This window comes from Leiobunum rupestre, chromosome 5 (assembly GCF_980474605.1).
Source record: "Leiobunum rupestre chromosome 5, qqLeiRupe1.1.hap1, whole genome shotgun sequence".
Lineage (NCBI taxonomy): Eukaryota > Metazoa > Arthropoda > Arachnida > Opiliones > Sclerosomatidae > Leiobunum > Leiobunum rupestre.
The window spans coordinates 31,708,579-31,848,892 of NC_143388.1; the positions used below are offsets into that span (position 1 = coordinate 31,708,579).

General features: G+C 35.2%; 4 protein-coding genes across 5 annotated transcripts; 2 read left to right on the plus strand and 2 right to left on the minus strand.

Moving 5' to 3' along the window:
* The first annotated feature begins 18,208 nt into the window (after positions 1–18,208).
* On the plus strand, positions 18,209–43,076 carry LOC149944160 (uncharacterized). Its single transcript, XM_090176298.1, has 11 exons — positions 18,209–18,270; positions 18,465–18,649; positions 31,929–32,220; positions 32,295–32,393; positions 32,535–32,608; positions 32,696–32,805; positions 37,274–37,347; positions 40,315–40,409; positions 40,520–40,554; positions 41,471–41,919; positions 42,982–43,076. The coding sequence occupies exons 1-11, from the start codon at positions 18,209–18,211 to the stop codon at positions 43,037–43,039; spliced, it is 1,533 nt and encodes a 510-aa protein (XP_090032424.1). The 3' UTR covers positions 43,040–43,076.
* A 214-nt stretch (positions 43,077–43,290) lies between these two features.
* LOC149944161 (cubilin-like) lies at positions 43,291–55,038 on the minus strand. The gene is made up of 16 exons (XM_090174723.1): positions 54,931–55,038; positions 49,072–49,102; positions 48,720–48,980; positions 48,520–48,645; positions 48,173–48,445; positions 47,975–48,112; positions 47,392–47,637; positions 47,178–47,315; positions 46,040–46,279; positions 45,834–45,962; positions 45,167–45,412; positions 44,971–45,099; positions 44,516–44,770; positions 44,304–44,447; positions 43,992–44,228; positions 43,291–43,605 (listed from the first exon to the last, which is right to left on the minus strand). The coding sequence occupies exons 1-16, from the start codon at positions 55,003–55,005 to the stop codon at positions 43,502–43,504; spliced, it is 2,772 nt and encodes a 923-aa protein (XP_090030849.1). The 5' UTR covers positions 55,006–55,038; the 3' UTR covers positions 43,291–43,501.
* Positions 55,039–103,047: 48,009 nt separating this feature from the next.
* Positions 103,048–126,478, plus strand: LOC149944162 (reelin domain-containing protein 1-like). The gene is made up of 3 exons (XM_090175061.1): positions 103,048–103,471; positions 120,950–121,157; positions 125,315–126,478. The coding sequence occupies exons 1-3, from the start codon at positions 103,255–103,257 to the stop codon at positions 125,406–125,408; spliced, it is 519 nt and encodes a 172-aa protein (XP_090031187.1). The 5' UTR covers positions 103,048–103,254; the 3' UTR covers positions 125,409–126,478.
* On the minus strand, positions 123,372–129,585 carry Swt1 (Swt1 RNA endoribonuclease). 2 transcript variants are annotated; one of them, XM_090175060.1, is made up of 16 exons: positions 129,403–129,585; positions 129,042–129,155; positions 128,542–128,979; positions 128,350–128,467; positions 128,197–128,282; positions 128,004–128,132; positions 127,859–127,943; positions 127,633–127,791; positions 127,433–127,571; positions 127,299–127,361; positions 127,153–127,241; positions 126,788–127,085; positions 126,481–126,724; positions 126,349–126,413; positions 125,613–125,706; positions 123,372–123,394 (listed from the first exon to the last, which is right to left on the minus strand). In XM_090175060.1, the coding sequence occupies exons 1-15, from the start codon at positions 129,538–129,540 to the stop codon at positions 125,613–125,615; spliced, it is 2,259 nt and encodes a 752-aa protein (XP_090031186.1). In that variant the 5' UTR covers positions 129,541–129,585; the 3' UTR covers positions 123,372–123,394. The 2 variants fall into 2 exon arrangements, with proteins under 2 accessions (XP_090031186.1, XP_090031185.1); XM_090175059.1 differs by lacking the exon at positions 123,372–123,394 and having other exon boundaries at positions 125,513–125,706.
* Positions 129,586–140,314: the final 10,729 nt, after the last annotated feature.

The following is a 140,314-nucleotide window of genomic DNA, read 5'->3' on the forward strand; positions in this document are numbered from 1 at the left end:
GTCTGATGATTGATTGGAACTCTCGTTTAGATATACATTTGTTTGACGCGATGGATAGAATTAGTTATTCCGAAATCACTTTAAAACTTGACACGTTTTTAAGCGAGGACTTTCGCGATACTATATTGACTTTCATAATGTGCAACGCTAAAAAAGTGTTGTATAAAACTGAAGACTTTTGAATTTGTCAATAAAAAACTTGAGTATTAAAAACTGGGCTCTTTATTTTGTAGCTCATTTAGAGACATGGAACCAGTAATGAAACATCCGTTCACCGGGCTCGTCGCTGGGCCCACGCAATGTGGAAAGTCCCACTTCTTTGCTAAATTAATTAAACATAATGAGTCGTGCATTGCTCCTCCACCTCAAAGAATAGTTTGGTGTTATACTGAGTACCAAGAGAAATTATTTAATTCGGTATTGGAGCATAATCCTACCGTAGAGTTTCACGAGGGTTTATTAGACCCAAACAATTTAAATCCGACGATTAGAAATTTTGTAATTCTCGATGATCTCTTATGTGAAATAGCGAATAACAAAGACGTCACAAATTTATTTATACGAGGTTCGCATCATCGTAACACGTCCGTACTGATTTTAATGCAAAATTTGTTTTATCACGGGAAAGAAGTTAGAACTCTCAATTTGAATTCACAGTACCTCGTCATTTTCCGTTCGGCTAGAGACGTTTCCAGCGTGCTAAATATCGCTAAACAAATTTCACCGGCTAATACCAAATTCGTGGTTGACGCGTTTCGTCAAGCCGTGGTGAAACCATACGGTTATTTATTCATCGACTTGAAACCAAATACCGCGGATGAATATCGGCTGCGAACGGGGATCATACCGGGAGAAGAAGCCGCGATTTTCATCCCGAAATAAAATCAAAATGACTATAGCAACGTCAAAACGTGTGTGTAAAAACTTGGATTTTTTAAAATATTTGAGCACGTGTAATGTGAAACAGAGGAAAGCTATCATTAAACTAGCGAATCGCGACGCCATCTTAGCGCTGGTCGAATGTTGTATAAATGTACTACGCGGGAACATTCAGTTAACAGATGGACAAAAGAGTCGATTGAAGAAACATCGTAAAGCCTTACATCATCTTTGCGCAAAAATTCCTCTCGCTAAAAGAAAACAGATTCTAGTTCAGAAGGGTGGATTTCTCCCGTTTTTGTTAGCTCCACTTCTTTCAATCGTTAGCTCAGTCGCCGGCGCTGCGATAAGCCGCGCCATTAATAAATAAATGGCCCGAAAAATGATTTTAGTGTCTGAAGACGCTTTACGTCGAATGAAGAATGCTACTCCCGAAGATGTTCCCAGTGAAATACCATCCTTGGATAAAGAAATGAAAACGATCCTCGACGATCCCAATATGACCGAATCCGAAAAATTAACGTTATATAATCAAACTTTGCAGCGACACATAATATCTAATCGCCAACCAGTTGAAAAACAACAGACTGTTAAAAACAAAACGTGGTACGAAGAAATTGCGACGTCTATTCCGTCAAGTATGCTTACCGACGCGATATCGTTGTACAATTGGACATTACGTTTTATTTCGTGGAACGAACTCGGTGAAATGACATTTGGAGGACGAGTCGTTTCTGGATCAAACGTAATCGATTTAATTTACGACGTGGTTAGAAAAACCAAGTCAAATTCCGACCCTACGGGATTCAAGAACTTCTACGAAGTATTGCAAAACAATAATGTACCAAAAAAATATATCAAGAATCCTACTAGAATAAGTTCTTTAAAATCGTTATCTTTTAACACGTCACCACCTAGACAAAATCAGTGGGTGACGATTTGAATGTATTTACCAATAAAACATTTAACCACCAGTTACTGTTATTTAGTTCAATCCCATATCTCATAATGGATGGTTGCACGGAAGTTGTAGCTGAAAGTATCGTATCCACATTAACTATATCATTTTCGAAAAATCCAAAACTATTAACCGTCGTTAATTCAAAATAACACCAGTGGGTTTGTTTGGTGATCTCCGCAGTCTACATTACATCAAAATAAAAATTTAAAAAGTTAGTTACATTTTTACGTTAAATTAAAAATATCATTTAAATAAGATAGTTTCATTTTATTTACATTACGCTTTAAGTTCAAAATATATTTTTAATAGAAATACAATAGAAGACTGAACTATTGACGATTTAAAATATCGATCCAGTAATGACCACGCGATAGGGTTCGAATGCCGTCCCCCAAAATATACCTTTTATTATCGCATGGATTAAGAGACATTTTGTTTTGGGAGACGGTAAATAGCTGATGCCTCTGATTGACGATCCGCTTCATAGAATTGCTCGTAATTCGAGTAGCCACGAGGCAGTCGCGGTAACTCGAGTGTCGGATATCCTTTTCCACTACTCGCTTACAAACACCTTTCGCGGTTTTTTTCTCCCCCCTTTCCGAAAGGATGGAGTACATTTTGGGGCGGAGCCCAACGAACTCCCGTATAGGGATCCCATCCATTTCATCTTTCCAATGACTTTTTTGTTTACGTCATTGAAAAGAGGATGATTCGTGGGATACCCCGAGAAATCGAAGAGATGGGAAGAATTTCCGAAGTCCGTGTAGACGTCCTCCGTTTGTATATTGTACGCCAGGCTGTCCGTGTCCGTGAAAAGTAATCGGACCTTTTCACCGTAGGTCTTGCGCGTGTACTCGTAATGAAACTCGTACATGGTTAGTTTCGAAAGATCCAAAACGGTGAAACCAGTGTAAATTGGTCTATTCAAAGTAAGTGACTTCTTCTTCATATGAATACCCACGAGTTCGTTGTGGAAAATCGTGAATTTTTCAAATGCCGGAGAAGACGCTTTCTTAATAGCCCGCTCAGGTGTTTGTACGAGATGGAAATCTATCCGATTTCTCAAGTTCTCCATTGTTTTACCTATTATTGAAACGAAATGAGATTAGTACTTATTATTCCGATAATTTGTATACGTGGCTACTTGCGTATAAACTAAATTACATTTATTAAACCAAAAGAATTTATTTCGCGCAATAAATACTGTTGGTAAAAAAAAATAATCTACTTATTTTTCATTTACTTTGATTAATAACGTACCAAAACAGGAGTTGTTTAAAAGTTTGAAAAAATCTTTTTCAAAACTGTTTTTGGCAAGTTTCCTCTTTTCGGTATTGAAATTTATGAATGGGCGAAGCCAGGGAGACTGATGGAAAGAGAGTATTCTGTGAACTTTCGTGAGTTTAAGTCCCTTCGATACGTAGTATTTTAAATTACGATAGTGAACTACGTATCGCTCTTTGTTGTTGAGATTAGGGACGAGCTTAGGCAGAGTGTCTTTTGCGGGGAGGTTTAATCTTTGAAGCATCAGTTTGTAATAGGAAGAAAATTGATCCGTAGTTATTCTTTGAGATTCGGGTGCGAGGGGGTAGCAGTTGTGTTCATGATGTAACTCAACGGGGTATTCCAAGTCGACTTCCAAAATGAAGCCGTAGGGAGACTCGTGCGATAAAGTAAGCACATGTTTATGGGTGTAGTCGAGTAGGTCTTCGACGGGAACCCAAGCGAACCTACTCGTGGGTAAGTAATCGACCATGGCGAACCCGTAGAGATTATTTTTGTCGAGGTACATGATGTAATTACACTCTTTATTGGGGTCGTAGCTTTCGGGGATGTACGGGTTATTGGCTTCGGCGTAGCGGTGACTAATCATCGAAACTCCTCCCCGAATGCCACGTTCAATAAACAAGTGCATGTCAATATCGAGTAGTAGCTCCAACTTCACTTTTGTCATGTGGAGAGCTGACTCCCAGGCAAACCCTGGTCCCGTGTACGCGTGCGCGCAATCTAGGCCGTAGTATTCTACACACATAGCGCGGAAACTCTCGAATACGTCAGTGAGTTGGAGGGTATCCGCCTGCACGTACAAATCGTGTAGTTCACCTGTTGAAGAATTTTATCACTACCACTATTACATTTAGTAATAGAATAGGGCTATAAATAATACCTAGATTTTGTATGTTAAAAATGTTCCACACTTGGCGGACATTTTCGTAACTCTCATCCGTTAAATGTTCGCCAGTGAGGGTGTTGAAAAATGTAGTGCTGTCTCTTCAAACTTGTCTACGTCACTCATGTATTCGTAGGGATACGTTAACTTTTTGAGCAAATACGGGATTTGATGAGTTGGATAGAAAGAGCTCAAGATGGGGAATTTTTCTTGACCTCCAGTGGCTAAATTTGAAATTAAAGTTTCGAGACTAGCGGGCATAAAGCGAATAGAATCGATGAAACGGAGGCGACCGAAAGTGAAGCTGATATACGTTTCGGCGTTAGATGGAATACAGGAAATGTTTACACTTTTTATCAACCCAATCCTTTGCATGATAAGATGGGCATCGTATCTGAAATTTTATATAAACACGTTATAGTTTGTAAATATTGGAATTAAAGAAAAAATACAATACCGTGATAAATTATGCATGATGACCGGCGTGAAATTTCCCACTCGCAGCTTTAGATTACAAGAATTATGCGCGACTCCCCGGAAACGTCCTAATAATTATAATTACGCGTTAACTTATTTATATCTAAAATAATCAAATACGTAAGTCGTACCGGTATAATGACAATGATCTCTGACTGCCGGATCATCTTGCGTAAGAATTTTCTGACACACGTAACATTGTGTCGCGGTACGGCACAATTCTTCTTCGACTGGTGTGAGATTCATTGGAATATTTTCCTTCAATAATTTGGTGATGGTGCTCCGTTCCATCAACAAACTTTCAAGAAAAATGTCGATAGCGTCGGTTCCCCTATACGTAACAGGGGCATTTGGCTTTCCTGTAATAATGATAAACGTCGTAGCGAAAATAAACTTTTTAATGAAACCAAATATAAATACCGTCGGGTCCTATTACGACGTAACTAAAACCACAAGCTACGTGCTCCGAAAGTTTCGTTGTTGATGATAGTGAGGAATCGGGTAAACAAGACTGGATTCTGTCAATTATAGATTCAAAATCCGCGTAAATGACGTAGGGAACCTAAAAATAAATGTGTTAAGCTCTTAAATTCATGAATTTCCGAAATTATTTTTTACCTTTTGAAGCCAATCAATTTTTTCGAATTTTAAAACGGGATTTTTGTGTGGCATTTTGACAAGTTGGGGGTCGTGAACGTTGCAGTTTTTCACGTGTTCACTATGGTTTCTAGCACTATTTTGTCCTGAAAAGCGATGTAAGCAATAACGACACACGTAAATTTTCCCGTTATGGTTTGTGAAATGACTCAATAGTCGACTAAATATCCGTAATTAGGCAAAAATGTTGGTTTCCTTTTGACTTGAGATAAAGCAGATCTATTTGCCGATCTTCGGGGGCTCTGTTTTCGCTTACATGAAGAGGAAAAACTACTTTTTCGTAGCCGTAAACGTTGATAGATAGATTATTTTTATTTTCAAATTTTTTGAGTTTAAAATTATTTAATTCGAAAGGAAACGAAATGTCACTGCAGTCTAATTCTTTTTCAAACATCACGTATTTATTCTGATTATCGCGATGGGAATTTGGAGGTTGTGGATTAAGTTTAGCGAGGACGCACCACAAGAAACACTTTTGGTCTTTGGTTTTAATATTTAATACTCCTTTGCCGGTATTATTGAGCTCAGGGGGGAGATTAATATACGTACCCCCGACCAGCGGTATGTACGCTATATTATCGATTTGAAGAAACAAGATACGATCTATGGTCCAGCCACTGCCCATATCTTGGAATTCCTCAATCGCGTGTGTTATTTGCTTCACACACGAGTCTATTTGTGTTGGTATTACATCTGGTAAAAGTGTTGCTTGAGTTTTGCACCGGAAATACGGTAATGCCTCGACTTCCGCACCATCGTTCAATTCGCGTACGTATCTCACGCGAATAAAAATGTTCCACTTTAAGCCCCGCTTCGTATTTAAGTGATTTTTTAAATACTTCATTAATGCTGGTTTTAATGTTAAAATTCATATTTCGGAGTCTGTTTGGGTCGTTTTCGGAGTATACCGCGAACTGACGATAGCGTCCTCAAGAACGGAGACTTCTTCGATGTTTTGAAGAAAATCGTCCGCCGATTGCTCGGATACGCCGACGGTTAGGAGATTTTGAAGCGGTTGGGGGTTGTCTTGATATCGGTGGTCTGGTGTGGCTGAAAGTGGGCTAAGCTGATGAACTCGCGAATGTTGAATTAATTTGTATCTTCGCGCAAAACTAATGTTACAGGTTGAACAAACATATTTTACATTTTCGTGTTGTTCTCGTACGTGGCGATTTAAAATTGACTTTTTAGAAAACTGTTTCGCGCATACGGTACACGGAAACATTTGTATGGTCTAGCTGTTTATCGCAACTGGTAAAGAGTTGAGGACTGACCCGATCTTTTATACCCTCCGCTTTCATGCCTATAGATCTGATATGTGTTAGACTCTGAACTCCATATATGTGAGATATTTTTATTTATAAAAACTCTATGTATCCCACTGTAGATTTTGTAATATGATAACGTTAACCAATATTTCCAGTATTATTTTGAATTTTTTTTTAATTGGTGTTCACTGACATATCCATTACTATTCAGTGGTACATCTATTCAGAACTAAAATATAATATGTCTTTTATATGTAAGAAAAAAAATCATTTTTTTTTGCATTTATTTATTTATTTTTAAAATTATAAATTTTGAAAGTCTTCTCCGAGAGTTTGCTTTATGACGTCTTCTAAAGCCAGCAAAGCTTCCAAATCACCGTTATGATCATTTTTTTTATTTTTTTCGTCATTAAGTGAATTTTTTTTCTGTTTTTTTTTTAATTGACTTTTCCACCGGTGTGCTCCTCTTTTTTAAGTTTCGAGAGGTGGGAGAAGTGGGGGATAAGGATGTCGATGCTTGAGGTGTTGAAGTAGGTGATACTGATGTGACCGATGACGAGGAGGTGGCTGCGGAAGAAGTTGAAGGATAATGTGTGGGAGATGTGGAGAGCAATGGGATGGAGTTCATTGCCAAAAAAAGCGTAGAGGCTTGGACATCCTCCTCCACAGTAATAGTCAAATCCATCTTCTCCAACTTTAAAAAAACATAATAAAATGAAAACACAGTCTTTTGTAAAAAAAAGGTTTTCAAAAAATAACCATACTCATGATACCTGAATTAATGCCATCATCCCTCCGAAGGCCAGTCTTATTTTAGCAATATTAGGGTGGTAGCAAAGGTGGACTTTGATGGTGTTGCTTTCTGGATCGGGTTCAAAGTGGCACCAAAATCCTTTATGATATTTTCGAATAACAACTTCGAAGGTTCTAAAATTAAAATGGGGTAAATCGGGGCGACCTGGAATTGGGCCCAAGGTAGCTGTATATTTTAAGACCGCCACTACTACTGTTTTGTCTAAAGATGACATGTTTCCAGTTATTATTCAGAAGCCTGTATGACTTTAACTAAATCAGCACGAGCTTATATACTAGTCGAAAGGTGGAATTTACAATAACAAAAGTTCGATGTACATTCCTTACATTTCGAAATTGGTTATCTCTGCGTTTGTATGTGAACGGATTTAATTTTAAAGCAAAAATATATTTTAAAAGTTCGATGTACATTTCTTACATTTTGAAATTGGTTATCTTAGTGTTTCTATCGGATCTAACCAGATTGAAAATGGAATTTGTATATCAACGTGATAGTTTAATCGATAAATATTACAAATATGATATAGACTCGGAACAACAAAGTGCTTCACATTCGGTTATTATAGTTAGAGGTCGGGGATGGTTGACTTTTATTCAATAGATAAAGCTTTCAGAATTATTCGTAAAACGTTATTGTTATTGAGTTAAGAAACGGTAAAATGGTTTGAATCAAAATATTTTATTTTCATGACAATATTACATATTCCATAATTTTATTTTCTGCGCTTTGAACAACGCGCAATTTGAATTATTAGAATGATATTTACACACTATTGGACAGGGATCGGAAAGTTCTTGGTACTTAGGGCACCCTAAATCTTCGACGTTCACCAGTCTTTTTCCAAAAAGTTCGGAAAGGTACAATTCTTTTTCCATCCCCTTTGTGTAAAAGGTTGCCGCTTTGGATTTTATGTTGGTAACTATCCCATCCAACTGGTCCAGCTCATGTTCACCCTCGTCCCAAAGCATCCCACAAATATGTCTAGAGATCCAACCGCACAGTCTCCTGTCTTTCGCGCTTAGCTCGTTGTAAGGAAAAGGTGGTTTAAATGAGTAAACCCCATTATCCCCAGTTTCCACAACCAAAAACGCTAGTTCTTTAACGACGTACTCATCGTTGGACCTCATAAAGTTGACTTCAATAATACACGAATTTCCTTCCGACCTTTAATTAATTAATAATAAAATATAAGAAACGATTCCCTCAAACGTTTCATAATTTTTAGAAACCGTTTATATAACTAGCTACATCCATACTTACATCGTATTAGAATTCGAATTCCAAGTTGCAAGGGACTCTGGGATCCTACTTCAGAATGATATTTTAAAGGGAAATTCTGGCTTTTATAGTAAACTTTGTTGCACTTTGTACCACGCCTTAAACAATTAGGATTATACCACCACGTTCGAAACAGCAGATTAAGCAGGCTTTGTAAATTAAGGGTATATCCACGCAATACGCGATTGAACAATTCACGGTCAATATTCAAATCCTCGTCTCCATGTATTTTCTATGAGATACGGTACTCACAGCTCTCTCGCAGTACAATTACGACCGGTGTACGCATCAAATACCGTCAATATAATTCCCCATGTTAATTCTATGCGGCATGGTGGTCGTGAGATACCGTTAAATAATACTTCATGTTAATTCTATGAGGATTTACGGTCGGCGAACGCGTCGATGTTGAGCCGGTCCTTTTTTCTAGACACCGTCAAATAGTGCCCCATGTTATTTCTAGACACCGTCAAAAAGTGTCCCATGTTATTTCTATGAGGCACGGTGCCGGTCACCGTCAAATGGTGCCCCATGTTATTTCTATGAGGCACGGTGCCGGTGTCCCGGTGCCTCATTAGGTGTCTCAAACGCGTCGATGTTGAACCGGTACTTTTTTTTCTAGACACCGTCAAATAGTGCCCCATGTTATTTCTGTGAGGTACGGTGCCCGGCGCCCAGATACCTCATTAGTGCCTCATAGAGCGTTCTCTCATTTATAACACTACTAATAATCCCCATTTATCCTTTTTTCGCTTTCCTAAAGATTTACAAAGGTAATTATTGCCAGTTTAGTTCTTAATTCATTTACCAATACAATTTATTCAACTGAAAACACTAAGCCTTTGCCACTTTAGATGCCAAAAATGGATAGAAAATTCTGGGAGGACGGATTTGTTAGAACGTTCTTCAAATTTATTCAAAACAAGTCTCGCTTTGTGTGCTATTAATTTCGAGGAGCATTGATTTGTGAATTTAAATAAGAGGTTAATTTTATATAAACTTTCCAAAAAAAAATTAAATAAGAAACTTTTAAAGGGACAGTTTGGTGAGAACTGCTATTACCATATTCCAAAAACTACCTAATTTCGATGATGAATTTCTAAGTGGATCTGGAAAATCTAATGAAAGTGGCGAAGATTTAATAGATGATAAAACAACTTTAGAAGAAATTCCAATTTGCAGCATTGACACCACACAAAAAACTCATGAATTATATGAAAGAAAAGTATTGAAAGCTAGACGGTTGCTTAAAATACAGTGTCCATGATCCAATATAGAAAAAACCATACGCTTACTCAGAAAGTGGATAAACTGGGAAAAAACCTTAAAGAATTTGATCCAGTTGAAACATATTTTTCATATTTACCCAAGAAGGGTAAAATGTTTTTAAAAATGCGGCTTAATAATAAGGCTGCAAGAGGTAGGCGATTTTCAAATTATGAAAACAAATGTGTCTTGCCTTACATTTCCAAGGACCAAAGGTTTAAAGACAGTTAAGAACTATGTTCCACTAGCCAGCTCCACGAACACTTAAATCTTGGTTGGAAAATGTCCCATGCTCAACTGGATTTCAAAAGGAAATTATTGAATTACTAAAATTAAGTATGACAGAGAACGAAAAACGCGCTACACTTACTGTGGATGAAATGTCACTGAAAGATGGCCTTCAATATGACCTAAAGGCAGATACAATTGATGGCTTTGTGGACTATAACAAATCCAGAACATCAGAGTACGCGAATCATGCAGCAGTTTTCATGTTATCAGGACTTACACATTTTTGGAAGCAAGTAGAAGGAAAGTGAGGGCGAGACTCCGATCCTAGGATCGAGGATCGAGGATCCAGGATTTTAGGGCTGAAATGGGGGTAAAATCGTCGAAAAGTCAATGTATTTATGATATTTCTCGCGACGATTTGTTTTCCCGTATATCAACATATTGTGTCCAGGCCAACTTGTTCATTTATCTACGCTTATCTCGAAAGACACTTGAACGTATATCTTATCACGTTTTATCGTACGGAATAAGTTGAAATGATGTAAAAATTGATAACCTAGGCGGCGCGTGCGCAGATTACCCCGGGGGACGCGGTTAATTTGAATTTAAGAGTGTTTTGACGTCATGGAATATTCGTTGTTAAAGTAGAATGGAAATATTTTTAAACTTCATTTTAATATCATTGTAGTACGCTTGGCACTTGAACCAATCTCACGAGTATTTCTTAAAACGAATATCTCGATCGCGTTTTATCGTACGAAATAAGTGGAAATTATGTAAGTTGTATGATTAATAACCTAGGCAGGAAGATAGCGCACGCGTGCGCGGATTACCTGGGAGGCGCGGATTGCCCGAGGAGCGCGGTTAATTTGAATTTAAAACATGGATTCCCTCTCCGAAATAATTCATGTACCCAAAATTGGACCGCAAGTTTTTTTTCTTTTTAGGGGAATCTCTATGGGAGTTTAACATTACAATAAAGCTAATAGGTCCGAACGAAAAATCAAAAAAATTACTTACTTCAACCTTTCTCCCAGTTATTAGTTTCGTTTTAAACTTGGTTTACGTTTTAGTTTTACTTTGCTATTCTAGAAAATTCCAAAATTCCTTTAGAGTTTATCAATAAAACCACTTACTTAAAGTATTTTTTTTAATTAGTAGATTACGCACCTATAATCCATGATGTTTTCATTTAAATTCAAATTATAACGAATTGAAAGTTTGAAGAAAATATTAATTTAGTTTGTAATTTTACCATAAGCCAACTTAATTTTTGAACTTCCAAAATAAATTAATGTACTAAGTTACGTTTAAAAGAACCTTTTGTAACAATTCCAATATATATATATATATATATATATATATATATATATATATATATATATATATATATATATATATATATATAGAACCGTGATAAATAGTAAAACCCACTTATTTTTCAATAAATACATTTCAGATACACAAATTAATTAAATAAATACTTAATTAGTGTACTAAGTTACGTTTAAAAGACCCTTTTGTAACAATTCCAATATGTAAATAATAATAATAATAATAATAATAATAATAATAATAATAATAAATATAGGTATAAGGATTGAAAAAATACTTAAAGTGGTTTTACTGATAAACTCTAAAGGAATTTAACTTTAAAGGGTATCTTAGATTATTGTTTTTAATTTTATTCAAGTTGAAAACGTATTAAGAGTCCTTCAAAGTACTATAAAAGGATTTTATTTACGAACTTAATTCATATTTTCTTCAAACTTTCAATTCGCTTTTATTACTATTTAAATACGGTAAAATATAATTCTTATACACAAATATAGTCAGAAAGATACTATAAAACAGTAAAATTAAAATTAAATTAAATTTGTGTGGATAAGATTTGTAAATATCATTTTGAAACTAATAACTTTCTCCTGTCTTTCGCGCTTAGCTCGTTGTAAGGAAAAGGTGGTTTAAATGAGTAAACCCCATTATCCCCAGTTTCCACAACCAAAAACGCTAGTTCTTTAACGACGTACTCATCGTTGGACCTCATAAAGTTGACTTCAATAATACACGAATTTCCTTCCGACCTTTAATTAATTAATAATAAAATATAAGAAACGATTCCCTCAAACGTTTCATAATTTTTAGAAACCGTTTATATAACTAGCTACATCCATACTTACATCGTATTAGAATTCGAATTCCAAGTTGCAAGGGACTCTGGGATCCTACTTCAGAATGATATTTTAAAGGGAAATTCTGGCTTTTATAGTAAACTTTGTTGCACTTTGTACCACGCCTTAAACAATTAGGATTATACCACCACGTTCGAAACAGCAGATTAAGCAGGCTTTGTAAATTAAGGGTATATCCACGCAATACGCGATTGAACAATTCACGGTCAATATTCAAATCCTCGTATCCATGTATTTTCTATGAGATACGGTACTCACAGCTCTCTCGCAGTACAATTACGACCGGTGTACGCATCAAATACCGTCAATATAATTCCCCATGTTAATTCTATGCGGCATGGTGGTCGTGAGATACCGTTAAATAATACTTCATGTTAATTCTATGAGGATTTACGGTCGGCGAACGCGTCGATGTTGAGCCGGTCCTTTTTTCTAGACACCGTCAAATAGTGCCCCATGTTATTTCTAGACACCGTCAAAAAGTGTCCCATGTTATTTCTATGAGGCACGGTGCCGGTCACCGTCAAATGGTGCCCCATGTTATTTCTATGAGGCACGGTGCCGGTGTCCCGGTGCCTCATTAGGTGTCTCAAACGCGTCGATGTTGAACCGGTACTTTTTTTTCTAGACACCGTCAAATAGTGCCCCATGTTATTTCTGTGAGGTACGGTGCCCGGCGCCCAGATACCTCATTAGTGCCTCATAGAGCGTTCTCTCATTTATAACACTACTATTATTAATTCTAGAATTTTCGCAAGCATGAACCGCGCATCTTTAGATATTCCATTTCGTCGGGGATATGGAGTCCGCCATTTTAAACCCTAAATCGGTCTCCGTCCAATCAATAAATTACAATTATTGTATATGATTTTGTAGTACCAGATCTGAATAACAGGTGGCCTAGTCTCCCCCTTTTTCTATTAAGTTGCTATTCCTATACTCATGCCATCCTTCTTCCATGGTTCAGGCACGGCTTGCGCGCATTCATCATGCATTTCGCGAAATGTATTTCAGAAATGCATAGTTGAGGACGTAGCCACTAGGAGGTGCAGATTTTGAATACCTACCTCTTAATAACGAGTATGTGATCGTCAAAAATTTGGCCTAGACCTATGCTTATGGGGACCTTATGATAATATCTACGGTGTGTCACTAATACATGTACATTCATTTAAACGTACTCAGTAGCGGCGCCAGCAACAGGCCGGGGTAGGCCTGGGCCTACTTGAAATTTTGGAAGGGGACTCCAAAAGTCGTCTTAAGGGGCCTCCAAAATTTAATATATGGGCTTCCAAATTATTATATATCAGAAAATTCTGTAATTTATTTGCGAAATAATTTATTTATTTATTAATTTTTCGCTTAACGACACTGCTGTTTTTATTCCTTTCGAAGGTACGAGTAACTTTTCTGTGTTTAAATTCCTAAGTAGTTCTAATTTTTTCGACGCGTACCCATTTTACCCAAAAATTTAAATAAATTAAATTTAAATAATTTAAATAATCCACGTGAACGGATTTGAAAAAATTGTGGTGGGGGGGGGGGGGGCTCCAAATGGTTGGCCTATCTCTCCAAAAATCCTGGCGCCGACACTAACGTACTCTGCATGTTTCGTTTCCACTCAATTCAACTGCTTCTTTTAATTAAAGATGCTCCGCTCGAGTCATAAGATATTAAATGTAAAGGGTATTTTCTAGTTCATTTATTGTCACAAAAGAAACGTAAGAGTTTAGAGTACTTTGGGGCATTACTTCTTGTGAAAGGCGTCGAAACATCTTCAGCTCTGCTAGATGAAGACGGTGCTTATTCGTCTTGCGGAACAAGAATCGCCGATTTTTCCCAAAAACGTTTTTCACTTTGTTCCCCGTTGTATATTCTTGTAGCAGGTTAAAGGGGCTCCAAAATTCGGTGGCAAAAAAAAAATAAAATTGAGCGTGCTTTTCATTCCCCCCACCCCTCATTCGGCCTTGGCAGAGGCGGGCAGAGTCAACCGTAAATTTCGCACTTTACTGACTTTACACACATTTTGCCACCGAACTTTGGAGCCCCTTTAAATGCCATCGTACCTTTTGGCTTTTCAAATTTTCAATTGTAACATCACCTTTGAGAAAGTTAACTAATTCTACGCTATGAACTTGAACCGCCTATTTTGTAATCAAAGATGATACGGTGCCGTATGTGGAAACTTCTGGCTTGTCTTCAAGTTTTTCCATAGTTTTTGGTTTACAAAAAGTAACAAAAGACACAAATTTCACTATTAAACACACTAGTCGTCGTGTACATGTGAACCAAAATTCCAAATACTGAACAGCTGAAAGAGATTCTGAACTTTGAGCTTAAGGTTTCCAGTAACAAATGCTATCCATGGGACATTTATCGCTTTCAACCTAAGATTTTCGCAACTTCTAACAATTAAGGGTAATAAAACCTTTAAACGGGGCGATATATAAGGCTTTCCCGAATCTACAACCGAAGCTGAACTTTGATATTGCTTTTTTCCCGGCAAACATTTGGAATCTTTTCTTGCCTTTAATATTTGAATGTATTGTCTATGTTACGTTAAATTCTAAAGTAGCTTTAATTGGATAACCTATATGGTATGATTCAATTTCAGAGTATATGTGGTGCACAAGGTATATCGCGCCACCTATATGTTCTTGCCTATAATATTTGTATGTACGGTCTATGTTATGTGGTTCTATACTAAATTAGCTTTAATTTGATATCCCATAGCCCATAATTCAGTTTCAAAAGGAAATTATAGTGATTAATGGTGGGGCCAAGGTAAGAGGCGCACCCTACCTCTTCTAACAAACATTAGTTAATTTTTGCTTTATCAAAGGGTTAAATACTAACTAAGGATTAAAATTTTATAGTATTATGTTAATTAGTTTTTTATTGTGAAACTAAACGAATCAGCTAGGCTAATACCCTTGGCACAACCTTAGGCCTAAGTCATCAAGCGACTTTTAAAGCCATAATTTCTGCAAAGAGTATGGAGGAAATAGAGATAAAACAACCGGGAGAGGTCCGCAACGAAACGTTCACCACCGGAGCGCTATTTTGAAGTTCGGTTTACAGATGTTTTTCCCCATTGTCAACCCCCTCGGTGGTGAACGTTTCGTTGCGGACCTCTCCCGGTTGTTTTATCTCTATTTCCTCCATACTCTTTGTTTTCAGGTGGCCGGGCTACAATGCGTAGGAGGGTGGTGGCAAGCCCTTCATGCCACGTGAGCCAACAGATCCCTACACTAACTATTACCGTTAACCTCAACAAGTTGTTATGAAAGGGGAAACCGAAGAACTTGGGGGAAAACCCCTTAAACCAGTGGGGCGAGAACTTGCAAACTCAACGCGGAAGGAGTTGTTTCGAGTTTTCACCCAGTTATTAATTAAAATTCCCAAAAACGTTATTAGGTGGGCTATCGCTCACCAGTCGCACCACTCAATTAAATAGGTAAAATATTTATTAATTACTTACTACATAATACCTGTGATGCTTAAAGAAATCAGACCACAATAAAATATTTTGAGTTGATTTTTTGATATTACTATGCCATGTAATTTGAAGAATCAATCGTATGGGCCACAGTTACTCGGACTGGCCCAATATTACTGAACCCGCGACACTATCAACCTCAAAAGTCAAAATAGTTCTTTTTATAAACTACCGTGGCCTTCTTGTTTTAATGTTGCTCTTACGTCACAGTCTCTTACTTTCACAACAGTCGCGAGGAATATAGGTTTTTTTAGCGCGCGTGCAAATCGCTCGTGCGCAAAATATACTAATAAAGCTGTGTCTTGTGACGTAAGAGCAACATTTTAACAAGTTGGGCAAGACCACTTTTTATTTTATAAAATCAACTATTAGTATTCTCAGAAATCTTTTTGTCTAATACTACCAAGACGGTTATGTTACCAAGTAATACACGTAAGTGATTTTGGCTTTTAGGCGAAACAATAAAAAAACATGTTTTAACGCACTCTAGGGACAGTTGGCACAAACAATTCGAAATAATTTCTACACGTGAATTAGTTTATACGCTTGCAAAATAAAAAATTTCTAACACAAAACATCTTTTTATTTAAAATACAACATTTTCGTTAATTGCGAATCGTTGTACAATTAAAATATACAATATAAACAACCTCTTTTATAGACATTATACAAAATCAATCTTTCTTTAAAATTGGCACTTTGAAAGGCTTTTTTACCTTAATGGTAACTGGACTAACCAAAGCTGGAGTTAAATGTAACCCAAGCTGGAGTTAAATGTAACCCAAGCTGGAGTTAAATGTAACCCAAGCTAGAGTTAAATGTAACCCAAGCTAGAGTTAAATGTAACCCAAGCTAGAGTTAAATGTAACCCAAGCGGGAGTTAAATGTAACCTAAGCTAGAGTTAAATGTAACCCAAGCTGGAGTTAAATGTAACCCAAGCGGGATTTAAATGTAACCCAAGCTATAGTTAAATGTAACCCAAGCTGGAGTTAAATGTAACCCAAGCTGGAGTTAAATGTAACCCAAGCTGGAGTTAAATGTAACCCAAGCTGGAGTTAAATGTAACCCAAGCTGGAGTTAAATTTAACTGCAACTTGGGTTACATTTTACTCCAAATATTACATCACAATTTAACCCAGTAAATGGCTTGAAAAACAAAATATTTTGGCATATCTAACATTAACCAAAAATTAGTGTGGGTTAAATATCGACCCAAGTTTGGTTTACTAAATAACCCATTCAGGGCTAAAAAACAAAACACTATTTTTAAGAGTGTAAGTTGAAATAAATGTATTCTTGGTGAGGGTAATTGAAATAATTGCAGGTGCAACCGGGGTTTATTCAAATTCCAAGTTGTTTTCACGAAAGGCTTAGGCCGAGACGTACGTGTTATTAGGAATATTTTCCCCTTTAAACAAAGATATATTACGCCTACGCCAGAAATAATGCATCGAGGCTTGAAACGAAGACACATTTTCGTGAATTATTAACGCAATTATCCGTGGGAAAATGTATATTTTCACCACCGAGAATGTAATTTCGTAAAAACGCGATCCGAACAAGACGTCGCGTGTCAGGACCACGTAGTACCCGTTCCAAATGGCGCGAAAAACATCGATGAACGCCAAACGATTATTTCATAATAAGTCCGTCCAAATTAAAGCGAGAGAAGAGTTAACCGAATCTAAGAACGTATTTAGGTTCCTAAGAACTTTGAGCGGTAACATTGGCTTTTATAGTTTTGTGAAATAACACGCCCTAAAATCTGTATGTAGCGCCATCTCTAGGTTGTACAAAATTTTTCTTTTCCTTTAATATATTTTAAAATGATTTTTATAAGAATCGAAAAAAGCCTCTTTTAAAAATATTTTTCGTACGGTTAGAGAGTTATTCAAAAATGTGTATCTTAATTTGAGCCCGAATAATTCAATAAAAACAATACCCTTGTTTTGAAAAAACGCTACACGTGAAAGCAAAAGTAGCATAAGACCCAAAGGTGTGTCAGCTGTACCTTCGCGCCTATTAAAATTTCTAGTGAGACCTAGTCGCACTATAGACTACATAACCTATTAGTTGGAATAGTACTAGCAACATAATATTTAGTCTTCAGTCTGGCGCGATTTTATCTCTTCGATTTACTAGCCCGTATACATACGTTCTAAAACGCCTCACTCGGCGGCGCTGGAGTACCTCGAGTTTGATGACGTATTTTACGACCCCCCTTGGTTTCCCTTTCTTACTTTGCGACAAACTCTCATTAACTACTATACCGTTCTGACACACTTTTGGGTCTTATGCTACTTTTGGTGAAAGGTATAAGAGTATCGTGGCTTAGGTTGAAAGTTCTTAGCGTTCTAAATACGTTCTTGGCGGAGTTGCGTGCTCAAGATTACCGAAGAACCAAAAGTGAGAAAGTCTTATAAAGTAGGCGGGTGCGTTCTCCGCACGTCTTACCTTGATAACGCGTATTGATTCTTTGTCTCGTCCGTATAATAAATTTAGCAACCTTCCAAGAATGGTTTACATTGTGAATCTTGACACGAAGAAAGTCAGCTCCACGAACATCATGATAACGAGGTTAGCGCGTCTTCCAAACGTTAGCCCAGAAAATGTTAGATAGAAAATAGAACTTGCCCCAGCGAAATCAGGCTTGGAGAATTGACGAAAAAAAGTTGACTTTTCTTCACGTTTTTCTCAGTTTTGTTTATTGAGAAGCACAGTCAACTTTTAGCCGTCAATCTAACGCTAACGAATTATTCATTTTCCCAAAGGAGAATATCGGAGAGGGACGAGTTAAGGTATCAACTTTTGAAGGAGAGAGTGCAGAGGATTTTGAAGCAAAAGGGAACAGTTTTGGACGCGGATATCTCACCCGATGAGTCTTTTCTGGAGAAATTTCAAATTCCTCCAGATTCGGAGTGGACAACGCTAACGTTTGACTTTCAAAATGAAACAGGTATTTATTTTTTATTTAAATTTCACGGGCTAAAATAATTTCGGTTGTTTGGCTAAAACTATTTCATAAGTTTTAAAATAACTTGAAAATAAATTAAAATGGATCAGTTTCGAAAATGGTGAACTGTGATTCGGGAAAATCACGCCAATTTGAAAAGTGCCCAAACTCTGCCCAGGCACACGTTTCAATTAAGAAATGAATAATGCAGTACTGGCGCCAGTAGTAGCGTGGACATTTGAGTACCCCTTTGAGTTAAGTATATCTAATAATATCTTTCATTTTAAATTTTAAATTCCAACAATTTTTCCATCATCCTGTACATTTACATTTACAACCTTAGTAGATAAAGTATGTTTAAAAATGGCGAGCCAATCGGAGATTTGGGGAACCAGAGAAGAGACATATTGATCAGAGGGAAGACTTTGGGAGCCGAGGGGAGACTTGGGCAACCAGAAGAAACCCGGGGAACCATGGGGAATTTAAACTGCGGAGAGGAACGGAGAACCAAGGGGAGACTTGGATAACCAGAGGAGAGACACGGAGAACCAAGGGGAGACTTGGGTAACCTGCGGAGAGGAACGGGGAGCCAAAGGGAGACTTGGATAACCAGAGGAGAGGAACGGGGAACCAAGGGGAGACTTGGATAACCAGAGGAGAGACACGGGGAACCACGGGGAGACTTGGGTAACCATAGGAGAGACACGGGGAACCAAGGGGAGACTTGGGTAACCATAGGAGACACAGGGAACCAGGGGTGACTTGGATAACCATAGGAGAGACACGGGGAACCAGGGCGTGACTTGGGTAACCAGAGGAAAGACATGGGGAGCCAAGTGGAGACTTGGGTAACCAGAGGAGAGGAATGAGGAGCCAAGGGGAGAATCGGGTAACCAGAAGAGAGTCAAGGAGAGGTGTCGGTGCTGTGTTTGGACCCGGGGAACCATGGGGAATTTAACCTGAGGAGAAACACGGAGAACCAAGGGGAGACTTGGATAACCAGATGAGAGACTTGGGTAACCCGAAGAGAGAAACGGGGAACTAAGGGGAGACTTGGATAACCAGAAGAGAGACGGGGAACCAAGGGGAGACTTGTTTAACCAGAGGAGACTTTGGTAACCTGCGGAGAGGAACGGGGAACCAAGGGGAGACTTGGATAACCATATGAGAGACATGGGGAACCAAGGGTAGTCTTGGGTAACCATAGGAGACACAGGGAACCAAGATGTGACTTGGATAATCATAGGAGAGACACGGGGAACCAGGGCGTGACTTGGGTAACCAGAGGAAAGACATGGGGAGCCAAGTGGAGACTTGGGTAACCAGAGGAGAGGAATGAGGAGCCAAGGGGAGAATCGGGTAACCAGAAGAGAGTCAAGGAGAGGTGTTGGTGCTGTGTTTGGAGACGGTCATCAGCTAGGCTACACATTTAATTTACCATTACATTAGGGAATGGATCAGTTTCGAAAATGGTGAACTGTGATTCGGGAAAATCACGCCAATTTGAAAAGTGCCCAAACTCTGCCCAGGCACACGTTTCAATTAAGAAATGAATAATGCAGTACTGGCGCCAGTAGTAGCGCGGACATTTGAGTACCCCTTTGAGTTAAGTATATCTAATAATATCTTTCATTTTAAATTTTAAATTCCAACAATTTTTCCATCATCCTGTACATTTACATTTACAACCTTAGTAGATAAAGTATGTTTAAAAATGGCGAGCCAATCGGAGATTTGGGGAACCAGAGGAGAGACATATTGATCAGAGGGAAGACTTTGGGAGCCGAGGGGAGACTTGGGCAACCAGAAGAAACCCGGGGAACCATGGGGAATTTAAACTGCGGAGAGGAACGGAGAACCAAGGGGAGACTTGGATAACCAGAGGAGAGACACGGAGAACCAAGGGGAGACTTGGGTAACCTGCGGAGAGGAACGGGGAGCCAAAGGGAGACTTGGATAACCAGAGGAGAGGAACGGGGAACCAAGGGGAGACTTGGATAACCAGAGGAGAGACACGGGGAACCAAGGGGAGACTTGGGTAACCATAGGAGAGACACGGGGAACCAAGGGGAGACTTGGGTAACCATAGGAGACACAGGGAACCAGGGGTGACTTGGATAACCATAGGAGAGACACGGGGAACCAGGGCGTGACTTGGGTAACCAGAGGAAAGACATGGGGAGCCAAGTGGAGACTTGGGTAACCAGAGGAGAGGAATGAGGAGCCAAGGGGAGAATCGGGTAACCAGAAGAGAGTCAAGGAGAGGTGTCGGTGCTGTGTTTGGACCCGGGGAACCATGGGGAATTTAACCTGAGGAGAAACACGGAGAACCAAGGGGAGACTTGGATAACCAGATGAGAGACTTGGGTAACCCGAAGAGAGAAACGGGGAACCAAGGGGAGACTTGGATAACCAGAAGAGAGACGGGGAACCAAGGGGAGACTTGTTTAACCAGAGGAGACTTTGGTAACCTGCGGAGAGGAACGGGGAACCAAGGGGAGACTTGGATAACCAGATAAGAGACTTGGGTAACCAGAAGAGAGAAACGGGGATCCAAGACGAGACTTGGGTAACCATAGGAGAGACATGGGGAACCAAGGGTAGTCTTGGGTAACCATAGGAGACACAGGGAACCAAGATGTGACTTGGATAATCATAGGAGAGACACGGGGAACCAGGGCGTGACTTGGGTAACCAGAGGAAAGACATGGGGAGCCAAGTGGAGACTTGGGTAACCAGAGGAGAGGAATGAGGAGCCAAGGGGAGAATCGGGTAACCAGAAGAGAGTCAAGGAGAGGTGTTGGTGCTGTGTTTGGAGACGGTCATCAGCTAGGCTACACATTTAATTTACCATTACATTAGGGAACAAATTATGTTTTATCGGAATTTGATGTACTTACCGTATTTGGAGTTTGACGTTGGGTTCGCGACATGTCCGCGTGGACGAGGGGTTAGCACTTTCACCTCGTAGAAAGATGAGCCGCATTTTATCACTGCTAGTTTCAAAACTCGGAACAGCTTCTTCCGCGATAAGATTGCAAGTTCTCTCCTCACTGGTTAAAGATGATTTCCCGCGATTTCTTCGGTGTAGGGACCTGTTGCTTCGCGTGGCATGAAGGGCTTTCCACCACCCTTCGTTGTAACCCAATCACCTGACATAATGGAATTAAAAGTCGCTAACCGATTGAAAGGGCTTGATTATTACCCTAGAAAAATAACAATATGGAAAATGTAACTGTTTGTTTGCATCCTTTATAGTGTTTGACTCTGTGGTTTACGTTATATGATTAATAACGTATATATGAAGGGATCAAATTTTAAGTTAATAATCGTCACAAAATGTTGTTTATCACTTAAAACGTGATTCGTCCGAATTTCGTACTGTATAATATGTACCACAGTAGCGTGGGGCATAATAGTGGGGACCCATTCGGAAATCGAAAATTAATTGCTTGTATTCTAATTACAATTACCGTGGTAAGCCGAAACCAGATTTATGTTATACCGATATACCTAGTTCAGGTCATGAGTCCAAACTCGATTTTTTAAAGACCGTCACATAGATACATAAACATTTTCTTATGTTATTTCATACTGTGATTTAAAATTATAAAATAACCTTCTATCTGCTCTGGCTCCCCTGACTCCTTGGCTCCTATTGTCATCTTTGGCTCCCCCTGTCTCCTGTGGCTCCCCCTGTCTCCTGTGGCTCCCCCTGTCTCCTGTGGCTCCCCCTGTCCTCTTTGGCTCCCCCTGTCTCATCTGGCTCTTGCTGTCTCATCTGGGTCCCCCTGTCTCCTGTGGCTCCCCCTGTCCTCTCTGGATCCCCCTGTCTGCTCCGGCTCATTCTGTCTCTCCTTGACTCCTCCCTGTCTCCTCTGGCTCCCCTCTGTCTGAACTGGATTTCCCTGTCTCCTCTGACTCCACTCTGTCTGCTCTGGCTCCCCATGTCACCCACATGTCTGCTCCGGCACCCCTGGTCTCATCTACCTCCCCTTGTCTATTCGGGCTCCCCCTGTCTTCTCTGGCTCCTCCTGTCTGCTCTGGCTCGTCCTGTCTCTCCTTGACTCCACTCTATCTGCTCTGGCTCCCCGTGTCCCCACATGTCAGCTCTGGGACCCCCTGTCTCTGTGGCAACCCCTGTCCTCTATGGCTCCCCCAGTCTCATCTGGTCTCCCCTTTCCTCTCTGGCTCTCGCTGTCTCAACTGGATCCTCATGTCTCTTTTGGCTCCCCCTGTATTCTAGCTCTCCCTGTCTGCTCAAGCTCCTACTGTCTCTCCTAGACGCCACTCTGTCTGCTCTGGCTCCCCGTGTCGCCCACATGTCTGCTCTAGCACCCCGTCTCCTCTGGCTCTCCCTGTCTCAACTGAATCCTCATGTCTCTTTTGGCTCCCCCTGTCTTCTCTGGCTCACCATATCTCCCCATGTCAATACTGGACTCTCCGTGTCTCCGCTTGTTCCCTTATTTTAAACATAACATTTCTTTATTACTAAAACAACCTAAGACAAGAAATCAATTACAACGCCCGCTTCAATCACCCAGCCCATTCATAAAACGAAACCAAAATAGCACAAAATTAGCTGCAACATTCTAATGAAATAAAGACAAAATACAAATAATGAAGTAAAACCTCTACTGGCAATGCTTATGGCGGCAGATTTTCGTCTCGATGTGGCTGACGGTTTTTTTGACGTCACTATGTTAACTTAACAAACAACAACGTGAGAGGGGAGTGCGCGCAAACGGGTTTTTTTCTCTCGTAGGCGGGGCCAAAGCCGCCAGAGTGATCTTATCATACGTGATACGCCAAGTAGAGGTATGAATTCCTGAGTAAAAATAAAATTTGAAATGCTAGCGGGTTTCGAACAAAAACCCTTTTAATATCGGTGAAAAAATATATCTCTATGACCATAAACCGTGCCGGGTTTAGATTACTGGAGGCCCTGTGCTTAAAATACTTATAAAGGCCCCCCATAATGGGCCAAGCAGGGTTGCCAGATTCCAAACGCTAGATTATCGTATAGAGTTTTGATTTGAATCGTACTAGATTAAAAAGGATCGTATTAACTAATTAATATTTCGGCTGAAAACCAGTCAATTAAACCCATAAGTTATTTAAAGATAATAAAAAACAGTTTGTTAATATAAACGTTTCAATTCGAAACTCACGACGTCACCATTGTAATTTGCCTATTGATAAAAAACGGTAACTGTCATGGCGGCCACTATTAACACTACAGCTGGGACGTTACAAGTTTTCAAAATCGTATCAGACGAAAGCAATCTATACTTTAGCTCACCTTTAGGTACGAAAAAACATAAACATAAACATTTTTATATGCTCATTTAATATTATGTATCTTTTAGTTACGTCCAAAGTAATTTGACTCATCGCCACATCGCGTATCATACGGTACCTACAATATTTAAAACCTAACAGCGAGTCACTGTCAGTAAAAATTATACTTTTTAAATTAAAAGTTTTGTTTGATTATTGTGTAGTTGAATTTAGACAACGGACATACAAAGGCTGACCGTTGGGGATCACAAAGGTCTTAAGAAATAATTTAGCCCAGGGCCACAAAAGGTCTTAAGACGGGCCTGAATCGACTTATCATTTACATATGTGGTCTCAGCGGTTTTCAAGAAATCAATTTCCCAAATTTAAGGGTTTTCCCCCGAGTTCTTCGGTTTCCACTGCCATAAAAACTTGTCTAGGTTAACGGTAATAGTTAGTGTAGGGAGCTGTTGGCTCGATCTCGTGGCATGCAGGGCTTGCCACCACCCTCCTACGCATTGTAACCCGGCCACCACCGATAGAGGTCGCTTTTTTGGGTAGGGAAAGTGCGGGAAATTCAAACGTACGCGAAAAATTTAAATATTAATATCGAAAATACACTTTAATATTGTCAACATTCAATTTATAGGACGAATAATGAAATAGATTTAGTAAAAAACATTTAAAATTAATCTTGGATCTTCTACAGGTTTTTTAATCCATTAAAAAAATACATTTATTGTTTTGAAGCCACCAGTGACAGGAGACTGCTGATTGGCCGCAGCCGTTTAACCTTTTTTACCCCAAACCAAAAAAACCCAAGAGAGCGACATTTAGCGCGAAAATCATGTCAGTTTGAAGATGTCACTTAAAGGGAATATAACCTGCAAAGCAATCTTTATGGAAGACCCCTTCAATTTTTCAAATTTCCCGTACAGTGGCGCCAAACATTTCTAAAGCCAAAGGCAAGAGCGGCCAGAGCTACAAACGTTGGTGTTCCACACCAAATACCTGAGGTTATATTCCCTTTAAGGGCTTCAAAAGTCGCATGATGACTTAGGCCTAAGGTGGTGCCTTGGGTATTAGCCTAGCTGATTATTATTATTATTATTTGAGTTCTCTGTTCAATTTTCATAATGTAAAATGATATAATTATATTTATATAATTATTATTATATTTTCTATATCATTATTATTAGTACACCTCCCCGAACAAAAAGGAGTTGTAATCCCCAATATTAATACGATATACGAAAATATAGTTCAACTCCACCATGCACTGCCGCCATCTGTCAAAGCTGTAGAGAATCTATACGAAACCTGTTATAATCTAACGGTTCTAACAACTGCAAGAATCCATTTAGGTACCATAAGAATATGGGAGGACCGCGATAATCTCGATTCAATACCCATCCTCGCAAACTTTGTAGCGAAAGTTCGTCTGCTTCGATATTTCGAGTAACTCACTCCTGCCATCTATGATAAACCCGCGCTACTACCCGACCTTGACATATTATTTTTTGAGTAATTGAAAATGGACCTGACCAAAAAAAGAACTACGCGTAGCAATGTTAAAAAGAAAACGAAATCAAAAGCCATTATTGAAGAAAATACTATTTATTAGAGAAAAACTACCTTCGGAATTATTATTTAATAACAAACTAGTATTAAGATCTTTCAACCCATTGTCGTTAATAAAATTATTTACACTAATTTCCGCCAAGGAAGAGAATAAATCCGATTTAAACCCATTTGGGCAGATATTTGCTTTTTCCGCCATATTAACGAAATGAAAAAAAAAAATTAAAACGGCAGATTCTAACGCCTGAGTGCGCTGTGTACGTGGTGTGAAAATTGCAGACGAACTTTCGTTACAAAGTTTGCGAGGACGATACCAGAGGCTAAAGCTATGCTCCCATATTCTTATGGTACCTAAATGGATTCTTGGTAAAAGCTGATACCGATGAACGTGGGTTATATTGAGCCTTAAGACTCATTTAAAAAATTAAAGTCAGTTTTAACGCCGCCGGGAACACCAACGCCATCTCTATTGCTGTCGCGACATCAAATTACTACTACTACAAATCCAACTACAACTACAGCTACTACTACATTTCGGTCATTTCAATAGTGCCACTAGATATATATGCATGTATATCGATGTAGAACTAAAAATGCGTGCGCGCTCTCAACTTAAGCCTTTTAAATAAAACTAACACAAACACGTGACTATTTTAGTCAGTTACTCGCACGTGCTTGCGTGGAGGGTAGGGGAGGAAAGAAAAAGAGAGCGGCATTTATTATCTTTATAATTGGTATATTTATAGGAATTATGTTACTAATGGTTATATATATAAAAGGCAGGGAAATATTGAAATTCAGAAATTTTATATATACGTAACTTGATAGGGTCAAGTTCTCGCAAAAGATATTGTTTTCAAGATTAATTTTCGAGATTAATTTTGAAAAAGTCAAAATATAAATCACTAAATAGTGAAAATTCGTTATCTCCGATTTTAAAATTATGGCAGATACGGTAGCCAAAAACCCATTCGCCCGAATCAAAATATCGTCAAAAATATTATTAAAATAGCCAGGTTCGCGGTTTTCTGATAAAAGGAAAAAAAATTATAATTCATAAAAATTCAGTTGGAATTTGTTGTTAATTAAAGCTGATGCAATTCTTATAAACAACCTGCGGGATCCAAGAAAAATTTACGAGAGGTTCTTTGAAAGGAAAAATCAAATTTAATAATAAATTAACTTTAATGATTTATTCTATTACAGCTTACTCCAAAATCCCTAGAAAAACATCGCAAAATAGTATTGAGACTTTAGAGAAAGATTGACTAAGCCTTAGTTAATTTTACGAAGGTTTTGTTGTTTTTTTTAAGTAAGGTTTTAGTTTCTTAAATATTTAATTTCGTACCCATGGTTTTAATGTTTCGCAACGGATACTTCATGGTTTTACAATTTTATTGTAGAGTTAAAAATTCAATTAACAACGCTAGCTCTTCAGGCGTCTAGTTTACAACTGAGGTTTTAGTTTACGTTACCGTAGGTTTTAGATTGGTTACGTAAGGCGTTTTGCCTTAAAAAGGTTATGGTTTTTTTTTTGGAAATTTCAAGCTTGTGCTTAGGGTAGGTTTTAGTTTGTTTATTTTATTCTTAATTTTAGTTTAGTTAGGTCAGGTTACGCTTTATTTTGGTTAGTTTAGGCTTTGCATGGGTTAGGTTTTAGTTTGGTTAGGCTAGATTAGGTTAGGTTAGATTTTAGTGTGGCTAGATTAGGTTTTAGTTTGGTTAAGTTTTGTTTTAGTTTCATTAAGTTCTAGTTTAGGTGATGTGAGTATATGTTAGGTTAGGTCAGATCAGGTTAGGTTAGAGTTTAGTTTAGCTAGGTTAGATTAGGTTAGATATTACTTTGGCTAGGTTAGGTTTTAGTTAGGATACGTTAGGCTTTTGTTTCGTTAGGTTAATTTTTAGCTTAAGTGATGTGAGTATAGGTTATGTTAGATTAGGTTAGGTTAGTTTATGTAAGGTTAGACTAGATTTCAATTTAACTGGGCTAGGCTTTATTTTTGTAAGTTTACGTTTTAGTTTAGGTAGGTTACGTTTTAGTTTAGGTTATGTTACAATAGGTTTGAAAAGGTTAGTTTCACGGCCCGGCTAACTGGGTTTTTATTTTAATAAATTAAAATACTTAAACTCTAATTTAATTCGTTAACATTCATAAATATATCGGTAAATAAGTTTTTCCATCCGAAATATTTGTATAAAACGTATTATTTTATTTGACCAAGGTAATTTAAGAAAATAATAGAACGAATGGTAGGTAATCTGTAATTTCCATTACACCATAGTTGATAACAGAACATAATGACATTAGATGAAGTCATAAAACTATGCGTGCGTTTAGAACAATAAAAATATGTCAGCGGTGGGGAGTCATTTTGGGCGTTTCTTTGAGATAATGACAAGAGGTTATAAATCTTCGACAACCCGAACCTATGCGTGGAACTCGGAAAAAAAAACGCGGATAAGTACGGACAAGAACATATTTAGGCTACTGAAAACGTTCGAGTTTACTTTCTAGATCTGCTATCCGAAACGGAAACATATTCCGTTTAAAAAATAATAATTTTATAGGTTTGGTTAGTTCTGGAATTTTGCGGTACGTTAACAAGAGTAACCCACTGACGCAATTTTACTTCGATTCTGTGGTAGTGAGTTACGCCTGCCTGTGGTCATTTTAGCAGATAAATTCTGGACAGCAGACGATTTTATCAATTTTACTTTCTGTACACCTCGTGTTCAGGAGGAGTAAAAAGTGTACTCTGACCTTGACGATTAGTAATTATCTCCACCAGAACAAGCGAATAGTTTCATTAGAGTGTACTCCTTTTGTTCCAGAACCTGCCAAAAGTATCCTTTGCCTTCTAGCGCCATCTAGTATTGATCGTAGGAACATTTTAAGAATTTTATAAATACAAATAGCTAATCACAGAAATTTTCGATTTAACTCTTAATTTAGTTCGAGCTAGTTAGGTAAATCTGAATTCAACGATTTAAAGGGAGTATAAACCTAGCAGTGAAGGTCAAGCTTCAGTGGATGCACACATAGCCTTCGCGCGCGAAATTTCGCTAGCAAATCGCGTCGCGTCACGTGACTGAAGAATGGAAGTCATGGCGCATGGGCGCGTGCGCGAAAATTCGCAGGCGAAATCGCTTGCGAACCGTATGTGTGTTTGGGCCTTTACTACTCACTGGTAGCGCGGCTGTCCTGCTCCCAGCAATACACCTTGCGGCATGATGGGAAATTGCAATTTTCTACAACGGTCTAGACTATTGGGTCACCAGTGAGTATTAACGGAAGCTTGACGTTCCCATTAGCAGTGGCGGACTGGGTCTAATATTTTCGGCTGCCAGAAGACAAAGGGCCCCAGCTTTAACAACTATAACGCTATCATGTTTGAGGGGCCCACTTCATGAACGGTCCGTGGGGCCCCTCTGGTTTCTGCCATAGGGCAGGTTCACTCTATGGCCAGTCCGCCACTGCCCATTAGAGTTATACTCAATTTAATAAATTTAATTAGTCATAAATATCAAAATAATTGATAGTTTATCAAGTATTGTGTTAAAATATTTTACAGATGGCGTTATTGTTTCAACTTGAAAGGCCTGAAAATGTTTATAGATCCTTAAGAACCTTCAACAGTAGCATTGAATCCTTCTTCGGTGCTCTTATACTTTTCAAAATGACCAAGCCTCCAATTCTGCATGTAATTGTAAAACTAGGATATTTTAGTGATTTTTTAGTTTTTGAATGATCCAGGTTTTTAAATAGCACTTTTTTTTAAAAAAACTTACTATATTTACAATAAATTGTGCATAATTAAATTTATAATTTTATATACAAAGTAATGTTTAAAACCGTGTAACTAAACAATTCAGTGGCTAAAACTAATTGCTGATTTTTTTAAACTGTGAAAAGTTTTAAATTAACTCTTAAAAATATTTTATTTATTGAAATTATGCATATTTTATAGAAAAAATTAATTTATTTGTATTTGTATTTGAGAATGATTATATGTTGAGAAGATTTAAGCTCCTCCCCCCTTCACAAAATCCATTCCGAACAGTATCTCATCGGTTCTCTAAAACTGACGTCTTGCGATGCGACTGAAGCACATTTCCTGTGCCGTTTTTCCTTCCCCCCTCACTCGTGTCAGGGCTAAATTCGCCCACAATGCCTACGGATCATTACAGCTCCCTATGCATAAATTAATTATTTCTTGCTAAAAGTGACATAATTACTAAAAGTGTGGCAATCGGACCTATTTCGTAATGAATGTTACAAGCGAAATACAAGTTGGGAGGGGAGAAGGGGAAGTATGCCTTGGGGAGGGAAGTAAGTTAAAACCAACAAATAACGCCTCTTAGTGAGGAACGGAGGAACTAAGTAGCACTGGTCAAAGTTAGTTAATTTTTTTGTCGTTCTGTGGAGATGCTATCGCCATCTACCTACGATATAATACTATCGACTAAAAAAAGATCCAGAAAGGCGACAATTAATAGTCTTTTATGTCGTCGATCTCGAGTCGAGAATTCATTAAACCTTTAGCGTACGAAAGTACAGGGATTGTCACACTTTTGGGAATTACGTCACTTTTGGTATTATATTTACCATGATATGTATATAATTTCAATTTAGTAAGTAATATCATAAGTCTATAATATTGTTCCATAAGTTGGTCACTTTGGGGAATATTTTACTGGGAGTTAGTAACGGAGTGACATCATCACAAGAAGAAAATCTCCCCCTAGCGAGGCGCTGTCAAAGGCTACGTGTGACGCGGGAGCGAGCGGACGGAAAATGGCGACGAAGCCCGTAATGCAGTCTGTCTCGTGAATAGCTCTCAGCAAAACGTTTGCATGTGAAGAATAGGAAGTGTCACACTTATGTAACAATATCAATTATTTTAATAGGTTAACTCAGGAATGTATAATTTCAACCATGAATATCGAACTATATCATGACCCTTTCTACCATCTGGGGCAAAGATGAGAGATGCCTTTTTTCGGTTTGCGTCATCACTAAAGCCAATCAGGAGGCAGGCGTTTGTCTTTGACTCGATCCACCAAACGTTTCAGGGATTGCGAGATCTGACCGGTAAAAAAAATGACTCGTGATTCTTGAAAAATACCGGTACAAAATTGCTTGATAATCATAAATAAATTAATTTATTATTAATATTCTTACCTACTTTCGTTTAATCCAAAAGATGTGTATTAAAATTTTATAAATTAAATTTTAGTTCTAAGCCTTGGCACTGAAAGCTAGAAAAGTTTCATAACGTTGCCGTTCGATACCAATATTGCGTGGCGGCGCGTGGCTACGTTATGTTTGTTCTTAGAGAAATGACTTGTTGCAAAACGCATTATTTTAGGTTTTTGCATTATTTTCAAACCAAAATCGAATTAATGTGTTTATTTTCATTAAAAGTCAAATCAAAACGATTTTTTTCGCGTTTTAAGACATGGTTTTAATGAGATTTCCGAAATATCGTTTGGACTGTAAATTGTTTAGTACCAGAATGTAATTTGAGTTGAAAAATCCAAGTCTACTATATAAACTTGAAAGAAGTAAGTTGAGGTATCTTAAGGCAAAGAAAGTTTGAATTTCGCGGGTTTTCTCCATATTTTGGTTTTGGTCGTTAAAGAGAATATAACCTCAGGTTTTAGGTGTGGAACACCAAACTTCGACCATTTCCCGCTCCCTCCTATGACTTTAGATATTTTTGGCGCTGTTTAGTGACTTCCCACCAAAATTGCTTACATAAAAAAGCATAAAAAACATAAAAAAACGACTTGAGGTTATATTCCCTTTAATGCTTTTGCGCTTTGCAAGGCAGAGCAAGGTTCTCTAACAAGGAGAGTACCCGAGGTGTTTATTGCCGATTTAGTTCAAAGTCGGCCGTAATGTGGACCTATATGAGATATGAAATTTCCCATGGCAACCGAAAATGTTTTTGACCACTTACAACCAAAATAAGATTTTTCCCTTATTTTACCCAAAATTTGTTACAAATTTACCCTAAAAATGTTTCAATTTACCCAAACTTGATGAAATTTTCCTAAATGTGGTCCAAATTACACATTTCGTGATTTTCAAAATTTTTCAAACCGAGAAAATCCCATGCTTTTTTAAATGGAGATTTTATCGTTTTAAGTGATCAAAAACATTTTCGGTTGCTATAGCAAAACGAATGGGTAGTGCAACGTCTCCTTTTGGGAAATTTCATATCTCATATAGGTCGACATTACACCCGACTTTGAACGAAATCGGCTATAAACACCTCGGGTACTCTACTTGTAAGAACCCTAACACTTTCACGTTAGTTCCTTCTTGCTTGCGTAAACGGTTGGACTCGTACGGTCTCAGTACCTTAAATACGTTCGTGAGACGGTGAAAGAGTATATAAAAAGTGACCTAGAGCAGTTGCAGGTGGAGATCCTCCAGAAGGCAGAGTGGAGGAGAACGAGGTGGAGGCGGAGGCAGGGAAGAGCGAGTCCTCCAAGAGGCGCGAAGGCTCGAAATCGAAGAAAATGTCCAAGTCGAGAGGAAGCAAGAGCGGCTCGCTCCGCGGAGAGAGCGCCGGAAACGGGACACTTCCTCGAGCCAGAAACGGAAGCGAAAGAGGGAAGGCGGCCCTTTCCAGGCAGAGCACCGTCGACACCACCACCAGCGGAGAATCAATCGGGAAAACGACCTCCCGCAGAAAGAAGGGCAGGTACGCTGGTTCTTTCAAATGACCACGATAAATCGGATTCAAACGGAGCCAATTTCTCGACAATTTGTCAATAGGAAGCCCGAAATTGTTTTGGAGCCTCCGACGCCGCCGGAAGTGGTGACGGTCGTGTCTCAAGTAGCGCCTTCCAGCGACAGTGAGGATGACAAGAATAGGTACTTAAATTAATTATAAAAAACAATCTCACGAATTATCGCGTAAGTATAAGCTTATTTATTCGTGTTATATTTTATCTTAAATTAAGCCATTGATGTAAGATTAGAACTATTAATGTTTTAACTGTTGTTTAATGATAGGTTCTTGAAAGTACCCGTTATGTCCAGAAGACACCGCGTTAAGAGGCGGAATTCCATCAACTCTGTCATCGATGGTGAGGACTTCGAAACATGTTTTTCATAATTAATGTTAAAGGTGGAATTCTGTTGAGATTTTCAAAAAAAGACTCGTTTCGTGGCAGTTTCCGTTCGTCGAAGATCCATCTCTTCCAAGAGGAATGTTCCTCCCGCGGAAAGCAAAGTACATCCGTCGGACTCGCTTCAAATGAGAATGGATGATATAGCTCTCACCGTAAGTGGATTTTCATATTTCACCCAAATTCTCGTTTCTTGTTCTCTGGTATGCTTGGAAATTGTCAAAATATTTTATTGAGTGATATCTTGATGCGTAGGATTAAACCTATTAAATTTTATAATTTACCAGGCAAGAGTTATTAGTGGAAATTAAACATCAGTGAAATATTCGGGAGAAGGAAATACTACGGGGGTTAAATATGAGTTAAATATTAAGAATAGGTAAATTCGAATGAAATATAAAGAGTTAAATATTAATGAAATATTAGGGCAAGTGAAATGAGAGTTAAATATTAGGAAATTGAAATATGAATGCAATTATTAGGGAAAATGAAATTCGAGGTAAGTTAAATATGTGTAAATATTAGTGCAAGTGGTATTTGAGTGAAATATTAGTGATATTAATTATAAGCAAATAGGGACAGTGCGAAATATTAGGAAGAGTACAAAATATTAGGGAGAGTGCGAAACATTAGGAAGAGTATAAAATATTAGGGAGAGTGCGAAATATTAGGGATTTTGCGAAATATTAGGAAGAGTACAAAATATTAGGGAGAGTGCGAAATACTAGTGAAGTTAAATATGCGTGAATATTAGAGTGTGTGAAATATGAGTATAATCAAGAATGTATTTATTTATACTCAGGGAGAATGAATATGTCGAGACTATCGACGGACACGTTGAGCCCCTAACCCTGTCACGTTAAGGGGGGGGGGGGAGGGAAAAAGGAGGCGGTCTTATTTTTTGCGTCCTCGCTGCAGCGTTAATCGCGTCGAAAAACGTAATTTTTAAGAACCAATGAGATTGCAGTATTATTTGATTTTATTAAAGCGGAGGAGCATACCGGGGGGCCCAACGGGTGGAATTAGAGAAACGCTAAAAATAATCTTAACATATTCATTCTCCCTGAGTATAAATAAATACATTCTTGGTATAATATATTAGGAGTGAAAAATGGAGGAAATTTTATGAAGAGTGTGCAAAACAAGGAAGTAAAATATGTGAATTTTAGAGCAAGGAAATATGAGTGAAGTATTATTGGGTATGAAATCTTAGAGTTGGTGAAATGAGTGGCAAACAAGGAGTAAAAAATAGAAATATTTCCGCTATAAAATAAAAATTTCGCCGCAGTGGCATCAAACTTTCAATGATAGAGTTGAGAAGTTCGTCCCAATATGAGAACAATGATGACAGAGCGATTCTAATCGGATAAACCGCCAGACGCTATAGGGCCAATTTAAATAGCAGGGTTGTACCCTCGTACAAAGATATTGAAACTGTCAATTTATCCGTTATTCTTTGTCAACTTCTTTAGAATTTTAAAAGAATTGTACGAAATTTCATCTGTTTATAATTTTTTTTTAAGATTAAGACAAGTTTGAAATTATTTCAAGGTGTTTTTAAAAATATTGGAATATCAATCTTGAGATTTAATACATTTATGTTAAAGTTACTAATTTTATTCTTAAAAATTAATTAAATGGAATGTATTATTTACTTTAATTTCTTTGCAGAAAAATGTTACTAAAAAGTAACTAAAAACAAATTTTAACAATAAAAGGAATCACAAGAAATTTTACGAAACCCGATTTCTAAATTCCAATGTTTTAAAGAACACCCCGAAATTGGTGATGGATGTTGAAATATAAGGGATGGTTAAATATAAGGGATGGTGAAATTATAGGGAGAGTGAAATTTTGGTGATGGTGAAATTATAGTGAGATTGAAATATTGCTGATGGCAAAATCTAAGCGACGATGAAATATAAGGGACGATGAAATATAAGGGATGGTGAAATATAAGGGACGGTGAAATAAAATGGACGGTGAAATATAAGGGACGATGAAATATAAGGACAGTTAAATATAAGAATGAGTGAAATACAGGGTGTTAACTCAAAAACGATACAAGGCCAATAACTCAAAATGTATTTTAGCTAGGAACTTGAAACTTTCAGGACACATAGAACATGCAGGGGGTAACTTGAAAATGGAAATTCAAGTCATTTAATGTTTATCTCGAGAACCATTAGAGATAAGAAAAGTGTTCCCCGGACCCCGTCACATTGTAGATCTAAATAGCTTTAATACCACCTAATTTGACCAATAACAAGTCTCGGAAATTTAGACAAAACAGGAAGGTCGTGATGAAAATCTTGCACCAGAGACCAGGTTGAAGGGCTAATAACTCGCAAAATACTCATGTTAGAGTATCAAAATTTGCTAGACAGACTTATCTGGTAAGGCATCTTTAGAATTTGCAAACTCCGATGACCTTACACTCGTTGTTCAAGGTCATACAAAGTTTATCTCGAGAACCAATAAATTTAGAGAAAAGGTTCCAATTTGAAGGGTTTTCATCGTGGTGTTTTGCATCGTGCTAAAGACAATAAATTGGAACCATTTCTCTATATCACTGGTTCTCGAGATAAACTTCAAATGACCTTGAACCTTGAGTTGAAGGTTAACCGAGTATTTTGCTAGTTAATAGCCCTTCAACCTGGTCTCTGGTACATTGTTTTTATCGCGACCTTCCTGTTTTGTCTAAATTCCCTAGACTTGTTATTGGTCAAATTAGGTGTTATGAAAGCTATTTAGATCTAAAATGTGACGGGGAACCCTTTTCTTATTGAAACAAACTATGTATCTCTAATGGTTCTCGAGATAAATTTTGAATGACCTTGAAGAGACGGTTTAAGATAATGGAAATTTCCGTTGTCAAGTTACCCCCTGCACGTTCTATGTGTCCTGAAAGTTTCAAGTTCCTAGCTAAAATAAATTTTGAGTTATTGACCTTTTATCGTTTTGGAGTAATCACCCTGCATAAGGGATCGTGGAATATAACGATGAGTGATATATAAGAATGAGTTAATATTAAGGGGAGGGAAATATGAGTGAATATTAGAAAGAGAGAGAGAGAGAGAGAAAGAAGAGAGAGAGAGAGAGAGAGAGATATATATATATATATATATATATATATACCCTAATATATATATATATATATATACCCTAATATATATATATTAGGGATAGGGAAATATTATAGATAGGGAAATATTAGAGATATTGAAATATGAGTGAAATATTAGAGATATTGAAATATGAGTGAAATATTAGAGATATTGAAATATGAGTGAAATATTAGAGATATTGAAATATGAGTGAAATATTAGAGATATTGAAATATGAGTGAAATATTAGAGATATTGAAATATGAGTGAAATATTAGAGATATTGAAATATGAGTGAAATATTAGAGATATTGAAATATGAGTGAAATATTAGAGATATTGAAATATGAGTGAAATATGGGTTAAATATTAGAGATATTGAAATATGAGTGAAATATGGGTTAAATATTAGAGATATTGAAATATGAGTGAAATATGGGTTAAATATTAGAGATATTGAAATACGAGTTAATTATTAGAGATATTGAAATACGAGTTAATTATTAGAGATATTGAAATACGAGTTAATTATTAGAGATATTGAAATACGAGTTAATTATTAGAGATATTGAAATACGAGTTAATTATTAGAGATATTGAAATACGAGTTAATTATTAGAGATATTGAAATACGAGTTAATTATTAGAGATATTGAAATACGAGTTAATTATTAGAGATATTGAAATACGAGTTAATTATTAGAGATATTGAAATACGAGTTAATTATTAGAGATATTGAAATACGAGTTAATTATTAGAGATATTGAAATACGAGTTAATTATTAGAGATATTGAAATACGAGTTAATTATTAGAGATATTGAAATACGAGTTAATTATTAGAGATATTGAATATTAGAGAGATAGTGAACTATGAGGGAATATGAAACTCGTTTTAGGGTGAGCAAAATATGAGGGGATATCAAGCTCGATATAAGGATCAGTAAAATGTGTAATGAAGGATAAATATTGATATAAAATGGAGTCTTAAACTCCAAAAATGCTTAATATCGACCAAAATTGCAATTTCTCTTAAGGTTTAGGTACCAGTCCATACAATAGATTTATTTAACGGTGGGACAACATAAGGACCTGATCGCGAGGGTGGGGCATTTCTTGATGCCATTTTTTCTCAAGAAGTAGAGTGTCTAATAAATTGCCATCGTCAATCACCGAAATTCATTAGAGAAAAAAAAATGATGTTTTTAGTCACTAGACTGTTAATTCAAAGGCAGCGATAGGGTATAATCGGCTCACGGTGAGCGTAGCGATCTTGTCACCATTAGCGTAATTTATTTCCCCAACGAAGGGCTCGTGAATGCCGGGAATCAGAAACGCCCAGTTCCGGGTATCACATTAAGAAGCGCGCTTACGAATGCCCGCTGAGAGGTTAAATGTTACGGACGACCCTAATATTCGACACCAAATTACCCGAAGGATTTCCCCCCTCTAGACTTAGGTTCTAGTTGACCATCACGTCGATAATAGGACCAGTAAATGTTGTGCCTTTTTGCAGTTACCAGTATTGAGAGCAAAATCCAAAGCGACTCACGGCAAAAGAAAGAAAACCAGAATCTCAGAATCAGCAAAGTAAGACAACCGTCAATTTTAACGCCATGCCCATTGTTAAAGAGGACGCACCCCTTAAAGGGGAACGGTCAAGCCTTAACCAGTTAGATAGCCCTATAGCCCATTAAAAACTAAAATTTATGCCGAAAACCGCATCAAAAAATATTGAGTGGTTAATTTTTAATAAAATAAAGAAATTTCGGGAAATCGAAAAGCGCGCGTCCGCCGCGACACCTGGTGAGAAGTCGGTGAGACAGAAAAACCACCTAAAAGCGCGCGCTGCTGAAGACGCGAAAAATTTGTTTTGCACGCGCGGCCCGTTCCAGTTATAAGAGACCTAAGCCTAAATTGCGCGATTTTAAAAGTTAGGATAGTTCGCAAATCGCTCATACGGGGTTAGGGGCGCTGGCGACCGCCCCTAAGATGGCGGCGAAACTTCAAACCCAAACACCTGGCGTTATTTTTCGTTTCAACGTTTTGGGCCAAAAGCTATTTTTTAGTATATTGAACGTCTTGTTAATCTTTTGATACGGAAAAACTCAAAAAAGGCCATATTTGGAAAAGCTTGACCGTTCCCCCTTAATATTAGCAGAAGTATGAGATAATATTCGCAGAAGGTGATAGAAAAAGTATCTAACTCTTCATTCCGACGATTATAAACATTCTATTCCAACATCATTTTCAGGACAATGACTAACAAAAATTAATTCCGAAAAAACGGATTTTTCATCACTGGCATAATAATAGAATCAATTCCTTCAATAGCTTCAAGAATGTATTTATTTATACTCAGGGAGAATGAATATGTCGAGATTATTTTTAGCGTTTCTCCAATTCCACCCGTTGGGGCCCCCGGTATGCTCCTCCGCTTTAATAAAATCAAATAATACTGCAATCTCATTGGTTCTTAAAAATTACGTTTTTCGACGCGATTAACGCTGCTGCCAGGACGCAAAAAATTAGACCTCCTCCTCCTCCCCCCCCCCCCCTTAGCGTGACGGGGTTAGGGCCGCAACGTGTCCGTCGATAGTCTCGACATATTCATTCTCCCTGAGTATAAATAAATACATTCTTGCTAGCTTCTTTTGTTAAATTACTTATCGCACACGCACTCGGGAAAAGAAAAATGCCATTTATAAAAACCAAAAAGCCCGGACTATTTTTCCTACGGTTTTCGATAAATTATCCTTTTTATTTTACATAAACTGCTGGATTTTCGTCTGCTAAGCGGACGATTTCCTATCATAAAACACAAACGACCTTTTAGCAGACGAAATTCGAATAGTTAATAATAATAATAATCAGCTAGGCTAATACTCTTGGCACCACCTTAAGCCTAAGTCATCAAGTGACTTTTAAAGCCATTAATTCAGGTGGCCGGGTTACAATGCCTAGGAGGGTGGTGGCAAGCCCTTCGAGCAAAGTGACCCAACAGCTCCCTACTCTCACTATTAGTTTATGAGCTTATCTTAAATGAAAAGGTATAATGAGGGAATTTTTTAAGAACCGGCACCGATTAGATGGCGCCACTAACAACTGTAAGTATACTAGGGTGTTTAAGATATTTCCGCCAATGGGAAAGCGGGTGAAAGGTTGATTTCGCATTGGACAGGGTTGCCACACGTCAGGGAAAACAGGGAAATCAGGGAAAAGTAAGGGAATTCAATTTTATTTTTGAAGGTAATTTAACTCTAGATCTATGACCAATTCCGCGATTATCATTTAATTCCTTGAATGTTTGGCTAATTTTTTCAACATTGCAATAACCTTTTTACTGAAATATCATCTAAATTTATTAACTTCTGATAAAAGTAAAATATAAAAGCAATTTTGGCCTTAATAAGTCAGGGAAAATCTGTTAAAATGGTCAGGGAATAGTCAGGGAATTTGAATCTGAAAATTTTGTGGCAACCCTGTTGGAGGAAATAGCTTAGCTCCCCTAGTGACTACTATTAAAAATTTCCCTTATTCGACAGTCACGGTCCAATAAAATGATGTTACAACGAAAAAGTAATTAGATACTTCCTCCGAAAAGATTTGGTTATAAACTTATGATATTAGTTATAATAAAAAATTCCAAAAAAATCTCCACGAAGAGCAAGTTTAAGGCTAGTTCCCACTTGGCGAATTTTCGAGACGAATAAAATTTTCGCGCAACGAAAAAAGACGCGTTTTTTCGGTCGCTGGGGAAGCTGTTCTCACTTTAGCGCGAAAATTTAAAAACGCTGAAAACAACTCGTGCGGGTTTTTAGTAATGTTTTAGGCCTAACATAAAACATCAGTTAAAAATGAACCAAATGGATGTTCCTGTTGATAATTTCAATAAATAAACGATTCTATTCGTGAGATAATTACCTTTACTTCAGTATCTTGGTCGCTTGATGACTTAGGCCTAAGGTGGTGCCTTGGGTATTAGCCTAGCTGATTATTATTATTATTATTATTATTATTATTATTATTATTATTATTATTTGGCTGACCTGCTTTTCTAAAGACCTAGGCTTAATAAGTGACGGACGGGAGCGGAAGAGATCGAGGAAACGCGTTTTCTGATTGGCTGAAGCTTTTTATCGCCATGGTGTGGACGTCAAAAAATAGAACATTCGCTAGATACCGCGGAGACGCGACTTTAGCGGCGAATTTGAAAAAAATCGCAAATTTAATTCGCGAGCGTCAATTTTCAGCGCGAAAATTGTTTTTTTCGCTAAGTGGGAACTAGACTTATAAAATCGTGACTCCAGCACGCAGATCAGACAAGTGAAACATTATTTTTGAGGTAAAAAATATTCTACAAAAGAGCGGTGTTTTATTTTTATCCCGATATTGAATGAAAGAGGAGAAAATAGGAGTTAGGATTTCCTTTCTAATGTCCGAAACCAAAGCGAGCACGCTAACTCGGAAAAAGTTAATCTTGGCCATGGGCGGGGAATATTTTTACTTATCGCGCAATTTCGATATATATTTCGCTACGTACTCTCTATTGTCCAGATTGGAGGCCGTCGACGGTGTCCAGCCCAAAACGGCGGAACTCAAGATTGACCGCGAGAATAACCGCGAACGAAGCGATAAAGAAAAGAATCAAGGTGAGGAAATGAACACAGTTGCCATATCATTAAACTCTTTTCGGGAATAGAGGACTGCTATTATATATATATTCTTTCTCAATTATTATTTTGAATTTTTCACGCAAAAGGCGGTAAAGCCAGGAAAGGGTCGATTAAAAATAAGGTGAGTCAAGTGGTCAGTTAAGTGTTCATCTAAGATAAATCCCGATTTGTTACTTTAAACTCTAAATTTTCTAAAACCATCCATTAAAAAGCAATTAAGATTGTTTAAAATGTTTCTTAAGTGCAGAGAATTTGGTTTTATAAAAGGTTTATTTGATTTATTATAATCGAAATTAAATCGTTTTTTACTTAAATAATTTTTTCAATTTGTTCCGGTAGCACACACTAAATATATTAATCTTAATTAAATTTAAATTATTTATCGAATATAAAACGGTTTCTTTTACTAATTCGCTTTTAATATAAATATAACCAGATCAACCGTGTTATTTAAATTGTTTTTTAATTATATCAGTAAGACACACGAAATTTTAAAGTAATTAAAATAAATAATAATTATTTATATATTATTTTTCATTTGCGTTCAATTGTTTTTTAATTTATATCTATAACAAACTTTATACTGATTAAAATGAAATTAAATTTTATACTAATTAAAATTAAATTAAATTTTATACTAATTAAAATTAAATTAAATTTTATACTAATTAAAATTAAATTAAATTTTATACCAATTAAAATTAAAATTAAATTAAATTTTATACCAATTAAAATTAAAATTAAATTAAATTTTATGCTAATTGAAAGGAATTTAAATTTTATACTAATTTAAATTAAAGTTTATACTAATAACAATAAAATTAAATTTTAACTAATTTTATTTAGTTAATTAATTTCCCCCAAATATAGAGTACCTTTATTTTACCAATTCGCATTCAATATAAATATAATAGGAATTAATACATGATTTAAATTAATTTTTTTTTAATTTGTAGAAGGAAAATACCATAAATTTAATTTTTTTATAATTAGCTTTCAATAGAAATATAGTAAATTTATATTTTCGTGAATTGTAGACTGATATTTTGAAAGTGGACGAAAAACTGAAAAATGTGGACTCGAAACCTCCTAAAGAAAGACGCAAAACTCCAGCCGACAGTATCTCGATCAAAAAGGTTAAAGTGCCAACGAAATCCAAAGACCTCCCGACTAATGACGACAACCCAACTGACAAACTTGAATGTTCCTCATCAACGCTAACATTGACACCGGACACTGAAGTAAACGTGCATGTGGTCAAGGTTCCTAGTTCCGGTTCCAGCCCGAGCAGTCGTCCTCCGAGTTCGTCGCGTCGGGATGCAACTTCCAAGTCCAGATCCAAATCCAAGAGGGACCGGTCCAAAGCGAAAGCGACCGACGACGGGGATGAAAAAATTACTATAAGGGACGCCGCGCATTTGTGCAACAGCACCTTCAAGAAAATGACGGAGAAAGGATGCCAAATCAAACTCAAAACTATTCAAAGGTACTATAGGCTGAAGGTCACCTTTATTTTAAAATAAGCCGAACTACCAGCGCTAGACCCCGTTTCGAAGCTTTTGAATGTGGCTAGACCACTTTTTGAAATAGTTTTTCACATTTGAAAATCACTGAATTGGACAGCGGTTCACAATGGACTTTTAGATACTTTAGAAAGGGCTAGACCACTTTGAGAAATTTCAAATAGGGTTGGACAACTTTTAGAAATGTTTTAGCAAATAGACCATTTTTAGAGGTATTTGAAATTCAGAAATTTTTGAAACAGGGCTAGACCATATTCAGAATTTTTTTTTACACAGGGCTAGACCATATTTAGTTTAGTTTTTAAAATAAGACTACCACATTTATAATTTTTTCAAACTGGGATTGATCTCTTTTAGAAAAAAATTCAACAGGGCTTGAGCACTTTTTGAATTTTTTAAACAGGGGTGGACTATATTTAGAAATTTTAAAGCAAGACTTTACCACATTTAGAATTTTTTTCAAATTTCAGATAGGTTTAGACATCTATTAGAAATTATTGGAAGGGACTAGACCATTTTCTAGGAATTTTTGAAACAGGCCTTGACCATTTTTAGAAATTTTTCAAACAGTGCTTCCCCTTTCGGTAGATTTTTTTTTAACCGGGCTAGACCACTTTTAGAAATTTAAGATAGATTAGACAACTTTTAGAAACTTTTAGATAGGGCTAGAACACTTTTAGCAATTTTTAAACAGGGCTAGACCTCGTTTATAAATTTTTTAAACAGGGTTAGACCACGCTTATAAATTTTTTAAACAGGGTTAGACCACGCTTATAATTTTTGTAACAGGGTTAGACCACGCTTATAAATTTTTTAAACAGGGTTAGACCACTTTTAGAAATTTTTGGAAACTGTTAGACCAATTTTAGAAATTTTTGGAAACTGTTAGACCAGTTTAAAAATATTAAACTAGAGCTAGATCACGTTACGGTAAGGCTAGAAAATATTTTAGAATCCTAGCTTTAAGCTGATAATAAGTAAATTAAAATCCAAAACATATGAAATATTTTTATATTTCTTTAAAGGGGACTTTTAACACCGACTGAAATGAAAAAGTTGTCAAAGGACGCAGCGAAGAACTAAATCAATAGAAAGAAAAATATAGTTTTTTAGAATTTATAATATTATTGTCATAAATAAAATCTAGATTTTAGTAAAACTACCATTTCTGGTTTCCTATGTTACATAGTCCATATTGATCGACACGTCCGTTAGATATTCAAATACAAGTGGCGAGTAGCGCAACAACCCCTCAATTTGAATTAGAATTTGATCGCATTGACCTCTGGTGACCACCGGCGGAAACAATTATGCGCAGACTGCATTTTCCCACGTCAGATGTGTTTAAAAACGCACGCGAATTTGATATTAACGTTGGATCTAGAGTATAATAAAAGGCGGCCCTGATAACTACCCTCTTATGCATATTAGTCTTAGGTACGTAGACCCTTTTTACGTCGTTAAAACTCTTTAATATTTACCGGCTTAAAAGTGACATAAAAATAATTATGGTTAAAAAATAATAAAATGGCGGTTGTCGATTCGTCAACATTTCTTTTGCTTGACCGTCATGAAGAAGCCGGCGTTCTTGCCGAAGTTGTCACTGCGAAAGCGAACTGTCAAGCTGTCTTCCGGAAACTCGTACGTTCCTGTCACAAAATAATTCGTTTTAAGTACAAATTTTTTTCAAAACAATTCCAAGGAAAGGCTAGTATAGTCAAAACAGGACGACCCATAAATATCATAGTCGTTGTTAGAGTATTGTGTCTTTAGGAAGCTTGGGAATTATAAGGATTTTCTTTTGCGGCAGCAAATATATACCTAATCGCAACAACAACCTTGCAAATATATAAATTCAAATACCGTAGGTAATATAGAATGCAAAACTGAGTTATTTTTATAAATTGCTCCAACAATACTCTTCCCACATTGATTTGTCAACAACGTGACGTCCAGTTTAATGGTTTTGTAGAAACCAAATTATCCCAACCAACCATCTTTACAAACATGAGAGCTTATGAAGTAATTGACTCACTAGTGGAATCGAATGGGAGTTTTCCGCAGACTTTCTGGTCCCCGACCTCGACAAAATCCTTGACACAGTCATCCGATTCCTCCAAATCGAAGACATTGTATTTGATTTCCAGGGCGCAGATTTCGAAGCTGCTTTTCTTGATGACGTATCGACATTCCTCGTTAGGCGGGTACGAACCACCTTGGAAGCCAGGACTTATAAGATCAAAGTGGTCCTCCTTGTACGTTCCACCGCAATCTGTCCAGATGACCAATTATAGGTATAAGTATTCCGAAATTGGGCAGAAGCGGAACTGGGTTGTGAGTAACGTACCTCTGTTAATGGGCGGATCTACATTGTCTCCGCAACCATGGGTCAATTGACGTATCTCAATCCTAAAACCCGACCTCTGATCGAAGGAATCAGTCTTAAACCTTAAGTGAAGTTCTCGCTGGCTCGATGGAAAGTCCACTGTAACTGTAACCCCATACACCGAGGATTAGTTAAGTGGATTTAAAAATGCTTATAAACAGGTACAAACATACTTGTCTGTCTGTTCTTAAGACCACAGTATCTCCCGTAGCCAGGGACCTCCAAGTAGTCGCCGACGCAAATGGAGTTACTGCCGCTACCAACGTCAAACTGAACGAAACTAAGTTCAACTCGACAAACCTCTCTGCTAGCTCGTATGATGTTGAACGTGCAGTCCGTGTTCGGGTTGTAATTGCTAGGGTAATTGTCGCTCTGGATTGAAGCGGAGAAGTCTCGAATGGTGGCGCAATCAGTCTTGTCGTCGTCGACTGGAAACCAAACAGTTAACCACCACTACGATATTCTGGTTTCTACATAGCAATCCCTAAGGTATCCAATCACTCTTTACGATTCATGCAATATATGCGCTACTACCGAGGCGGGTGAAAATGAAAAGACAGGTGCGAATTAGGAAGGATGGGATACGTTAAGGAATTGCGATGCGCTAGTGCTTTGAAGGTGAAATTACCTATGGGCTGGGGTTTGAAGCAAGAGTTTCTAAGTTGCGTCACCCGAATCTCAAAGCCTCGACGATGTTCGTAAGACGTCGACTTAAAGAATAATTTCATAGAGTCGCTATTTTGAGGAAAATACACGACTGGAAAGACATTCTAAGTATCAGGGCTGGTCCTAAGTCAAATTATAACCTATGTCCGTGGTCCAACCTTTCTCGGCCGCGGGGTCCCGTCCGCACAGCCTCTGCTGCAAATTCTCTATTTCCAAGTAGTCGGTATCGCATCTCTGGTTATTATCGGCCACGTCGAAATCCAAGATATCTAAGCGCACCTCGCATACGTCACTGGACACCTTTTTGATTGTGTAAAGACACTGGGAACCGCTAGGGTAGTCGCTAGGGTAATTGGGGGATCGAATTATATCCGTCTCGGAATGAACTGTCTGGTCGCAATCACCTACAAGAAAGTCGCAACCATCCTACTCTCATGACGTTGTAAAGATGAAAGACCCAACCAGAAGTAAATAGAAAACAGAAGATCCTGGACCTATCTACAGCTAGTCACCCATAAGGTAATGGTGGTTTATTTATTTTACAGCGTTAAACCGTATCTTGGTTGAGGTTAACGGTAATAGTTAGTGTAGGGAGCTGTTGGCTCGCGTGGCTTGCAGGGCTTGCCACCACCCTCCTACGCATTGTAACCCGACCACCTGAATTAATGGCTTTAAAAGTCGCTTGATGACTTGGGTATTAGCCTAGCTGATTATTATTATTATTATATTACTGAATTTTGCTGTCACTTGGCAATGTATCGAACGAAGTCGAAGGGGTTCTCGTCCCTTTTTTCTATTTACTTCTGAACGAACGTATAACTTTACCGGGGATGACTGAACCGCAAGAGTTCGGCCTCTGTCTAATCTTAAGGTCAAATCCTCGGCCCGAACCAAAGTTATCAGCGTGAAAGTGCAACTGCAAGGTTCCCGAGCCACGAGGGTACTTGTAAACACCTTCCAAAACGAGAAAGGAATACTTTCATTATCAACGCCACAAGTGTAATATCCCATCGCGGTGCTATTTTCATTACGTTGGCCGGAAACGCTTCCGCATAAGCGGGTCCTGTCTGGCATCTCCAAGTAGTCTCTTTCGCAGCCCCGCGACGAGATCTCGACGTCGAAGAAGTGGAAATCGATCATGACGACGCAGACGGAAGGGTCGGATCTTCGAATGGTGAAGGTGCATTTTTGGTTGGGCAGGTACTGAGCAGGAAACCCGGGTGAAGTTATACGGCCGTCGTAACCTACAACTGCCTGATCGCAAAAGGGCCCTAAAGTACCAGACACACCACCATTTTAAGTACTTTTAACGGGTGCCATTTCCTGTTAGCATCTCGGTGCAGAGCGTTAGTGCGGTAATTAGTGTTATTTTAGTATTTACTTATTTTAACCATAGAGCAAAAGGCATCGTTCAGGAATATTAACTTCGTAGTTAATTACTGATCATTTTGCAATACGAATAACTCCAATATACATTGTTGCTCTATGGTACAATTCTAAGGTTTAATCCAAAATTAGAAGCCAATATTAACAAGTTTAGTTTATTTAGTAATTAGATTAATATGCTTTAACAATTGCGATTACGAGGTACCGCGCGGTACTTGTAACAAGCAGTATGGCTAGCCATTTTGTACCGGCACGTATTCTACGTAGTGCTGTCTCGGATAATAGTTACCATGTTGGATTGGCTGGGGTACATTAACCGGAGCCAATTGACCAGCTCCTAGTAACCTGTAATAGAGTTGAAGTCCCAGACGACTCAGCGTGTTGTAGGCTTCAGCCCAGTTGCGGACCCCTCCCACGTTAGTATTCGGATAGTACTGAGCCTGCGGAGGTTGAGCCAGTACCCCTCCCACGTTAGTATTTGGATAGTACTGAGCCTGCGGAGGTTGAGCCGGTAGTAGAGGCTGAGCATGGAGTACTGCGAGTATTAAGTGACGAAGCCCCGTTAGTACCTATATTATAGTACTACTATTTCGCGTGAAAGGACGCAAAACACAAGAGGCACATTGCGATTGGGAGTAACGGACGAAGCTCAGACACAAGCATGCGCACTTCTTGCAAAAAAGCGTGAGGTTGCGTGAAATATTTTTAGTTCTGTTAAACGTTTTAGTTCCGGGATCAAATGCGGGATGGTTTATCGTTTAAGGATTTTATTGGACGTCTGACCTGGCCAGGGATCGTGCCGCTTGCAAGATCCTTGTAATTGGGTGACTCTGATGTCAAAGCCACGCCCCTGGTAAGCGGACCAATCGGAAACGAACTCGATTACCAAAGAGTTAGCGTATCTCTCGAAGTATACTGTCTCTAAAAAGAGGCAAGGATTGTTTTTCAAGCCTTGGTCCGGTGGTGAATTGGCGCGCCTTTAGAAGTAGTGTCTTACTCTGTCCCGTCAGGGTTCCGCAGAGTCTCGTGCCGTCCGGCAAGGTCAGATGGGCTCCTTCGCAACCGTACGACGATCCAGGCACATCAAATCGAAGCAAGGTCAGGACGACGGCGCAAACGGAGCTGTCAAAACGACGAATGAGGTATCGACATCTCTGTTCCGGCTGGTATCGTTGCGGGTAATCGGGTGTGGTGATGCGGTCTCTCAGCGACCAAATTTCGCGATCGCAGCGATCGGGGTAAACTAACGGAAGTCAACAACTCCCGTTTACAAACCATTTGGTCCTCAAGTACAAATAGGATCAATAACTATTCATCGAACTTGATCTAATCAATGTAGGACAAGTGCATTGAGCTTTAGCTTAAATAAGTGAATCCACGACGTATTTTTCACCTTCAGACAAAGTTTGTCGATTTTTCACCTTCAGACAAAGTTTGTCGAAGGTGAATACATCGTGGGTTGGCAATAGAAGACTAGCTTAAAAGTCCAGAGCAAAATGTTAGAAAGTAGATGGCACGATCACGCAGAGTGCGAGTGATAACAAAGCCAATCAACTGAAATAACGGTCAAGGACACTTACCCGGTTTAGGAGGGTTGTTACGTCCGCACGAATTTCTCACTTGTCTTACTTCGCCTTCAAACCCGGGCGCACTTCCGTAACTGTCCGTAAAGAATGTCAAAGACATACTATTGGTACCGGGTAGGTATTCCAACACCACTTAATGGGACAAAAAGCGTTAAGTTATCGGACTAATTTCTGGTATGCGGCGAGACTCACCGGGTGTCAAATAGACCCCGCATAGTCTGGCTCCACCGGGCAGTTCCAAGAAGTCATTGCGGCAACTAGGGCTTTGTTCCAATTCGAAAGCCCTAAAGTTGATTTCCACCTGGCAGACGGTACGATCCGGTCTTTGCAACGTGTATCGGCATCGGGAATTTGGGGGGTATTCATCGGGGTAGTTAGGGGACCTGATGATGTCGCGGAACCCGGAGACATACTTGTCGCAAGACACTGGCGGATTTGGCGCTGGTGGATCTTGGTTATCGGGATCTGCAATATTTGTTATTGAAAGTAAAGAGTGGTTAACTACACTAAGGTATACTATTTTAATAAAATTAATGAACCTTCTCTTCTGTTGCATGAATTGGGAATTTGTTTGATTTTAATCATAAATCCTTTGTACGTCTGCGAGACGTCGCTGTGAAACCTCAAAGTCATCGAGTTCCGGCCTCGAGGGAAGGTCAATTTCTCTATTACATCAAAATAAACGTATATTTTAGCATTTGACCTTGAGTCGGTAATTCAAGGTCCAGATGACGCGTACTTTTTGTCCCAGTGGGGATACTTCCGCAAAGCACCCTCGAACCAGCATTTGGAGTTCCTTGTCGTATGTCCAAGTAATCGGAACGGCAATTGGAACTGTCTCCTAAGTCAAAATCATTGATGGTCATTTGAATCTGACAAACACTACGTCGCCATTTCTTGATGACGTAGGTGCAGTCCCTCTGGTTATCGTAGTTGGAAGGGTACTTGGGTGAAAAGATCCAGGTCTCTTCGTCGGACACGGATATATCACAGCCATCGCCTACCATTAAGAATAAAGATCATTAAGTAATATACCCGTAGCAGAGGTCGTTGATCTTATAGTACTTCTTTTGGAAATTGTGAGACATTACCTGCTTGTCTGGAGGATCTAGCGACTTCATCCTGAGAAAATAAAATTTATTAATGGTCGTGTTCAATGTCGAAAATGAAAATTCGTAATTAGTATTTGGAGGGTCAATCAAGCGTTAATGTTAATTAATGTTTTCTGGTTTACGGAAGGGGAAAGAATTCAAAATAAAGTATCATCACATATCTAAACGGGAGATCTTCCAATTGGCCTAATATTCTTTAAAGCTATTTATTCTATCAGATTTTATTTGCTTAGAATAACAATATTTGCAGGATTTAAGCTTGGTAAAGCACGCGTGAAAAATCGAAATAAATTTGATTTGAAACATCGTATTTTTTAATTTAGTTTATTTAATTATTTTAGTATTCAAATATAATAGTAAATTTTTACCGTATCCTTATTAGTACTAATAACAAATCCAATTTTAATATTGAAATATAATAATAAATTTTTAACGTATCCTTATTTGTACAAATAACTAAGATAGTTTTTCTCTACAAAATAATTTTAATATTGAAATAAAATTGTAAATTTTTAACGTATCCTTATTTGTACAAATAACTAAGATAGTTTTTCTTAACAAAATAATTTTAATATTGAAATATAATAGTAAATTTTTAATGTATCCTTATTTGTACAAATAACTTAGATAATTTTACTAAAAAAAATAATTTTAATAATGAAATATAATACAAAGTTTTGCCGTATCCTTAATAGTACAAATAAATATAAAATCTTTTGAGTTTTGAACCTATAAATTTCATAATATAATCGCGTAAAGAATGAACCGCGATTTAAAATATTTCAAAACATTATAAACTGTAGACCTAATTCTATTTACCGAAGAAGTGTTTCATCGCCACGAATAAGAAAACGCCATTTGCATGAATTGAAAAGAAAATGGACATAAAAGAAAATAAATTCCAAAGTTACAAGGACGAATCTTTTCGCTCGCTTGAGTTACTCTAAAAAGAAGTAATTGTAGACCTAATTTTCTGCTGCCCCACAATCAAAGTCTACCAAATACGTTAAACATTACTCAAGCGCTTCCAGAACACCCCCATAAGTCAATTCCTTGCAACAGCTAAAAAACCAAATCCGCTACTACGCATCATTTTGACGCATGCGTGGCGTAATCTTCGACGTAAGAGTTTACAACAAAAAATATTGTATTGTTTGTTCCTGGAGGTTTTAAAGACAATATGAAATTAGTGTTCGTCACGCGGCGTTTGAAGGATGTGATTTCGGCGCCTGCGTATCATACAATGTGTCAATGGTTAACACCTCAAAGATAAATAACATTTTGACCCACTAAAATGAAATAATGAACCAGCCTACGCGCAAAAATAATTTGGCATATTTTTAATTTTTTTACCTTGAATTATATTTAAATTAAAAATTGTATTCTTAAAAAGCCCTAAAGATGGATAAAAGATGATAAATAATTGATAATTTAGGACGCCATTTTACATAATTAAAAGAATTATAACTAAAATTATAATTGCAGTAATAATTATTAATTATAATGAAAATTTATAATTAGACATGTTTAAATAATGTCTAATTTTAGAAGATATTAGGAAATTAAGAGCACACATTCTTCGTATTATTTATAATAAAAATGTCTAAATGATACCAAGAACCTACAAAATATCTATTTTTGGAGGTATCTCTTAAAGGTAAAATAAAAATAATAATAATAATAATAAAGATTATTGAAAATATGTGTAATCAAACGACTAAATTAGACAAGGTTTTATAACAGTCTTAAGAAAATTATTATATCGGATTATTGGGATTATGTCAAATAAAAATGTCTAAATTAGACACATTTAATGCAAGAAACTAAATATTGTTTCATTTGGGACAGTAGTTCTTTAATGTTCTTTTGAGATTCTTTCTAATAAATAAGACAAGTGTTTGATAAAAAAAAACTAAACAATGTCTAATTTGGAAGATATTTCTTAAAGCTATAAGTTAATTAATAATTCGGATTTTTGGGATTATTTATATTAAAAATGTTTAAATTAGACACTTGTTTGATAAAAGGAAACTAAACAATGTCTAATTTGGAAGATATTTATTAAAGCTATAAGAAAATTAATATCATGGATTTTTTATACTATGTTTATTAAAAATGTCTACATTAGACGAGGTTTTGATAACAAGACATTAAACAATGTCTTCGAAAGATATTTGTTAAAGTTATAAGAAAATGAATAATTCGGATTCTCGAAATTATGTGAAATAAAAATTTCTAAATTAGACAAGTGATTAATAACAAGGGACAAAACAATGTCTAGTTTTGGACGATATTTCTTAAAGTTATAAGAAAATTATTAATTCAGATTCTCGGATTTATGTCCAATAAAAATGTTTAAATTAAACACGTGTTTAATAACAAGTAACTAAACAATGTCTAATTCTGGCAGATATTTCTTAAAAGTGATAAGAAAATTAATAAATCGGATTATTTGGATTATGTCAAATAAAAATGTCTAAATTAGACAAGTGTTTGATAACAAATGACTAAACAATGTGTAATTTTGAAGGTATTTCTTAAAAGTTATAAGAAATTTAATTGCTTGGATTCTAGGGATTATTTCCATGGGCAAGCGAAGGCGGTTCTGGCTATGTTACGCATGGCTAACTGAAGACACAAACTTTTAACTACTTGTCCTTTAAGATTAGAGGTCTACGACGGGGCTGACTGAATTTTACAAGTCAGCAGAGTTAATGGAGAGGGAGATGGTAAAGTCTGCGTACTCCCAGGAACTTTGTAAATAGTACAAAGTGATACTACGCATTCGAAGCCTTTCGCAGAGGATATTTTATAATTCGGTTTGGACGAAGGGAAAAGCTGTTTGAAAGCGGCGAAGGTTTAGCAGCAGGAAATCGGCCAAGCGTGCCAATAAAAGAGTCGACGTTTGAAGAGGAAAAAATATTCGTATACAACCAGAATTATCGAAAATTTGAACGTCTCCTGAAATCTTTCGTAAAACGCCACTTAGCAATTCCCAGAAAATGCACGTGAATCTAACAATGTCATTTGTATTTGTCTTAAGGGATGACGGGCGGGCGCAATACTACTTACAATTGTTAGTCATAAATTACAACTGTTGATTTTCTACCTATTTTGTTACTCAAACACACCGTACATTTTAGCATATACAACTTCCTATACTATATTTTCAGCACTTAATTTCGACTAAACAACACACTATATTAAGTGTTGTTAATTAATTAATTAATTTGTTACTTAGTTAGTTAATCAATCAATAAGTTAGTTAATTAATCAATCAATAAGTTAGATGGTTAATTAAATAATCAATTAGTTAGATAGTTAATTAAATAATAAATCAATAAGTTAGTTAATTAAATAATCAATCAATAAGTTAGTTAATTAAATAATCAATCAATAAGTTAGTTAATTAAATAATCAATCAATAAGTTAGTTAATTAAATAATCAATTAGTTAGATGGTTAATTAAATAATCAATTAGTAAGATGGTTAATTAAATTATCAATTAGTTAGGTGGTTAATTAAACATTCAATTAGTTAGATGGTTAATGATATAATCAATTTGATAGATGTTTAATTAAATAATCAGTTAGTTATATATTTAATTGAATAATCAGTTAGATAGTTCAATCAATTCAATACAATTTTATTAAATAATTTTGTTTGACATGGGTTTTTTGGGGCTAAGTCATGGTTGACTTGTGAGCCCTACAATTTGTTAGCTAGTTAATTAATCATTTAGTAAGTTATCTAGTTAATTAATCATTTAGTCAGTTAGCTAGTTAAATAATCAGTAAGCTAGTTAATTAATCATTTAGTTAGTTAGCTAGTTAAATAATCAGTAAGCTAGTTAATTAATCATTTAGTTAGTTAGCTAGTTAAATAATCAGTAAGCTAGTTAATTAATCATTTAGTTAGTTAGTTAATCATTTAGTTAGTAAGCTAGTTAGTTAATCCTTTAGTTAGCTAGCTAGTTATTTAAACCTTTAGTTATTTAGTTAGTTATTTAATCATTTAGTTCGTTAGCTAGTTATTTAATCATTTAGTTCGTTAGCTAGTTATTTAATCATTTAGTTCGTTAGCTAGTTATTTAATCATTTAGTTCGTTAGCTAGTTAAATAATCAGTAAGCTAGTTAATTAATCATTTAGTTAGTTAGTTAATCATTTAGTTAGTAAGCTAGTTAGTTAATCCTTTAGTTAGCTAGCTAGTTATTTAAACCTTTAGTTATTTAGTTAGTTATTTAATCATTTAGTTCGTTAGCTAGTTATTTAATCATTTAGTTCGTTAGCTAGTTATTTAATCATTTAGTTCGTTAGCTAGTTATTTAATCATTTAGTTCGTTAGCTAGTTATTTAATCATTTAGTTCGTTAGCTAGTTAAATAATCAGTAAGCTAGTTAAATAATCAGTAAGCTAGTTAATTAATCATTTATTTAGTTATTTAATCATTTAGTTAGTTAGCTAGTTAATTAATCATTTAGTTAGTTAGTTAATCATTTAGTTAGTAAGCTAGTTAGTTAATCCTTTAGTTAGCTAGCTAGTTTTTTAAACCTTTAGTTATTTAGTTAGTTATTTAATCATTTAGTTCGTTAGCTAGTTATTTAATGATTTAGTTCGTTAGCTAGTTATTTAATCATTTAGTTCGTTAGCTAGTTATTTAATCATTTAGTTCGTTAGCTAGTTAAATAATCAGTAAGCTAGTTAATTAATCATTTATTTAGTTATTTAATCATTTAGTTAGTTAGCTAGTTGTTTAATCATTTAGTTAGTTAGCTAGTTATTTAATCATTTAGTTAGTTAGCTAGTTATTTAATCATTTAGTTAGTTAGCTAGTTATTTAATCATTTAGTTAGTTAGCTAGTTGTTTAATAATTTAGTTATTTAGTTAGTTATTTAATCATTTAGTTCGTTAGCTAGTTATTTAATCATTTAGTTCGTTAGCTAGTTATTTAATCATTTAGTTAGTTAGCTAGTTATTTAATCATTTAGTTAATTAGCTAGTTATTTAATCATTTAGTTAGTTAGCTAGTTATTTAATCATTTAGTAATTATTTAGGAAGTTAGTTAGTTAGATAATTAATTTGCCTTAATAGAGAACTTTAGTCCACGCTAGAAAACGTGCAGGTCGAGTGTGACAGCATATACTTCTAAGCGTTGTCCCTAGAGGTTTAAAGGTTTAACGCAGGCTTAATATAGAGTGTTCTTAACTTTTTTTAATTAAAAAACACGATTTTTTAATAATTCCTCAATAACCTTCCGGTTATGACTATGTTGTGGTGCTAAGGTTCATATAAGAATATTTAAAGATATGACAAAATTATAGAGACAAAATGCAAAATATTCAGGTGTATATTCCAACCAAACCATAAAAAATTGTTGTAATGATTTATAATAATTGATGAGAGTTGTACACGGCTATATTAAGAGACTCTTGAACTGTTGATATTAATTATTATTATGAATTATTAGTTAATTATTACAAAACCAGCATTCGTTTTGTTTTTTTATAAGTAAGACAAAACGTGTTTTTAATTTATTTCCTAATTTACTTGCTAGTGTAAATAATAAAGTTTTCATTTACACTGAAATATTAACTTATAATGCGAATTATCGAACCTCCAAAATTTCAATAACATCCGTAATATGGAAATATAGTTAAAATTACATTAAAATAAAGGAAAATTAGATATTTTCTTGTTAAGTTAGCAATATTTTCTATACTACATAAACTAATCTCTATTCATAAACCATACATTATTTTTTCAATGGAAACAATATCTTTCTAATTTAATTTCAACTAAATTCTTAAAAACGAGTGGATTAAATTGTCAACTTACGGGAAAAACCATTTTATCCGAAGATTGCGCTGGACTCGCGAATAGTATTAAATTGAAAGCTAAAACTAGCACCATGTTTAACAAGGCGCAGTGGCTGGAGGCAGCACACTCGAGCCGAACCATTTTGAATTGAGACGTTTTTTAAACTGAATGTGACAAAATAAGAATCTTTCCCTTTCGCGGGATGAGAGGGGGGTCTTTTCTGTGCATTATTATTTTTGGGAGTACTGGCCCGTGACGTCATTCCGAAAAATCTCTTCTTCATTGGCCCATCCCTCCGAGACTTACTTTCGTATTCATACAGTCCCATATATTCTCGAAGTATTCCTTTGAAGTCCTAATTAATTCGAGTAATTACCTAAATATAGAAGCTACCCACAAAATACCCCGTCGAGTCGACTGGCGCGTGTAACGAAATAAAAATTCTTTGGGAAACCTAAGATTCGGCCATAATAAACCTTAAAACCCAGTTTAAGTCAGTTCGAATGCCAGTTTTGACCAATAAAATAAAATTATGGTACATTTATTATAAAAAGGAAACATGGATTAAAAATAAAAGCTGATTTAATGGGGGATAATTAAAAAAACAATAAAATATTTATTATATTTACATATTATATGAAAGTTAAATGTTTAAAAATATACCCAAAAATAAATTATTTTAAAAATGTACATTTCTGCACTAATGTAAAATGTAATTTTTTTTGTCCGTTTTTAACTTGTATAGTTCTGTTAAATTGTTTTCAATCTTAATAAATATACCTAAATCGTTATAAATATATAATTAAATAAATTTCATATTTAAAATACACTAGGCGTCTGAATTTAGAAACTACGCTAAGGTAAGGTAAAGTTAAATAATGGTCCGTTGCTTGAGGAGTGGGACAAAGATTTAACTGTAAGTAATTATAGTTATTACCTTTGAAATTATAGTTATTACCTTTGAAATTATAGTAATTACCTTTGAAATTATAGTAATTACCTTTGAAATTATAGTTATTACCTTTGAAATTATAGTAATTACCTTTGAAATTATAGTAATTACCTTTGAAATTATAGTAATTACCTTTGAAATTATAGTTATTACCTTTGAAATTATAGTTATTACCTTTGAAATTATAGTAATTACCTTTGAAATTATAGTAATTACCTTTGAAATTATAGTAATTACCTTTGAAATTATAGTAATTACCTTTGAAATTATAGTAATTACCTTTGAAATTATAGTTATTTCCTTTGAAATTATAGTTATTACCTTTGAAATTATAGTTATTACCTTTGAAATTATAGTTATTACCTTTGAAATTATAGTTATTACCTTTGAAATTATAGTTATTACCTTTGAAATTATAGTTATTACCTTTGAAATTATAGTTATTACCTTTGAAATTATAGTTATTACCTTTGAAATTATAGTTATTACCTTTGAAATTATAGTTATTACCTTTGAAATTATAGTTATTATCTTTGAAATTATAGTTTTCCACTTTCAAATTATAGTTTTCCACTTTCAAATTATAGTTTTCCACTTTCAAATTATAAAGTTCCGCTTTCAAATTATAAAATTCCACTTTCAAATTATAAAGTTCCGCTTTCAAATTATAAAGTTCCCCTTTCAAATTATAGTTTTCTCCTTTCAAATTTTAATTTTCCCCTTTAAAATGATAGTTTTCCCCTTTCAAATTATAGTTCTCGCATTTGAAATTATAGTTTTCTAGTCTCAAATTATAGTTTTCTAGTCTCAAATTATAATTTCCCCTTTCAAATTTAGTTATCCCTTTCAAATTATCATTTTCCCCTTTCAAATGATAGTTTCCCCTTTTCAAATTATAGTTATCGCATTTGAAATTATCGTTATCCCCATTGATATTATAGTTTGCCCATTTAAAATTATCGTTAACCCCATAGATATTATAGCTATATCCATTGATATTATAATTTACCCTCTTCGAAATTATCGTTATCCCCATTGTGTTTATAAATAAATTAATTTATTTATAGTTATTATCAAGAATGTATTTATTTATACTCAGGGAGAATGAATATGTCGAGACTATCGACAGACACGTTGAGGCCCTAACCCCGTCACGCTGAAAGGGGGCGGGGGGGGGGGAGGCGGTCTTATTTTTTGCGTCCTCGCAGCAGCGTTAATCGCGTCGAAAAACGTAATTTTTGAGAACCAATGCGATTGCAGTATTTTTTGATTTTATTAAAGCGGAGGGGCATACCGGGGGCCCCAACGCGTGGAATTGGAGAAACGCTAAAAATAAACTCGACATATTCATTCTCCCTGAGTATAAATAAATACATTCTTTTTATTATTAAAGAAGTTATCGAAAAATTGTTAATAACTTAGCCCTAAAAACTATGTAAAACAACTAATTTTTGAAATAATTAAATAAATTTGAAATGGAATTGACGTTCACACGAAGGGCTGATCGGTTTACAGACTAATAATGAGTACGCAATCTCGATGCAATCTGTGTACTTCGCGTAATCCTACTGCGCAGTGCGCATATCTTTCGCGTAATCTCAGTGTAATCATAGACGAAGAACGGGTTTACCCGTTCTTCGTCTATGGTGTAATCAAAGATAATATACACATCGTACCCTAGATTGGAAATAACTGCTGCGCGTAGTCAGCTCCATTGCTACAATGGTAACTAAAAGTCCTACAGATTTAAGATTTAAGACTTAATGGTAAACTCATACAAAGATAAGACTGCGGCCAACTTTGATGACTCGCTGTTCAAAGTTGGCCGTTATAGGACTTGGCAGTGACCGATCAAAGATAATTTAAACTCGTACCCTAGATTCGAATACTGAGAGCTTTCCCATTGACGGTTTTGTTACGAAGCGTTTACCCTCTTCCGGCACGTGACCTCAGCAAAAACGGGCTCCATCAGTTGCGGCAAGAATGTATTTATTTATACTCAGGGAGAATGAATATGTCGAGATTATTTTTAGCGTTTCTCTAATTCCACCCGTTGGGCCCCCCGGTATGCTCCTCCGCTTTAATAAAATCAAATAATATTGCAATCTCATTGGTTCTTAAAAATTACGTTTTTCGACGCGATTAACGCTGCAGCGAGGACGCAAAAAATAAGACCACCTCCTTTTTCCCTCCCCCCCCCCCTTAGCGTGACGGGGTTAGGGGCTCAACGTGTCCGTCGATAGTCTCGACATATTCATTCTCCCTGAGTATAAATAAATACATTCTTGGTTGCGGTAAGGCGCCAACCATGGAGCGAATTTTTTCTGAGTTCCGGCGGGAAGTGGGTAAACACTATCGGCAACGCGCGAGAGAGTGATTTCGAATCTAGGGTACGAGTTTAAATTATCTTTGGACCGATGGAGGCCCATTTTTCAAAGGTCACGTGCCGAAACTGGTCAGAAATTTATATACCGGTGCTCCAAGCGATCAAACAGCCTACTACACCGGTGGGTAAGCGGTTCGTTACAAAATCAGCAATAAGAAAGCTCTCAGAATTCAATCACGGACTGTAAAATTTACAGTCCGTGATTCAATAGCTCTTTATATAAAATACGAGAGGTCACGTGATTACGTTAGATTCATCGTGCAGTTAAAGTTAGAGAGCGCACGAGACCCTCTACACGGAAATATTAAGAAGCACGCGCTCCTAAAAATAACACTTTTTATACATGTATGCGTATATATTGTTTTATAGAAAGAGCTATTCTAGGGTACGGAGCAGAGGATGGCGTGCTCTGAGCTCCAAAGAGTGCGAGCTCCACTCTCGGGCCAAAAAATAAACAAGATGTCACGGACATTTGAGTACACACAATCCCACTGATGTATTAACTTAATAAACCCAAGAGGAATGTTATCGGAAAAGAATTATTCGAGTTACCTGGTTTTGGAAATAAGGTGGCGAAACGCGAACACTTTAATTTAAATTAATTTTTATAAAAACCAAGTTTTCCGAGTTACCTGGTTTTGGAAATAAGGACGTGAAATGCGAACACGTTCATTTAAATTAATTTGTATAAAAACCAAGCGTTTCGAGTTAACTGGTTTTGGAAATAAGGACGTGAAACGCGAACACGTTCATTTAAATTAATTTGTATAAAAACCAAGCGTTTCGAGTTAACTGGTTTTGGAAATAAGGTGGCGGAACGCGAACACGTTCATTTAAATTAATTTGTATAAAAACCAAGTTTTCCGAGTTACCTGGTTTTGGAAATAAGGTGGCGAAACGCGAACACGTTCATTTAAATTAATTTGTATAAAAAACAAGCGTTTCGAGTTAACTGGTTTTGGAAATAAGGTGGCGGAACGCGAACACGTTCATTTAAATTAATTTGTATAAAAACCAAGCGTTTCGAGTTAACTGGTTTTGGAAATAAGGTGGCGGAACGCGAACACGTTCATTTAAATTAATTTGTATAAAAAACAAGCGTTTCGAGTTAACTGGTTTTGGAAATAAGGTGGCGGAACGCGAACACGTTCATTTAAATTAATTTGTATAAAAACCAAGCGTTTCGAGTTAACTGGTTTTGGAAATAAGGTGGCGAAACGCGAACACGTTCATTTAAATTTATTTTTATAAAAACCAAGTTTTTCGAGTTACCTGGTTTTGGAAATAAGGTAGCGAAACGCGAACACGTTAATTTAAATTAATTTTTATAAAAACCAAGTTTTCCGAGTTAACTGGTTTTGGAAATAAGGTGGCGAAACGCGAACACGTTCATTTAAATTAATTTTTATAAGAACCAAGTTTTTCGAGTATCAATTGGCACGAAATTCAAATATGACAATCGACCAAAAACACTTCTCGGGCTCCGACCCCAAAAATTACGAAAATCCCGTCGAGGCTATAATAGTGCCTACCGATTGAGATATCAATCGCCTTTGTACCACTAACGTACCGCGAGCAATCGTGTGTACGGCAGCTGGTCAAAAAAAATATTTAGTGGCACACTTATGCTTAACTTCTGGGCATAACAAATATTTAGGGTCACACTTATTTTTTACGCGCCTGTTCATACGTTATTGTTATTGCAGGCAGGCTTTCAATGGAATGCGAATATAGCTTCAGCGCGTAAAGAATTCAGGTATGACGCGAAATGGCTAATTAACTCACTTAAAATTAACTTTTTCCAACGCGGCTGCAACCTAAGCTGGAATAGGCCTAGAAGTAACAAAACTGGTGATTTTTGATCAAATCTTACTTACCTACTTCCTGTCGTACGACGTGCGTAAAAAGGGCGTTAAACGTGCGTAAAACGTTGGGGGTCACACTTATTGTTACTTCTGGGAACACGTTGAAAGCTCGGCGCGAACGGCCTTGAAAAATGCGAGAGGGAAACTGGCGTTTAGAACTCTATAGACACGCGGATTTACCATGTCGGAAGTTGCGGAGGTCCGCATACGCTGTCGAAAAAACCTCACTTAGAATTAAAATTAAGCAACGTAATTGCAAATCTAGGGTTAAGGGAAACCACAGCTATTCAAAAATATAACTCTCATGAAAATCGGACTTAAATTAAAGAGCGTTATGTAGACTTTTAGGCGAAAATATAAAACCGCGAAAATTGGGGTCCCGTAAATTAACCAGGAAACTATACTTAAATTTAAGATTTACTGATATAACTGAAGTTGTATATCCGCTGAATCCTAACCTTACCAAAAATATTTTTTTTAACGTTATCGGACTTAATTTTAAATAAAATATCAACCACACAAAGCGAAACTACAAAAAATAGTAAATTGGGCATTTGCCCAACTTCTCGGGCTCCGATCCCAAAATTACGAAAATCCCGTCGAGGCTATAATAGTGCCTATCGATTGAGATATCAATCGCCTTTGTACCACTAACGTACAGCGAGCAATCGTGTGTACGGCAGCGGCGGCGGCGGCGGCGGCGGCGGCTACACAGTACGTGATCTTAATACACACAAATCCCTAAGGATTGTGTGTAAAAAGCGCGAGCGTAACCTACACTTTCGGGCCAAAAAAGAGAAGACCGCGAGCGCGAGCTCCAATCTCGGGCCAAAAAGGAAAAAAGCACGAGCGTGACCTACACTCTCGGGGAAAAAGAGAAGAGCGCGAGCGCGAGCTCCACTCTCGGGGTGTGAAAACTTTGTATTAAGTTTTGAACTTAATTATAATTAATTAAAATGTTTAATTTTGTATTTGTAACTTCGATATTGGATAAATTTAGAAATGTATAAAACTCATAAATATTGTTAAGGATGTAAAATTGACCTAAAAATATAAATGTTAAAGTGTTGTATATAAACAATTTGTAACCATTAAACGAGAGGGAGAGGTCCGAAGAGGGTCCACAATTCAAGGTAGTGAGTCACTGGTTTTTTGGAAGCTACCGTTCGCTAGCGTCTAACTATCCGGCTTAAAATAGTCGCCCGTAGGCTCTACATTGACGGACAGGTAGAAGGGGTCGAATTTTGGGGCTTTTCAACGGACTTCTCGCTCTCGACTATTGGAAAATTTCAAAATAAGAGGCCCGGCGATTGGGAAAAACCCGTCACGGGTCATCTTTGGTACATCTTTTTGTAAAAGAGTTCCTTCGAAAAAGTCCAAGTGAAAGGGCTCAAACATTTAGGTCGCTCCCAAATGGAGAAATAAAATAAAATAAAGTTTGGTTAAGGAGTACGAAATAAGTCTCTTTAAATCTAATCGTAGGTATAAATCTTAGTTAGCTTTTCAGTCGGCTAATTAAAGAACAAATTCAAAGTTAGCTCTCCCAAAAGTTATTAGGAAGAATCGTCAGAAGAAAACAAAAAATACGAAGTTTTCTGAAATACGGTTTTGTTACGGGGAAAAAGAGCGCGAGCGCGAGCGCGAGCTCCACTCTCGGGCCACAAAAGAAAAGAGCGCGAGCGTGACCTACACTTTCGGGCCAAAAAAGAGAAGAGCACGAGCGCGAGCTCCAGTCTCAGACAAAAAAAGAGTACGAGTGTGAGCGCGAGCTCCACCATCTAGCCCAATATTAAAGAGTGCAAGCTCGGAAAATTCGGATTTTGCCCATCTCTGGTACGGAGTTCTATATTATCTTTAGTGTAATTAGAGAAATAGGTGTACAGGCGAACTCGAAATTATCAGCCCCTCGAGTTCCCTATCAGACTAGAATCACGGCATAATTATAAGGCAGATAACGATAATTTTTTCTCGTTATATCTTAACGATCCGTCATCCACAACGACGACATTAACACCGATCATTTTTTCTCGTTAACTTTAACGAACGGAATAGCCAAAGGCTCTCAAAGCCAGAAAGATGCAAATCGAAATAAAATAAAATAATTTAAACCTAAACAAAACAAATAAAAAAATAATTTTAAAATACAAGAAAAAATTAAATTTAATTAACCCATACGAGTATTATTCAAAAGCTGGAGAAACACATTCAATAAAACGCTTTTTTAGGGATCAAAAATTCGCCATCAATTTTAAATATTTGCCGCGATTCTAGCAACGTTTACCAATAGTAACGCCATCTATACTCACGTTAACAAACTATAAGAATATGAGTTTAAAAGTAGTGTTTATTTTAAAATAATATAAGAATATAAAATTTCCCCATTTTTAAATAACATTTTATAAAAACAAAACCACGTCCATATTCCAGCATTTGAATGTAGATGGCAGTCTTAAACCAAATAATATTAACAGGAAACTTTAGAAATGGAAATATACGCGGTTGATACGAATTCGTCTTTCATAAGAACAAATTTCGAGTAGCAGCAGTATATATTTTTAATTGTAAATTGACCAAACAAATATTGAAAATTCCTGTAAAATTATACCCACAAATCATATTTCTTGAAATAGAGTCCCATATTTATATTGGATCAACGAATTTCGGTTTATATGTGAATAAAAAGTCGTAGAGTTTGTAAGTTATCTTCCCACTGTTTAAAGGGGTTTTCCCCCGAGTTCTTCGGCTTACCCTTTCCATAAAAACTTGTAGAGGTTAACGGTAATAGTTAGTGTTGGCTCCTACATATTGTAACACGGCCACCTGTTTAAGGCATTAAAAGTCGCTAGATGATTTGTCCTAAGGTGGTGCTTTTTGTATTAGCCTAGCTGATTATTATTATTTTTATGTTAGCAGACGATTTTTAGATTTAGTTTCTACCATTGAGTTGGGAATATATATACTTTTAGAGTCACAATTTATATCTGCTGTGGCTGGGCTGGGGCCTTGAGGAACACTTTCTTGAAATCATGTACGAATCGAAACAGTTATCATTAGCCGATGGCGTCACCTATCTTTCTAAGAAAATATAAATTTTTTTAAATAACTTCTGCTTATACTTCTGTACAATTGTGGGCAGTTCAGGGGTCATTGACTCTCAAAATAATTGCTGGAACCCTCGAAATAAATCATATAAAGTGGGATCGAGGGTCACTAGGAGCAACAATTTAAATAAAAATGTTTTAGAAAATTTCACAATATATCGTAAACTATTTGCTTTCCTGTCGTTTCTGTATATATTTATTTAAATTTAATTCACCCACTGGTTTAAATTATTCTCACCACTAATTTGCGGTAGATGCCGCCACCGACTGATGATAACTTTTTCGGTTCGCACATGATTTCAAGAAAGTGTCCCCAACCATCAAATACAAATTTAGGTTCTAAAAGTACTATATTCCCAACTCAATGTTTTCTACTCCCTTTAATAAAAATTGTTTAGGCTTAAAAAAAAGTTAAAAATTTGGCTTATGTGTTGCAAGATTAAAAAAAAACAATTGACGTGCGTTTTATCATTTAATCTTACTTTCTAAATAATAATAAATCGTTTTTCATATTAGCAAAGTCTCGAATTAAAATCCATTTTTATATATATTGAGAAACATTTAACGGGAGGTGATTTTAATATAGGGCAAAACAGGACAGGTATATTGAGTCAGAGTTTGTACGTGCACGTTGGGCTGTGACCCCACCCAAAGAAGTTATTTATTAACAAACAATAATCTGTGCCTAATTCGCGAATGCTAAAACATTTGAAAAAGTGGGCCCTTGACTGGGTGGAGCTTACATTGTATAGGGCCAAATAATAACTCGCGACACTTTTTGAAAAAGTTCAACTTATTTCCTATTTTAAATAAAAGTAAAAGTAAAGTCGACCAGTAGCAATAGGAGCGGTTCTAAACAGAAAATTAGCCAAAGCTAACACCGCCCCAATCATTTCCCCAACCATTAGCGCAACTTTTTAAAAATCTTCACACCCTGACGCTAAATTAAAGCGCTTATCAGGTGTATTTAGTATAGTAATACAACTCCATTTAAAGTGTTTAAAGTGTTACACCACCCTTTGCTTAGAGAAAGATTTATAAGGTTAAATGAAACAACACTTCATATTGTTAGACGTGAAATATAGGGTGTATCAATCAGTCCTTTACTGTTTGTAATTACAATAATTATTCGATGACAGCTTAGACGATTGACGAAGGGCTCGAAGATAAAAGTGAATGTGCGCTTTTAACTGTTTACTTTAATATTAAAAGTGAAATAAATTTAAGAGAAAACTAAATAGTACTCATCATAAAATGGGATATAAAAATAAATAGTACTCCTCATCAAATGGGAGATAAAAATAAATAGTACTCCTCATCAAATGGGAGATAAAAATAAATAGTACTTCTAATCAAATGGGAGAGAACAATAAATAGTACTCCTCATAAAATTGGAGAGAACAATAAATAGTACTCCTCATAAAATTTGAGAGAACAATAAATAGCATTCATTAACAGATTGTAGTACTCCTCAAACACTTGGAGATAAAAACTAAATAGTTATCGTCAATAAATTGTTGGAAAGCCTAAATAGCACTCCTCGACAAATTGTAAAAAGATTAATCATACTCTATAATAAATTTGAGAGAAAACTAAATAGTATTCCTCAATAAATTGTGGAAAAAAACTAAATAGTATTCCTCAATAAATTGTGGAAAAAAACTAAATAATTATTCTCAATAAATTTGAGTGAAAACTAAATAGTATTCCTCAATAAATTGTGGAAAAAAACTAAATAATTATTCTCAATAAATTTGAAAGAAAACTAAATAGTATTCCTCAATAAATTGTGGAAAAAAAACTAAATAATTATTCTCAATAAATTTGAGAGAAAACTAAATAGTATTCCTCAATAATTTGTGGAAAAAAACTAAATAATTATTCTCAATAAATTTGAGAGTAAACTAAATAGTATTCCTCAATAAATTGTGGAAAAAAACTAAATAATTATTCTCAATAAATTTGAGAGAAAACCAAATAGTATTCCTCAATAAATTGTGGAAAAAAACTAAATAGTATTCCTCAATAAATTGTGGAAAAAAACTAAATAATTATTCTCAATAAATTTGAGAGAAAACTAAATAGTATTCCTCAATAAATTGTGGAAAAAAACTAAATAATTATTCTCAATAAATTTGAGAGAAAACTGAATAGTATTCCTCAATAAATTGTGGAAAAAAACTAAATAATTATTCTCCATAAATTTGAGAGAAATCTAGATTGTTCTCCTCAATAAATACAGAAAACCAGCCTGTGATTTTGGGAATAAGAAGTGACCTGTTTCCAATAGGATCAAATCACACGTTAATTACCTATAAGTTAAAGAAAACCTAAAGTTAACAATTTTAAATAACTTTTTAATGAATTAAAATTTATTATAATGTGTGAAAACTATCAATTTTAAGTTTACTAGCTTACATTTCCCACTTTTTAAATTAATTAAATATTGGTCTTAATCTACTAAATATTACGAAAATTACTTATTTTCTCTCTATAAATCGAGCAATTGTAAGTTATTTTCTTATCCCTTTAATGAGACATAAAGAAAAGAATATTAGGTACCCGTAATTAAAATGACTGTATTTCGACCATGAACCACTTACACGATTATTGTTATAAAGTATTGTTACTTTAAACAATGTTAAGGTCAGTTTTTAAGTCAACAAAGGAATAATTGATTATTTCGAAAATATGAATTGAAAATTCAGCTCTTAAACTAACGTTTCAAAAGAGAACCAAAAACTACTTTCAAAAATAAAAAGAAGATTAAGAAATACACCCATGATACGTCACATTATTTAATAATATCGTTACCTTGGAAACCGTGTGACGACTAAATTGCTTAACTATTTCTCCCCGAAAAATGTCTTCGATCTATTAAGAGTGTTGTATAATTATATTGTCCGCTAAATTACATTTTCAGGGCCCAATTTAAATGGTACAGTTTTAATGATATGGACGTATTATAATCCAGTTGTGTAGGAGACATATTATTATTCAGGTTTTGTTTGACACTGCGGGGTTGCCAAAATGAGATGACTCCACCCAATCACCTTAAAAAAATGTGTTCCCCAAATGTAACGCGTAATTGTTTTGAATGGGCCGCCTAGATTGACAATATTTCGCGGAGAGTGGAAACCTGGCGAGAACGAGAAAGTTCGAAGTAAATGTCTCCACTTTTTTTTTGTTTTAATTACAGGGTGGAATGAATTATAAAAGATCAAAGAGGACTTCCTGGTATTGACGGAGTCCCCCCTTCCCAAGCGCTTAGCCCATACTGCCTCGAAGATCGGGAATTTTTTTAAGTTTAGGGTTTCGTACGAATAATAATAAAACCTGGTTAAATAATTAATGTTTTTAAATTCCTTTCGAATTTCAACATTACGCATTCATATTACGGTACGTTTAGCAGTTTATCGGCGGTAAACCGTTTAAAAGTTTTTAAAAGTCGTAGATTTTACCCAAATATATTTTAACCTACTGAATATGCAGATTTCTAAATGTACATATTTAAATTAAATTCAAACTCTTCACAAATATATTTCAAATTCAATTTAGATAAATACATATTTCAAATTCTATATAGAACCAAACATATTTCAAATTCTATATATATCAAGACACATTTCAAATTCTATTTAGATCCAAACATTTTTCAAATTCTATTTCGAACAAAACATTCTTCAAATCCTATATATATCAAAACATTTCAAATTCTATATAAATCAAAACATTTCAAATTCTATGTAGATAAAAACCTTTCAAATTCAATATAGATAAAAACCTTTCAAATTCTATGTAGATAAAAACCTTTCAAATTCAATATAGATAAAAAAATATTTCAAATTCTATATAGGTAAAAGTCATTTGAAAATCAATATAGATAAAAGTCATTTGAAAATCAATATAGATAAAAGTCATTTGAAAATCAATATAGATAAAAGTCATTTGAAAATATAGATAAAAGTCATTTGAAAATCAATATAGATAAAAGTCATTTGAAAATCAATATAGATAAAAGTCATTTGAAAATATAGATAAAAGTCATTTGAAAATCAATATAGATAAAAGTCATTTGAAAATCAATATAGATAAAAGTCATTTGAAAATATAGATAAAAGTCATTTGAAAATCAATATAGATAAAAGTCATTTGAAAATCAATATAGATAAAAATATTTCCAATGACGAAAATTTTTACTTCGACTATGCTGTGAAGGAGGCGCTACACAACAGTAGGGGATTCTATATAAATGAAATATTTCAAATTCTATATAAATAAGATATATCAAATTCTATACAAATAAATTATTTCAATTTCTATATAAATAAAATATTTCAAATTCTATGTAAATAAAATATTTCAAATTCGTTATAAATAAAATATTTCAAATTCGTTATAAATAAGATATTCAAATTCTATAAAAGTTAGAATTGTGAAAATACTTAAAAAAATTTACCAAAGAAAAACAATATTAGGAAAACAAAAATAAATGTTATTTTTTTTCAGAAAACAATTACGATTAAATAATTATCATTATGGTGCGGGGTTTTGTAAAGATCTATTGAACAATTCTATTTGCCTAATGATCTATATAACCTAATGAGAAATATTTAATTAAGCTAATAAGGGAGATGGTACCCGTTCCTTTCGGCGATAACAATTCTAAATATTATTTTAAATATACGACTAAGCAGTCTGATTAAAAAAGACGGCCGCTCGCCCCAATTTCAATTCTAGTATAAACCAAAACTACAAACATCGGAATTTTAATGGCTTAAATATTAATATGTTAATACCCTGAAATTTGATTAATAAAAATCATGCCGCTTGAAAACACAAATAAAAACAAGGTTTGGTACGCAGAAAAGGTGAACTGGTTTTTGCGTGCGCTTATTTGCCACGATACGACGCGGTATAAGTTAAATCTGGGGTTCTAAAAACTGTGTACAGGGTGATGGGGTTCTTTTGTTTGCAAATTTACCAAAATTACAATTTTAAAATAAAACAATAACAAATTAAAAGTATAAAATGTTTTTTTTTAGATCTTTATTGGCACGCGCGTTTCGCACGTGGGCTTCTAATTCCAAAATCTTTATCGACTCTCTATATCTTCAACAAGTAGGTATTGCTAGTTACGTTTCACGCGATTTCCCGTATTTTAAAGAAACACCTATTTTCATAAAAATATAAATAATTAAGGTATTAATTCAATTTTAATATTTCAGCAAGTTTTCAGCAAAAAAAGCAGTTCAAACGTCAACATTAAATACGTAAACTAAAAGTATAATAAAATGTATTTATTTATTTATTATGATTATGTTGAGACAATTTTTGCTTCCCAACCACCTCAGATGCTTTAACAGTAAACTCGTTCCTAATTAAAAAAAATCAAATCAGTCCCGGTATTTCATTGCTTTCCTAAAACTGATTCCCACGTGATTGAAGCACAGGCCGGTGACATATTTCCTTCACCCTCTTGTACCATGGGAATATTCTCCCTATGTATAAATTAATAAATACATACTTGGTAGATCACTGTCAAAAACCAAAGATAAAAGCTTACTTAACCCACAACTTCGGTTTTAGTCTAAATACGCAACTCATAAAATTATTATTTGATTGGTTAATGAACATTAACAGATTTGCAGTTTCAACAATATTTGTTTAAATCAATTTTTCTCATCGCCATTGTAATTCTTCAACCATTAGAGTAAAAATTGTAAATGATATAGCAATCGATAGGAAATTATATGACTTCGATATCCTAATATTAGTCCAAACCTTTGTAAAGGTAACGTAGAGGTAATTGAAAAATTGACATTAAATATCCAAGACAAACTTAGCACATAAGGAGGTGAGATTGTGTACTCAAATGTCTGGGACATTTTGTTTATTTTAAGCTAATTAATATATTAATTATATCAAATCAATATTATATAAGTAACTTAGTGGAATTACTAACATTATAACTTCTCTATTAAAATAATGGGCGTTTTAAACTACTAGCTAAAATTTGAAATAAATAATTAATCATTTTAATAGCCGTGAAATTTCTGTTACGCGGTGTGAAATCTTATCGATTTTTGAGTCTTTAAATCATGAAGGGTGTCTTGGAACGAAATCGATTGTGGGAAACGTGTCTTGTTGGCCCAGTGGCAACCTATTGTTATATTCCCATCATGGCTACCGGAATTTCCAGAATTTATCAAAGCTTTGTTATGTTATCTGGTATAATTTGGAGGAAAGCCCTTGAACCAAATTTGACCCCGATCGCCTCTGTCTTCGGCAAGTTCACGATTTCCCGGCAAAACCATCAATTTGATTCCCCTGGGAGAGCACTAGTCAGTCTTTTTACGTACGTGGGAGGTTAAATTAATGGGGAAATTTTCAGATTAACAGCGTGAATTAGTGAAATGGGATTTTATTCAAGGTTAGGAAGCCAACACCCAAAATTACTTAATTTTAGCCTTTTTAATAAACCTTGTATGGATCTTGTAACCTTCGTGAAGACCTCTATTTCGATACGTTACAATTTGAATATTCACACAATCAATGAGATATAGTCATTCCATTGAATACAAAAGTTTATTTAAAAAATTCACCCTAAAAATCTCTTTCGGTACTTTCTACTGGATGCCGAAGTGTTCGCTTATTTCGGGTGACGTTCGAGGCAAAATTGAAAAGGTTAATTTACACACCCTAATTTTTTAAATAAAGAGTAAAACCCATAAAAATCTAAACTGCATTTTAATTCACGAATAAATTGTAAGGCGTCAAAGTTTTTTGAAATTTTGGCTATTCTTAAGTTAAATAACTTGAATTAAATTTCGTAACCACCAGATCACGAACTAGCTGCCACAGAAAGTTCACTTTGGGAAATCCAGGGGTAAATTCCAATTGCTCGCGTTGGCGCATTTAAAAGCTGAAGCTCGTTATAGAAAGATATTGAAATGAAAAGAAAGCTTTCGGCCAACCTAACCTTGGAATATAACGGTGCCAGGCATTTCGTTATTATTTGATTTTAACAGCGCCTTTTCATTCTCTTCCTTGTGGCCATTCAAAAGTCGACACTATAAAAGATCGTCGATAATTTTATTTTTATTTTTATTTTATTTTATTTTTTATTAATTTTTGTTTATTTCTTCGTTTTTTGGCGGTGGCGCAAATCGAGGCAGGGCGGAGGTCCTTTCGTATTCCCAAAACTAGTTTATTTTACCACAAAAATTTCCGTTTAAGAGAGTATACAGGGTGTTTCAAATGGTTATGCAAAAATTTGAATTAGCTGTAGGTAGAACTCGGCGTTTGGATAAGAATTAATCACTTTATTTATTTTTATCCAAAACACATATTTAGCCTCAAATTATCCGAAAAAATCTATTATTTTTACTTGTTAAATTGCTTTTTAGTCTTTATAATATCTACGAATAAACAGTTAATCGTAATTTTTATGGTTAATCGAAATTTTAGCGGTTAATTTATCTGTTTCGCCGAGCTCTAGTTGTAGGGGGTGAGTTGAGAAGTATGCCTGTTTTCCCCATTTTCCTACGATGAGTTAAAAGAGCGCCAGAGAGCTTCAAAGTGTGGCCCCTGGAAATAGGCTGCAACAAGCGCAAAACCAAGCAACAGGGACTTTAAATACTGTTTTAGTTTACTTTTTTACGCTGGCTACCTCGATTTGTTTACAAAGTCCTTTTTTACCTATCACACATCGTAGGAAAACAGGCATACTTCTCAACTCACCCCCTACAATACAACTCCTTCTATTATTCGCATAACCTTTTGAAACACTCTGTATACTAATTTGGTTGTCCTCCGTTGCTGATATATATACCGGTTTTTGTTTATTTTATCATTTCAAGAGAGAAGGGGGGATGCAGGGGGGAGGAGAAAGTAACGGATTTTAAGAGACTGCCAAGGTTGGACTAGCGTATATCCGTACCAAATTAAATTAGATTATTTCAGCTTCGTGGTAGCTAGGAGCAACAAACACAAGAGAACGCAGCTGGCCTTTAAACACGCTAACGCAGTGTTGCGTACAAATTTCATTGGACGAGCCTTTACGCTGAACGTTTTACGGGCGGGGGGAAGACAATTTCAGAATTTTCCCCTTCCGACGGCAGCAGGCGCTAAAGCGTCTAGCCAATGAAAAATGTACGCGAGAAAATGCACGACTTATGACGCGTTGCGTTCTAATTGTGTGTGCAGTGCTGCGTTTGTTGCTCCTAGGTGGTAGCAAGTACGAATTTATGAATATTTTGATAGAAATTTTTCCACAGCTATTATCATATCCGCTTAGAAATATTATTTACCGTAAGAGTAGGTTATGGAGGTATTTTTTGCACGTTTTCATAATCTATTTTGAAAATGACTTTCCGCATTTAAAATTGGCAAAAATTTGGCCAAGTAGGAACCCCGGGGTTTTCTGCAGCAGCAAGGATTGTTTTTTTTAACGTCTTTGGTTAAGTGGTGAAAATGGATTTTGAGAGTATTATTGATGGTTGTTGTTGTGAACGATTTTATATGACAGCATTTTCGTATAATATTTCCGTTTGTTAAATGCACTGAGAAAGTCTTTAGAAGTTTCCCAGTTTTTGAACAACTACAGAAATAATCTGGTTTTTAAATTATTATAAAATTTATCTTGTTTTCCTTTTATAAATATCCAGGTTTTTTCAAATTTATAGAAATTCCCCGGTTTTTAACATAATACGATAATTCTCGATTTTTAACATAACATAATATGATAATTTCCTAGTTTTTAACATATCTGGTTTTTAAATTATTACAAAATTTATCTGGTTTTCCTTTTATAAATATCCGGGTATTTCAAATTTATAGAAATTCCCCGGTTTTTAACATAATACGATAATTCTCGATTTTTAACCTAACATAATATGATAATTGCCCACTTTTTAACATAACATAATATGATAATTTCCAAGTTTTTATCATATTCCCCGGTTTTTAACATAATACGATAATTCTCGATTTTTAACCTAACATAATATGATAATTGCCCACTTTTTAACATAACATAATATGATAATTTCCAAGTTTTTATCATAATATGGGAATACCCCGGTTTTTAACATAACATGAAAATTCCCCGGTTTTTAACACATTATAAGAATTACCGGTTTTTACCACAATATAAAAATTCTCCAGCTTTTAACATAATATAAGAATTATCCAGCTTTTAAAATAATATAATATAAATAAAATATTATCGAAATTTTGGTTCAGAGCGGGAAAGCAAATGAATAAAAATATTTCGAAAACTAATTGTGCCCCCCCCCCCCCCCAACAATTTATTTATTTACGAAGGCAGTACCCAAAGGCTAAGTTTCTAAATCCTCAAATTTACAAGCTAATAAATTCTTCAATTTTAAGCGCTGCGATCGTAACGCAACTATTATAAAAATCAAACACTAAACCTTAAACGAGGCAATTTACAGAGTTTCAAAATTTAACAAAAGCAAAATCTCCACTTATAAGGTGCTCCACTTTTTAAAACTACAATAGGAGACAAGTTAACGATTAAACCTTCATAGGCCCACAAATTATGACGCTGATCAAGAATGTTTGAAGGTTAACAGAGAATATTCCATGTTCTCGTAGTGATTCCCGGAAGATAAACCACGCCCCTCCATCTTTGCTTTACTAAGCCTTCCCCCGCGTGTATGCCAAAAATATCTACCGGAAATCATGGAAGAGCCGCAGCCTATGAGCAACAAACACAGCACCCCACACAAAGAGAACGCAACCCGTCAAAAGTCGTGGATTTTCTTGCGTACAGTTTTCATTGGTCAAACGCTTTAGCGCCTGCTGCCGTAGGAAGATGAAAATTCGGAAATTGTCTTCCCCCTTTCCGTAAAACGTTCATCTTTAAGGCTCGTCCAATGAAATTTGTACGCAACACTGCGTTAGCGTGTTTAAAGGCTAGCTGCGTTCTCCTTGTGTTTGTTGCTCCTAACTGCAGCCATATAATCTCGATTATCCTGAATCAAGCTTATAGTTATAGCTAAAATTTGAAGTAAATCATGAAAACATATATTCTCAGTTAAACTTAATATGTTCTTGTTCTGATATTATATTCTAACACAAATTATTTAGAAAAAAAAATATATTTTTTTAAAATGAGTGAATTGCATATTAGAGAGGTTAAGTCCGAGCTAGAAATCGCGAAAAGTAAACGTGTAGACGTAGCTTTATTACGCACAAACTGTGTGCCCTACACTTTTCGGTTACGTGTGGACTTCAGCCGTCTGTTATAATCCACAAAAGGAAATTTCGTGAAATAATGGCTGTGAGGCGCCCAACAAAAGAACCCACCTTTATGACGGAAGTGTTCAAATTGAAACGCGCGCGAAATAGTTAAAGATTAAATTTCTTCGAAATTGCCATTTCAACGGACAAAGTTTATTGTTACGTTAAGATTAATTCTCTTTTCAGAGGCCACCAAATTTACTGTTTGAAAACGACAAAGATTAAATAGGTTTGTTATAAAATTTTATTTGTATCTGTCAAGATGTTTTACAAATGCGAAAAACTCTTTATTTATAATTTTGGAATCGAATGTCGTTGGTCTATTTGAATCTGTATGGTTGCCCTATTGACAGCGAGTCCGTTGATCGATTTTTATTATAATAACTAGCTTCAATTTTAAAGATGGACGTGATAAGATATGTTTAATTCTACACAGACAACCAAGCACGTAGACATAGAAAGTCTAAGGGGGGGGGACGGGTTAAAACACAGCCAGATGAAATCGCGAGCGCAGCGAGCGCGAAATTTTTCGTTAGCAATAACGCATATTTAAAGTACTGGCTAGACTCGGGACGAGTGACAATGACATTTCCACACGTGTATCAAACGAAGTTTTTAATACATTTGCGAGAAAATGATAATAAAACAAAGAACAAAATTGATATTGTTTTGCAAAACTTAATTTCGCAAGAAAGGAATCGAGTCCTAAGGGGGGGGGGGGGGGTTGAACCCCCTAAGCCCCCCCCCCTTATATACGTCCTTGCAGACAACCAAGAAGCTTATTATTATACTTAAAAAAATTCTAATATTTTATACGAAGATGACTTGATCTAAGGTTCAAAATTGGATTGAACTGTCATCAAAACACATCCATATTGAAGCCAATTCCGTTTGGACCAAATATTTTTTATCAAATTCCATACTAGTAAGGGCATCAAATACAACACATTTTGAGTTCAAATTTCTATCAAAATCAAAATGGGATCTGCCCAATTGTGGAATAAATTTGAACCACCATCTTCGTAAGGGCTGTACTTCGTACAAAACATAAATGATTTATTTAAACATTTCAAAATGTATGTTTCAAAATTACGCAAAAACCTATACGGCAAAAAAAGGTTTTAACAATTGGTGTATTCACGGATAGTGCATACACAGTCCGTGGTGTATTCCTAACTTTAAGGGGGAAGAATACAGTAAAAGCCTCTTTTTCGTTCAAGCTGAACGTTTCTGTTTTAACAATAACATAATTGAAGTATATTTTTCTTATTAGGCTGAACCTTCCTCTAGTGCTTAAAATAATTTTGATAATTATAATATTATTAGTTAACGAGATATAAGGTCCTAACTAAAGGGTAGCTTGGGCGCTTGCCCAACTTGTTTAGCTCCGGGGGTTCGAGGCTGTTCTACACTTAAATATTAATTTTATAAGTTAAAATACAAAATTAAAATAGTTCAGCTTGAAATAGCGCGAAAGTAGACAATGACCACTGTAGTCTTCCCCCTTAAACTTAAAGTCCTAATTTTTTGACAAGACATGATAATACAACGGAGCGTTTTCTTACAGCGAAGTGTTGTTTTGATAAACATTTAAATTTAATGACATTCAACAATTAAATATTAATCCCAAGAAACTAGGTATTGAATAAAAATGCTTCATTCATTTTTGTGTAGTTATTCATTCGTTAGAAAAAATTCAAGTCACCATCACGAGCCATTACTTATTCAAATTGCTCTGGGAGCCCTCGGTAAATGACATAAGTCCATATTTTGTTTAAAAAAGGATTTCATTTTTAATTTCAATAAATAATACAAAGAAAAAGTCGGTGCGTACATAATTTGAGCCGCTTAAAGTCCGTTAAACCCTGAAACAGCCGGTTTCGCTGCGCCATTTCGAGTTTGAACCTTTTTCGACGTGTTGAATACGTAATTACAACCGCTCCAAAAACTAAATACAAATCGTTCTCCGTGAGTAAAAAATACAAGTAAGAACCGAACCGGAATATCAAATTTTTCGAGCTGATTGGGTTTAAATAACTTCAAAATTGAACGAAAAAAATTAGATATTTCAATTAAATCTTATACTCTTTAAAATTTTGAATATTTACTAATTTCTGACACACATACCGTAAAAATACGACAGGAATGTTCGAGTATTAATAATTTATATTTTTACGAATCCGGGTGTATGTTGACGTGATCTTATTTAGCGGCAAATAAATAACCGAATAAATAGGGAATATTTAAATTTTAAAGTTCTCAAATTAAATATGAAACCGTATCGTATGACGATATAAAATTTAATGAAAAAATTTACCCCGAGAAGTAAATTAATGTTGACATTTTTTATGTGGTTTCAAATAAAATGGAGTAAATATTTCACTGCGAATTGGATATTTGAAAATATATCTTAATGCGAATTTCATGTTAGTCAAGATACTTATTTGCGAAAGTGATATTTTTTCACTGTGATGTTTTGTAATTTGCATAAAAATAATATTTGCCTCATCCGTTTTTTGTAGGAGATCACGACTTGTTAATGTTTCAACCGAGAAGAAAAATTAGTAAAGCAGGAAATCTGGAGCAGCCATTTCGTGTTCATTTTGCCCAATAGATTTTGACATTCAGGAAATGGACAAAGCTTTACTTAACTAATAGATCCTATCATGGTGGGATCAAAATATGAGGTCAGTTGCGTAACTTGAGTTGGTCAGAATTCTAGGCTTATTGTAAGAATGATAATTATTTCTATCATTAAAATTAATTTCCAACAAGAATTGTTACGCACTCGTGTTAAAAGTTATTTAATTTCCCTGTCAGAATGGTAAGAATTCCTTGTTCTCACTCAGTCTTGAAAATCATGTTATCTCAAAAATTCTTACCGGCTTTGCGCATTCATGCTAACCAATCTTTACTTTTACCACATTCGGTTTTATTTTAATTAAAAGAGAATGTGGAAAAAAGTAGTACCATAAGTGTATAATATTTCTCATCAAGGCCATAACAATGAAACATTTAAAATCGCGAATAACATAAAATAGGCTAAATAGCTGTCAAAAAACCGGATATTTAAAAATTAGGTTCTTATTCAAATATAGCACTACGATAATTCGTAACTTTTAATAAAGTGCCCAGAAAAATGACGGAACAATTTTCTTGACCTCATAGAATATTATAGATATTATCTCAGCATTGTTAAATCCCAATAAATGATAAAATATTACCTCCATTGAATAAGTCAAAATAATGAAAATTATGAAATAGTAAAGGTCGTAGACGTGATATTTTATATAAAACAATTTCGTGATGTCAATGATATGATCTTTCGATTTTATGGGGTTTGAGCCGGCTTCAGAGAAATACAGCTACTGCAACGCCTCAATCAAGTGTTGGGATATTCAACGGACCCAATAGGCTCCAAATCAAATTTAGGATAAAGGGTATTTTTTTGAAGTTTTAAAACTTTAATAAAATGATTGAAATTGATCCTAGCATCCTCACCACAATTAACACAGAGTGCGTGAATTTAAATTTTAAATGTATTTAAAAAGAATTTAAATGTTTGTTACAGGGTGTTTCAAAAGGTTAATAAAAAATTTGAAGGAGTTGTAGGGGGTGAGTTGAGAAGTATGCCTATTTTCTTCCCATTTTCCTACGATGAGTTAAAAGAGAGCTTCAAAGTGTGGCCTACTAGCCCCTGGAAGTAGGCTGCAACCAGCGCCAAACCAAGCAGCGGGGAAATACTGGGTTCGTGCGATATGTAAAAAAGGACTTTGTAAACAAATCAGTTAACCAGCGTAAAAAAAGTAAACTTAAACAGTATTTAAAGTCCTTGCTGCTTGTTTTTGCGCTTGTTCCAGGTGCTAGTATAGGCCACACTTTGAAGCTCTCTTGCGCTCTTTTAACTCATCGTAGGAAAATGGGGAAAAACAAGCATACTTCTCAACTCAAACCTACAACTCCTTCAAATTTTGCTTAACCATTTGAAACATCAAGAATGTTTTAATTTATGATTAATGTGAAAAGGAAAGAAATGAAGAACCAATTTACAAATAAGCCACTTCCATAAGTTTGACTTTTTCAATTTTATTAAATGCAAAATGTTACTGAGAGCTCATTCCACCTAGGTGCAACAAACACAAGGAGAACGCAGCTAGCCTTTAAACACGCTAACGCAGTGTTGTGTACAAATTTCATTGGACGAGCCTTTACGCTGAACGTTTTACGGAAAGGGGGAAGCCAATTTCCGAAATTTCCCCTCCCGACGGCAGCAGGCGCTCAAGCGTCTAACCAATGAAAAAAGTACACAATTAAATCCATGACTTTTGACGGGTGGCGTTCTCCTTGTGTGGGCAGTGCTGTGTTTGTTGCTCCTAGATTACACAGACTACATAAGGGTTCGTGCTGTGTTGACTCGACGTCCCTTTTCATCGGGTCTTTGCACAGCACCTCGCTATAGGTCTGATTTAACCTTCTCTGATGACATCACCCTGTGTTTAATATATTCGAAATATAATAATCTGTTAACACGCGATGTAACTAGTTTTAAAGTATCTAGAGCCAGGTACACCAAGCGCGTGTTAAACCTAGTGGCAGAAAAGTGGAATTAGGTGATCCACCATAAATAAGGAACTTCATATTCCCTTTAACAAAATAATTACCAAACGAAACCCTGTTATTAAAAACACATTACACAGATTCGGGACAAATATGTTATTGAGTATAATAGTGACCTCGCTAACATAATGAATAGATATTTTTTAAATCATTCTTAGAAACGTTCATAAATTCCAAAATGATTATTCTCCTCGACATTTCGCCCTCAGGAGGCCCCAGATGAGAAATTGGTCCCAGGTCCCTTGAAAGCCTTAAATCGTCCCTTGTGGAATCCATTTACTAAATCTTTGTCGACCGATTATACCCAATCAGTAAAACTCTGTCCACCGTTTATACCAATTTCCTAAAATGATGTCCACCGTTTATACTGATATGTCCACTGTTTATACCGATTTAGTAAAATTATGTCTACCGTTTATACCAATTTCCTAAAAAATACGTCCACCACTTATACCAAATTTTTAACATTCGGTCCACCATATATACCGATTTCCTAAAATTCTGTCCACCGTTTATACCGATTTCCTAAAAAATACGTCCACCACTTTTACCAATTTCCTAAAATTCTGTCCACCGTTTATACCGATTTCCTAAAAAATATGTCCATCGCTTATACCAATTTTCTAAAATTCTGTCCACCGCTTGTACCGATTTCGTAAAATTATGTCCACCGCTTGTACCGATTTCGTAAAATTCTGTCCACCGTTTATACCGATTTCCTAAAAAATACGTCCACCGCTTCTACCAAATTCCTAAAATACTGTAGACCATTTATACCAATTTTCTAAAATTCTGTCCAACGTTTATACTGATTTCCTAAAATTCTGTCCACCGTTTATACCGATTGCCTAAAATTATGTCTACCGCTTATACCAATTTCCTAAAAAATACGTCCACCGCTTATACCAAATACCTAAAATTCTGTCCACCATAAATACCAATTTCCTAAAAATATGTCCATCGCTTAAGCCAATTTTCTAAAGTTCTCTCCAACGTTTATACTGATTTCCTAAAATTATGTCTACCGTTTATACCAATTTCCTAAAAAAAAATATGTCTACCGTTTATACCAATTTCCTAAAAAAAAATATGTCTACCGTTTATACCAATTTCCTAAAAAATACGTCCACCGCTTATACCAAATACCTAAAATTCTGTCCACCATAAATACCAATTTCCTAAAAAATATGTCCATCGTTTAAACCAATTTTCTAAAATTCTGTCCAACGTTTATACTGATTTCCTAAAATTATGTCTACCGTTTATACCAATTTCCTAAAAAAAAATATGTCTACCGTTTATACCAATTTCCTAAAAAAAAATATGTCCATCGCTTATACCAATTTTCTAAAATTCTGTCCACCATTTATACCCATTCCCTAAAAATCTTAATATCGCCTTTGGTTATGCTAAATGTGTAATCAGTAACGCATTAAATTTAGTACAGTCAAAACTAGCGTCTTGTACACTGATTACGGAGGGTAATCAGTGCGGAGCATCGACCAAATCGGCCACAAACGCGTGATCCAACAAGATCCCAAAGATTCGTCAACACCCTGAATTCTGCACTAATATATAACACGACGTATTTAAAAAGTTGGTATTTCTCGGTCGGCGTGGGTGTAATTGAAAAGGAAAGAACCGTATTCCGGGGTGGTCCGAGCCGAAGAGGACCTACATTCGAGTCTCGGCAATTTATAAAGAGCGAGAGGGGAGGGGAGAAACAATCAAATCCAACCAAAGCGAAAACGAGGTCATTTTCGTCTAGAATGGAGATTAGAATTTCGTGCTCGCGTCGTTCCAAATTTGGGGTTTCCCGATTACCCATATTGGTTCGCGGATTGTTCAAATTTCCGAATCTAGAATTCTGGCAAGTAGGTGATACGAAAATTCGCAATTATCAGAAGTAAGTATCCAAAATTGCGCGGTACACCAACCATTTGATATGTGGGGGAAAGAGTGTAAATATTGATTATTTGGTCAAGGAATAGAAATTTGACAAAGATCGGGACGCGAAAATTGTAAGGGTTCAAGGCATGAAAGAAAGAAATTAAATGTTTTGTAAAGAAGGGAATTTCCAAGTGGTAATTGAAATGTTTTGTAAACAAGAATCTCTCCAATTTACATATCTTATAAATGGATCCCTGCCATTGTAGAAATTCTCGAATATCCGGATATATTAATAAATAAACAACTTTTTAACGATTACCATTACACTATGAAAATTTTTAATGAAATTAAAACTGCGGTAAATGTTTCGGCGTGATATTGGCGTGTTTAATTTTCATTTTAGAGAACTCGAAATGTTATTGAAATAAAATCAAGTGGAATGTCATTTCATAAGTAGATTTTTTTATGTTTCTTAAATTTAAATTGGAAGAAAACCTAGAAACACCAACGTATAAAAATTGCGTTTACATTTCAACTTATCTAAACCATTGAAAAGCTTAATCTATAAATATGTTTTGCTCAAAATATAACTTTCGCAATGGATATTTAACTTAAATTGCATTTTGATCGATTTTAAAGATAATTTCACATTGACATGGCGTTTGAAATCTCTTTGATTACCATCGCGTACTTAGATCGTTGCGTCATAAGTCATAAAGTGATATTTCACTCGTTTTAGAATGAATATGAAGAATAGAATATTAGACAACGTCGTGACATGATCCTTTTTGTTTTCCATTTCTTCGAAGTCCTGCCTTCGAGCATTCCATTCCAGCACACTTTTGTTTTGTTTTATTCAATCTTAATGTTCAATTGTGTTCTACACTCCCTCTCTCTCTCTCGCAACCTGCATTGAAAACAATAACTCCTATTACTAAAACTTTTATTTTATTTTTGCAAACTTGATTTGAAACGTACGTTAATTTTAATTGCGGACAGACGAAGTTCGGGAGATCGTAAGCCGCCTACCGTCAGTTAAATAACGGATAGAGTTAAAACAATGATATTGGAGAATGAGGCGTTGATCAAAACGCCTCGAAACACGAGTTCTTCGGAATGAAATTTTCCAAAGCCGGTCGTCTGTGCGTGCTATGGTCGGTTATTAAAGCCAAAGCCATCATTATATTGAAAATCGAAAATGAGAGATCTCAAATTCCCAATAACAACTGTTAGAACGTTCGGGACTAGCTTACGACCTTTTTTCTTCTCGTCTGTCTTTACGTGTCAATTGACGATAATTTAAACCATAACGTCGGCTCCCTTATAGTCATATTCAATTATTTTATAATTTTGACTTTTTAATTTAATTATAAAATTGGTCTTTTTATTTTTTTTTTTAATTTGTCTTTTTATTTTTTTTTAATTTATCTTTTTATTTTTTATATTTTTTTTTACTTTTTTAATTTTGGTCTTTTTCTAATTTATTTATAATGTTTGTCTTTTTATTTTCATAATTCTGACATTTAGTTTTTTTAATTTTTGAAAATGGTTATCGTTTTAAATTTTTGGTAATTGTGGTCATTTTAAATGTTTGATAATTGTTAGTCATTAAAATTTTTCGGAATTGTGGTCATTTTAAATGTGTTGATATTTGTGGTCATTTTAAATGTTTCATATTTGTGGTCATTTTAAATGTTTCATATTTGTGGTCATTTGAGATGTTTCATATTTGTGGTCATTTGAGATGTTTCATATTTGTGGTCATTTTAAATGTTTTATAATTGTGGTCATTTTGAATGTTTAGTAATTGTGGTCATTTTAAATGTTTGATCATTTTTGTAGTTTAAATTTGTAATACTTTTTGTAGTTTAAATTTGTAATACTTTTTGTAGTTTAAATTTGTAATACTTTGTAGTTTAAATTTGTAATACTTTTGTAGTTTAAATTTGTAATCCTTTTTGTAGTTTAAATTTGTAATACTTTGTAGTTTAAATTTGTAATACTTTTTGTAGTTTAAATTTCTAATAATTTTGGAAGTTTAAATTTCTAATAATTTTGGAAATTTTAATTTGTAATAATTTTAGAAATTTTAATTTTTAATAATTTTGGTAATTTTAATTTGTAATAATTTCGGTTATTTTAATTTTTTTTTACATTTTGGTTATTTTTTTAATTTTTGTAGTTTAAATGTTTTTAATAATATTTGTAATTTTAAATTTTTAATAATATTTGTAATTTTAAATTTTTAATAATATTTGTAATTTTAAATTTTTAATAATATTTGTAATTTTAAATTTTTAATAATATTTTTAATTTTAATTTTTAATAATATTTGTAATTTTAAATTTTTAATAATATTGGTAATTTTAAATTTTTTAATAATATTTGAAATTTTAAATTTTTAATAATATTGGTAATTTTAAATTTTTTAATAATATTTGAAATTTGAAATTTTTAAACTTTTTTAAAATTAATTTTTTAATACTTTTTTTAGTATAAAATATGTTTAAAATTTTAGTTTTTTTAAAATAATTTTTGTCGTGTAGAATTTTTATGGTTTGAAATATTTGTTTTCTTCTTTTTGACCGCGATTTAAAAAATTTACTACATCGACCAGTTTGAATTTTTAGTAATTTTTGTTTACTGGAATTTTGGTAATTTGTTCTTGTCCTTTTTAAGCACACAACACATAACGTAAAAATAAATATTATATTTATTAGCAAATGTATCAGTATATATGATATTATTATCCAAATAGGGTCCGAGGCCTTATTTTAAATTTAAATTTTGTAGACACTGAATAAAACGAAAAATTAGTTATCTTTTATAATCGTAGATGGGGCGCCTTTGAATTACCGAGACGACAAGTTGTTTACGAACAAGAAACTCTAGAAGGGTTGACTTGTTTTTAGTTTACAGCGCCATTTAGAATGCGATTAGCTGTAGGCGGTTAAACTTTAAAGTATTTGATCTCGATTTCAAAAACTAAACTATTTCACCGCTCGCGAGAGGGGTGGAGTTCGGAAAACAATTTAATTTAAATTAGCAATCTTCTAAGGGTAAAATATCGGGAGAAAAATGTTTAGCAACAACTAATCGGTCATGCGGGTTTTAAACGGATTCGCGTAACTGCAATAATAAAAGTTATTAAACTAGATGAATTATACCCGAAATTTAAACCGGTCAAATTTGAGCTTGCCTTGCCCCCTTTGGCGCAAAGCGAAGGGTCGACTCTTCGCCAAATTCGACGGCATTCCGAGAAATAACAAAATTTGACGTATTGCGCAAAAATATTATAATCAAATGTAGGTAGCGTACGTTTCTTGAAAAATAATATAATAAAAAAACTCGCTTTTGTTTCGGAGTCAGATATGCCATTGCCTAAGAGGAATAATTAGGCTTACATTTAAATCGGAGCGAAAACGAGCTGTGGTTTTTCACGGTAATTACGCTAATTAGAGGCACTTATTTTTTCACTTTGTCTCGATTCAAGGGAATCCGTCCAACACACCCTCGAGTGAAAACGCTTTTCTTGACGGTAATTAAAGTCAGCGTGGTCCGGAATGAAGATTAAGAGATTAACGTATCTGCCTGGCTATTGACATTAGAAGCCAGATTTGCTTATTTGGATATAGCTTTCACGTGACGTCATCAGTTCTATAGAGGAAGGCTAGAATCACTTCCCCTTTGGGCTCCTCAATAGGCGCTAGCATAAATTATTCATGTCTTATTCAACTTGTTAAAATGTTCCACGCGCTCTTTAATATTTTAGCGTAAAAGGCTCGGGCTTTTTTTTATATTTCAGGGAGCACGCGCAAAATCGCTCGAGCCCGTTTGCGCTAAAATATCAAGACGCGCGTGGAACTTTTTAACAAGTTGCTATTGAAACGTTAAAGACATTCAAAACTTGGAAATACCGTTAAAGGTGTTCAAACACGGTTTAAAGAATAAACTAAATTTAAACCCATTGTGATTATAAAATTTCAAGCGGTTTGAAATACAAATGAGTTTTAGAACATTGAAGAAATTGGGTTAATGGGCTTCTTTCAGTTGTTCTTTCCGTTTTTATTCATTTCTAAGCGTTTAATTTATCATTTATTTGGCTAATTGCTTGATACTTTATAAAGGTTTTGTTAATTTAATTTTTTTATTAATCTTATTTTACTTAATATTGCATTTGTTTCGTTTTCTTTCAATTGCATTTCTACAGAATTGTTTGGTACGTTTGAACCCGGAAAGTTACCATTCCCGTTGAAACTAATTTACTTTTGAATATTTGTCTTCCGACCATTCCCGTTCCATTTGTCATAGTTTTCTCATTCCCGACCATTCCCGCCCCTTGTCGTTGAAATAATATCCACTCCCGTCTAATTTACTTTTGAATATTTGTTTTCCGACCATTCCCGTTCCATTTGTCATAGTTTTCTCATTTCCGACCATTCCCGTTCCATTTGTCATAGTTTTCTCATTCCCGACCATTCCCGCCCCTTGTCGTCGAAACAATATCCACTCCCGTCTAATTTACTATTGAATATTTGTCTTCCGACCATTCCCGTTCCATTTGTCATAATTTTCTCATTCTCGGCCACTCCCGCCCCTTGTCGTTGAAACAATATCCATTCCCGTCTAATTTACTTTTCAATATTTGTCTTCCGACCATTCCCGTTCCATTTGTCATAGTTTTCTCATTCCCGACCATTCCCGCCCCTTGTCGTTGAAATAATATCCACTCCCGTCTAATTTACTTTTGAATATTTGTTTTCCGACCATTCCCGTTCCATTTGTCATAGTTTTCTCATTCCCGACCATTCCCGCCCCTTGTCGTCGAAACAATATCCACTCCCGTCTAATTTACTATTGAATATTTGTCTTCCGACCATTCCCGTTCCATTTGTCATAGTTTTCTCATTCTCGGCCACTCCCGCCCCTTGTCGTTGAAACAATATCCATTCCCGTCTAATTTACTTTTCAATATTTGTCTTCCGACCATTCCCGTTCCATTTGTCATAGTTTTCTCATTCCCGACCATTCCCGCCCCTTGTCGTTGAAACAATATCCACTCCGGTCTAATTTACTTTTGAATATTTGTCTTCCGACCCTTCCCGTTCCATTTGTCATAGTTTTCTCATTCCCGGCCACTCCCGCCCCTTGTCGTTGAAACAATATCCATTCCCGTCTAATTTACTTTTCAATATTTGTCTTCCGACCATTCCCGTTCCATTTGTCATAGTTTTCTCATTCCCGGCCACTCCCGCCCCTTGTCGTTGAAACAATAACCATTCCCGTCTAATTTACTTTTGACCATTCCCGTTCCATTTGTCATAGTTTTCTCATTCCCAACCATTCTCGAAATCCCTATTCAAACTATCACAACCAGATGCAAAATCCATTCCCGAGCTAAAAAAAATGACGTCTTCCAACGCATTTGTATTTTCGAATTGATTTAAATCGAACTAATCCATTTTATGATAGTCGAAGCTCTAAAATTAAATATTAAATTTAGAAGCTACATAAAATAAGTTAATTTTAGAGATGATTATTTGAAGGGTAGAATTGAGGTTAGCTTCGGTTCTGACGCTCATTTCAAGTATAGCACCGACAGTGACCAATTATGGCAGTTATTGGTTTTCGAACTAAACAAAAACCAGCCCATTACGGTAATATTTGGAAAGCAAAAATAACTTCTATGGAAACACCCAAAAGGTCATTCTCCTTTTGACCTTCGTCACGCGGAGAAACCACACAACCAATCAAATTTTAAAATCCGTAAACTTTAAAACGTAGGAAAATAACGGAATATATTTTCAAATAGAAACAACTAATGCAATAGACGCTTCAGTAAAACCTCTTCAAGGAAATCGCCAAGAAGCAATATTTACGAGAGCCAGGACCGGGTAGTTACTGTTTATTTACACTCTTTTTCGCGGTATTTTCTGGGCGCGTCCATGTTTGGTTTTCCCCCTTTCAGCCCCATCCTCCATTCCGGATACCCAAAGAGTGGATGCTAGACTCGCCGCTGAGGGCAGAGGCAATGGCCGACGAGCGGGAGACAAGTAAGTGGGGTCAAATAAAGGCCCGAAAAAGAGTGTATAGGGTTTGATGAAATAATGGAAACTTTATTATTTCAACAAGCACTATATAAACAGCTAGGAGCAACAAACACAAGGAGAATGCAGCTAGCCTTTAAACACGCTAAGGCAGTGTTGTGTACAAATTTCATTGGACGAACCTTGACGCTGAACGTTTTACGGAAAGGGGGAAGACAATTTCCGAATTTTCCCCTTCCGACGGCAGCAGGCGCTAAAGCGTCTAACCTATGAAAAATGTACGCAAGAAAATCCACGACTTTTGACGGGTTGCGTTCTCCTTGTGTGGGCAGTGCTGTGTTTGTTGCTCCTAGATAAACAGTAACTACAAGGTCCTGGATCTCGTAAATAAAACTTCTTGGCGATTTCCTTGAAGATGCCTATTATCCCTCGATACAGCCTCGAGTTACCCTTCGTACCGTGCAGCGCTCCAAAAGTTGTAGTTGATTTAAAGGAATGTACTTTTCAATAGTGACAAGGGACATTGATCATAGCGTAATAGAGGCAATTAGGCTGAACGCACCCATGCTTCGAAGGGACCACCGTTGAAGGTCTCAATATTTTATTTGTCAAGAGAATTTTAAACGCTCAGCTAGTTACGCCAAATAGGCCGGACTGGATGAATAGCGTCATTTATTTTCCTTTCTTCTGTATTAAGTTTCAAGAATAATTCATTCCTAAGTCAGCACAAAACTACGCTAACTACCAAAATGTGAATTTGGATGAAATTGCTTCTTATTTCTTTAGAAAAATCTAAAGATTTTTTGATCATTTAAAAAATATATAATTGAAAAGATTTACATTCCAATATGGTTTAACTGAAAATAATAATTTTTAGATCATAAATATATTTCTCTAATTTTAAATTTCGTATATAATTTCATTTTTATGAACTTCATTTTCATACAAAGATAATTAATTTCAATTTTATATATTTTACTGCCCAAAGATATCGTATATAATAATTTTTACAAAAGATAATATGACAATTTTAAATTTCACTTTTATTAGCTTAATTTTCAGCTTTAAATATAGCAATTTGTGTGTACATTTCCAGCATACATTTTAATTTCGAATTTTACTATAGTAAAAAATATGGAATAAAATAATTTATTATATTCACTGGGCTTTCCTAAATTTAAATTTCCAATGTAATTGAACTTTTAATTCAATTTTCAAAAAAATCCTACATAAAGTTATACAGTATAAAGTTGTCTACAATAATCGCATTTTCTTCTCAAAGAACCTAAGATTATCTCCATTTTGATAAAACTGAGTTATAATATTTTTGCACTAAGGTATAGACTTAGGGTCTTGTTCTTCGTATTTATTTCACCGTAAAAGACTGTCTTGAATTTTGTAGACATAATTGTTTCCTTTGAAAAATAGAATAATCTTTTGTTGAATTTAAGAGTCCATGCAAATAAATAGGTCAAATTCAAAAACGTTTTTTTAATGAAATATTTATGTAAATTTAAATAAAATAATCGAGATTTCGGCGGTTTAAGTTTTAAATAACCACCCGCGTAGTTTTAATTTATTTTCGCTACTTTTCATCTGATAATTAAAAAAAAAATCAATTAATTAGTAATTTTAGTTTACAAGATGACCCCCAAAGCCTCATGTCCGTTCGTTAGTATAGTTCATTAATTATGTAAGAAAATTGAAAGTAAAATAATTGAGACCACCCAGATGAAGTTGACGACCTTTTTTTAGAGAAACCATTATTAGCTCAAATGAGTTTAATAGAAATTGTATTTCTCTCGAAAAAATAAAGTTATATTCTTTCTAAAACAAGATTTTTTCGTTAACGAAATAATTTAACTCTGGCACGTTATTTTACAAAATTTGGCGTTTATTGGATATTCATAACAAAGGAAATAGAGCTAAAAATTGTCCATCGATGGCCGTTACCTTCTTTCAATGAAATGTAATTGTGTATGGATGGCATTTACCATCTTACATTCAAGCGCAACTGTCTAACTGTGACAATTACCTTCTTAAATGCCAGTACAACAGCCTTTCGATTACAATTACCTTCTTAAATGGAAATGCAACAATTTATCGACGACAATAACCTTCGTTCATGCAAATGCAACTGTCTACCGACGACAATTACCTTCGTTCATGCAAGTGCAACTGTCTATAGATGGAAATTACCTTCTTAAATGCAAGTGCAACTATTCATCGACGACAATTACCTTCGTCCATGTAAATGCAACTGTCTACCGACGACGATTACCTTCGTTCATGCAAGGTAAACTGTCTATATTGGCAATTACATTCTTAAATGCAAATGCAACTGTCTACCGACGACGATTACCTTCGTTCATGCAAGGTAAACTGTCTATATTGGCAATTACATTCTTAAATGGAAATGCAACTGTCTACCGACGACGATTACCTTCGTTCATGCAAGGTAAACTGTCTATATTGGCAATTACATTATTAAATGCAAATGCAACTGTCTACCGACGACGATTACCTTCGTTCATGCAAGGTAAACTGTCTATATTGGCAATTACATTCTTAAATGCAAATGCAACTGTCTACCGACGACGATTACCTTCGTTCATGCAAGGTAAACTGTCTATATTGGCAATTACTTTCTTAAATGCATATGCAACTGTCTACCGACGACGATTACCTTCGTTCATGCAAGGTAAACTGTCTATATTGGCAATTACATTCTTAAATGTAGATGCAACTGTCTACCGACGACGATTACCTTCGTTCATGCAAGGTAAACTGTCTATATTGGCAATTACATTCTTAAATGCATATGCAACTTTCTACCGACGACGATTACCTTCGTTCATGCAAGGTAAACTGTCTATATTGGCAATTACATTCTTAAATGCAAATGCAACTGTCTACCGACGACGATTACCTTCGTTCATGCAAGGTAAACTGTCTATATTGGCAATTACATTCTTAAATGCAAATGCAACTGTCTACCGACGACGATTACCTTCGTTCATGCAAGGTAAACTGTCTATATTGGCAATTACATTCTTAAATGCAAATGCAACTGTCTACCGACGACGATTACCTTCGTTCATGCAAGGTAAACTGTCTATATTGGCAATTACATTCTTAAATGCAAATGCAACTGTCTACCGACGACGATTACCTTCGTTCATGCAAGGTAAACTGTCTATATTGGCAATTACATTCTTAAATGCAAATGCAACTGTCTACCGACGACGATTACCTTCGTTCATGCAAGGTAAACTGTCTATATTGGCAATTACATTCTTAAATGCAAATGCAACTGTCTACCGACGACGATTACCTTCGTTCATGCAAGGTAAACTGTCTATATTGGCAATTACATTCTTAAATGCAAATGCAACTGTCTACCGACGACGATTACCTTCGTTCATGCAAGGTAAACTGTCTATATTGGCAATTACATTCTTAAATGCATATGCAACTTTCTACCGACGACGATTACCTTCGTTCATGCAAGGTTAACTGTCTATATTGGCAATTACATTCTTAAATGCAAATGCAACTGTCTACCGACGACGATTACCTTCGTTCATGCAAGGTAAACTGTCTATATTGGCAATTACATTCTTAAATGCATATGCAACTGTCTACCGACGACGATTACCTTCGTTCATGCAAGGTAAACTGTCTATATTGGCAATGACATTATTAAATGCATATGCAACTGTCTACCGACGACGATTACCTTCGTTCATGCAAGGTAAACTGTCTATATTGGCAATTACATTCTTAAATGCATATGCAACTGTCTACCGACGACGATTACCTTCGTTCATGCAAGGTAAACTGTCTATATTGGCAATTACATTCTTAAATGCATATGCAACTGTCTACCGACGACGATTACCTTCGTTCATGCAAGGTAAACTGTCTATATTGGCAATTACATTCTTAAATGCATATGCAACTTTCTACCGACGACGATTACCTTCGTTCATGCAAGGTTAACTGTCTATATTGGCAATTACATTCTTAAATGCAAATGCAACTGTCTACCGACGACGATTACCTTCGTTCATGCAAGGTAAACTGTCTATATTGGCAATTACATTCTTAAATGCAAATGCAACTGTCTACCGACGACGATTACCTTCGTTCATGCAAGGTAAACTGTCTATATTAACAATTACATTCTTAAATGCATATGCAACTTTCTACCGACGACGATTACCTTCGTTCATGCAAGGTAAACTGTCTATATTGACAATTACATTCTTAAATGCAAATGCAACTGTCTATAGATGGCAATTACTTTCGTTCATGAAAGTGCAACTCCTTATCTATGACAATTACCTTCGTTCATGAAATTGTTCATCGAGGTTTATTATCTCAGTAGCATCGCTAGGCCATATTTGGTGACTATAGCCTCTCAAATTCAAACTTAACCCCCCAAAAAACGTTTCCAAAAGTACATCAAAGAGGTATCATAGCCCCTCAAAAATGTAGATTATAAGCAACAGTAATTTCTTAGATTGCAATTTATAAATCGAAAATAAAACGATTTATTGGCATAAGTTAAGGGCCTAGGTTTTCTTCTGCGTGTCACCCTTTAAATTAACTTTCCTTCCAACCAAATAAACTGGTGGTAAGCCAACAGCATAACACGTTGGTCTACCACCATTGTATTTGTTTGGAAGGAAAGTAAATTTAAAGGATGACTGGCAAAAGAAAACCTAGGCATTTAAAATAGATAAATACCTTATTACAACGCGTAATAAAGTTCTATTGTTATAGTGTATCAACGGATTTTACGTTTCTGCCACCTATATAGGAGCAACAAACACAAGGCGAACGCAGCTAGCTTTTAAACACGCTAACGAAGGGTTGTGTACGAATTTCATTGGACGAGCGTCACGAGCCTTTACGCTGAACGTTTTACGGGCGGGGGGAGGACAATTGCCGAATTTTCCCCTTCCGACGGCAGCAGGCGCTAAAGCGTCTAGCCAATGAAAAATGTACGCCAGAAAATCCACGACTTTTGACGGGTTGCGTTCTCTTTGTGTGGGGTGTTGTGTTGGTTGCTCCTAGCTGCCACCAAATTTAATAGAAGTTAGGGGTGATTGGCGCTAGCTAATTAAAACAAATCGTAATGTAGACGATTTTTGGATTTCATTTCTACTCCCTTCAATTCAACAATAGTTTTTTTTCAATTCCTAAATAAACTGATAAGATTACTTTTTGCTATTCTCTCATTTTCCTAAGCTGCAAAGTAAAGCAACAATTAGTATGACACCAAGTTTGAGGATTATGAAAATGTTTGCCGAAATAATAATTAATAATACCGAAGGAACCACACAGGCCGAAGTCAACTAGTGACTTGTGAAGCAAATTACCAGTGGTCGGGTTACAATGCGTAGGAGGGTGGTGGCAAGCCCTTCATGCCACAGCCCCCTCACTTACTAGGCTATTACCGTTAACTTCAGCAAGTTTTCATGGAAAGTGGAAAACGAAGAGCCCGGGGAAAAACCTCTCTAGCCAGCAAGGAGATAACTTACAAACTCAACGCAGAACTTCAGAAGGAGGGGTTCCGAGTGTTCACCCAGTGGCACAAGCTGGGATCGAACCCGGCTCCTCTTGCTGCGAGTCGAGAGTACCAACCACTTTGCCATCCCACCATTAACCCTCCAAAATTAGAAACCTAACGACACCACTGCATTACCAGTTTTCAAACGGAGGAACCAACCTAGGATTTTAATATAAAGAAAAGAAAAAAATTCTTTCAAAATTTCGGACAAGTGTTAAAAAATAAGATTAAGTCGATTGTCAATTAAATGAAACACATTTTTGAAACATAATAAAGTTCCGCAACATCCAGGTAACTTAAAAATGTTACACAATTCAATTAAGTTCAGGAAAACACAAACTTCACCATAATAGTTTGAAAACGAGCCAAAGGGTTAATTGGAGCATTTTTTCGCGTCAGTGACTCCGAATGCAATCAACCGAAAACGGCTTCGAACTTTTCACTTTCAATTTTATCTCTTTCCAGCGATTTGGATCAAAGAAACCCTTTATTAACGGCATTTCTGGACAAAAACAAAAGGGTTTTTTTTTTAGAAAGTTACGATTTTTCTTCTAATGGCTGTGGATCTGAAACAGCGATCAAGCGCGACCTCGCTCGTGGGATTAGTGAACTAGATCAACTGTTATATCCGATCCGTTTCTTCAATTAACGTCTGGGAATGTATTTGCGATCCTCGCGGTTTTAAATTTCATTGAAATTCCGAAGTGTCGCAGTTTGTCAATCGTGATTCCCCCTCTTCCAACCAACAGGTAGAAATTATCCTCATTCCAATTTTGAAACTCTAGGGGACTGCTGTCAAGAGTTGCGTGTACGTTTGGGTTTTATACGAAATTGGCACTACATCAATGTTCCATTAACAATGGAAACTTCAGATAAGACCTACCGCAAAGAATTTCCCGTTCATTTTCTAATCATTTTCAAATGAGACGTAGAATTTTTTCTATTGATTTGAAATTATACCTGTAAAATATTTTTTCTATTGATTTGAAATCATATCTGTAAAATATTTTTTCTATTGATTTGAAATCATATCTGTAAAATATTTTTTCTATTGATTTGAAATCATATCTGTAAAATATTTTTTCTATTGATTTGAAATCATATCTGTAAAATATTTTTTCTATTGATTTGAAATCATATGTAAAATATTTTTTCTTTTGATTTGAAATCATATCTGTAAAATATTTTTTCTATTGATTTGAAATCATATGTAAAATATTTTTTCTTTTGATTTGAAATCATATCTGTAAAATATTTTTTCTATTGATTTGAAATCATATCTGTAAAAAATTTTTTCTATTGATTTGAAATCATATGTAAAATATTTTTTCTTTTGATTTGAAATCATATATGTGAAATATTTTTATGTTGATTTTGAAATCGTATACGTAAAACATTTTCTGCTGATTTGAAAGCATATATGTCAAATATTTGTATGTTGATTTTGAAATAGTATACGTAAAACATTTTCTGCTGATTTGAAATCCCTATCTAAAATATTTTTCCCGTTGATTTGAAATCGTATATCTAAAAAATGTTTCCTGTTGATTTGAAATCGTATATCTAAAACATTTTCTGCTGATTTGAATTCGTATATGTAAAACATTTTTATGTTGATTTTAAAATCGTATATGTATAACATTTTTCCTGTTGATTGAGAAATCGTATATCTAAACCATCTATGGATTTGAAACCATTTTCAATTGATTTTTTATTGGTGTTGTGGAATCGTATATTTTTTCTTTTGATTTGGAATAATTTTGAATTGATATAAAAACCTTTTGCGATATATAACGACCATTTTTTCCATTGATTTGGACACGAAACCATTTTCTATCGATATAAATAATTTCTCTATTGATTAGCATTAACGTTTTAAAAAGAATTACTGATTTGAGATTTTTTTAATTGATGGAAAACCAAATTTTATTGATTTGGAATAGTGTTTCTGGATTAATAATAAACATATTTCTATTAACTTCGAATTGTTTGGGATTGATGCAAGTATATTTTTCTAGTTGATTTCACATGTCCACTTCTGATTTGATATATTTGGACAGTAACGAGATGTTTAATATTTGAAACCTAAAAATATCCTAGATAACTGACTATTAAATTTTTCAAACCAAAGCATCATTTTAATTGAAATGGAATTGAAGCGCTTAAAAGATTAAGGACACTTGCAGGGTCGCAAATCAACAGTAACGTCTTATAATGTCGAATTGAGGGATAACAGGTGGTTACCCAGGGCTTCCAAAGGAAAGTGTTTGACTCTTTAATTTCTTTCGGCCCATTCCTCCGACATTGCGAGCGAGACTAGAGAATTGAGAGCGACTGGGTCTTTGGGTAATTAATCATTGTTGAAACAGAGGAAGCCGCTCCCTTATTGTAACTAGATTCCCTTCTTCCACTTCCAAGAACGAACGCCAGGGGTGCTTTCACGAACTTCATTTAGTAATGGATTATTGTGTCAAAGTTAAATTTTAAACTAGATTAATTACGTTAATTACGTTTTTTAAATTTCTTATAGGTTGGTTTATATTATTTAATTCAATCTGATCTAGAGTGTCGGAATTTTTCATATTAACTATTAAATGTAGAATTTAAAAATTATTTATAATAATATTATAACGAATGTATAAAAATAAATTTCAAAGTTTCGAGTTTTTGGAAAATAATTCAAATAATTGACTAAAATTGTCAATGTTTATTTAATTTGACATGTAATCTAAAGTGTCTACATTTTTGAAACATTACTTTTGTTACCAGATAATTGGTTACCAAATATTTTAAATAATTGACTTAAAATATCAATTTTTATTTAATTTAGCGTGCAATTTAGAGAGTCCGAAATTTTCTTAATAACTGTAGAATTTAGAGATTTTCCTGTTAATTTAATGAAGGCATTAAAACTATTACACCAAATTGGAATTTTCGGAAATTAATTTAAATAATCAAATGTGTATTTAATTTGGCATCTAATATAATATCTAAATGTTTAGAAATTTTCAACTATTTTAATGAAACCATAAAAATATTACACCAAATTCGAATTTTTGTAAAATAAATTAATAATTGACTTAAAGTGTCAATGAGTAATTTGCTGCCAACGTAAAGAAACCACGTGAAAAGAAGGACCCAAATTCCTGAACGTTATATTCAATTTCTAATCAAATTGTACGGAAAGTGTTGAACTCATAAAGGGACGAATATCACGAAATTATGAAAATATTTCGAATGAGATTTACTAGACTTTAAGGAACAATAAAGTTTTTTATTTTTATAACTTTTTCAAATCACAATGATTTCGAATAAATAACGCCAAAAAAATATTTCCTTCTAAAATTCGCAAAAGGGTTTAAATTTCCATTTTTCTTTTATTAAATGGTGTTTTCCTGTATTTTGTATTGGAGAACTTTCCCATATATATATATAAGGAGGCGGGGTATTTGTTTACCGCTCAAAACAAATCAAAACGGAACCGGATGATCGTATATTATCTCCCCATACAGGAAAACGTGCGAATCTGGGGAAATAAAACCACGTAATTAAATAACATAAAATAAAATTCACGTTTTATAATATACAAATATTTATATTTTTAATTTTATAATTATAGTTTATCTTCATTTTAAATTGCATGTTGGTAAAAGTATAAAACAATTAAAAACTATTTTACGTGTAAAGAAAAATATAAAAATTCGAAGTGAATAAAAATGAAGTTAAGATTTGCCAAATACGTCTTGATTATCACGCTTTTTCAAGTCATTTCCTAAGCCTAAAGACTTCAATCTCCTAGCGTTAGGGTTAAGAAATGATTTGGTAAAGCCCGTTAAATTCGACAAATTTCAAGATTTATTTTTGGTTCTTAACCTCGAAGTTAAAAACGTCTAGAAATAGTCCAGGTTCTAAGATTTTTCAAAGAGTTTACTATCAAAGCTAAACTACAATACTACACGTTTTAGGCCTAAGAAATGCGTCGATAAAGCCTGATAAATTCGACGTAAACGAATTTCACGTTCCTCAGCCTCTTAAATATTGAAAAAATAATAGAATTACATGATTAATTATTAATTATTTAAAATTAATTATAACTAATGAACGTAACACGAAAGAATCATTTAAAATCGATTTTAGGAATTCGAGATATGCTTTTGGCTTTTAAATATCATTAGCCTAGTTGTAATGGGAAAAGGTTAATTAACTCGAGTCGATTCGTAATGAACGGATACCTGGCACTTAAATGCAAGTAGCGATGAAAAGTAAGTTCAACGTGGTCCTTAATTTTAGGTTACCAACGTTGGCAACTGATATACGAACGTCCGTTCGTAGTGATTAGCCTTATTGGCAGTGGACGGTGTTATCTTACGTCGAGTGCCATTTTCACAATGTCCCAAATTCAAGTTAAGAAATTACGATTCCGCGTCCGTAACTACACCTTTATTGTGGTGGCAGTCCGGTTTTTGCGCGCAAAAAAGACATTTAAGGAGGGAGATCCCATTCCTGTTGTGAAGAACAATGAAATACAATAATGGGCACACTGGGTGAAAGGTTAGGGTTACGCGTTATCACCGGAGTTAAATTAATTTAAATGCTAGAATTACACATTGTTAATATGTAATGGGATTGCGGGTCTGTGGCGCCCTCAAGTTGAAGGTGCTGTATTTTATGCGGGTACTTCGGTACACGGTACACCCTCCGGGTTTCCCAGATTTAAGTGACTTCAGAAGTGAAACTGCTTTGAACATTATTATGAATTAATTTCATGGACATTGGAAGAAATTTGCAGGCTTAATTTTACATACAAACCTAAACACAAATACTAGCTTTTAGGCTTTGAAATTTGACTTCAAAATTATTTAGTGGTTGAAGCTAATATTACGCCTCCCCCCACAAATCGTTAATGAAATTCGGTAATGTATTCATCTTAAAAATTGAATTTTTAAGAGATTAATATAATTGAATTTTTTCATTTATTCATCTTAAATTATTATTTTTAATATTTATTATAATTGTAATTCTGTAAATTCTTTTAATAATATTCTTAAATATTATTATAATTAAAATTCTATAATATATTCGTCTTAAACTAGTTCTTTTAAGGTTTAATATAATTGAAATATATAATTTATTCGTCCTTAACTAGTTCTTATAATAGAAGTGAAGAGAAGCACATTGTGAAAAACTAAATGAAAAGAGACTTGTAAAAATCCCTGAAGAAGTAGGAACAGTTCCTCCGAAACGTTGGATTTTCTAAATAAATAAATTGTGAATTTTAAAACCGTTTTAAGTATCTTTTCATTTAGTTCTTTTAAGGTTTAATATAATTGAAATATATAATTTATTCGTCTTAAACTACTTCTTTTAAGGTTTAATAAAGAATGTATTTATTTATACTCATTGAGAATGAATATTTTTAGCGTTTCTCCAATTCCACCCGTTGGGCCCCCCGGTATGCTCCTCCGCTTTAATAAAATCAAATAATACTGCACTCTCATTGGTTCTTAAAAATAACGTTTTTCGACGCGATTAACGCTGCTGCGAGGACGAAAAAAATAAGACCACCTCCTTTTCCCCTCCCCCCCCCCCTTAGCGTGACGGGATTAGGGGCTCAACGTGTCCGTCGATAGTCTCGACATATTCATTCTCCCTGAGTATAAATAAATACATTATTGGTTTAATATAATTGAAATATATAATTTATTCGTCTTAAACTACTTCTTTTAAGGTTTAATATAATTGAAATATATAATTTATTCATCTTAAATTTAATTTAATTAAATTTTACAATGTATTCATCTTAAATTTAATTTAATTAAATTTTACAATGTATTCATTTTAAATTTAATTTAATTTAATTTAATTAAATTTTACAATGTATTAATTTTAAATTTAATTTAATTTAATTTAATTAAATTTTACAATGTATTCATTTTAAATTTAATTTAATTTAATTTAATTTAATTAAATTTTACAATGTATTCATTTTAAATTTAATTTAATTTAATTTAATTAAATTTTACAATGTATTTATTTTAAATTTAATTTAATTTTACAATGTATTCATTTTAAATTTAATTTATTTTTACAATGTATTCATTTTAAATTTAATTTATTTTTACAATGTATTCATTTTAAATTTAATTTATTTTTACAATGTATTCATTTTAAATTTAATTTATTTTTACAATGTATTCATTTTAAATTTAATTTATTTTTACAATGTATTCATTTTAAATTTAATTTATTTTACAATGTATTCATTTTAAATTTAATTTAATTTTACAATGTATTCATTTTAAATTTAATTTAATTTAATTTTACAATGTATTCATTTTAAATTTAATTTAATTTAATTTTTGCAATGTATTCATTTTAATTTTAATTTAATTTAATTTTACAATGTATTCATTTTATATTTAATTTAATTTAATTTTACAATGTATTCATTTTAAATTTAATTTAATTTAATTTTACAATGTATTCATTTTAAGTTAGTATTTTTAATATTTAATATAATTAATTACTTTCAATGAGTTATTATCAACATTTAATATAATTACCATTCTATAAATTATTCGTCTCTATAATTTAATTATCCTAAACTATTATTTTTAGCATAATTAAATTATAGAATTTAAATTATATTAACTATTATTTTTTAATATTTAATATAATTTGAATTCCATAATTTATTCGTCTTAACTTACTATTTTAAATATTTAATATAATGAATTCTATAAATTATTCCTCTTAAAGATTCTGATTCAATTCCACTGAGCACAAAAATATGATTTTTTTACCTTCTCTACCGTTAAGTTAAAATGAAAAGAAAACTCTGAAGTATACTTTTACAAAATGTATTTTGGCAAATATCACTGTGGTATTTTGGATGATTATTAAATTATTTGAAAAGAAACGCCAAGAACCGTGTCATTGTGTGTCAAAACATAACCCAAAATTCCTGCTGATTTTATATGTATTTGTTTATAAAAATCAAATTATACCTAGTTGAAAATATTTAGATATATATAAAACAACATGGGGTTATTGAGATAATTTCAATATAGACTTTAGTATTTTAGCTTCGCTATACCGGTTTTTGTATTCGCGTAAAAAAAAAACCCAACACAAACATCGAAATCGTAACTTTCTCGAAAGCGAATCAACATACGTTATGGGAAAATATTTTGAAAGGAAAATTGTTATTATAGAAAACTGGAACTCGTAAATTTTCCGAGTGAAACGATACCCCGGCAAACTAAAAAAAATTAAACCAACTATACACGTGTGTGATTAAATTCATCACTCAATATTTTTCCATGGTCCCTCCACCCAAAATAATTTACTCGCCGTACTAAAAATAAATGGTTTCGTGATGTAACTCACGTCTTTGGGGTCAAATAGGCACGTTGTTTAGCGTATGGAATTTCCGATGTGTGAATTCTTACACTTTCACCGTTTTCGCGGAAGATAGCTATCGAATATCCAGAACGAATATCCAAAGATAAAATCGACCCATTTTAGACAACTTCGTCTCAGCAAGACCGTCAAGACCAAAATGGCCATAACCTCACCCTCTCCGGGGTGTCGCGATTTAAACTCTATCATCTTCGTTTTTTCAGACTATGCAATTTTATTGGTGCCAAATTGTGTGAACACTCAAAACAATGCGTTTATATTTAATTTTTGTATATAGCATGATAATTATTCGCACGAGGGTCATCGGTCGGCAAAACGTTTCGTCGCCAGTCTCCACTGGAAGGTTGGGCCTCCAGTCTCCGGACCTCCAGTCTCCACTGGAAGGTTGGGCCTCCAGTCCCCGGTCCCCTAGTATCCACTGGAAGGTTGGGCCTCCAGTCCCCGGTCCCCTAGTATCCACTGGAAGGTTGGGCCTCCAGTCCCCGGTCCCCTAGTATCCACTGGAAGGTTGGGCTTCCAGTATCCGGTCCCCTAGTCTCCACTGGTAGGTTGGGCCTCCAGTATCCGGTCCCCTAGTCTCCACTGGTAGGTTGGGCCTCCAGTATCCGGTCCCCTAGTCTCCACTGGTAGGTTGGGCCTCCAGTATCCGGTCCCCTAGTCTCCACTGGTAGGTTGGGCCTCCAGTCCCCGGTCCCCTAGTATCCACTGGTAGGTTGGGCCTCCAGTATCCGGTCCCCTAGTCTCCACTGGTAGGTTGGGCCTCCAGTATCCGGTCCCCTAGTCTCCACTGGTAGGTTGGGCCTCCAGTATCCGGTCCCCTAGTCTCCACTGGTAGGTTGGGCCTCCAGTATCCGGTCCCCTAGTCTCCACTGGTAGGTTGGGCCTCCAGTATCCGGTCCCCTAGTCTCCACTGGTAGGTTGGGCCTCCAGTCCCCGGTCCCCTAGTATCCACTGGAAGGTTGGGCTTCCAGTATCCGGTCCCCTAGTCTCCACTGGTAGGTTGGGCCTCCAGTATCCGGTCCCCTAGTCTCCACTGGTATGTTGGGCCTCCAGTATCCGGTCCCCTAGTCTCCACTGGAAGGTTGGGCTTCCAGTATCCGGTCCCCTAGTCTCCACTGGTAGGTTGGGCCTCCAGTCCCCGGTCCCCTAGTATCCACTGGAAGGTTGGGCCTCCAGTCCCCGGTCCCCTAGTATCCACTGGAAGGTTGGGCCTCCAGTCCCCGGTCCCCTAGTATCCACTGGAAGGTTGGGCCTCCAGTATCCGGTCCCCTAGTCTCCACTGGAAGGTTGGGCCTCCAGTCCCCGGTCCCCTAGTATCCACTGGAAGGTTGGGCTTCCAGTATCCGGTCCCCTAGTCTCCACTGGTAGGTTGGGCCTCCAGTATCCGGTCCCCTAGTCTCCACTGGTAGGTTGGGCCTCCAGTATCCGGTCCCCTAGTCTCCACTGGTAGGTTGGGCCTCCAGTATCCGGTCCCCTAGTCTCCACTGGTAGGTTGGGCCTCCAGTCCCCGGTCCCCTAGTATCCACTGGAAGTTTGGGCTTCCAGTATCCGGTCCCCTAGTCTCCACTGGTAGGTTGGGCCTCCAGTATCCGGTCCCCTAGTCTCCACTGGTAGGTTGGGCCTCCAGTATCCGGTCCCCTAGTCTCCACTGGAAGGTTGGGCCTCCAGTCTCCGGACCTCCAGTCTCCACTGGAAGGTTGGGCCTCCAGTCCCTGGTCCCCTAGTATCCACTGGAAGGTTGTGCTTCCAGTATCCGGTCCCCTAGTCTCCACTGGTAGGTTGGGCCTCCAGTATCCGGTCCCCTAGTCTCCACTGGTAGGTTGGGCCTCCAGTATCCGGTCCCCTAGTCTCCACTGGTAGGTTGGGCCTCCAGTCCCCGGTCCCCTAGTATCCACTGGAAGGTTGGGCTTCAAGTATCCGGTCCCCTAGTCTCCACTGGTAGGTTGGGCCTCCAGTATCCGGTCCCCTAGTCTCCACTGGTAGGTTGGGCCTCCAGTATCCGGTCCCCTAGTCTCCACTGGTAGGTTGGGCCTCCAGTCCCCGGTCCCCTAGTATCCACTGGAAGGTTGGGCTTCCAGTATCCGGTCCCCTAGTCTCCACTGGTAGGTTGGGCCTCTAGTATCCGGTCCCCTAGTCTCCACTGGTAGGTTGGGCCTCCAGTATCCGGTCCCCTAGTCTCCACTGGTAGGTTGGGCCTCCAGTATCCGGTCCCCTAGTCTCCACTGGTAGGTTGGGCCTCCAGTATCCGGTCCCCTAGTCTCCACTGGTAGGTTGGGCCTCCAGTATCTGGTCCCCTAGTCTCCACTGGTAGGTTGGGCCTCCAGTATCCGGTCCCCTAGTCTCCACTGGTAGGTTGGGCCTCCAGTCCCCGGTCCCCTAGTATCCACTGGAAGGTTGGGCTTCCAGTATCCGGTCCCCTAGTCTCCACTGGTAGGTTGGGCCTCCAGTATCCGGTCCCCTAGTCTCCACTGGTAGGTTGGGCCTCCAGTATCCGGTCCCCTAGTCTCCACTGGTAGGTTGGGCCTCCAGTATCCGGTCCCCTAGTCTCCACTGGTAGGTTGGGCCTCCAGTATCCGGTCCCCTAGTCTCCACTGGTAGGTTGGGCCTCCAGTCTCCGGTTCCCTAGTCTCCACTGGTAGATTGGACCTACAGTCTCTGGTCCTCCAGTCTCCACTGGTAGGTTGAGCTTCCAGTATCCGGTCCTCCAGTCTCCACTGGTAGGTTGAGCCTCCAGTGTCCGGTCCTGCAGACTCCAATCGATGCAGACGACAAGTCAAATGTTTCAAAGCTCCCGCGTTAGTGACGTTAGGAAAAAGCTTCATTTATTTGTTTTAACTTCAAATATTTGTATATCTCAAGCAAATTGGTCACCTGACTGAAAAATGTTGTTTCACCAAAAAGTGTACCAACGTTTGTTATTCACACTGCTTAATTCCCTACCAACTAGTTGGTCAAACTAATTGGCCTTTAATAATTGTTTATTCTGAACACCCCTTCATTCTTCATAAAATATTTATGTACTTTCACTTAATTACGCTATTCCAATAAGGATCAATTATTTTTCATTTAGTTATGAAAACGTAGATCCTGTTGCCTGCTAGTAAGAGCAGGCAACAGTAATCCATACGTCTACTAGGAATGCTTATCGCGGCAGATTTTCTTCTCGATGTGGCTGACGGTTTTTTTGACGTCATTATGTTAACTTAACAAACAACGTGAGAGGGGAGCACGCGCAGAGGGGATTTTTTCTCTCGTAGGCGGGGACAAAGCCGTCAGAGTTTTCTTACCATGCGCGATACGCCAGGATAAGCATTCCAAGTAAAGGTATTGATTCCTGCTATAGTAAAATCACTTCACTTTCACTTTTCCATTAATCTTTAGGTGGTTTCAAATGTCAACGTCCACAGAAATTTCGTTATATTTCACTTTCCCGTTGATTTTCAACAAACCATCTTCAAAAATTAAATGTTTTTCTATACCTTGCAAAATGTGGAAATTCAGCAAACAGACCATCTTCAACGACAACCAGCACGACACAACAAAACCTTCCTAAGAAACAAACCATCCTTCTACTAAAAAATTCTTAAAAATTCGGTTAAAATGGAAATTTCGTAACACAATACGATGGCATAAAAAATAATAAAAATAATCATCGCTGGACAGGGGCCGGACACCTGAAGGTTCCAGTTTCATCTTATCAACCCGAAAACGTCCAAAGAAACGGTGAAAGTGAAAACAAAAAAAAAACTGCATCAAACCCAAATATCGGGCACATCAATCGAAAGTTAAAATCATCCGGATCACCAAAATCAACCCCCCCTCTCTCCGTCTCTCGTTTAAATTTAATCTTTTACCTTCCGCCCGCCGTGGTAACGCCTGACCCACTTAGTTTGGATAGCGCGGAATCGAGTTGGAAGACAGACAACCGAAAAAAAATCCGGCGCGCGTGCGGGACTGGGAATAGGCGTAAACTTCGGCGATAAACGTCACATTGAAGCGAAACTAAAGGGAGAGAGGGAGAAATTTGGCTCGTTCCGAGAGTTAAATGAATGCGGTTACAACTGACGGACTGCATTCAATCGACAGACGTCGCGCGACGTTGAACGGGCTTACGACTTTATCGGAACAACGTTTCCGCTGCGAATCGACATTTTGTCTATAAAACCGCGACTGTGTTTTGCGTAAACAGAACTTTGGTGTGTAGTTTTCGTCGTCATGGTCCAGCGTGTTGGATTAGTAACCGCGTTGATGGTGGCGGTGACCTTTAGAGACTGGTCAGTGGTCGCTTTCCCCCAAGGTGGACCCGCCGAAGCTTGCGACAGTTTGTTACCTAGGCACGTCCGCACCCAGCCATCGTCCATGAAGGATTCTCCTTACACCTTCACCGCCTCGGCTGCCACTTACAGCTACGCGGATGTGGAGGGGATCACAGGTAATTGGACGCTCGTTTTGTATTGGCCTGTCACATTTTGCCATTCATTACCTCAATAATTAAGATACTATATTAAGGGAAACACGTTATTATATCTCCAATTTTAATAAAAGTGTGAGTTTAGAAGTCAATCAAGTAATCAAATGGAAATCAAATGAAATCATGGTAAATCAGAAAATTGTGTTAAATTAATGAGAAATCTCAGCAAAATTGTTATAAAATAATGGGAATCCCAGTAAGAGTGTTATCAATTGTTGGGAATTTCAGTAAAAGTCTTATACATTATTGGGAATCTCGGTAAAAGTCTTATAAATAATTATGAATCTCGGTAAAAGTCTTATAAATTATTGGGAATCTCAGTAAAAGTCTTATAAATTATTAAGAATCTCGGTAAAAGTCTTATAAATTATTGGGAATTTCAGTAAAAGTCTTATACATTATTGGGAATCTCGGTAAAAGTCTTATAAATAATTATGAATCTCGGTAAAAGTCTTATAAATTATTGGGAATCTCGGTAAAAGTCTTATAAATTATTGGGAATCTCGGTAAAAGTCTTATAAATTATTAAGAATATCGGTAAAAGTCTTATAAATTATTAAGAATATCGGTAAAAGTCTTATAAATTATTGGCAATCTCAGTAAAAGTGAGATAAATTAATGGGAAATCTCAGAAAAAGTGAGATAAATTAATGGGAAATCTCAGAAAAAGTGGATAAATTAATAGGGAATCTCAGAAAAAGTGTGATAAATTAATGGGAAATCTCAGAAAAAGTGTGATAAATTAATGGGAAATCTCAGAAAAAGTTGATAAATTAATGGGAAATCTCAGAAAAAGTGGATAAATTAATAGGAAATCTCAGGAAAGCGTGATAAATTAATGGGAAATCTCAGAAAAAGTGTGATAAATTAATAGGAAATCTCAGGAAAAGCGTGATAAATTAATGGGAAATCTCAGTAAAAAAGTGATAAATTAATGGGAAATCTCAGAAAGAGTGTGATAAATTAATGGGAAATATCAGGAAAAGTGTGATAAATTAATAGGAAATCTCAGAAAAAGTGAGATAAATTAATGGGAAATCTCAGAAAAAGTGGATAAATTAATATGAAATCTCAGGAAAAGCGTGATAAATTAATGGGAAATCTCAGAAAAAGTGTGATAAATTAATAGGAAATCTCAGGAAAAGCGTGATAAATTAATGGGAAATCTCAGTAAAAAAGTGATAAATTAATGGGAAATCTCAGAAAGAGTGTGATAAATTAATGGGAAATATCAGGAAAAGTGTGATAAATTAATGGGAAATCTCAGAAAAAGTGGATAAATTAATAGGAAATCTCAGGAAAAGCGTGATAAATTAATGGGAAATCTCAGAAAAAGTGTGATAAATTAATGGGAAATCTCAGGAAAAGCGTGATAAATTAATGGGAAATCTCAGAAAAAGTGTGATAAATTAATAGGAAATCTCAGAAAAAGTGAGATAAATTAATGGGAAATCTCAGAAAAAGTGGATAAATTAATAGGAAATCTCAGGAAAAGCGTGATAAATTAATGGGAAATCTCAGAAAAAGTGTGATAAATTAATAGGAAATCTCAGGAAAAGCGTGATAAATTAATGGGAAATCTCAGTAAAAAAGTGATAAATTAATGGGAAATCTCAGAAAGAGTGTGATAAATTAATGGGAAATATCAGGAAAAGTGTGATAAATTAATGGGAAATCTCAGAAAAAGTGGATAAATTAATAGGAAATCTCAGGAAAAGCGTGATAAATTAATGGGAAATCTCAGAAAAAGTGTGATAAATTAATGAGAAATCTCAGAAAAAGTTGATAAATTAATGGGAAATCTCAGAAAAAGTGGATAAATTAATAGGAAATCTCAGGAAAGCGTGATAAATTAATGGGAAATCTCAGAAAAAGTGTGATAAATTAATAGGAAATCTCAGGAAAAGCGTGATAAATTAATGGGAAATCTCAGTAAAAAAGTGATAAATTAATGGGAAATCTCAGAAAGAGTGTGATAAATTAATGGGAAATATCAGGAAAAGTGTGATAAATTAATAGGAAATCTCAGAAAAAGTGAGATAAATTAATGGGAAATCTCAGAAAAAGTGGATAAATTAATAGGAAATCTCAGGAAAAGCGTGATAAATTAATGGGAAATCTCAGAAAAAGTGTGATAAATTAATAGGAAATCTCAGGAAAAGCATGATAAATTAATGGGAAATCTCAGTAAAAAAGTGATAAATTAATGGGAAATCTCAGAAAGAGTGTGATAAATTAATGGGAAATATCAGGAAAAGTGTGATAAATTAATGGGAAATCTCAGAAAAAGTGGATAAATTAATAGGAAATCTCAGGAAAAGCGTGATAAATTAATGGGAAATCTCAGAAAAAGTGTGATAAATTAATGGGAAATCTCAGGAAAAGCGTGATAAATTAATGGGAAATCTCAGAAAAAGTGTGATAAATTAATAGGAAATCTCAGAAAAAGTGAGATAAATTAATGGGAAATCTCAGAAAAAGTGGATAAATTAATAGGAAATCTCAGGAAAAGCGTGATAAATTAATGGGAAATCTCAGAAAAAGTGTGATAAATTAATAGGAAATCTCAGGAAAAGCGTGATAAATTAATGGGAAATCTCAGTAAAAAAGTGATAAATTAATGGGAAATCTCAGAAAGAGTGTGATAAATTAATGGGAAATATCAGGAAAAGTGTGATAAATTAATGGGAAATCTCAGAAAAAGTGGATAAATTAATAGGAAATCTCAGGAAAAGCGTGATAAATTAATGGGAAATCTCAGAAAAAGTGTGATAAATTAATAGGGAATCTCAGAAAAAGTGTGATAAATTAATGGGAAATCTCAGAAAAAGTGTGATAAATTAATAGGAAATCTCAGAAAAAGTGAGATAAATTAATGGGAAATCTCAGAAAAAGTGGATAAATTAATAGGAAATCTCAGGAAAAGCGTGATAAATTAATGGGAAATCTCAGAAAAAGTGTGATAAATTAATAGGAAATCTCAGGAAAAGCGTGATAAATTAATGGGAAATCTCAGTAAAAAAGTGATAAATTAATGGGAAATCTCAGAAAGAGTGTGATAAATTAATGGGAAATATCAGGAAAAGTGTGATAAATTAATGGGAAATCTCAGAAAAAGTGGATAAATTAATAGGAAATCTCAGGAAAAGCGTGATAAATTAATGGGAAATATCGGAAAAAGTGTGATAAATTATATAGGAAATCTCAGAAAAAGTGAGATACATTAATGGGAAATCTCAGTAAAAGTGTGATAAATTAATGGGAAATCTCAGAAAAAGTGTGATAAATTAATGGGAAATATCGGAAAAAGTGTGATAAATGAATGGGAAATCTCAATACAAATGTGAGAAATGAATGAAAACCGCAGAATCAGTAATCGACGGCGTAAATATTTCCTAGAGAATGTACCTCTTTCGTTCCACACTTTAAGTTTTAAATTTAAATTCGTTATTCTTATTTCTACACTCTTCTTGCGCTCAAAATAAGTTGGGTAATTTTTAAAATCAATATTTAACAAGTAACAAGATCAAGCGAAAATATGTTGAAAATAAAAATAAATTAATAAAAATTAATAAATTCAAGAAAATTTTATAAATTAATTTATCGCGTTTCGTTTATCTCTAAATAGCGTTACATTACATTTCATTTACTCATTAGCTATTTTAAACCCTAGCCATAGACTTTACATTAAAGTTACATGTAGATAAAGACAAAGAAATTTTAGGTGTAAATGCTATATTGAACGAGATACGTTAAAACTACACTATAAGATACTACACTTTTATGCTAGCCAAACTATGAAGAAACTTATTAAATTTCCAAAAAAATAATATATTCGAAATCATTCTTACGAAAATGAATGTCCAAAATTATTACGAAATTTAAAAGAAGACACCTTTTTTGTACAAAACTAAATTTGACTTAATTTAATCTTTTCAGAACATAAATAGAAAAGAAAAGTATTGATAAAATTTAAAATTTTTTGGATAAATTTAACATTAGTCCGGACCAAAGATAAAATTTATTTCGAGTCTATTAGTACTCGCTTTGATCAGCTCGGTTCTACAGTTTTATAAATTTGTTCTAACAGCACTTCCTTTTTGTAAACTGAGGCCCAAGTTTAATAAACAGCCGAATCCCCGTCAGAATAACAACAAACGAAAACGCTAATAATAATTTAAATAAATATCCTCCTCCATCGTACATCACGACTACAAAACACGGCGACAACTTTTAATTGATTATGAGGTGGCGTTTTCCTGGTCAAACACGTACAGCGCGAAAAATAGCCCGTAACGGGACACAGATCTATGGACGCCCCGCGCTATGATTACAATGGTCAAGTATCGCGGACTGATTGTTAAAACTGGCCTCCCTCCTCTGGTTCCATTGTTTCGTATTCCTTTTGAGGATCTTCCAAAATAGTTCTGGATTGAGTCGCTCATTTCGCGAAAGCGAGAGCGTTTTCAGCGAATGTGGGTCAGCCGATCGACGCCCAATTTTCAACTAAATAACATCGGAGAAATCAGCCACGGCGAATAGTTTAGTGACTGTTTACTGTTACGTACTTCTTAGGTATCGCCCTCAGCTGTTAGGAACGTAAATATAGAAACAGGATTGAAACAATGAAATTAAAACAGTGGGGGTCAGTGATTTGACGACTTTCCGGTGTTCAAAAAATACAATGCTTACAAAGAAAAACCAACTTTCATTTTGAATATTTTGGGTGGAATTTATCGAAGATAATTCAAATATCAACTTTTTAAAGCTATGATTATATTTAGATTAATTTACATATTTCGATATTGGATTAAAAATTGACTGATTGGCATCACTAACGAGGAGACTACCCGAGGTGATAATCACCGATTTTGTTGAAACTAGGTGGGTACGTAGACTTTATGGTAACAAAACATTTCACCAAGGGAAAAGTTGCAATGGGCATTAGTTTTGCCATGGCAACCGAAAATGTTTTTGACGACTCGGTATGTATATTTTCCCATTGAAAATGACATGGGAATCTGAGCACTTCTAAAAAATAATAATAATAATTTTAATTAAAATTATTAATTTTGATCAAATTCAAACAACTAACTTATATTTTATTAATTTTGATAAAATTCATTTATTACCGTTGATTTGGCGATTAGTTGGTAAATACAACTTTTTATTTTTATATTTCGCTTTTCTCCATTTTTACCGATTCTGATCAAATTTGATCAAATTAACCAAAATTAATCAAAATATCATAAAATTAATTTCATTTGTCAATTTTGATATTTTTTTTTGTTTTGAAAATTTTCACAGGGACCCTTAGAAGCGCTCAGATTCCCATGTTATTTTCATTGAGAAAATATACGTACTGTGTTGTCAAAAACATTTTCGGTTGCCATGACAAAACTAATGTCCATTGCAACTTTTCCCTTGGTGAAATTTCATGTTACCATAAGGTCTACATACCCACCTAGTTTCAACAAAATCGGTGATTATCACCTCGGGTAGTCTCCTCGTAAGATCATAAGACTATCAAAGCCCCCTGAGTTTGAATTGGGCATAATGGCGCGTGTATTCAGAACTAGACAAGCGCGGGAGGAAAAGAAATAGAAACTACGCTACCTGGCGGATAAAAAGAGCAAATCCTTTAAACCGTACTACCTCGTTTCAAACTTTATAGTCTTATCCTAAGATTTATAGCATATTTATAAATTCATTTATAAATTTATTCAATGAATTTATGAAAAATGTTTCTGAAGTAAGGCCAATTCAAAGCAAATCAAATTTAATGTAAAAATTACAGAATAAAAAGAAAAGTAATTTAAGAAATAAAATAAAACGTTTGAAAAAATGTAATAAAATAAAAGTCCATCTTTTAAAGCCAAATGAAAGGAACTCAGTGAAACTGGAAGTTAAGTTTTTGTTACAGGATTTCATTGGGAATGTGGCATTGACCTATGACCGTTAAGTTATTTTTTTATCATTTTACCATGTTCAGTTTTACAAAATTTTATATAGATAGCCTTGCCACCAGTTCGCAATGATTATAAAAAAATAATAATATTATCGTTTTTCCTTTAAATGACTAATTTTACTTTATTTACTTTAATTACCAATTAAGCACCACAAGCTTAAACGTGACAGTGTAGTTTTTCCAAGGGTAAAAATCTAAACGTTTGCGATCACAGTCGTAATTAAGTATTTAAAATTAAGTTGCACTTTTTCAAAAAATAATTTTTCCAAAAAAATTTAAATTATACTTATAAGATAGGCCTCTGATTAGATTTATTCTTGATAAAAGAAATTCAGTTCAAATTAGGTGAAAAAAAGACCAAAATTCAATGAAAAATAAAAATAAAAATAAAAATAAAATAAATGAAAAACTGGAGCAAATTATTTGGAAATATGGGAGGTGCCAGTTTTTCATTTAAAAAAAAATCGTAAACAAAACTATAAGCCCAACGGTGATGTAATTTATTGACAGTTTTAGGTCAATCGTCTATAGCAACTTTCATTCATTTATAATATCAATTATATTTTCTAAACAATGAAAATAAATTATTAGATTATTTTTCTCCTACAAGTTCATGATCGAAAATGAATACTTCCCACCGGCGGAACGCGAATAAAATAAACTGAAAACTTTAATTGACAAAATAATAAAATTCCCATTAAACGATCTTATTTTTGATTGTCAGTAAGTTTCGGTCGAAGCCCCACCTTTGGCCGAATTCTTCCTACGCGGTCGTGAATTAATGACCAATTTAAAGTTAACCATTTCCGTGGCCAAAGGCTATGACTATATTTTTTGGGGTTAAGTATGCTTGTCTATATAAATTTCTGATTTATGATTTAATTTTTTATACCCTTTACGTGACAAAATATGATCTTTTTAATATTAAAATGTTTATTTTTTTTTCGGCTCGTGCTCCAAATAAATTGCCTGTCTCAAAATCCGCGAGAAGTTACGTCATTTCAAAAAGTAATTGTAGCGATTACTTTACGGCTTGGGGAAATTTAGGTTAATGACAAGATTAATCCACCCAAGATTACCGGAAGTCATATTTTCTAAAACACTAACAATAAATTTAAAAAGTGAAACGCGAATTTTCACTGATTTTGATGGGCTAACACTCCGTCGTGTTGGCTATGGCAACCGCTTTAAGCGAAATATTTTTATATAGCAGAAAAAGCGTAATCCTGTGACGTCAAGGTGCCATTCGTTTATACGATTAAGTTGGTCAACTATTTTTGACCTCTTCTACTTTACACTTTAGAGCGTCATCTAGCAGTTCGAATCGGGACTAAGTTATTGCTTTCAATTAATTTTATGCAGCGATTTTGTGACAAAAATTCAGACTAAATGAAGACGATTTCGTGGCTGCAAACGGTATAGTAATACAGGGTGTCTTCATTTGATCGGCCCAGGCATTTTTGTCAAAAACTATACTTTCTTGAAATGTTAAATTTTCAGTATGTACTCTCTCGGGGGAGATCATTGTTGTGAAATTTTTCACGGTTTTAGAAGTGTTAGTTTTTGAACGCTACGTCGTAGACGAAAAGTTTCAATAAGCAAGTTGTAGAGCATACTCGAAAACCTATAATGGAATTGGTATGCTGAAAATCGGACATTTCGTCACTGAAATAATTGGTCATGAAAAACAAACAAAATTTAAACTTTTCGTCTACCACGTAGCGTTCAAAAAATATCACTTCTAAAACCGTGAAAAATTTCACGATTTTTCTGAAATTTACAAAAAAATAACGATCTCCCTCGAGAGAGTACATACTTAAAATTTCACTTTTCTAGAATGTATAGTTTTTGAGAAAAATGCCTGGGCCGATCAAATGAAGACACCCTGTATAGGAAAACGTGATGCATCAATTTGGATAACAATTATAAATATTTGAAATTTAGTTTATTTTTCAAAATTATTTAAAACATTTCGAAAATTAATTGGTACGTTTTTTTAACCTAATGGAAAAACATTTCAACTAGCTGCATTGAATTCACTAGCACCATAAGTTACATAATAACAATAAGTAAGTCAATTAGGAAAAATTATCACCGAACTGATTTTTAGAGCCATTGCGCAATCTAGGTTTAGTTATCAGCACAGAACCCCCTAGTGTCTATATATGCCTAAGGCAAATATACTATTACCAAGGACGATAACATTCTACTCAGTTCGAGTGCAAGTCTAAGTCGGAGCTTGGCGAGAATGTCAGTTTGGAAAAATGTTCGGAAAGGAAATTAGCATTAAAACAATAGGAAGTGTCACACTTATTGTGAATACGTTACTTATGCTAGCCCTCCGTAAGAATGAAAAATGAAATATTTCAATGGAATTTTTAAGAAAAGAATAAAATTATTTACCCATTACAAAGGTCAAAATATTAACAGAAGACATATTTAATTGCGAAGGGGTGCAATAGAAAACGTTTTAAACTTTAAACACACTATTTTTCTGGGTAATCAATCAAGTTAAAACACATGTAAAAAACGGTTAAAAATTCACAATAAAATGTATTTAAAAAAATTACGAGTCGTAAATTTTCCCGAAGAAGAAGGAACAGTTCCTTCAAAACTTCGTATTTTCAAATAAATTTCATTGTTAATTTTAAACCGTTTTTTTAAGTGTCATTTTTAATTTCACCGCAAAATCCCAACTATATTTACTCTGTGACTTTTAAATTTTTTTAGTCTATTTATAAAACATCGTAAAATGGATTGAAAATGTAAATTAATATAATATTATCTACCCAGGAAACGAATTTTTCGTTTGTTAATTGCTTTAAAGGAAGTGTTTCTCAACCTTAAATTATTGCCTTCAATATACGACTTGTAAAATAAGTACTCTTATCTTTAATTTCGCGCGCGACCATCCTGCTGTAGCTCGCGATATATCAGTCACACGTCACGAGGTCACAACCCTCTTTAAAATTCCGATGGAATTAAGTCGTTTTTTCGAAACAAATTTGAAAAACAAATCTTTTATTCAAACTTATAAATAAAATCAGGGGAATTTTAAAATCCACAAATTATTAATAAAAACGCGGTAAGCTTCAGTGCAAGTTATTGAAAAATGGTTCAGTTGAGGAAAAAAAATTATAAACTTAAATTTAGTAGATTTAAAACCAACTTTATTCTCAAAGCTTTGGAAATATTTTATAGCCTGTCAAAAGGATGATACAACGATAACGTGTTAGATACTTTCCTCATATCATAAACCTCTGTTACAACATATCCTTAAAATATTCAATTTTTGATTTGTAAGTGTTCGAGAAAATATTTCGATCGCTCCAGCGAATCGATCAGAAATTGAAAATGTTTCGATTTAAAATGTCTGTTGTTATCTTTCTAATTTAGAGACAAAAGAATAAAAATCGACCAATGAAATCTATTAATTTTTGGCTAATTTGTGTTAAACAAACGAATATTGTTTTAGAAAACTACGGTTTATTTCAAATAATTGGCTATATAATTACGTTTACAAAGAAATCTAGAAAACCCAGGTACATAAAGAAGATAAAATAATTTTCAAGGGTTAAGCCGAACACTTCTCGCCTCTCGCGCGTGATACCTCAAGATCACAATCCGCGCCAAATTGCCGGGCCACCAAAAAAAATCAGAGCATAATAAGTTTCTAAACATGATATCTCCATCTATTTCGACAATGGCCGCAAAAAGAGCCTTTGAAAACCCGCAATCCGTAACCATATTCGACCCCCAAAACACTTTGTACCCCTCATTTTGGGTGCTCACTGACTGGCACCGACTCGACCACGCCTCTGCACTAAATGATTGCGAACCCGAAGTGATAGAAAGCACACGACTACGATCAAGAAAATTTCGCATTTATTTCGACGTAACCACCGACAAAAAATAAAAGAAATAATGTAAGGTGTTTACCTTGATATAGAGGTGTTGCAGCCTAAATATGTCAATTATTTACCTCGGTTCGAAACGGGTAAGAAAATAACTAAGAATTCTAATTGAAAATTTATTAAATATTCTAGGGTATTTTCGAAAAAAAATACATTTATTTGGTTTTTTTTTAAATCAAACATTTTCCAAAAAAAATCTAAACATTTTCTAAAAACAATCTAAACATTTTCTAAAAAAATATTTAAACATTTTCTAAAACCTTCTTTGAATTTTTTACCTTGATATAGAGGAGTTGCAGCCTAAATATGTCAATTATTTACCTCGACTCGAAACGGGTAAGAAAATAACTAAGAATTCTAATTGAAAATTTATTAAAAATTCTAAGATAATTTCTAAAAAAGTACATTTCTTTATTTTTTTAAATTTTTAACCGTTTTCTTAAAAAAATTCATTTTAAGAATAATTAGAAACATTTCTAAGCTTTTTTAAGACCTCTTGTAAAACAAACTTTCTAAAAACAATTTAAACATTTACTAAAAAAAGTCCAAACCTTTTCTAAAAAAATCTACACATTTTAAAAAAAAAATCTAAACATTTTCTAAAACATTCTTTGCATTTTTTACCTTGATATATAATTGTTGCAACATAAATGTCAAATATTTTCCTCAATTCGAACCGGGTAAGAATTGAGAAATTTTCTTGAAAAATAAAGAATACATTTCAAAAAAAAATTGCAAATTTTAAGTTTAGAAAAAAACATTCCGTTTTCTTAAAAAATCCTTGGTTTTTCCAAATATTCTAAGTATTTTCTAAGAAATTTCTTAGTTTTTGCTAAAACATTTCTAAATAATTTCCAAACCAAATTAGAGAAAAATTCATAAGCTTTTCTAAAACATTTCTAAATAATTTCTAAACCATATTAGAGAAAAATTCACAAACTTTTCTAAAATAATTTCTAAACCATATTAGAGAAAAATTCACAAACTTTTCTAAAATAATTCTTAATACATTGGTCTAGACATACAAAATTAATAAAACACATAAAACATAAATATAGAATTGAAAATGTTAAAATGTTGATAAAAACTGTCTCGCCTATAAATAAACAACTAATTACCACATCGTCGTGGGGGTTCAGAAATCGAAACACTTATCCAGACTCCTAATAAGTTCTAAAATAAAATCACACTTAAGACAAAGAGCACCGGCTCTAGTTTCGTTTACCCTCCCATCTTGAAGTCATCGTACGAGACCACGAGAGAACGGACGGGTGGCTGGAATTTGACCCACAACAATTTGATCCGATTATATCCATGAGATCGGCACCCAGCCGAAGCCAAAAATCTCCTTTTCCAGCAAAACTAGATTAGTTCCCATCCCCGTCCTAATCTCAGCTATTTAAGGAAATCCACCCAAAATAACCATCCGGCCCTGGGAAAATAGAATATTTCTTATTTAGAGCTCTATTTGGATCAGTTTCGTTCAACAGAAAAGGACGTCATTTAAAATTGTAGCTCCTGAGATTTAGAATTATTTTGGAACATATAATTATTTTGTTTTGTAATAATGTTGATTATAGTCGTCCAGTGTTGTGTTTTGTTAATATACTCGACACCCCGTTTGTCGGCTTTCCCGCAAGGAGGTCCAGCCGAATCGTGTGATAGTTTATTGCCCCGACATGTAGGCACGATATCAAGCGACCCCCGGGACAACCCATACAGTTTCATAGCCCATGGATATAGTTTCGATCAAGACACCGGAGACATAGCAGGTATTTTTTATTTTATTTTCAAAATCACAAAGTCGCATTTACTTATGCTGCACTACTAATCGGGCCCATGAACAAATGAATATTCATTTTCCCACCGGACCCACTGCCCAACTTGAGGTCCCTTTTACACCAGGGAGGAGCCAAGCTCACAGGATTATTTACATTTTATTACAAATATATATAAAAATGGAATAAAATAAAATTAATAATAAAAGAGATATGTACAAGATATTTAAAAAGATTATTTCAAAAAACCTTAGATTAAGTTTGAATTTGAATCTATTTTCCGCGTGGTTCTATCTGACCTTATACATATTTGCCAAGGGAGAAGATCCTGCCACAGGGGTAATGCCATTAGAGGTTGATTTTTAAATACCCGAAATCTTACCAGATGACGCTATTAATGTATATTTTAATTTATCCAACAAATTATTTGGCCTATATTTTCGCTAATTTTTACTTAAGTTTTTACTGTAGTTTTACAAAATATATCGCTCAAAAAATTATTTTTTTTTGCAATAAATTAGTAAGTATATATTCAATTTCCACTAACAACTTTAAATCAGCACCATCTTGTATAGATAAAAACATTAAAATCGAACCTCTAAGGTCTGTTATATAAAAATTAAATGAAGAGAACACCAGTCCTCAAAACTAAAACATACAATTTTATTTATTTTAAATAAAATACTTTTTCTACTTAAATCGGTAAATTTCAAATCACTATGAAACATTTTTAAAACCAGATTTGTTTAGATTAAATGTATCGAAATTATTTAACGAAAAACTATTAAAACAAGATTGGCATAAATTAGGTGTATCGAAAATACTTCACGGAAAAACGAATAAAACAAGATTGGCATAAATTAAGTGTATCGAAAATACTTCACGAAAAACGAATAAAACAAGATTGGCATAAATTAAGTGTATCGAAAATACTTCACGAAAAACGAATAAAACAAGATTGTTTTAAATTAAATGTATCGAAAATATTTCGCGAAAAACGAATAAAACAAGATTGGCATAAATTAAGTGTATCGAAAATACTTCACGAAAAACGAATAAAAAAAGATTGTCTTAAATTAAATGTATCGAAAATATTTCGCGAAAAAAACAAGATTGACATAAATTAAACTTATCGAAAATACTTCACAAAAAACGAATAAAACAAGATTGGCATAAATTAAACTTATCGAAAATACTTCACGAAAAACGAATAAAACAAGATTGGCATAAATTAAACTTATCGAAAATACTTCACGAAAAACGAATAAAACAAGATTGGCATAAATTAAACTTATCGAAAATACTTCACGAAAAACGAATAAAACAAGATTGGCATAAATTAAACTTATCGAAAATACTTCACGAAAAACGAATAAAACAAGATTGGCATAAATTAAACTTATCGAAAATATTTCGCGAAAAAAACAAGATTGACATAAATTAAACTTATCGAAAATACTTCACGAAAAACGAATAAAACAAGATTGGCATAAATTAAATATATCGAAAATATTTCGCGAAAAACGTTATTTTTTATAGAAGAGTTACAAAAACCCCACTTTCCCCGATTAGCCTCATTATTAATCTCGTTAATTCACTTTCAATTGAAAACGCGGAAGAAAGTTTTGTCTGCGCTTTTTTTGGAGGTTAGAAGTCGCTTAGAAATTCGTCGCACGATCGTAACATTAATCAGACGGTATTTCCGACGGGGAAATCGTTCCCAAAAACTGCCTCGATCCACTTGTATCTTTTTCTAGAGATATTTTAAAGGTCGAGTTTTGAAAAATAACATTTGAGAAATATTTAAATTGGGCGGTCTTTTATAGAGTGAGATTTTAACGAGTTTAAGTACAGAAGCAATTAAAAAAAGCGTAGCTCGTTATAATGGCACAAAATATAAATCAATTTTAATTGGGTTGGGTAAAGGTTAAAAGAAATTTTAATAACTTTTGTATAAAATTAATAAATGAAATTGAATACGTTTATTATGTTTTGAAATATATCCTTAGCTTAGTGCAACTATATACTATTTGAAAATCTTCATTTTTGGGAAAATTATTTTGTCTGATTTTGTTCTTTTAATTCATAATTTGGTTATCCAAGATTTAACATATTTTTTTTCCAAAATATTGTAACTCGTACATACAATGTAGTGCTATACATATTTAGCAAAAACATGGTAACTTGAAATAGTTTATATCGATATTATTTGGTAATTTATCTTGTAGACTAAAATTGCATTGTTATTATAAGCTTTACATTAATTTTTAGTAAAGTATGAAAAAGTTTCTAATATAGGTAATTCGAAAATTGTAGGAAAAATTATAAAATTGTACAATCCAAAAATTTAAAAAAAATAAACTCAATTTCGTACCCTAGAATCAACTAAGTTGCCTTTTTATATGCAAATGTCTGAGTTAGTATATTTTGTCTTATACCCATTTATAATAATTATCCATGTTAATGTTTTAAAAGATAATTTTGCTGCAATGGATAATTATGAAATAAAAAATATTAAAAAAAATCAAATTAAAAGTAGTATTGTTCAATTTCTTAAAAATGTTGAACCTCCTAAAAACCAGTACAAACAGGTCTTATAAGTAAAGTTCATTTTCACATTTCTAAAATGTCAACCGGTGAAAAAATTTAGAAAAAGTTCCAATTTATATACGCCTACAATAGAATGGGTTTCATAAAAAAACCCGGCCAAATTAAACTCACAACCGTGAAATCAAACGCGTAATTTCACGACTTGTCATTTGAAAGCGCGAAATTTATAATTGAAAAGGTGTGACCAATTTTTGAGAGTGGAACCACCGACGAAGAAATGAAACTACTATTATAAAATAAACTGTACTAATAATAGTGTGGAGGTTTTTCCTTAAATATTTAAAATATAAAAGGTTAGCCATCTATTTAAACAAAATCTCGAAAATTATAGCTCTTAAATTCGAGCTCTTTTGATCAATTTCATAAGTGTGAATAGATTGAAAAGAAGAATCTTTAAATATAGTTCAGTCCAAAATATTCACATTCAAGGGGGTCATTTATAAACGAACACCTATTTCTATCAATACATAAATGGTTATTTTTTAATACATTTTATCCTCCTGCACTTTTATTGGAAAATACTGGGGATACCGTCAAAAGCGAATAATATTTTCATCTTACATACTGCTAATGTTACATTATTATAATTATTATAATATTATTAATATATATTACATACAAGGTGTCATTATAGTGATTTCTAACAGTGGCGTAGACAGAAATTTATCAAGAGGGGGTGGCAATGGAAAATTTGCATGTTTCATTTTTATGGCTTAAAATGGATAATTCTTTTACAAGAGTATATTTTACACACACACACACACATATATATATATATATATATATATAACTTAAAAATATATACACAACTTAAAAATATATACACAACTAAATATATATACAACTTAAAATAAAGAATCCTTCTAAGTCGTAATATATATATATTACGACTTAGAAGGATTCTTTACTTTTGATATTACTTGAAATAAATGGTATAATATTTTTTAAGTTGTACGCGTTAACAAGTTTATAATAATCGAAGTAGCTAAATTGCTATTTTATCGTTTTTCAACGTTAAATAATGTGTTCCTTTAATGTGGGGTGAGATTGATAAAACTTAAGACTGTTTATTAAGTGGTTTTAAGGCATTATTTTTCATGCTTAATTAAACGCCTGAGGTGGTGTGTGACACGTATTTTTTGCCCATATTTCGATCCCAAATACCTGTTGCGATAGTTTAAGCCGTAACGGCTTTATAATGAAACGATCTAAATGAAGGTTAGGCCTATTGTGATTATTATAATTACGATTAATGTAACTTATATGCGTAATAATTGGTTGTAGTATCTGCTGGCTTCAGGGTTATGCGTGTATTATTGCTTTTTAAAATATCGGTCATTTTGGGTTGGGTACAGTTCAACATTGACGTATAAAAAAGTGGTTGCATAAAATGCTACTTTTTAAAACGCCTAATTTGAATACAATACGGTCGCTATTTTCACGACTTTTACGCAACTTTGAATAAAACGGGAAACTTTGCTCAACCCCAGGTTGTGCCGCCATCTAGCGAACGATGTTTCAAACTAACATTTCTTTGACGAAATAACCCTGGGGGAGTATCGATCGGGCGGAGATTTAGGGATATAGGAGTGTGTGTGGTCACTGTGGTGTTGAATTTTCTTAATCCAATGTGAGGCTAGCGGCAGAGATTTACCGCGTCCAAGGCCTAATGTTTCAACTTCCATTATTAAAAATATTCAATTCACAAATAATTTTATTCCAAAACATTGTTAAATCGAAAATATCAAAGTCCAACTCTCGGAAACTAACCCAGTTCTTTTCTCCATAATAAATAAATTAAGCTAGGCCTAAATTCCTGGGTTCGTTGATTGCGAGCTAACTCAGCGAAGAAAATCGAAAAATTCGCGAATGAGAGCGAAATTGCGCCACGTGTCTACACCAAGGAGATTCGGAGAATAAGGCTTTCGCGCTGTATAAAATCATCCTTGGAAAACCTACTTACGGCTTGTTGAAGAAAACATAGTCCCCCCCCCCCTGCATGACCACTTGCGTTGCCCTTTAACTGAAGCCTTAGGGCCGCTGAAGCCACACCCTCGGAGTCTGGGTTATTTTCGTCATCTCTAAATGATGCAGACACTTAGGGTAAAATAAGAGTATAGTTGCCTAAGCGGAATAGAGATGGCGCCATACCAATTGTACCCCGACACCAAAGGCATCGCTTCAACCATTGATGAAACTGAAATCAAAACCCGAATCCCTACTCTTGCTGGCTTTATTTCTCCAAAAAGCAATGAACTTTGTTTAGGGTCAAAAAGTGGGACCATGGACGTAAAATGCTTTATATTACGTCCGTGGTGGGACCGTGGGAGTGGCCTTTTCGAACCAACCACGACCGGCAACACTGATTTCACGGTGGTTTGTTATTGCATGGACCAAGAATCTAAGGGGACTCGTTGTGCCCGATATTTTGACACGGTACGCCTGGCCTAAATCAGATGGCTTACTGAGTTCCTCAAGAACTCTGTTCAGCTATCACTACGAGAATCTTAGTCGGGGCTTAGGCAACAGTACGTGGAGGAAAGTTAGGTTAGGCTTAGTTGGTCTACAAAGAACTAAAATTATCCGTGATTTCCTATTCTCAGTATTATTGAGTCCCCTTAGATTATTGGTCCATGAGTATTGGCAGTATATTTTCTTTGCAGTGGTTTCTTACTGTTTGGATTTTCACGTTTCTGGTCTCGCCGTAGCGTCATTCAACGAAATCACCCGCTTTAAGAGCAGATGACCCTACGGCACAATTAGACAGGTTAAGCCACCGCCCGAAAACGTGTATGGGGAACTTGTAGGCTTGTAGACGTACCTTTGTGTGTACAGCCTGCACCTTCTAGAAGTTCCCTCTACACCTTTTTTTGGACATTTTCTGTTGCTGTCTTAAAGTTAACTACTTTTGGAGCAGTTGGAGCAGCCCTCGAAAAAGCGCCATTAGTTCTTGAACTCCGAAAAAGGACTACTGGCGACTAAATTTAGCAAAACTTGACAAGTCTGATTCTAGATAACGCTATCGCCCGCCACGTAAATGGGCTGCGTTCAGTAACTCTAAAAAAGCTCAGCGCTTTTTTACTGAACGGGTGTTTTTACTTCCGGTTTTGACAATCACCTGTAGATTTTTAAACACGTTAATATAAATAGTTTGAAATTTCTATTTCAGTTGACATTGGCGGCGCTACTTTCAAAGGATTCTTTGTGGCGGCGATAGATCCAAGGACGCAAAAAAGGATCGGATCCTTCATAAAGGTCAAGGGAACCGAAGTGATGCCTTGCGCCGCAATAACACACACGGACCCTTTCCCAAAATTACACGTGCGATTAATTTGGCAACCACCGACTAACGTTCCAGAAGGAGATGTCATTTTCGTGTAAGTTACGCGAATTCAATAATTTACTAATTAAACAAATTTTACATTTCTGCCACCCGTTTAAAAGAAGCTAGGTTTGATTGGCGATAGTTACGTTCAAAACAAGCAGACGATTTTTGATTTAGTTTTTACTCCCTTTAACCAGAATTTAGCTGAATCCGCGATGCGACACTACTTCTACACATAGAGGTGTATTTTTCACGAGCCAAATGAATTTAGTCAACTGGCTGAAATTATCACAGCAGAAGTCCATAATAACCCCTTCGATTAGAAGTATGAATGCTTAGTTAAATCCAGTAGCAACAGTTCTCCACTCTGGTACTATGTAACTCTGGTGGCCGAGTACTGATTTTTTTGTGCATTGTAATATTGCCCTATAAGCTACGAACTTAGGAAATATAGTACCATCTGCCTTAATATATCCGTCAACTAAATATGTGAAGAAATAGGAGATGACCTTTAAATGTTTTTCCGTAGAAACTTTCAGCTATGGTGCAGGGGGAATTTTGAACGAGCAGAGAGATTTTATATATTCAATTTCAATATACACCTGACCAAAATTTAACTTAGGTAGTTTTACGAACCTTGCACAAAGTCTATGGTTTATTCCTAGCTCCACCTTGTCGCGGGTTCAAATCCCAGCTCTGACGAGCCTGAAAATGTTTAATTTTTCAACAGGGTTCATACAATATTTCAAAAACCATTTTCCCTGATATTTCCATGTTTTCCAGGGTAATTTTGAATATTTTCCAGGTGTACTTTTTAAAACAATAGGGGTCTCTAAAATGTTAAAAGCATTACTGTTACACTTTCTAATATAATATATGAATTCAATACTAAGTAATAATTTCAGTAATACTACAACAAATTGCACATTTCCCTGATATTTCCCTGACTTTTTTGCTTAAAATTAATTTAACTGATATTTCCAGGTTTTCACTGATTTCCATGTTTGTATGAGCCCTGTTCAAAACTTTATTTTTGTGACATGATTAGAATTATAAATCTGTACATTAATGTTTAAATTTTCTCTAGTTACGAAGTTTCTTTCTATAAAAAATATGATCAGTTCGACGCCAGGATTCGAACCTACGCCTTTTCGTTAGACGAGATCTTAGTTTACCCTCAGTGGCGTAGCCAGAAATTCGTCAAAGTATGTGAATGTTAAGAGGGGGAGAAGGGGCGGAAATTTAGTACAGCCAAAGGTAGGCCCAAGGGGAGTATGGACCCGGTAACCCTCCTTGTCTACGCCACTGTTTACCCTATAACTATAATACAAACGGAAAATATGGCTTAAAAAGGCTTTGACTATGTATTAATAATAATAATAATAATTGTTTATTAAATTCTGAATGGTTGTACAGAAGGATAAATAAGGCTAAGTCATTTTTGACTTTTAAGCCTCAGCGCTGACAATGCGAGAGGAAACAAAAAACAAAAAAAGTACTTACAAATTACAAAAAATAAGAAAATACTCAATTATGTTACAGACAAGGAAAACAAGTTACAGGTTGGATTTTAGATTCCCTATGTTGGAGGCGTTTTCCTTATGAAGTTACATTTTGACCTCGAATTTAAAATTTTGCGCGCTCCTATGAAACCATTTTTTATACATAGAAATAGCTATACCACAATTCCCAGGTGCAATTTATTGCGTCAAAAGACGGGGATGGAAATTAGCTTTTATTTAACTCGATTTTATCATCATTTTCATAAGGAAAACGCTCTCCGATTCTTAGCGCTATTTCGATAACTACGGTTCATTTACTTCTGGTATTACCAAAGATAATACAAAATTAGATCCGAAATAACCACCTCGCGCGTTGTCATAGCGTTTACCCACTTCCTGCCCGTACTCCGAAAAAATTAGCTTCATAGTTCCCATGGTAACCAACTACAGATAAGACTACGGCCAACGTTGATGACGTGCTGTTCGCGCAACAGCGCGTCATCAAAGTTAGCCACAATAAGACTATGTGCCTGCACGATTTACGAACTTTGTATGGCAGCGACCGATGGAGGTCGATTTTTCGGAGGTCACGTGCCGGAAATAGGTAAACGCTTCGTTACAAAACCTACAATCGGAAAGCTCTCAGAATTCGAATCTAGGGTACGGAGCTCTTCATTATCTTTGGTATTACTTGCTAATTCTATCTTATAATTCTTTTCGCGACCGAAACGAGTCTAGGTGGCGTAACGGCGCTAGTTTCTACGAGGTGGCGTCTTAGATCCAGCGTCTGCTACAGAAAAATTAAAAAGTCATAAGAACGTTTTTTCTTAAATAATCTTATCAAAATATAAGCAAACGTTGCCAAAAATTTATTAAAATGCAAGTATCATTATTTTTAAAGTCAAATTTACGAATATGGATGAGGAAAAGCTAATAGCGTCTGCTTTATAGCTGCTACCTATATGTTTCAATGCCGAACCAAAGGGTGCGTAGCAATAGTTTTCGATTACGAAACTCGGTTGTTCGCTTTGGGCTATGGCTGCCATATTGAGGGCAGTTTTTTATCTGTAGGAAAAAAAAATTTGTGACGTCGACATACGTCACGCCGATACTACTCTATTGAAGCTTTCATGCTTACCTCCGGATGACGTCTGGTATTAAAGGGGCTCCAAAGTTCGGTGGCAAAATGTGTGTAAAGTCATTAAAGTGCGAAATTTACGGTTGACTCTGCCAAGGCCGAGTGAGGGGTTGGGGGGAATGAAAAGCATGCTCAATTTTCTTTTTTTTTGCCACCGAACTTTGGAGCCCCTTTAAAGATGACATCGTAAAACATCAAAAGCGGTCGGTATTTAACATGAATAATCATCCGTGTAACCATGAATGTATTCATCTCAACCATGAATATCGAATTATATCATTACCCTCTCTACCATCTGGGGCTTAGATGGGCGGTTCCTTTCTGCGTTTTACGTAATCACTTAAGCCAATCAGGAGACAGACATTTGTCATTGGCTCGATCCACAAAACGTTTCCGGGATTGCGCGATTTAACCGGTGAAGAAAATGACTAGTCATTCTTAGAAAAATACCTAGATTACCACTACAAAATCAATTGATTATCATAAATAAAGGAATTTGTTTTTCATATTCTTACCTATTTTCGTTCAATCAAATAGATGTGTATTAAAATTTTAGAAACAAAATTTAACGCTAAGCCTTGGCACTGAAAGTTAGTCAAGTTTCAAAACGTTGCCCTTCAATACAATTTTTGAGTGGCAGCGCGTGACCGACGTCATGATAGCTAAGCCCCTCCCATCCTAGCGACTGAGGTCAGAATACCTAATACAGTTCGATATTCATGGTTCGCTGCCTACGTTAAGGCGCAATTTTCAAATAACAGCACCCACAGATAAAAAATATCTCACAACTTAATGACTTAGCACTCAAGCTCGCACAGAAATGTTAATTTACGAATAACGATGAGGAAAAGAAAAACTAATAGCGTCTGCTTTAGCCACAACCTATCTAGGTTTCAATGGCGAACCAAAGGAGGAGTAGCAATAGTTTTTGTTGGCGAATTACTTCGCTTAAAGGGAGTATGAACTTCCATATTTATGGTGGATCAACGAATTTCCCATTTCAGCTACCAGGTTTAACAGAAGCTTAGATTATTGGCGCTAGTTACTCTTAAAGCAAGCTGTTTAAACAGACAATTTTTCGATTTAGTTCATATTCCCTTTAATGATGCAAAATGTAAAATTTACCTATTGATAAACCATATTTTGGCAATGAAATAGTTATACAAAATCAATATATGACGGTCTACTATCCAAAAATATTTTGAGAGGAGGTGCGAAACCAACATCATATAATAATGAAGCAAGCCCCACCTATCCTCGGGACTGAGAACTGACTACCTAATGCAGTTCAATATTCATGGTAGAAATGAATACCTTCATTCAATAGTAATAATAATCAGCTAGGCTAATACCGAAGGCACTACCCTAAGCACAAGTCATCTAGCGACTTTTAATGCCTTTTAATTCAAGTGGCCGGGTTACAATGCTTAGGAGGGTGGTGGAAAGCCCTTCATGCCAAGCAAGCCAACAGCTCCCTACACTTACTTTTACCATTAACCTAATAGAAGTTAAAAGGTGTGGATGCCACAAATTAGAATGAAATAAAGAAAATATTTTTTTTTTTTACAGGGCTACAGTTGTGAAGTCCTACGCTCGTTACTACACTGGAATGGTGGCTTCCATACCCGTTTACACAGAGCAATACGTAAAAAAGAAGAAATAAATTCATAATAACACGATTTTAACATAAAATCATGCAAAGTTGCCAATATAATACTCGTTAAACAGAAACTGGGTTTTTTAAAAACTCGCAAATTGCAACACTCCGAGAGTCTGAAAATGTCCCTTTTTATTTCAACTTAGAAATAGACATTTTCAACAATAGAAAAATAAGTGCCTTTAATAAAACATATTTGGGCGGTTGAACCTAATACGTCTCATCGTATTTTACATTGCTGATGCAATCATGTAGTGCCTTCAATTTTCCATCTACATCATTGTAGCCGTCAATGAGCACTGGCCTAAAAATAAATGTTGAGTTTTAAAATTAAAGATTGTGTGAAAACATCTTTAAAAAGGGTTTGAAAATCCCTTAAATTAAGCGAAACGTTGTGATTAAATGTTTTAGTGCCATTCTAATGATAAAAAGAGGGGCCAATTAAATGCATTTATTTATTTTTATCATACATAATGTAATAACTCGTAAGTATGCCATAGAAGTATTTTCTTTAATGAAACCTTGTTCATGGTATGTGACGTAAATTACATCTCTTCTAACTACGTGATGAAAAACAAGTCTTCAACTTGCGAAACAAGGTCTCTTTGAAATTTTTCAAGGAAATTTTATACATCGGTATACATACAAGTGATTATGTTATATATGTTTTTATTTTAAAGAGGCAAATTTGGACAGTTAAAATACCCAGTATCTAGTTTATTTTATCAAATAGGCGTGCAAACACCTAAAAGCTTAAAATATGACCTGGTTGCCCTTTTCGCTCATTTTTTAGGCTTAATGAATGTGATCACTGATTCCAAAATATAGTGGATGGCGTCGCGAGACAATGTTCTAAATGTAAAACAATAAGCAAAGTAAATAGCAGCGTCATCTTTCCAATTTGTACCTCAGTGACCACCTTTATTGAAAATGCAATATATGATACCTGTAGTCATTATTGATACAAAAGGCTTCAAGTTCTGATAGCTCTGGAAGCTCCGGTGCACTTGTCTAATTAAATTGATTGTTATTTAACATCACTTTTCATGTATAAAAAAATTCAATAAAATGTGTATACCTCCAAGTTCATCGTTTTTGGTGCAATTTTTAACTGTTGATGTAGCATCTTTAAATATTTATTCATATCTTCATCAGTACAATCGTCACATTTATACAAAATCTTCCGCAAAGATTCCCTTATAACTCGTATCAGAGGAAAAATCTTTGGCAGGAAGTCAAATGTTTCTCTTTGAGTTGGAAGCACTAAAGGTTTTTTATAAATGTATGAATGGCGATAGTTCAAACTATCCAACGCTAATCCCCTAAAATTGCAAACATTAAGAGTTATTACCATTTTAAGTGACAATGTAACGAAGATTTCTTACGTGTTATGGTTAAACACTCCCCATAAAAAATGAAGGTAGGGAAGAACCTTTCGATCCCCAAGGCTTACAACATTACTGTTTTCAAACCTTTTTTTTAAAGGCGAAAATGCAACAGGAAATTTAGAAACTGTGAAATTGGATGCAACGCTTTCCTGAACCGCTTCAATATCTGCTCGAAGTTCAGTAAGTCTTTCTAAATAAGCGTTTATTTTAGAGCTATCTACTTTAGATAGCTCCAAAAATAGAATGTTGGCAGAGTTGAGGAAAAGAAGGGCCTCAGATTTTTTGCAAATGTACCCTGTAAGTATTAAACATAAAATTTTCTAACAGAAAGTTCCAACCATAATAATAAAAATAGTAAATACCTTTGGCTTCACTAAACATTTTCTCCATTAGTACAATACTTTGGTGGGAACTGTTACTTAGATAAAAACTGAACTTGCTTGTCCAGTGTCTAAAAAGTAACTATAGTCAATAATTTGCCAAAAAGGAGTTTCTTTAAAAACCTTACTTATCTAGGCACTCCAAAATGTCTAGTAATGACCATGGCGGCTGCCTATAGACAGTACTTTCCCTAAGAATAATTACAAGAATAAGGGTTAATTAAAAATTTTCGATCACTCAACTTTAAGAGGAATAACATACCAAAATGGACCATTACAAGTGTTTTTCATTTTATCTTCCAAGTATCCCGAGAGATGATCTTTAATAACCCGATAAGCAATTCTCATTATACTGTCAATTTCGTCCTCGGGGCTCTTTTTCATTTGACTCAGCATTTTCTCTACAAGATATTTTGGTTAGCTTTCTTGTTTCAGATTTAACTTTATAGTTCTCAATTATACCGCCAGAAAGTCTCGGTGAGATAAAAGATTGTTTTTTTACAGAATCGGCTTTAATACTTTCAAGAAGCTCACTAGTTTGGAAACATCGAATACCGAGAGCTGTAGCACGATTCAAAAATGCAATATCATTGGATAGCAAAATAACTTTATCTTTATCCACTAAAGACAAAAATATATAAGTATATTACATGAAAAATAAGATATAGGTTGTTAATTTTGAGCATACATTTCCTCTGCAAGTGCAAACAGCAATAAGCAATGCGATCATCATTTTCTGACCAGTCTAAACCAGGTTGCTTCAAACAGTCTGTCTGAAAAATAACATTGATAAAAGTTAACGAATGTACAATAAAAACAAATAAAGTACTTACAAATTCAAATTCTTTCAGTATAATTATTTGTTTTTCTTTGGATATTTGTTTCTCTGCAGAGATTGGCTTCTCTTTGAAGATTTCACGAATATATCTGGTGGCCTCTCTCGCTTTGAATCGCAGCTCCTCCTAAAATATTACGATAAATTTCCAAGTGAAAGAACACAGTTAACTTTTAAACAAAATTACGTACGCTTTTGCTGTTATCTTTATCGACTTTTATTTTATCTAGTTCAGTTAAAACCACCCATGGAATGATTATTTTTGGAGGACCACAACCTGTTCAAAATAGAATGAAATACTATATTTAAATTGATATAGTTTTTAATTGAAATATAAAACATGCCTTGTAGATGTTTTTCTTTGAGCTCATCTATAAATTCTCTGTCATGTATAAGGACATTTGTGTCCACAACAATACGAAACGCTTCTTTTTGCTCTTCTTTGGGAACAACATCAACTATCTGGATACAGTAAAAAAACATCAGGCTTTGCCAAAACCTTAATTGCCGTAAATCTATTTTATAATATTACTAACATCAGTCATTTCAACATCTGTATTTAAGGAATTTTCCTCATCATCTGAGAAATTAAAATCAATGTCCATATCACTTAAGGGTTCATTATCATCTCTAAAAAGTTCTTCATTGCATATATCATTAAGTACATTGCCCACGGAAGAAGTTGAAGCTTTGAGAACACAGTCTTGTTTTAGAGGCGCAACAGCTGATGAAACTCCCTTAGATAATGTCGTTTTCAAAGGGGCATTTGTAATTGTTCTCCTCAATTGACTCATTTTAATGTCATTTAGTTTAGTGGAAATAACAGCTGGGTTTATAGAACTTCCCTGAATGTTTACCATCTTTCTATGTGTGACCAGTTTTCTTTTGGTAGAATCTTTTTGCCTTGGTTCTTTGGTAATCATATTTTTAATAGGTGTTACCAAAATTGGTTTTGTTGGTAGTTCGGTAAGAGCCTGAAATATTTTTACAATATATAAACAAATAGCGACAACCTTAAAATAATGGAAAAACTCACCCTTTTCCTCTTAAATGATGGATTCTTTATCACTTCAGGTTTGCTTATCGTTTCAGTTGATTCTTCATCTTTGTTTGATTTTGAAGAAAGCGATGATGATGACCTTGTTGAGCCCTGTTTAACACAAAATTAATAAGCAGGTTACGGGTGAGCCAAAAAATGCACAAGTGGAATGTGTTGAGTAAATAGTCTGTGGAAAATAACGTTACACTTCCACGTTTTAGAGCACAGACTTAACCAGTGTAATGTTAAAAAGAGTATATTAAAATATTTAATATTTATAGTAATAATAATTGATATTGTAATGAATGAAATATAATTGTCACTAAATCTTTTTGAAAAATTAAATAATAATACTAACTGATGGAGGCGATTTTAAAAGATTGTCCAATGTCCACACGGCATCACCCGTATGTCGATTCCAGTAATAGACCTTGTCAGGATAAGTGCTTGACAACTTTACTTCCCAACCATGTGGAAGTTCTGGTTTTGAACCCATAATAAAAATTTCATAACATTAATGAAACTACTTTTAAATTTCAAATTAACTTTAAACGGGAAATTAAGACTCGAGAAAAATAAAGCAGACGAACTTTTGACAGTCGAAAAATGAGATAATCCCATTGAATACAGGCTTGGAAATAAGCGGTGGTCACTGGGTCTAAAACCAGTTTATTAATTACTCGGACCAGTTTTTTTATTCAAAAGCTAGGAGTTCACTGGTCCAGTGTCCAGTTTATTAATTGAAAATTATCTACCGTATTATTAACCAACTGGTCTACGTGACCACTTAAAAAATTCAAGAGTTGGGAGTCACTGGCCAAATAGACCAGTTTAGAAATAAGCCTTATTTCCAAGCCTGATTGAATCTGCCTTCCACCATAGACAGTATATATCCCTAAGGGGACGAGAAGACGCTCTGATTTTTAGACCCCCACCACAGTCGCTTTGCGGCCAGCTGCAAGAGTTCGGGTCGATGCTAGGGCCCCAACCAAATAAAGACGGCCGTACTTTAAAAACGGGAACTTTCAAGGTCATTTGAAGCGCTTAGAAGCTTACGTGTTTCCCCCCCTCTTTCAATAACAGAGCGTCAGTGAGTGAAACAGCGACGTTAATGCAGTGGAAGGTAGGCGATTTCTCGTCCCCTTAGGGATATGTACTGTCTATGCTTCCACGAAACAAATTTTTCAAAAATGAGAACTCTATCATTTGTTGGTGGCGCCTTCCGCTGTTAGCGGTGAGAACTATATCCTATACAATTGGATTAATTGAAAGTGATAGATGGCGCCAGCCTTACAATGATAGAGATAACAGCTAAACGCGCAGACTCGAATTTTCAGAATTTGTAATTCTAGCAGTACTATTCCCAATTCAATGGATAATCCCATACCGGCTTGGAAATAAGGTTTATTTCTAAACTGGTCTATTTGGCTAGAGACTCCCAACTCTTGAATTATTTAACTGGTCACGTAGACCAGTTGGTTAATAATACGGTAGATAATTTTGAATTCATAAACTGGACACTGGACCAGTGACCACCACTTATTTCCAAGCCTGATCCCATATTCCCATAAATATCTGCCACTAGTGGGGTGGCAGAGTGGTTAGCACTTTCGCCTCGCAGCAAGAGGAGCCGGGTTCGATCCCAGCTTGTGGCACTGGGTGAAAACTCGGAACAACTCCTTCTGCGTTGAGTTTGCAAGTTCTCTCCCCACTGGCTTAAGGGGTTTTCCCCCGAGTTCTTCGGTTTCCCCTTCCATAAAAACTTGTTGAGGTTAACGGTAATAGTTAGCGTAGGGAGCTGTTGGCTCGATCGCGTGGCATGCAGGGCTGGCCACCACCCTCCTACGCATTGTAACCCGGCCACCTGAATTAAAGGCTTCAAAAAGTCGCTTGACGACTTAGGCCTAAGGTGGTGCCTTGGGTATTAGCCTAGCTGATTATTATTATTATAACCTTGCTTTCGCAAGCCTCCTTTGTAACAAATTATAGACAGGTTGACGCGAAACCGAGGTTTCAATGGGGGTTAGACGGAGCAGGGAACACTGTTAAGCAGGAAGTGTTCCCTGGACGGAAGAGTGAGGCAGAGGAGTCCGAGCGTGGACCATAGAAATCTCATAGGTAACTAGAATGCTGCCGCCTACGGCCGAGCTTCACGCCAGTTCGCCTTGAACCTTCAGCCAATGAGAGGCCGTAGAGTGGTTCCGCCAAGGAGGATAATAGTCCTACTTGGATCCGCTACTATAGCGGGAGATAGGTGACGTCATTCTCTCTGGTGACATTAAATTCTTGGCAGAACCACTCTTTGAGCTCTGATTGGCTGAGATCTGGCAATCGTCTGCCACGGCGTTTGGCCCATTTGCCAGTTACACGGCAGCATTCTAGTTACCTATGAGATTTCTATGGCGTGGACCGAGACGTAAGGAGTTCTTCTCCGAAGTAAAATGTATAAATAAATGTTTTTTATTACTTCATAAAAAAACTTAGTTTTATTTATTGCAAAGTCGCGTAAGCCCCTAAAATTTCAACATGTCGAAGGACCCCTTGCACTGGACATGGTACAAAATTTACATTAAAGGGGTCGCCTGAAAAAAAATATCAAGCCACTGGAATAACGTGGAACCGGAATAACGTAGAAACAGAATAACGTGGAAAATGTTTAAACCGGTTGGAAAATGTTTAAACCGGAATATCATGGAATTGGAATGATGTGAAAACTTAATAACGTGGAAAATGTTAAAACCGGAATAACGTGTAAACTGAATAACGTGGAATCGGAATAAAATGATAATTGCAGCATTAATATAATTTAATTTAGCTGCTCAACGCCAAATTTCAAATATATTGTTTGATAAAATTACCAATTATATGAGATATCTAATATTTAATATTAAAGGGAGTGTATCTATCTAATTTAGTATTTAATGTACAATTGAAGTCACCAACGACAATAAAGTTATGAGGATTAATAGCCTCTATATCATTCCTTCCTAACTCAGTCATTTTTACAGCCTCAGAGTCTACTTGAGAGAAATAAAAATTATAAAGTATTATATTTAAATCGAAATCCAAATTGAATCTTTGTAGAAAACCTGGGACAATGTCAGATACCAAAATTCATTTATTATTAAAAAAAATAAGTCATAACTGACAAATTTACCAGACATGTTGTAAAACAAGGTAAAATATTAATATAAGGATTGGGAACTTGAATAGTAATCGTAGCACGATTAATTAAGGTTTCTTGCCAGCACGCGAACGTCACCTTATTATTTTTTTATTTTTTTAAAGAACGCAATAAAATGGTTAAGTCCTCGCGTATTATGGGACATGAAGGATAAAAGCATAAATAAAAAAAAGATTAGTTAAAAGTCTGTATAATCAATAGAAATGGGGCTCTTAAAAATTAAAAAGGTAAGTTTAGTATTTAAGTATACTTTAAGGCAGTTACATTTTAATCTACTTTCCCCGTTATTCCGGTTCCACGTCATTCCAGTTTTAATATTTTCCACGTTATTCCGATTCCACGTGATTCCGGTTCTACGTCATTCCAGTTTTTATATTTTCCACGTTATTCCGTCTCCTCGTCATTCCAGTTTTAATATTTTCCACGTTATTCCGGTTCCACTTTATTCCGGTTTTAATATTTTCCACGTTATTCCGTCTCCTCGTCATTCCAGTTTTAATATTTTCCACGTGATTCCGGTTCTACTTTATTCCGGTTTTAATATTTTCCACGTTATTCCGATTCCACTTTATTCCGGTTTTAATCTTTTCCACGTTATTCAGGTTACACTTTATTCCTGTTTTAATATTTTCCACGTTATTCAGTTTCCACGTTTTTAAGATTCCACGTTATTCTATTGGCCCGATCTTTTCCACGTTATTCCTTTCCACGTTATTCAGTATCTCCCTTTAAAGTGATAGCTACAAATGAAAACATTCTCAGAGGGATACTAATTTTCGTGGTTTATAGATTGTATACATTTCTCAAGTAGTTCAGGTTTTGATAGAGGAAACCTAAGATTATGTTACCGCTTAAATCAATAATAAGTTTATATCTAATTAAAAATAATTTGTCCTACTAATGAAATTTAGCGTTTTTGCAATTTAATGATGTGTTCTTGCAATAACGTACTACACAATGTTTAACCATTTTATCTCTTCAAACGCGAAACGCAAAAAAATGTCGCTACCTAGTTCAAATTTGCCGAGGTCCTGCACTCCTGCTGGTAACAAGAAGGATTAGACAAGGAGAGGAAATGATTATGCGGGCTGCGTGGAGTTAGAGAGGGAAATTCCTAACTCCCACTCGGGTGGAAAAGGGGTTAGGAATCAAAGTTTCAACTGCAAACAGCATTTCGCGCATCCATTGGAAAGGTTAGAAAAAACACGTTCCTCATGTGTGGTTCATTAGCTAACCTAATATTGCTTTTACATCCCCTATAGCAACATTTTGGTAAATTGGAACAATTGCCCCGCCACTCCCTTTGCTCCCCTTTATAAAAAAGTATTTTTAAGGAGATTCCAATGGTGCAAAAATTATTTCCCGCAAAGCTTTATTTATAAAGTTAATTAAAAATTGCCCAAAGACTATACATTGGCGCTTGACGGCGCCACACACTCACTCCGCTCGAGTGCTGGGGGGCCGGACCGGCGCTCCCCCCAGCCCCGTTCTTATAATCATCATGGACAGGAGATATCTCCTGATAAAATTGTTAATTGCCAGCAATTTTTACGACGGAAAATACGACATATTTCGAGATTTTTGTACGTGTGGTGTAAGCTAAAAGTAAAACTGGACTCGTAATCGAAGTATTGGCGCCTCACGGCGCCGCGCACTCACTTCGCTCGAGCGCTGGGGGCGCGTGGCGCCACCCAGCCCCATTCTTGCTAATCAAGCTGTGTAATCTATAACGTGACCTAGAAGACAGTACCTAGTATAGTCTTTGGTGTTGCGAATTAAACAAGGGAGAGCGACTGAGAGATGAATTGATCCCACACGAAGGAGTTTTCCATCCTCCTGGGTGCATATATTAACCCCACCTATGGACATCGTATCCAGTGAAAGCGTACCTAGTATCTAGCGAATTGAATTCGCCGTAAAAAAAAAACATTTTTGGTTTGGACACTTTTATAAATTTTGTAATATCTTGCCGTTAAATGTAATTCGTCATCAGTCCTACCTTATCCAACACGTACAAAAATCTCGTATTTCCGAGTTGCCAGATGTACGATCTGGATCGTATTTGTACGATATTTAGACGCTCGGTACGATATACGATCCGAAGGCGGGATCGTACGTCTATAATACGATCCCGAGATAAAATACGATCCAAAGTACGATCCGAGATTCAGGGCCGTATTTCCACCTAGGCATATTTATTCGACGCTTGTTAAGAGCTTTTATTTAGTAATATATCCGCAGAGCTCCGACTTCTACGCTGAATTAGGGAAATTCAGGCACAGCCTAGTTCCAGGGATCAGAGTAAGTGCAGCTCGTGAAAGGTAGCCCTGTAGTCGTCGCTAATTTAAACGGAAGCCTGTCTTCACTTCTCGGTTTAGAGGCAAAGAATGCCAGAATACCGGCCGATTAGAAACGTAGGTTTGGCTTTAAAGGGAATATAACCTGCAAATCCATCTTTATGGAAGACCCCTTCAATGTTTCAAATTTCCCTGCACAGTGGCGCCAAACATTTCTAATGCCAAAGGCAAGAGCGGCCAAAGCTGCAAGCGTTGGTGTTCCACACCAAATACCTGAGGTTATATTCCCTTTAACCTGGCAAACTATTGATCCACGGGATTTGGATTCCATGTAGTCTAAGTACATTTTGTAGGCTAGTTGGTGAGAAGATTTGTTGGAAGTGAAGTGTTCTTCGAATTGTGTCCCCATGTTTTTCCAATCCGAAAATCCCTTTAGAAATGCAGTGTTTCTACTGCCTAAAAAATGACGGCAACAAAAACAATACACTGCATCCTTTGCAACTGAATATTCAATCATTTGATATTTGTCCTAACAAGAAGAATTGAAACCTCGATTTATACCGCCAATTAATCTTTTAGGAAAAGGATTTAGTTTAGGCTGAACTGGAAGGCAATCTTTATCTAGACTAATATCCCAGTTATTCAACGCGTGTAAGCCCATTTATTTTGAATTGGACACGTTGTTTGATGTATTTTGTGCATGGTTAGAGTTGGGGTTTGCAATTACTTCTGCAATTTCTCCTTCATGAGTCAGTTCCATTTCCATATCAGTACTGACGTTTGGAAGAACTTCAGCAGTATTACTAAAACAGTGACTGTTATCAGTCTCCAAGGGTTCTAAACCCTTTCCCAATTCTTTGACTAGGTTTTTCTCAGAACTATAGTTATGGCTTTGCGCCGACGATTTCAAAAAACGTGCCATTGCACCTTTTCTGATTACTAACGAAACTATCTTCCCTTTTCCATTTTTCTCATTTTTGGGACCCAGATAAAAATTTTCTGGTACTCATATTTGAAAATGCTACTATTATATACTAATAGCGAAATAACCTTAAAAAGGTTTAAGAAAATAAAGCTTAGTTAAAGCAATGTAGTCTTCAAACAGACTTTTTAATAATACCAGCTATATCAAAGCCTAAGGTGGTGCCTTGGGTATTAGCCTAGCTGAAAAAGCGGTTTGAATATTTTTTCTAGAATAGCTAATTAGCCTTGAAAAAGGCTTTTTGAATAATTTAGCTAGAATAGCTAATTAGCCTTGAAAAAGGCTTTTTGAATAATTTAGCTAGAATAGCTAATTAGCCTTGAAAAGGGCGTTTTGAATAATTTAACTAGAATAGCTAATTAGCCTTGAAAAAGGCTGTTTAAAAATTAGCTTAAAACAGCTAAATAGCTTTTAAAAAGGCTGTATTGGCAAAGTTAGTCTCGGAAGAGACTTAGAAAAAATTTGACTGGGAGAGAATCGAAATTGAGAACTACCTGTTTGTTCAGGAGCAGAAAACGAAATGAAGAAACGCGCGTTATCTGGGACAAGACCGACCACCGAAGGTCTAGGTCCTTTCTCTACGATCAGTGGTCACTAATATCACGTGATTTCGCAAAAGGGACAAGGAGTAAAAAAGAAAAAACCCTAATCCCCAGGACGCTCTCTATTCAAAGTAGTGACTGGTACGATGCTTTACGCTTCGACTTCAGCTCCGCTGGGATTTCCCTTCGTTTAAGCGTTGCAACGGTTTAAGTCGTATTAAAGAAATCCAGTTTCTCATTTTATGCCCCCTTTTGTAGAATTCCTAGAAATTAAGCTTATGTTTATTGTGTTGGTTGGAGCTAAGTTATCACTGAGGCGAACAAGTGGTTTTTTTTGCTGCTTCCCTTGCACGACCATTAATTCAGGTGGCCGGATTAAAATGCGTAGGAGGGTGGTGGCAACCCCTGCATGCCACGCGATCGAGCCCACAGCTCCATACACTAACTATTACAACTTTTTATAGAAGGGGAAACCGGGGAGCTCGAGGGAAAAAACCCCTTAAAACAGTGGGGAGAGAACTTGCAAACTCAACGCGGAAGGAGTTGTTACGAGTTTTCACCCAGTACCACAAGCTGGGATCGAACCCGGCTCCTTTTGCTGCGAGGCGAAAGTGCTAACCACTCCGCCACCCCTAGGTGCGTTTGGCTTCGTACTGTCCTCTAGGTTGCATTTTAGAAGGCCCAGCTTCGTTATAAAGAACCTTAAAGACGCTTTCGGTGGCGTCCACAATCAAGCGCTTTTAAACAAACTTCAACGCTGTGGTCTCGAGGGTAACACTCAGGTAGGTTCAAAGCTTTTTTTGTTGGCTTAACTGCCTTTTTAATTTCGGGTCAATGGAGAACTTTCTGTACCACGTTTAGTTCTGTGGTGGTTCCACAGGGCAGCGCTGTCAGCTCCATTCTGATCAGTGTGATGCTGAATGAGATCCCGTAGCTCTGCCCCCCCCCCTCGATCGACCAAGGAGAGCATGCTGATGATGCCGTCTGGACTTGTGGCCCGGATCTGCCGGGTCATTCGCAAAAACGGACACCACCCTGGATAGAGTTTCTAACTACCTACGGGGTAATCTGGGGGTTGAATTTAAAACCCCTCAAATGCGTATTCATGTTAAGCTCGAAAACAATACGTATACCGGACCACCTCTCGCTCACACTCGGCTCCACTACTTCGACGCGGCTGTCCTCATACCGGTACCTCGGGTGATTTATCGACGACAGCCTCTCGTGGCACCCTTACTTAGAGGCTCTCCGTACTTCTTCTTTAAAGCGCCCCAATCTCTTGCGGGCACTGTCGGCGACTCATTCAGGCCCGTCTTAAGACCTTTTGGGGCCCTGGGCTAAATTATTTCCTAAGAACTTTGCGATCCCCAACGGTCAGCCTTTATATGTCCGTTGTCTAAATTACGCACAATAATCAAACCAACACTTTTAATTTCAAAAGTATAACATAAGCCTAAGTACTAGATTTTTACTGACAGCGAGTCATTGTTACGTTTTAGAAATTGTTGGTACCGTATGATACGCTATGTGGTGATGAGTAAAATTACTTTGGAAGTAACTAAAAGATACATAATATTAAATGAGCGTAAATAATGTTAAACCAACTAAACCCTTTTCCCTAGAGTAGAGGCTGTATGGCTGACCTTTCTGGGGCCCCAAAACTGGCAGGGGGCCCTGGGCTGTAGCCCATTTAGCCCATGCCTTAAGACGGCCTTGGACTCATTGGGGTGCAAGTTGAACAGCTCTTTAATTGGACAAAGTGCAAAATGCAACGCCTCGAGTCATACTTGGGGTTCCTCGATCTACGCCTATCTCGCTGATGGAGGCCGAAGCAGCCCTTCCTCCACTTCGGTATCCGAGGGACAAAGAAACCTTTTTGCCATTTTTTTTTAAATAAATGGAATAAAAGGCTATTGCCTCCTACAACTAACTTGTTTTCTTTTTTCATTACCTCATATTTCAGTATAAAATAGGCGGATTTTAACCAAACCAAGATTATTCTTATACTTATCTTCTATCTCTATGGTTTGCTCCGATTGCTTATCGTGATGTAAATGGTTGTTGAACACCAAAACCTTTTTAAAATGAATCAATCAAAATGGTGACAAGCAGAAATTTACGAGCCCTTTCAACAACCATACGTTTATTAAACAAATCAGAAAAACCTGTTTGTGAAACAGGTTAATTTGATACCCTTCTGGAAGAACATTTTACAGGCGTTTCTTGATATAAACATAAAAAACTAGAGTAGTAAGGACTGGTTCTGTTATTAATAGCGGTATCTACGGGATTGAAAAACTTGCGAAGTGTATCCTATCTTGTGAAATGTAATAAAGTGTAATACGTCCAACAGATATAAATCCATTTTTTTTTAAATTTCGTCTCAATTTAAAAGGGCTGTACTAGCTGTTGTCATCGGTCTAACTCTCAGATAAATGAGTTTATAATATATAATAAATAAATTTAAATATTAATCAGAAAGTAAGACAGTGTCATTGAAGGATCTGATGGCAATTCTTACATAAAAGGTTCATCATCATAATTCTTTGAATTTATTAAATAGTTAAGATCAATACCTAGCTGTTCTGGTCAATCATATCAATGATTGTTGCTAATTGTCTTTAATAATAATAATAATCAGCTAGGCTAATACCCAAGGCGACTTTTAAAGCCTTTAATTCAGGTGGCCGGGTTACAATGCGCAAACAAGCAATTGGGTCTATCTGATCAAAGTCCTGATACTGCAAATATAGAATTCGTGATATTACAAGTTAAACAATACTGAAACCGATATCAGCACTGATTTAATAACGTATCGAATCTGCCGACTCTTCTTTTAATCATAAAATCCTATTATCTTCCATTAAGTTTATTCTAAGAAGGAGCCAAGACCTTATTACACCTAACATTGCTGTTAGGCTTAGTATTTAACACTGATTTTATGCAATTAAATCAAATCATTAAGGATTCTCTTTATATTTGATTAACTAAAGAATTATTAATATTAATTATAAAAATTATTTTAAGTAAAAAGTTACCATTTTCCCAGATAAATAAATCACACCGACCAGTCTAAAATTCTTAAGGCTCAGATTGTGAACATCAGGGCCGTAACCAGGGGGGGGGGGGGGGGCGGTCGGGCCGTGCCCACCCTGAACCGTATGGTTGTATGTACAATTTTTATTTTTTTTTCCATTGCGTGCCCACCCTGAAATCCAATCCTGGTTACGGTGCTGGTGAACATCGTCCTTTTTGACAGTCTTTTTTTTTGTTTGCCGCGTGGTCGTTTCCGCGTGTTTTTAAAACATTTGTTAGGCAGTAGCGGCGCTAAGGGTGGGCTGAAGTGGGCTTTAGCCCCCCTGCATTTCTGAGAGGGGCCACATATTTATATTAAAAGGGCCACATATTTATATTTAAGAGGCCACATATTTGAAATTTCTTTATGTTTTTATTGCCAAGTAACCCTTACCAAAATGGGAGTCTTACTTTAATCGCCAATTAGTCTCAATGTAGGATTAACGATTTTTAAGTATTATGTAAGCATAAAAAACTGATACCAGAATTGTGGATCCTAAATAAAATCTATTTTAGTCTCAATAAAAGAGTTTTATTATTATATATTTAAATGAAACTCATTTTAGTCTCAGTTAGGAACACTCATTTCTATAGACTTGAAAGAAGCTTAATTGAGAGTTGATTATGAGTTACAATATTATATTAAAATAAGAGTTATTTAATACTTCAATTTAGTATCATATGGGATAATGGGGAGACTAATTTTTGGGGACTTGAAAGAGGCTTATATGAGAGTTGATTATGGGTTACAATATTAGATAAAAATAAGAGTCATTTAAGACTTCACTTTAGTCTCATATTTGAAGACTCATATTTGGGGACTTGAAAGAGACTTAATTGAGAGTTTACTATGGGTTAGAATTTTAGATAAAAATAAGAGTCTTTTAAGACTTCACTTAAGTCTCATATTTGAAGACTCATATTTGGGGACTTGAAAGGGACTTAATTGAGAGTTTACTATGGGTTACAATATTAGATAAAAATAAGAGTCATTTAAGACTTCACTTAAGTCTCATATGGGGAGATTCATTTCTGGGGACTTGAAAGATACATAATTGAGAGTTGCTTAGAGGTAACAATTTGAAGTTAAGCTAAAAGTAATCGTAAATTTCATGTTAAACTTTCGACTGGATCCTCTTATCTAGCTATTTTGGTAGTGTTATCTAAAATGGTCATACGGGATTGGCTGG

Bases quoted from the DNA above. Each gene is read 5' to 3' on its own strand.
- LOC149944162 (XM_090175061.1), top strand. From the start codon at position 103,255: ATGGTCCAGCGTGTTGGATTAGTAACCGCGTTGATGGTGGCGGTGACC. The intron at 103,472-120,949 runs GTAATTGGACGC...TTTCTATTTCAG, and splicing joins GGATGTGGAGGGGATCACAG to TTGACATTGGCGGCGCTACT. The intron at 121,158-125,314 runs GTAAGTTACGCG...TTTTTTTTACAG, and splicing joins GAAGGAGATGTCATTTTCGT to GGCTACAGTTGTGAAGTCCT.
- Swt1 (XM_090175060.1), bottom strand. From the start codon at position 129,540: ATGGGTTCAAAACCAGAACTTCCACATGGTTGGGAAGTAAAGTTGTCA. The intron at 127,572-127,632 runs GTATAATTGAGA...AATATCTTGTAG, and splicing joins CTCACCGAGACTTTCTGGCG to AGAAAATGCTGAGTCAAATG. The intron at 126,725-126,787 runs GTAAGAAATCTT...TTGCAATTTTAG, and splicing joins GGAGTGTTTAACCATAACAC to GGGATTAGCGTTGGATAGTT.
- LOC149944161 (XM_090174723.1), bottom strand. From the start codon at position 55,005: ATGGTGCTAGTTTTAGCTTTCAATTTAATACTATTCGCGAGTCCAGCG. The intron at 45,963-46,039 runs GTAATGAAAATA...TCGTTTTGGAAG, and splicing joins CGGAAGCGTTTCCGGCCAAC to GTGTTTACAAGTACCCTCGT. The intron at 44,771-44,970 runs GTAATTTCACCT...TTTGGTTTCCAG, and splicing joins CTTCAAACCCCAGCCCATAG to TCGACGACGACAAGACTGAT.
- LOC149944160 (XM_090176298.1), top strand. From the start codon at position 18,209: ATGGTTTACATTGTGAATCTTGACACGAAGAAAGTCAGCTCCACGAAC. The intron at 32,609-32,695 runs GTGAGGACTTCG...GTTTCGTGGCAG, and splicing joins CATCAACTCTGTCATCGATG to TTTCCGTTCGTCGAAGATCC. The intron at 40,410-40,519 runs GTGAGGAAATGA...TTCACGCAAAAG, and splicing joins CGATAAAGAAAAGAATCAAG to GCGGTAAAGCCAGGAAAGGG.